The sequence below is a fragment of the Lolium perenne genome, chromosome 2, assembly GCF_019359855.2.
Source record: "Lolium perenne isolate Kyuss_39 chromosome 2, Kyuss_2.0, whole genome shotgun sequence".
Lineage (NCBI taxonomy): Eukaryota > Viridiplantae > Streptophyta > Magnoliopsida > Poales > Poaceae > Lolium > Lolium perenne.
Genome location: NC_067245.2, coordinates 149,630,466 through 149,774,644, shown reverse-complemented (window position 1 = coordinate 149,774,644; position 144,179 = coordinate 149,630,466). Strand labels below are relative to the sequence as shown.

The 144,179-nt window shown below is 42.9% G+C and overlaps 4 protein-coding genes and 1 long non-coding RNA gene across 5 annotated transcripts; 2 read left to right on the top strand and 3 right to left on the bottom strand.

Moving 5' to 3' along the window:
• Window positions 1–19,245: 19,245 nt before the first annotated feature.
• LOC127321965 (plasma membrane ATPase 3) lies at window positions 19,246–24,765 on the top strand. The gene is made up of 21 exons (XM_051350915.2): window positions 19,246–19,384; window positions 19,910–20,029; window positions 20,116–20,214; window positions 20,305–20,442; window positions 20,521–20,655; window positions 20,736–20,915; window positions 21,008–21,214; window positions 21,289–21,408; window positions 21,498–21,617; window positions 21,705–21,827; window positions 21,907–22,011; window positions 22,092–22,236; window positions 22,436–22,600; window positions 22,715–22,953; window positions 23,033–23,065; window positions 23,173–23,254; window positions 23,380–23,540; window positions 23,643–23,828; window positions 23,934–24,116; window positions 24,214–24,392; window positions 24,477–24,765. The coding sequence occupies exons 1-21, from the start codon at window positions 19,331–19,333 to the stop codon at window positions 24,571–24,573; spliced, it is 2,871 nt and encodes a 956-aa protein (XP_051206875.1). The 5' UTR covers window positions 19,246–19,330; the 3' UTR covers window positions 24,574–24,765.
• A 61,987-nt stretch (window positions 24,766–86,752) lies between these two features.
• Window positions 86,753–87,529, bottom strand: LOC139835218 (uncharacterized). The gene is made up of 3 exons (XR_011750982.1): window positions 87,408–87,529; window positions 86,987–87,306; window positions 86,753–86,900 (listed from the first exon to the last, which is right to left on the bottom strand). It is a non-coding gene; the product is annotated as an uncharacterized lncRNA (long non-coding RNA).
• A 6,189-nt stretch (window positions 87,530–93,718) lies between these two features.
• LOC127322073 (pentatricopeptide repeat-containing protein At1g59720, chloroplastic/mitochondrial-like) lies at window positions 93,719–97,438 on the top strand. Its single transcript, XM_051351023.2, has 2 exons — window positions 93,719–96,700; window positions 96,807–97,438. Exon 1 carries the CDS (start codon window positions 93,831–93,833, stop codon window positions 95,493–95,495), a length of 1,665 nt encoding a protein of 554 aa, XP_051206983.1. The 5' UTR covers window positions 93,719–93,830; the 3' UTR covers window positions 95,496–96,700; window positions 96,807–97,438.
• Window positions 95,877–100,152, bottom strand: LOC127322103 (subtilisin-like protease SBT4.9). Its single transcript, XM_071825480.1, has 10 exons — window positions 100,024–100,152; window positions 99,812–99,924; window positions 99,608–99,699; window positions 98,067–98,307; window positions 97,465–97,966; window positions 97,310–97,371; window positions 96,991–97,212; window positions 96,800–96,911; window positions 96,508–96,706; window positions 95,877–96,424 (listed from the first exon to the last, which is right to left on the bottom strand). The coding sequence occupies exons 1-10, from the start codon at window positions 100,150–100,152 to the stop codon at window positions 95,877–95,879; spliced, it is 2,220 nt and encodes a 739-aa protein (XP_071681581.1).
• Window positions 100,153–120,177: 20,025 nt separating this feature from the next.
• On the bottom strand, window positions 120,178–128,392 carry LOC127321968 (protein CHROMATIN REMODELING 35). The gene is made up of 6 exons (XM_051350918.1): window positions 128,172–128,392; window positions 125,413–126,017; window positions 124,353–124,898; window positions 123,442–123,609; window positions 121,348–123,156; window positions 120,178–120,635 (listed from the first exon to the last, which is right to left on the bottom strand). The coding sequence occupies exons 1-5, from the start codon at window positions 128,209–128,211 to the stop codon at window positions 121,390–121,392; spliced, it is 3,126 nt and encodes a 1,041-aa protein (XP_051206878.1). The 5' UTR covers window positions 128,212–128,392; the 3' UTR covers window positions 120,178–120,635; window positions 121,348–121,389.
• Between the last annotated feature and the right edge of the window lie 15,787 nt (window positions 128,393–144,179).

Below are 144,179 nucleotides of genomic sequence, written 5' to 3'. Positions count from 1 at the left end.
CGGAGGCCGGCCGAGGGGGCCACACCACAGGGCCGCGCGGGCCCCCCTGGGCCGCGCCGCCTTATGGTGTGGGGCCCTCGGGCCTCCACCTGACTTGTCCTTCTGGCTCCGTCAGTTTTCTGGGAAAATAGGGCCTTCTGCATAAATTCCGAGGATTTTCCTGAATGTTGTATTTCTGCACAAAAACGTGACACCAGAGCAGTTCTGCTGAAAACAGCGTTAGTCCGTGTTAGTTGCATCCAAAATACACAAATTAGAGGCAAAACAATAGCAAAAGTGTTCGGGAAAGTAGATACGTTTTGGACGTATCAGCTTGCAAGTTAATCAGACGACATTCCACCGAGAGGGCCCAGAGTATATCTATCCATCATCGGGATGGACAAATCCCACTCTTGATCCATATGCCTCAGCTCACACTTTCCGAAAACTTAATCTCATCTTTATAACCACCCATTTACGCAATGGTGTTTGATGTAATCAAAGCATCCTTACGGTGTAAGTGATTTACATGATCTCATGGTCGAAGGACTAGGTAACTATGTATCGAAAGCTTATAACAAGTTGAACTTAATGACTTGATCTCATGCTATGCTTACTATGGGTGTGTCCATCACATCATTCACCTAATGATATGATCTTGTTATTAATAACATCCTATGTTCATGACCAGGAAACCATGATCATCTATTAATCAACAAGCTAGTTAAATTAGAGGCTTACTAGGGACTCTGGTTGTTTACACAACACACATGTATCAATTTTTCCGGTTAATACAATTATAGCATGGAGTGTAAACATTTATCATGAACACTAAGATATAACAATAACTATTTTATTATTGCCTCTCCGGCATATCTCCAATAGTCTCCCACTTGCACTAGAGTCAATAATCTAGTTTACATTTGTAAAGAAACAACACCTTGGCCTTCTGGTGCTTATCATGTTTTGCTCACGAGAGAGGTTTCAGTCAACGGATCTGACACGCTCAGAAACGTATGTATTTTGCAATTCATTTGCGTCTGAACGCATCACTCATTTTCCAAATGAGTCGTCATTAACATATATGTTCAGTCTTCTGGTGGAACCTTAATTCCGCGGTCTGAAATATGTCACTAATATTGTCACACACAATATAGCTTCAAAGTTCTGACACTATCAGAACTACACCAAGTTCTCAAAGAACTCCTCGACTTAAAACTCATCAGTCATTGTCAAAACAATGACATACTCTGCCTTTGTTTGTAGAATCCATCACAATATTTAGAACTTATCTAAATCTAGCATAGACTTCTTCTAGCTCATTGTGCTACCTTTTAATCAACACTTAGCCTAATTGAGATTTTATATGTGACCAAACTAATATTGGTGCAACACCTTACAACGATTTGTTTGTCATTACCCCTTACAAAACTAATATCCTTGGTTCTTCTAAAGCACTCAGGGATATTCTTACTGTTGTCCAATGATCATCACATGAATCATTCTGGTATATGCTCCTAAGTATTTAGAGCACAGGACATCTGATTGTGTACATATTATTCGTTATCTAAAATCACTCATGTGTTTTTACTGATTGAGTGTCAGATACACTCAAGTCTTGTTAAACCTTCACATGAAAAGAACACCTTCTTAATATTTTTATATTGCACTACTTCAATATTCATTCTATGTACTTTGACTTAAACTTATTATGTGTTTCAATATATCTTCATAGATCTTGACGCTAAATATGTTTCAGTCCATATCCTTTCATTGAAGTTGATTTTCAATGAAACCTTCTAATCATATCAAGTACATGATTACATTATTTATAATCAACGATATGTCATCTACATAAAGTATTATAAATATATCTCAACGCTCCCACTTAACTTTTTGCAAATGCAAGCTTCTTCATCGTTTCTGATGAAATCATAACTCTTTGATCATTTCATCCGGTGAAGATTCCAACTCCGTGATACTCACTTCATCCAGTGAAGTTTGTACACCTTTTTAGTATTCTACGGACTAGCAAAACTCTTAGTTGTATCTTGTATACACCTTTAATACACACTTTTGTTAAGTAATGTATTTTGCCATCCTACTAGCATATCTCATAAAAGAAATATGTAGTGATTACTAGAATAATTCACATAGACTATAAGAATCGCTACGGAAGATCTAATCTTATCGTAGTCAACTCTTTGAACTTTGTCGTAAACAACTTTTCAACAAGTCCAGCTTCTTCAAGGATATTCCATCAAAGTCCATCAATTTTATAGATCCATTTACTTTCAAAAAGTATTCACCTATCTTGGATTTCATGGCGCATAGCCATTTTAACGGAGTCAGTGCCCATCATAGATTCTTTGTATGTAGTTGGTTTATCATTGTTCAAAATCAATACTTTGTTCACAAATCATTTATTTGCTCACAAAGTAAACCATACCTACAAGATTCAATAGGTACTTCGATCTCCATGACTATAACACTTTTTAGACATGGGAGCCATGATCATCGTGGACGCTTCCAGAACCATTTTTGATGCTGCGCTACTCTGATCATCATGCTCAGATTCATCAACCTTATCAAGTTCTATTGTCCTCCCACTAAAATACTCCGCTAGAAATAATTTCTTGGAAATAAGAAACATCGACAAACACTTTTGTCTTTGACTTCATAGTGGAAAGAATTCCCAATTTGTTCTCTGGGATAACCAGCAAAGACATTCATCCGATTTTGGTTGTAAACTCATTTACTTATGCTATGCATACCAAAATTTAAGAAAGGACTATTAGGGTTTATACCCATGCCATAACTCATATGGTGTAATTTCAACGGATTTATGATGACGCTCTATTTAGTGTAAAAGCGGTAGTCTCTAAAGCATAATCCACAAAAATATAATGGCGTCATTTTATTTTAAATCATCATTAATCCAACAAGGTTTGGATACGTTGATACGCGTACAACACGCGTCCGTTGGGAACCCCAAGAGGAAGGTGTGATGCATACAGCGGCAAGTTTTCCCTCAGTATGAAACCAAGGTTTATCGAACCAGTAGGAGCCAAGAAGCACGTTGAAGGTTGATGGCGGCGGGATGTAGTGCGGCGCAACACCAGGGATTCCGGCGCCAACGTGGAACCTGCACAACACAACCAAAGTACTTTGCCCCAACGAAACAGTGAGGTTGTCAATCTCACCGGCTTGCTGTAACAAAGGATTAGATGTATAGTGTGGATGATGATTGTTTGCAGAAAACAGTAGAACAGTATTGCAGTAGATTGTATTTTAGTATAGAGAATTGGACCGGGGTCCACAGTTCACTAGAGGTGTCTCTCCCATAAGATAAACAGCATGTTGGGTGAACAAATTACAGTTGGGCAATTGACAAATAAAGAGGGCATGACCATGGACATACATATTATGATGAGTATTGTGAGATTTAATTGGGCATTACGACAAAGTACATAGACCGCTATCCAGCATGCATCTATGCCTAAAAAGTCCACCTTCAGGTTATCATCCGAACCCCCTCCAGTATTAAGTTGCTAACAACAGACAATTGCATTAAGTATTGCGCGTAATGTAATCAGTGACTATATCCTCGAACATAGCACTAATGTTTTATCCCTAGTGGCAACAGCACATCCATAATCTTAGAGATTTCTGTCACTTCCCCAGATTCACGGAGACATGAACCCACTATCGAGCATAAATACTCCCTCTTGGAGTTACAAGCATCTACTTGGCCAGAGCATCTACGAGTAACGGAGAGCATGCAAGATCATAAACAACACATAGACATAACTTTGATAATCAACATAACAAGTATTCTCTATTCATCGGATCCCAACAAACGCAACATATAGAATTACAGATAGATGATCTTGATCATGTTAGGCAGCTCACAAGATCCGACAATGAAGCACAATGGGGAGAAGACAACCATCTAGCTACTGCTATGGACCCATAGTCCAGGGGTACACTACTCACTCATCACTCCGGAGGCGACCATGGCGGCGTAGAGTCCTCCGGGAGATGAATCCCCTCTCCGGCAGGGTGCCGGAGGCGATCTCCTGAATCCCCCGAGATGGGATTGGCGGCGGCGGCGTCTCTGGAAGGTTTTCCGTATCGTGGCTCTCGGTACTGGGGGTTTCGCGACGGAGGCTTTAAGTAGGCGGAAGGGCAGGTCAGGAGGCGGCACGAGGGGCCCACACCATAGGCCGGCGCGGCCAGGGCTTGGGCCGCGCCGCCCTATGGTGTCGCCACCTCGTGGCCCCACTTCGTCTTCTCTTCGGTCTTCTGGAAGCTTCGTGGCAAAATAGGACCCTGGGCGTTGATTTCGTCCAATTCCGAGAATATTTCGTTACTAGGATTTCTGAAACCAAAAACATCAGAAAACAGCAACTGGCACTTCGGCATCTTGTTAATAGGTTAGTTCCAGAAAATGCACGAATATGACATAAAGTGTGCATAAAACATGTAGATAACATCAATAAGGTGGCATGGAACATAAGAAATTATCGATACGTCGAAGACGTATCAGCATCCCCAAGCTTAGTTCTGCTCGTCCCGAGCAGGTAAAACGATAACAAAGATAATTTCTGGAGTGACATGCCATCATAACCTTGATCATACTATTTGTAAAGCATATGTAGTGAATGCAGCGATCAAAACAATGTATATGACATGAGTAAACAAGTGAATCATATAGCAAAGACTTTTCATGAATAGTACTTCAAGACAAGCATCAATAAGTCTTGCATAAGAGTTAACTCATAAAGCAATAATTCAAAGTAAAGGCATTGAAGCAACACAAAGGAAGATTAAGTTTCAGCGGTTGCTTTCAACTTGTAACATGTATATCTCATGGATATTGTCAACATAGAGTAATATAATAAGTGCAATATGCAAATATGTAGGAATCAATGCACAGTTCACACAAGTGTTTGCTTCTTGAGGTGGAGAGAAATAGGTGAACTGACTCAACAATGAAAGTAAAAGAATGGTCCTCCATAGAGGAAAAGCATCGATTGCTATATTTGTGCTAGAGCTTTGATTTTGAAAACATGAAACAATTTTGTCAACGGTAGTAATAAAGCATATGTATCATGTAAATTATATCTTACAAGTTGCAAGCCTCATGCATAGTATACTAATAGTGCCCGCACCTTGTCCTAATTAGCTTGGACTACCGGATCATCACAATGCACATGTTTTAACCAAGTGTCACAAAGGGGTACCTCTATGCCGCCTGTACAAAGGTCTAAGGAGAAAGCTCGCATTGGATTTCTCGCTATTGATTATTCTCAACTTAGACATCCATACCGGGACAACATAGACAACAGATAATGGACTCCTCTTTTATGCATAAGCATGTAACAACAATTAATAATTTTCTCATATGAGATTGAGGATATATGTCCAAAACTGAAACTTCCACCATGGATCATGGCTTTAGTTAGCGGCCCAATGTTCTTCTCTAACAATATGCATGCTTAACCATAAGGTGGTAGATCGCTCTTACTTCAGACAAGACGAACATGCATAGCAACTCACATGAAATTCAACCAAGAGTAGTTGATGGCGTCCCCAGTGAACATGGTTATCGCACAACAAGCAACTTAATAAGAGATAAAGTGCATAAGTACATATTCAATACCACAATAGTTTTTAAGCTATTTGTCCCATGAGCTATATATTGCAAAGGTGAATGATGGAATTTTAAAGGTAGCACTCAAGCAATTTACTTTGGAATGGCGGAAAATACCATGTAGTAGGTAGGTATGGTGGACACAAATGGCATAGTGGTTGGCTCAAGTATTTTGGATGCATGAGAGGTAATTCCTCTCGATACAAGGTTTAGGCTAGTAAGGCTTATTTGAAACAAACACAAGGATGAACGGTGCAGCAAAACTCACATAAAAGACATATTGTAAACTTATAAGACTCTACACCGTCTTCCTTGTTGTTCAAACTCAATACTAGAAATTATCTAGACCTTAGAGAAACCAAATATGCAAACCAAATTTTAGCACGCTCTATGTATTTCTTCATTAATGGGTGCAAAGTATATGATGCAAGAGCTTAAACATGAGCACAACAATTGCCAAGTATCACATTACCCAAGACATTATAGCAATTACTACATGTATCATTTTCCAATTCCAACCATATAACAATTTAACGAAGAAGAAACTTCGCCATGAATACTATGAGTAGAAACTAAGGACATACTTGTCCATATGCTACAGCGGAGCGTGTCTCTCTCCCACAAAGTGAATGCTAGGATCCATTTTATTCAAACAAAACAAAAAAAACAAAAACAAACCGACGCTCCAAGCAAGGCACATAAGATGTGATGGAATAAAAATATAGTTTCAGGGGAGGAACCTGATAATGTTGTCGATGAAGAAGGGGATGCCTTGGGCATCCCCAAGCTTAGACACTTGAGTCTTCTTAGAATATGCAGGGGTGAACCACCGGGGCATCCCCAAGCTTAGATCTTTCACTCTCCTTGATCATATTGCATCATACTCCTCTCTTGATCCTTGAAAACTTCCTCCACACCAAACTTAGAACAACTCATTAGAGGGTTAGCGACAATAAAAATTAACATGTTCAGAGGTGACACAATCATTCTTAACACTTCTGGACATTGCATAAAGCTACTGGACATTAATGGATCAAAGAAATTCATCCAACATAGCAAAAGAGGCAATGCGAAATAAAAGGCAGAATCTGTCAAAACAGAACAGTTCGTATTGACGAATTTTATCGAGGCACCAGACTTGCTCAAATGAAAATGCTCAAATTTAATGAAAGTTGCGTACATATCTGAGGATCACTCACGTAAATTGGCATAATTTTCTGAGTTACCTACAGAGAAAACAGCCCAGATTCGTGACAGCAAAGAAAACTGTTTCTGCGCAGTAATCCAAATCTAGTATGAACTTTTCTATCAACGACTTTACTTGGCACAACAAAACACTAAACTAAGATAAGGAGAGGTTGCTAAAGTAGTAAACAACTTCCAAGACACAAAATAAAAACAAAGTACTGTAGTAAAAATCATGGGTTGTCTCCCATAAGCGCTTTTCTTTAACGCCTTTCAGCTAGGCGCAGAAAGTGTGTATCAAGTATTATCAAGAGACGAAGTGTCAACATCATAATTTGTTCTAATAATAGAATCAAAAGGTAACTTCATTCTCTTTCTAGGGAAGTGTTCCATACCTTTCTTGAGAGGAAATTGATATTTTATATTACCTTCCTTCATATCAATGATAGCACCAACAGTTCGAAGAAAAGGTCTTCCCAATATAATGGGACAAGATGCATTGCATTCAATATCCAAGAAAATAAAATCAACGGGCACAAGGTTATTGTTAACGGTAATGTGAACATTATCAACTTTCCCCAAAGGTTTCTTTGTAGAATGATCAGCAAGATTAACATCCAAATAACAATTTTTCAGCGGTGGCAAGTCAAGCATATTATAAATTTTCTTAGGCATAACAGAAATACTTGCACCAAGATCACATAAAGCATTACAATCAAAATCATTGACCTTCATCTTAATGATGGGATCCCAACCATCCTCTAGCTTTCTAGGAATAGAGGCTTCGCGCTCTAGTTTCTCTTCTCTAGCTTTTATGAGAGCATTTGTAATATGTTGCGTGAAAGCCAAATTTATAGCACTAGCATTAGGACTTTTAGCAAGTTTTTGCAAGAACTTTATAACTTCAGAGATGTGGCAATCATCAAAATTAAAACCATTATAATCTAAAGCAATGGGATCATCATCCCCAATGTTGAAAAAAAATTCAGCAGCTTTATCACAGGCAGTTTCAGCAGTTTTAGCAGTTTCAGGCAGTTTCTCGCGCTTTGCATTAGAAGTGGAAACATTGCCAACACCAATTAATTTACCATTAATAGTAGGGGGTGCAGCAACATGTGTAGCATTAGCATTACAAGTGGTGGTAATAGTCCAAACTTTAGCTACATTCTTCTCTTTAGCTAGTTTTTCATTTTCTTCTCTATCCCACCTAGCACGCAGTTCAGCCATTAATCTTATATTCTCATTAATTCTAACTTGGATGGCATTTGCTGTAGTAACAATTTTATTTTCAATATCCCTATTAGGCATAACTTTCGATTTCAAAAGATCTACATCAGCAGCAAGACTATCGACTTTAGAAGCAAGTATATCGATTTTCCCAAGCTTTTCTTCAACAAATTTGTTAAAAGCAGTTTGTGTACTAATAAATTCTTTAAGCATGGCTTCAAGTCCAGGGGGTGAACTCCTATTATTGTTGTAAGAATTCCCATAAGAATTAGCATAACTGTTACCATTATTATAAGGATATGGCCTATAGTTATTACTAGAATTGTTCCGATAAGCATTGTTGTTGAAATTATTATTTTTAATGAAGTTTACATCAACATGTTCTTCTTGAGCAACCAATGAAGCTAACGGAACATTATTAGGATCAACATTAGTCCTATCATTCACAAGCATAGACATAATAGCATCAATCTTATCACTCAAGGAAGAGGTTTCTTCAACAGAATTTACCTTCTTACCTTGTGGAGCTCTTTCCGTGTGCCATTCAGAGTAGTTGATCATCATATTATCAAGAAGCTTTGTTGCTTCACCAAGAGTGATGGACATAAAGGTACCTCCAGCAGCTGAATCCAATAAATTCCGCGAAGAAAAATTTAGTCCTGCATAGAAGGTTTGGATGATCATCCAAGTAGTCAGTCCATGGGTTGGGCAATTTTTAACCAGAGATTTCATTCTTTCCCATGCTTGTGCAACATGTTCAGTATCTAATTGTTTAAAATTCATTATGCTACTTCTCAAAGATATAATTTTAGCAGGGGGATAATATCTACCAATAAAAGCATCCTTGCATTTAGTCCATGAATCAATACTATTCTTAGGCAGAGATAGCAACCAATCTTTAGCTCTTCCTCTTAATGAGAAAGGGAACAATTTTAATTTTATAATGTCACCATCTACATCCTTATACTTTTGCATTTCACATAGTTCAACAAAATTATTAAGATGGGCAGCAGCATCATCAGAACTAACACCAGAAAATTGCTCTCGCATAACAAGATTTAGTAAAGCAGGTTTAATTTCAAAGAATTCTGCTGTAGTAGCAGGTGGAGCAATAGGTGTGCATAAGAAATCATTATTATTTGTGGTTGTGAAGTCACACAACTTAGTATTTTCAGGGGTAGCCATTTTAGCAGTAGTAAATAAAGCAAACTAGATAAAGTAAATGCAAGTAACTAATTTTTTTGTGTTTTTGATATAGCAAACAAGATAGCAAATAAAGTAAAACTAGCAACTAATTTTTTTGTATTTTGATTTAGTGCAGCAAACAAATTAGTAAATAAAACTAAGCAAGACAAAACAAAGTAAAGAGATTGGGATGTGGAGACTCCCCTTGCAGCGTGTCTTGATCTCCCCGGCAACGGCGCCAGAAAAAGAGCTTGATACGCGTACAACACGCGTCCGTTGGGAACCCCAAGAGGAAGGTGTGATGCGTACAGCGGCAAGTTTTCCCTCAGTATGAAACCAAGGTTTATCGAACCAGTAGGAGCCAAGAAGCACGTTGAAGGTTGATGGCGGCGGGATGTAGTGCGGCGCAACACCAGGGATTCCGGCGCCAACGTGGAACCTGCACAACACAACCAAAGTACTTTGCCCCAACGAAACAGTGAGGTTGTCAATCTCACCGGCTTGCTGTAACAAAGGATTAGATGTATAGTGTGGATGGTGATTGTTTGCAGAAAACAGTAGAACAGTATTGCAGTAGATTGTATTTCAGTATAGAGAATTGGACCGGGGTCCACAGTTCACTAGAGGTGTCTCTCCCATAAGATAAATAGCATGTTGGGTGAACAAATTACAGTTGGGCAATTGACAAATAAAGAGGGCATGACCATGCACATACATATTATGATGAGTATTGTGAGATTTAATTGGGCATTACGACAAAGTACATAGACCGCTATCTAGCATGCATCTATGCCTAAAAAGTCCACCTTCAGGTTATCATCCGAACCCCCTCCAGTATTAAGTTGCTAACAACAGACAATTGCATTAAGTATTGCGCGTAATGTAATCAGTGACTATATCCTCGAACATAGCACTAATGTTTTATCCCTAGTGGCAACAACACATCCATAATCTTAGAGATTTCTGTCACTTCCCCAGATTCACGGAGACATGAACCCACTATCGAGCATAAATACTCCCTCTTGGAGTTACAAGCATCTACTTGGCCAGAGCATCTACGAGTAACGGAGAGCATGCAAGATCATAAACAACACATAGACATAACTTTGATAATCAACATAACAAGTATTCTCTATTCATCGGATCCCAACAAACGCAACATATAGAATTACAGATAGATGATCTTGATCATGTTAGGCAGCTCACAAGATCCGACAATGAAGCACAATGGGGAGAAGACAACCATCTAGCTACTGCTATGGACCCGTAGTCCAGGGGTAGACTACTCACTCATCACTCCGGAGGCGACCATGGCGGCGTAGAGTCCTCCGGGAGATGAATCCCCTCTCCGGCAGGGTGTCGGAGGCGATCTCCTGAATCCCCCGAGATGGGATTGGCGGCGGCGGCATCTCTGGAAGGTTTTCCGTATCGTGGCTCTCGGTACTGGGGGTTTCACGACGGAGGCTTTAAGTAGGCAGAAGGGCAGGTCAGGAGGCGGCACGAGGGGCCCACACCATAGGCCGGCACGGCCAGGGCTTGGGCCGCGCCGCCCTATGGTGTCGCCACCTCGTGGCCCCACTTCGTCTTCTCTTCGGTCTTCTGGAAGCTTCGTGGCAAAATAGGACCCTGGGCGTTGATTTCGTCCAATTCCGAGAATATTTCGTTACTAGGATTTCTGAAACCAAAAACAGCAGAAAACAAAGAATCGGCACTTCGGCATCTTATTAATAGGTTAGTTCCAGAAAATGCACGAATATGACATAAAGTGTGCATAAAACATGTAGATAACATCAATAATGTGGCATGGAACATAAGAAATTATCGATACGTCGGAGACGTATCATACGTCTCTCGGATACTCCATCATCACTATGATACTCCAAGAAACGTGAGTTGTAGAACAATTTCATAACTCTCTTAGATGTTCGCTAAATATCGTAATTCAAATATTTCCACCATGATCCAATCATAGATATTTGAATTTTCTATTACGATGATTTCCACTTCATGCTGAAATTTATTTGAATCCATTCAAATGTTTCAAACTTCTTCCTTATCGAATAAATATATCCACATATATGTACTTAATTCATTGTTGGATGTTTTCATGAAGTAGAAGAATCTCCCGTAGACAACTATGCCCAGTGAACCACATACATCATCATGTATGTTTCCAGTAAGTTAGTTGCCCGTTCAACACTTGGCCTATGAACGGTATTTCAGTCATTCTCTTTAGAAGAGATTTGCAAGCGCCAAAAAATTCAAAAATCAAATGACTCCAAAAATCCATTTGCATGGAGTTCATTCATGCGTTCCTTTCTAACTTGACCTAAATGGTGGTTCCACTAATAAGTGGAATTCACATCATTTGCCTTATGGCTTTTTAGCGTCAGTGTTATGCATGTGTGTTTCACCATAAAGATTTATAATAACTTATCCATCGTACATGGAATACTGTCATAATTTGAACAACTCATTGTTTTCATTTGACCAGAACAAAATAACAATTATGAAGTTCTTTATTATAAATCTGAAGGGCTAGGTAGAATGTCAATGACAAACATAATAACACTTTATTTTGTCCAGACGTGCATTATTACCATATTTCTTATCAGTCACTTAGGCCATTGTATTCTTGTATTTCGTTGTGTTGTATGACATCTCATACCAACCAATATGGTACTTATACCCAAGAATTTCATTGTGTGACCAAACAAGGAATACATTCATAACATGTATATCATCTATATACACCTAAGCTAGACTTTCTAGTCTTTTCTTTCCTTCTGCCAAAATCTTTTGTAGTTTCTCTTTTAGCTTTCCTCATAATCAGAAAACACTTCACTTTCAATAACTTCTGGGTCCATTGGTCAAATACTAATAATCTTGAGGTTCTTACCTTGAAGTTGATCGTCACATGACAAGTGTTCCAGATTTCACTATTAGTAACCTTTTAATGTGATGAACAATTTCACTCATAATTTTTATCCATCAAATCATGACAAATTTCCGAAACCATATTTGTACATGCTAGGCTCGTAAAGTTTAACCTTAATACTCGTATGTGCAAATCTGGCTTGCACCCATTGTATGCACACGTAGAATCTATAACACCCGATCATCACGTGATGCTTCGAAACGATGAGTCTTAGCAACGGTGCATACTAAGGACGACCACTTCATGGATATGCGAATATCGTTAGTGCCCAACTAGTTGGAGGATTGGGATGCCTGGCGTCTTCAACCTTCGTACATTCCCATAGAACTTATGAGTTTATATAGTCTCACTAGATTATATTATATTATCTTGCAATAAGGTCTTAGATATCACATATATCTCATACCTTGCTTATTTCTGAAAACAAAATTTCCAGCTCACTTTTCAAACGGATTTGAACTTCAAGTTTCATGGAGACAAGATGATTTTAGGTACTAATTGAAACCATTGCTCTTTGAATCAATGTGAGGTTTACTAAAAGTTTGCAATAGGATTTAATCATTTCTTGATTCTTTAACAATACGGTACCAGTCCGTAAAGTTTCTTGTCAGACTTAATAGTATTTCTATCTCAATTACAAGACTAGCGCATGGTAGATAACGGATGCCAATTCTACAAATTTAATTCAAAATACTATTCAGACTATGTTCATGATAATTAGTTCATGTTTTAATCTAATTAATAATGAACTCCCACTTAATACAACATCCCTCATAGTTGTTTAGTGGCACACAATCCATATCCACTACACCAAAACCGATCATCACGTGAGATGATATAGGTTCAATGGTGAACATCAACATGTTGATCATATCATCCATATGACTCGTGTTCAACATTTCGATTTCCTGTGTTCCGAGGCCATGTCTGTACATGCTAGGCTCGTCAAGCAAACCTAAGTATTTCCGCATGTGCAACATGACTTACACCTGTTGTATGTGAACGTAGAATCTATCACATCCGATCATCACGAGATGCTTCAAAACGACGAACTGTAGAGACGATGCATACGAGGGGAGAACACTTTATTATCTTGATATTAATGTGAGGGATCATCTTATAATTCTACCATCGCGGTCTAAGCAAGATAAGATGCATAAAGGATTAACATCACATGCAATTAATAATGCGATATGATATGACCCTTTTATCTCGTGCCTTTGATCTTCATCTCCAAAGCACGGGCATGATCTCCATCATCATCGGCGGTGCATCAAGGTCCATGGCGCCGTCTTCATGGTTGTTCACCATATGTAGCAACTATTACAACTACTTTGAAATAATACTACTACATGAAATATAAAGACAACCATAAGGCTCCTGCCGGTTGTCACAATACAATAATGATCATCTCATACATATTCATTATCACATCACCAAACCCTGCAAAAACAAGTTAGACGCCTCTAATTTGGTTTGCATATTTTACGTGGTTTAGGATTTTCGAGTAAGATCCAATCTACCTACGAACATGAACCACAACGTTGATACTAGTGTTGTCAATTGAAATAGTAAACTGAATCATAACTATGGTGAGAGAGACAGACACCCGCAAAGCCACTTATGCAATACAAGTTGCATGTCGAGCGTGGAGCAAGTCCCATGAACGCGGTCATGTAAGTTAGCCCGGGCCGCTTCATCCCACCATACCGCAAGATGCAAAGTACATATAACAAGAGACAACAAAAGCATCAATGCCCACAAAACCATTGTGTTCTACTCATGCAACCAATCTATGCATAGACACGGCTCTGATACCACTGATGGGATTCGTAGCATAGAAAAAAAATTCCTACTGCAAGAACGAATAACAAGCCAAGATCTAATCTAGTAGATGGTAGCAACGGGATGAAGAACATGAGACTAACCCTCGAAGATTCCAAAGCCTACGAGATTAGATATCGTTGTTGATGTAGTCAATCACTTGACGCTTGCAAAAGCGCGTAGAACATCTTGACGGTGCCACAATCGGGTAGCACCTCCGCACTCGGTCACACATACGGTGTCGATGACGGCGTCCTTCTCCCCATTCTAGCGGGCAGCGGATGTAGTAGATCCTCCTCGGAATCCCGCCAGCATGACGGCGTGGTGACAGTGGTGGTGGAGATCTCCGGCAGGGCTTCACCGTAAGCAATGTGAGAGAAATAAGAGGAGGGAGGAGAGGGCGGCTAGGGTTTGGGTGCAGGGTGGTGCTGCGACTTGGGGAGCTAAGGCTGCGTCTTGAGGTGCCTTTGGGGTGCCCCTTGGTACCTTTAAATAGGTGGCCAATCCCCTTGGGTCATCCATAAACCTGCCCCCAAGTTTGACTGAGTTCCGATAGGTTTCCGGTTCCGAAAACCTACTCCTTCTCGAACTCTTTTGCCAATTCCGAAATTGCATTAAGGAAAGACTTATTTTCCTTTAAGGCAACGTGGTTGCACCTATTATAGAACCCTCCGGACTTCCTTAGACATCCCGGGTCGTCCCGGACACTTCCGGAACCTTCCATAATATTCCGGACTATTCCGGTCCTTCCAAAACCTTCTAGAAGCTCCGGTCAAAACACCGGATTTTTTCCGAACCCCGGAAAATGACTTCCCATATATGAATCTTATTCTTCGGATCATTCCGAACCTCCTCGTGATGTCTCGGATCCCATTCGAGACTCCGAACAACATTCGAGCTCCATTCCATATTCGATATCTACATAAACGACATCAAACCTTAAGTGTGTCACCCTACGGTTCGAGAACTATGCGGACATGATCGAGACTCCTCTTCGATCAATAACTAATAGCGGGTCCTGGAGATCCATAATAGCTCCCACATATTCAACGATTACTTCGTGATCGAAAGAACCATTCACATAAAATACTGATTCCCTTTGTCACGCGATATACTTGTCCGAGGTTCGATCATCGGTATCTCCATACCTAGTTCAACCTTGTTACCGACAAGTACTCTTTACTCATACCGTGGTATGTCATCTCTTGTGACCTAGTCACATGCTTGCAAGCTAATCAGACGACATTCCACCGAGAGGGCCCTGAGTATATCTATCCATCATCGGGATGGACAAATCCCACTCTTGATCCATATGCCTCAGCTCACACTTTCTGAATACTTAATCACATCTTTATAACCACCCATTTACGCAATGACGTTTGATGTAATCAAAGCATCCTTCCGGTGTAAGTGATTTACATGATCTCATGGTCAAAGGACTAGGTAACTATGTATCGAAAGCTTATAACAAGTTGAACTTAATGAGTTGATCTCATGCTATGCTTACTATGGGTGTGTCCATCACATCATTCACCTAATGATATGATATTGTTATTAATAACATCCTATGTTCATGATCAGGAAACCATGATCATCTATTAATCAACAAGCTAGTTAAACGAGAGGCTTACTAGGGACTCTGGTTGTTTACACAACACACATGTATCAATGTTTCCGGTTAATACAATTATAGCATGGAGTGTAAACATTTATCATGAACACTAAGATATAATAATAACTATTTTATTATTGCCTCTCGGGCATATCCAATAAATACCCTTCAATCTTCGCGAGCAGGGATCATCTTGTGCCTCTTCTCGATCCAAGCCCTTTGCACGAGATCAATGATGGTGGCCAAGTCCGTGAGCATGATCCGATTCTCGGGCATGATCTTTGCTTCGGCCTCCAACACCTTGAACTTGGCATCGGCATCCATGAGCCTTGCCTTGGCCTCAACGATCTTAGACTTAGCAAGGGCCTCTTCCACCTCAAGAGCTCCCACTTGAAGATCAACAAAGCTCTTTGCGGTCGCCTCTTTCTCTTTGCACCGCCTCTCTTCCCTCTCGGCGATGAACTCTTCCTTATTGACCATCAACTCCCTCAAGGTCTCTTGGAACACCATTGGGGAAGTTTGACGGTGCATCTCGGTCTTGGTTTCCTTGTGGCCAGCCGACTGTTTGACACGTCCACCACTGCCTGCCTCTTCGGTTGCGTCGGCGCCTAGGCTTTGACCATTATATCCAAGATCAATGGTACCATCCGTTGATGAACTGCCATTGCCCTTCTTCTTCTCCATTTGGAGTTTCTTCCAAAGGGTGTAGCTTGTTTCCCACTTCTTGATGTCCTTGAGTAACATCCAACAATGGCCCATTGTGAAGCCCTTGTTGTCGTAGGTGGACCTATAGTGCTCCAAAGCATAAAAAACCTACACACACTGGCAACAAACGACGCTATATTCTCTCATATGTGCTACAAACATTGAGAAGAGGGGAAGAGGTATGTCAATAGACGAGACACCGCTTATTTTCCTTTCGGTAACCGTCTCGTATGAGCCTTGAAACCGGTTACACTCGGCATGGATTAAGCTCCACCTCTTTGCAAGAGAGAGATCCTTGTGTTTGCTATAGAAGGTTTTTTCCACCAACAACCTATGATCATGGAAGTACTTGCCCAAGCGGATCCAACAAGCATTACCCTTTTGCTCGGCACCGTAAAGTGGATAATGGGGAATCTCAATCCAAGCGAAGCATAACATCATGTCCTCTTCGACAGTGTAGCTCTCTGTCCTTTGGCTGACCTTCTTGCCAACGGCAAGCGTGGCGGCAAGTGACGCGGCCAGTGTGGCCTCGATGGCCTAGGTGATTTCTCTGGCCATGTCTTGGGTGACGAGGATGTCGCCCATGCCTTGTGTGTAGCCGTCATTGGCAAACAATGGTTGCTCGTCAATGGAGTAGCCCTCGTGAACATCCTCATACTGAATGTCGTCATACTCAGTGTAGTCGCCTTCTTCCTCGTTGGCGCCCTTGTAGATCATGTCCTGCATGATGGCCTTGCCATTCGTGTCCTCACATTCTTGCGTGCATAGTGGCCGTGACAAGCCGCCAGGACCAAATAGCAATGGGAAACAATTACAAGAGATGGGCAAGAGCTTTACCATCTTGGTCCCCGGCGGGAGCTCGCCTGTCATTCCGTCGAACATGTTGGCTGGTGGCGGCATGTCGGCGGCGGAGATTCGCCGTTGCTTCTTCGGCCCTATCGGCGATGATTGCCCGACTGTGGGAGTGCGGTTGAGGTCGATACCTTGATCGGACATATCCGACGACCCCGCGCGCGGACCACCTAGCCGGGACAACGCTCATCTAGCCCTGTCGTGGCCGCCACCCTGTCGTGGTCTTCTAGGGAGGACAAGGGAGGGCGCGTGAATTGTCCAGCCCAATGTATCGTTGTCCCAAATTTGAAAAGCAGATGGATCGGTCCGTGCGAGTCCGTCTATTTGCGTCGCTCGCTAGAGCGTTGCGCGGGCTGTCCAACCATCCACACGGACCGTTTCGAACAACCGAGAACCATTTGAATCTGCCCGCTGCAGATGCCCTTGCAACCAAGGCAAGAATCAAGATGCTATGGTGGCCACACGCAATGGTGGAGCTCAAAACCGAATCCAAACACGGAACCAAATTGGCCATTTTTATTGTGTTATTATTCTAGTTGTTATTTCATGAAAACAGATTTAGTTTCGTCCATTCGTGATCTTGAATCCCATGGACGGAATGACCATTCTTACTGGAAAAGCCACACGAAGCCATTGTTGCCATGTTCTTGGCCCCTCTTGTAGCCGGCTCGTGTTTCTGAAGCACCAATTTTGAAGTGGATTTTTGAAAAGAAACCCCTCTTTCCCGCTTTGGGAATTTTTTTTTTTGAAGGAGTACCACGTGTTCATATCACAAACAAGTTACAGGCAAAGGACCTACACACACGTCACGTAGCACACACTGGAATGACCCAGAGACACAGGTGTCCTCGGAACATTGCACAAAGACCCCTCGCAAAAAAAACAAAAAAATAACAGTCCTTGGAGGTCCTTGCACACATCAACTCCATCGCTCGCTTGCCATGGCCGACGCTGCCGCAACACCGCCGGAGAAGGAGAAGACGAGCAGCCAACAAACCAGAATCCGTCGAAGCACCATAGCTGATACAGCGTTGTGAGCCGATTTTGCGACCCGTCGTTGAACGACGGAGCCGAGACCTTGGGGAATGTCGGCCGGGGTCATCCCCATGCTCGACGGACTGCAGATCCGCCAGCTCCAACTGACGAAGTCGGACGGGAAGGTCAGATCTGCCCACCACCTTCCACAAACCTTGCTCCAAATCCACCGCATCCTGCAGGTCGCCGTCGTTGCTGCCGGAAAAGACAGCAGCCGCCGGCCGATTCACTCCTACACAATCTCCCGGGCCCTCGAGCTGCGCTGGAGGAAACACCGCCGAGACGGAGGCGGACCCAGAGAACAAAACGCACCGGCTAGGTCGCCGCCGCCGCCTCGCCGACCCAGCCCCTGCACACAGATCTCGCCGGCCAAAACTAACCAAAGAGAAGACGTCGCCTCCAGCTCGCCGGCTCCACCGCAAAAGGATTCGCCGGGGTGGGAATCGAGCAGTAGCACACAGACCTCGACGCGGCGCCGCCTCCACCACCATCACGGCGCCCCAAGGAAACCTAGCCCTACACCTATCTACAAGCCAAAAGAGAACCGGGGCTCTCCCCCCTCCCACCGCCGGAGCGGCAAGAGGGGAGGAAGAGATCCCGCGGCCTCCCTGGCTGTCGGTGGGGAAAAGTTGGTCGCCTCCCTTTTGCCTTACTACGAGAGGAAGGGGAAGGGAGCGAAGAATGGCAGAGGTAAAATTTTATTTGTGGTGAAGCACCCGTTGCATGGTTTTATTTAATTTATTTAGGTTTAACACCAAAATCAAACTGCCGGGTTAACGGCGGTCCTGCAATTCTTTTGTTACATTATACTCCTTTGACAAACCAGAAATCGAAAGAAGCTAAATGCCACGCCGAGGTGCACGGACCAACTGACGCATGGGGTGGCACACGATTGGCACAAACCCACTCCCCAAAATACCCCCACGTTAAAATTTCCTTTCCACCACTCTTGAAAATTTTCCTTTCTCCCTTTTCCGCTGGTATATAGCCGTGTGTCGCCCCCCAAACTGAACCCCTGCTCTGCTTTGCTCCGGTGACAGCAGTCCGGACTCCGGGCTCAAGTGCTCAACCTCTCCCCCCCACCCCTGTCCAGCGCAGCGCAGAGAGAGAAATCAGTCCGCGAGCGAGCGCCATGGACGAGAAGGCGTCCAACTTGGACGCCGTGCTCAAGGAGTCCGTTGATCTCGTACGCTCTCCATCCCTCCTCTGTTCTTGTTCTGAATCTCTCCGCTCCCGTTTCTCTCTTCGCTGATTTTGTTTTCCTGTGGATTCTGGAGGGTTCTTTGGAGGGGGGCGGGTTTTGGTGTCTAGTGCGTTACTGGTAACTAGTAGTAGTACTACTCCGCTCCATCTTCTTGTTTTCCATCTACTTTCTGCTTCTTCTTGGTGGATGGTCTCCGCGGCGTCACGCGATTTGTTTTGTGTATCGCATTTCTCGCCGATTTGGGGGGCAAAACGCCATCACGCGATTGGGTTCCTTCCATGCTGCCTCCAATATATCTGCTTCCGGTTACTTTCGCTTGGGCTCCTGCGGCGGCGGTTTTCTTACTACGTTCTTTTGTTGTTACATTTCTACAAGCTTTTAATTCCAGGAACTCATCCCCCACTTTTCCGCTGAAGAACTACCCCAAATTTCTCTCTTTTACCAACAACAAGTTTCTGCTGATTTCTGTGGCCGCGGTATGACGGACGGGTTCTTGTCGTTGCGCAGGAGAACATACCGTTGGAGGAGGTGTTCGAGAACCTGAGATGCAGCCGCGAGGGCCTCACCTCCGCCCAGGCCGAGCAGCGCCTCGACATCTTCGGACCCAACAAGCTCGAGGAGAAGAAGGTGAAAGAAATCTTGCTGAATCCGTGGCCCACGAATGCTCATCGTAAGTGTTGACACCATATATTTTCATTTCTGTGTGTATGCAGGAGAGCAAGTTCCTCAAGTTCTTGGGGTTCATGTGGAACCCACTGTCATGGGTCATGGAGGCCGCTGCAATCATGGCCATCGCCCTCGCCAATGGAGGAGTAAGTTCTTGCTACCTGAGAGCATGTGTGGATATGGCAGCTAAGTAAGATACTGTGGACTGAGAGAAATTCTTGGATGTGTTTCTGCAGGGGAAACCGCCGGACTGGCAGGACTTCGTGGGGATTATCACGCTGCTCATCATCAACTCCACAATCAGCTTCATCGAGGAGAACAATGCGGGCAACGCTGCTGCTGCTCTCATGGCTCGGCTTGCTCCCAAGGCAAAGGTATTCACGACATCTTGCTTGCTATAGTGCTCATGTCCTCTGCTTGAGTACTGATTTGTATGTTTTGTGGCGATGAAGGTTCTTAGGAACGGTAAGTGGAACGAGGAGGAATCAGCCATCCTTGTCCCAGGAGACATCATAAGTGTGAAGCTTGGGGATATCATCCCGGCCGATGCCCGTCTCCTCGAGGGCGATCCTCTCAAGATTGACCAGGTCATTTAAATTGCTGAATCGTTTGGCCATGCAGGTTTATGCTTCTGTGTACTGACCTGTGATTTGGTTTTCTCCTGCAGTCCTCTCTCACTGGCGAGTCCCTGCCGGTGACCAAAGGCCCTGGTGATGGGGTTTACTCTGGCTCCACTTGCAAGCAGGGCGAACTGGAGGCTGTTGTCATTGCCACTGGTGTGCACACGTTCTTTGGCAAGGCCGCACATCTCGTCGATTCAACAAACCAAGTTGGCCACTTCCAAAAGGCAAGCCTCCAGTCCTTGATTTCATGACTTGTTGTTCACTGTATTGCATTGAAATTGTTGATGTGACTGGCAGCTGCTTATCTGTTATCCAGGTTCTGACTGCCATTGGGAACTTCTGCATCTGTTCAATTGCTGTGGGAATGGTTATTGAGATTGTTGTCATGTACCCGATCCAACATAGGGCTTACCGGCCTGGAATTGATAACCTTTTGGTGCTTCTGATTGGAGGAATACCCATTGCCATGCCCACTGTTCTTTCTGTGACTATGGCCATAGGTTCTCACCGCCTGGCTCAACAGGTATTCACGTGTTCTTTGCTAATGTAATCTGTTGTGTGGCATGAGTCTAATTGTTTTCTTGCATATTGTTGTAGGGAGCAATTACAAAGAGAATGACAGCAATTGAGGAAATGGCTGGCATGGATGTTCTCTGCAGTGACAAGACCGGGACACTAACCTTGAACAAGTTGACTGTGGATAAGAATCTAATCGAGGTCAGGCTTTTGTTACATTAAATGGCTGACAGTTTAGTTTTTTTAACTGATGCAGATCATCTCGTTTAACATGTTCTTACATGAATCAGGTTGTCCAAAGGGGTATTGATCAGGATACTGTGATCCTAATGGCTGCCAGAGCTTCACGTACAGAAAATCAGGACGCTATAGATGCCACAATGGTTGGTATGCTTGCTGATCCAAAGGAGGTATATCAGATATATCTTTTCAGTTTGGAGGTATAAAGCTATTTTTGTTTGATATTCCTTATCTAACTTTGCTTGTTTGACAAACAGGCTCGTGCTGGTATCCAAGAGGTTCATTTTCTGCCATTTAATCCAACCGACAAAAGAACCGCCTTAACCTACCTCGATGCAGAGGGCAAAATGCATCGTGTTAGCAAGGGAGCACCAGAACAGGTATGAATTTATGTTCACATCTGGGATCTTTATATTCCTCCATATGTCATTGCACTTACTGATTATGTAACCTCAACAGATTCTAGACCTTGCACACAATAAATCAGAAATTGAAAGAAGAGTCAGGGTTGTGATCGACAAATTTGCTGAGCGTGGTCTGCGATCGCTTGGTGTGGCATACCAGGTTTTGAGATCCCACCACCTTGCAGTAGCTGTACGCTGTTAGTAACCTTCTTTTATATGTGACTGAAAATGCTTATACAGGAAGTACCAGATGGTAGGAAGGAAAGTCCTGGAGGACCATGGCAGTTCATTGGACTCTTGCCACTTTTTGACCCCCCTCGACATGATAGTGCAGAAACAATTAGGAGGGCACTCAATCTTGGTGTCAATGTTAAAATGATTACAGGTTTGTCTTATTTCATCTGTATGCACCCTTGCAATGTTGACTGAATAGAGTATTCTGATATATAGTGTTGCATCATCTTAACACATTTGCAGATTAGACTAGTATATAAGGTACTAGCCATGGAGTATCATTAAACTATTATCCAGCAAATGTGAATGAAGTTACACAAGCTTAGCAATCTGTTCTGAATGTTTTTCAGGTGATCAACTTGCAATTGGGAAGGAAACAGCACGCCGTCTGGGAATGGGTACTAATATGTATCCTTCATCTGCTTTACTGGGACAACACAAGGATGAGTCAATTGTTGCTTTGCCAGTTGATGAATTGATTGAGAAAGCTGATGGCTTTGCTGGTGTCTTTCCAGGTAAACGATTTCATCAGTAGGTTACTATTGCTTTGTAGGCCTAATGATTCCTCTACATCTATTGGTAGTACTCGTGCAGTCATGCTTACTTTGCTTTTAACTATCACTTTACAGAGCACAAATATGAGATTGTGAAACGGCTGCAAGCAAGAAAACATATATGTGGTATGACCGGAGATGGTGTAAATGATGCTCCAGCTTTGAAAAAGGCTGACATTGGCATTGCAGTGGATGACTCGACTGATGCAGCTCGTAGTGCTTCAGACATTGTCTTGACTGAACCGGGCCTTAGTGTGATTATTAGTGCTGTGTTAACAAGTCGAGCAATTTTCCAGCGGATGAAAAATTACACAGTAAGTCATTTTTTGCAAATCCTTTCCAGTTTTTAGGTCCACAATTATGTTTCCAATAATTTAAGTTTTATGTTTGCAGATATATGCAGTGTCAATTACGATCCGTATTGTGGTAAGCTATTATTCCTTAGATTTCAGTTGTCCGCTAAGTCATGTTTATATATTTGTTGACTGTATGGACAAGCTAATTCACTTTGTCTCCACACTTTGTTGTAACAGCTAGGTTTTATGCTTCTTGCGCTGATATGGCAGTTTGACTTCCCACCATTTATGGTCTTGATCATTGCGATCCTCAATGATGGTACGCCTAGTTTTAGCTAATTCAGACAAAGAGTAAAACCTACAGTTGATCATTTGTTGACATACATCTTAAGTCTATTTCGAATAATATGTTAGCTAACAACTAATACATTTTGATACAAACAGGTACCATAATGACTATCTCAAAGGACAGAGTAAAACCATCTCCACAACCTGACACCTGGAAGTTATCTGAGATATTTGCAACTGGGGTTGTCCTTGGTAGTTACTTAGCCATGATGACAGTCATCTTCTTCTGGGCAGCATATAAAACTAACTTCTTCCCGGTATGACCAGTGGTTTCTTAAGCATTTGTATATAGTTTGCTTGATTGAATGCATAAGTCATATACATGTGCTGACATATGCTCATCCTTTGCTAATTCTCAGCGTGTGTTTCACGTTGAAAGCCTTGAGAAAACTGCCCAGGATGACATCCAAAAGCTTGCCTCTGCTGTCTATCTGCAAGTCAGCACAATCAGCCAAGCCCTCATCTTTGTAACACGGTCTCGCAGCTGGTCATTTATGGAGCGTCCTGGATTTTTGCTGGTCTTTGCTTTCTTGGTGGCTCAGCTGGTAAGTGATCCCCTCAATTGAATCCATGCCCAACTGCGTAAAGAGTTGCTGAGCATCTTGTTGCAGCTTACTACTACCATGTGCTCACATTTTCCTTGCTCGCAGATTGCTACTATAATTGCTGTCTACGCCGACTGGGGATTTGCCGCAATCAAAGGCATTGGATGGGGTTGGGCTGGTGTCATTTGGCTTTACAACATTGTGTTTTACTTGCCATTGGATGTCATCAAGTTCCTCATTCGTTACGCGATGAGCGGGAGAGCCTGGGATCTTGTCCTTGACCAAAGGGTAAGAACACACATACCGTGTACCTCTTGGCATCCAACATTTAGTTTCCTGGCAGGTGGTGTACTCATGTTTTTTCTGCATGGGCTGCCCAATGCAGATTGCCTTCACGAGGAAGAAGGATTTTGGGCGGGAAGAACGTGAGCTCAAGTGGGCGACCGCTCAGAGGACGCTACATGGGCTTCAGCCAGCAGAGTCGACCACTTTCCATGGCATGAACAGCTACAGCGAACTCAACCAGCTCGCAGACGAGGCCCGGAGGAGAGCCGAAATCGCAAGGTACAACACAGAGACGATCTATCCCCATGCAACCAATCACCCTCTTGGTATATATCTGTAGTAATAACCTGTGGATTCTTGCAGGCTGAGGGAGCTGAACACCCTGAAGGGGCGGATGGAGTCGGTGGTAAGGCAGAAGGGGTTGGACCTTGAGACCATCCAGCAGTCGTACACAGTGTGATTGGTGATATAGAGGCATTGATCGCATATGCTAGCAGTTGTATGCCGTCGTCGGTGCGATACTGATCACCCCTATTATGTCCATTAAATCACCCCTAGCAGATTGACTGCGTTGATATAGTAGTATTAGTACTAGCAGAGTACAATCTATGAGTTTACTAGATGATTATATAGTACATTTTGGGTTTTGTTATCTATGGTTTGGGTTACATGGTGCCGATTCTGAATCCTGAGCCTGAACTTTGGTAACGGAAACATGGCGCCATGTGCAATGTGATCAGATGGGCATGTGTAGCAGCATCAATGGCCTCACATGGACCTGAAGAAACATGTGTCTCTGGCTGCTGCAATCTGCATTGGTTGGGGAATCTGATGCGTTTAATTATTGGCATGTGATGGCTTGCCCGCATTTTGTTCATAGGACCTGAATAGATGTGCCGTGTAGCCACACATGTGGTGCGACTACCCATGTGGGTGCTTAACTGCTTACCAACGGGCAACTGACAACCATTTGATCCCGAATCCATCATCTCGGGACGGTCATCTATGGCGGCGAGGACGAAGTTGTGCTTAGCTTGGGCTGTTTTATGGGGTGTGTTTGGTAGAATAGGTCATTTTGACACCAAGGCTCAAATATCTACTATCTCCATCCCAAAATTGAAGGTTTATATTTTTTTTGAAAAGTTTTATCAAGTAAAGTTTGAGCAGACTTTTAGAACAATCTATCAACAAATATAATATTGTAGATACTATACGAAAAAATATTTTATTATCTATTTAATGATATTAATTTCGTATTTTGCATGTTAATGATTTTTGGTAAAAGCTAAGTTAAACTTGACATAGTTGGATTTTCTAAAAATAATATCATTATTCTCCTAAAGGCATAGCTAGAACAAAGTGATCGGTTGAATAGCCATAGCTTGATCAGCCAGGAAGTTTTAGTACTCATCTTGTGCCCACTCCAAAGTATCATATCCTCTATAGATGTTGTTAGAGAAATCATTGATTTAATTTTAGTTGATCCTCCATAAATTGTAGATTCTTGGATGTCTCCTTTTAAACACCACATACCACTAACATACATTGAAGGAATCCCCATAAATTGAAGGAATCCTAACCCGCCGCCTCCCTCTCCTGCCCCCCTCCCGGGCGGCGGCGGAGGCTCCTCCTCCCCCCGCGCCCCACAGCCGCCCGTCGCCCTCAGCCGCTGCCGCTGCCGGCCGCGGCCCCGACCTCGGCGTTGGCCTTGGCCCTGGCCCCCGTGCCTCGGCCCCGGCCATGGCCCCGGTCCCGGCCTGGCTATGGCGGTGGCGGCGGCACCCCCTCCGTCGAATCGACGAGGGGGAGAAGAGGGTTTCCGCGGCGGCGTTCCATGGAAGGTGATGTAGCGCTGGTGGAGGAAGCCGGGCGGCACGACTACTTGGTCGGGGCCTGAGGCTCTCCGTCGGTAGCCATGGAGGATTCGGTGGAGCGGTGGTGGCCTCCGCCCCTGGTAACGGTTCGGCGGCGGTACGCATGATCCGCGTCGCTGTCCCCTTCCTTGGTGATCCGGCAGGAGGGATTGGCGGCGTGGGGGCTGCTGATCTTGCTTTGTTTTTGGTGGCAGTCCTCGGGTTTCTCGCAGGCGCGGATGAAGATCTTTCGGAGGTCAGTTTGCTTTGATCTGGCTGGAGAGATGAATTCCGGAAAGCTCCATTGGCGAATGGAACAGTGCATCTTTTGCCTGCAGTTTGCTGGATCGGGTGGTATTCGGTCGCGCGCACCCATGTTTTTATTCCGACCGTTTGGTTCCGGAGGGAGCGACGCGAAGCTCTATTCTGTGTTGACATCAGGTGACTTTTTGGTCCATGGTGAAGTCAGAAGAAGGAATATCCGGATTGGTGGACTGGCTAAAGGAGGTTCGAGTCTCCGTGATGCTGAGGGATCTGCTTGGCGTTCCGGGCTCGTAGTGGTAAGCATGTGGGGGCGGCAGCACAAGAGAAGTTCAGAGTCTTACCTCTCAGGGTGAAAACCCAAGGTTTGACCTTAACTGGTTGTGCCTGACAATGTTCTTGTTGGAGGCATTGTTTTGAGAGTGGGGACTATCTTCAGTGTGAAAACCTAAGACCTTTGGTCGGGCGATGACAGTGCTGGTGCACTGTTCCCTTCTTGGAGGCGTCGCTTTTGGAGAGTCTGTACTTCAGGTGTTATCACGGTGATGGTTGTATTGTTGTTGCTAGGTCTAGAATGCTATAGCGGAACTTTTATTTCTTAGTTTTCTTTACTCTTTTTTGGCTGTGTGCATCCGTACTACCATTAGGGTGGGGCGTTGTTGCAGAGGCTGAGTGTAATTGGTATCTTTTGATACTAATATATTCCCTTTATCTAAAAAAATACCACTAACATGCCACAAGAACAAGTAATGACCATCATCACAAGCATAAATGAAGTCATAAGAAAGCATCACAAGTTCACACCAGATTAGCAACTAAGAAGAGCATGTGTGATCATTACCCAAAGCGAATCAAAAGTTCATCCTACCACTACAACTATGGTGTCAACCTGGCACCACAAGAAAAGTGGGTGTCATCCTAACACCGTAACATCACTATGACATGAGAAGTAGTATATACCACCTCATCAAAATACATAGGCCACCAGAAGTTTTAAATCCCTAGGTACAACCAAAATGTACATCATTATCATCATCACCATCAACTCTATGCATGCAGCCACACCCATGGCCTCAAGGCCACCGCTACAAATTGTAGCACTACTTGGCCAGGTAGGTCCTAAACTAGAGGACCATGTGTGGAGGTACAATGTTGACAAAGCTGGTACCCTGGACCTTGTGGTCGACGAGGTGGCTAATCGCCGCCATTTGAAGCCAAGACTGTCCATGACTACCTAGTACATGCTAGGTGCATGTCATTGGGCTTGTTGTCTCAAATGGCGTGTGCATCATCCTTGACAGCGGAGGTCATGTGGGTGAAAGCCACAACCTCATCATCTGCAAAAGGCATCCCTCTTCCTCTTACATGAAGAGACAGTAGGCTTGTCAAGGGCGTCATCGAGGACCACTATCTTGGACTCCTTGGTGTGTCAGCATTCTCAGGTGAAGGGGTAACTAGAGGTGTACCGAGGGGCCCAGTTGAGCCCATGGTGTACTTGCCACTGGACATGACGAACGAGAAGATGGCATGCATATCATCTGTAGTTGGCAATGGGCATGTTTAGGAACTCGACGTTCTTAGGGTGCTCCTAACAAGGGAATAAAATGTGTTAGTTGTGCAAGTTAGTGATAAAGGATGAAGTGCAACAATGGTGGAGGATAGTGTGCTAACTGTGACATGGCCGTGTGCTCTAAAGGCTGATGCATTTGCTCTCCTCGCAACATTGAGCTCCGCTGAGATCTCGGAGCCTGCTAATGGTGAGCCACCTAGTCATCCACTTCCTCATGTGGATGTACACCTGTGTTGAGATAACGTCAGCACCATAGTGCTTAGAAGAGCCTTGGCCAGGATAGTCAGATGGACTTCCTTGAATCCCTTGTTAGTTCGGACGTCGGTCTTGATCAGCTTGCACATATTATCCAACAAAAGGTTGGACATGAAGGGGAGCCAATTCATTGCCCACTTCTATGCAACCTTCTTTTTTGTGGCGGCAATCCATGCCGCAACCTCTGCCACAACCTTGGCCATGAGGGTATCCACAAGGACCTCATCCGCTTGGTCTTCTCACAAGGAATGAGTTGTGAATCAGGCACACAAGAGGGGATCTACGAGTGCCCAAACACGGATTATGGCCTGGCTAAAGTCATCACACATGGAGTCCAACAATAACCACACACCACAGAACAATGTAACTACTTGCAGATCTAATAATTCACAAGGTGCACAACCACTCATCCAGTACGCAAAAGGTAAATTTACATCGCTACAAACAGAACATGGCAAATGGCAGCGGATGAAGTAGACCAGTCGCCACTATCATCATCGACCAAAGGTGGAAGCATCGCTTACCTTCTATAGGACCGAAGATGGAGCTGAAGGGGGGAGCGAGGATTTGGAATCGGCCGGTGAGAGTGAAGGATACAAATAGGGGAGGCTATTCGGCAGGAGGTGACATAATCCTTCTCGCCCTTTCCCTTTTTGCCATAGTGCGCGTGTGCTCCCGCCATCTCCACGGTTAGCCGTGCTCCGCGCGTGCATGCAAAGATGCCATTTTCCATCGGCGGAGCGCGGGACGAGGGTTGCTCGAGGGGAACGACCTATTTAAAAGCAGGAGACGAGGGCTGCTTTTAGAACCGCGTTGTGCACAATGCAGAGGGATCATAATCTACCAACCTACCCAATTTTGTTTCCCTAGGGCCTGAGTAGAGCGGTTGCGGCCTACCAAACACGTCCTGTACAATGAGAGTCACGAGACGACTATCACAGCACACAAGTGTTGGAGATATGCCCAAGACGCAATAATAAAGTGGTTATTATTATATCTTTGTGTTTATGATAATAGTTTGCATCTCATTCTATAATTGTATTAACCAGAAACATTAGTACATGTGTGTTATGTAAACATAAAAGAGTCCCTAGTAAGTCTCTTGTTAAACTAGCTTGTTGATTAATAGATGATCATAGTTTCATGATCATGAACATTGTATGTTATTAATAACAAGGTCATATCATTAGGTGAATGATGTGATGGACATACACCCATAGTAAGCGTAGCATATGATCAAGTCATTTAGTTCTTTATGCTTCAAGCTTTAATATGCATAGTAACTTAATCCTTCGACCATGAGATCTTGTTAAATCACCTACACCGGATGGATGCTTTGATGACACCAAATACTATTGCGTAAATGGGTTGTTATAAAGGTGGCATTAAGTTTTCGGAAAGTGTAGGGTTGATGCACTTGTATCAATAGTGGGATTTGTCCATCCTAATGATAGATAGATATACTCTGGGCCCTCTCGGTGGAATGCTATCTAATTAGCTTGCAAGCATGTGATTGGTTCACAAGGGATATCATATCACGGTAAGAGTAAAGAGTACTTATCAGTAACGAGGTTGAACTAGGTATGGAGATACCGACGATCAAACTTCGGATAAGTAAAATATCGCGAGACAAAGAGAATTGTTATTTTATGTAAATGGTTCTTTCGATCACGAAGTCATCGTTGAATATGTGGGAGTTATTATGGATCTCCAGGTCCCGCTATTAGTTATTGATCGGATAGGAGTCTCGATCATGTCCGCATAGTTCTTGAACCGTAGGGTGACACACTTAAGGTTTGATGTCGTTTTAAGTAGATATGGAATATAGAATGGAGTTCGAATGTTGTTCGGAGTCTCGGATGGGATCCATGACATCAGGAGGAGTTCCGGAATGGTCCGGAGAATAAGATTCATATATAGGAAGTCAATTTCCAAGTTTGGAAATGATCCGGTGCATTTGTGGAAGGCGCTAGAATATTCTAGAACTTTCTGGAAGAAATCACCATGGAAGGTGGAGTCCCGGATGGACTCCACCAACCCCAGCCGGCCGACCAAAGGAGAAGGTGGAGTCCATGGTGGACTCCACCACCATGGCCCGCCATAGAGGAAGGAAAGGGAGGAGTCCCACTTCCCCTAGGTTTCACCCATATGGTAAGTTTTGAGTTGGACTCTTATTCGAATCTTTGGGCAAACCCTAGGGGTTCCACCTATATAATGAGGGGGAGAGGGAGGGGGCCGGCCACCACTTGAGCCGCACCACCCAAGGGCACCCAAGGCCGGCGCCCCAAGTGCCCCCTCTCCCAAACCCTAGCCACCCCCTCCTCTTGTTACTCCCGTGGTGCTTAGGCGAAGCCCTGCCGGAGATCTCTACCACCACTGCCACCATGCCGTCCTGCTGGCGGGATACAGAGGAGGATCTACTACATCCGCTGCCCACTGGAACAGGGAGAAGGACATCGTCATCAACACCGAACGTGTGACCGAGTGCGGAGGTGCTGCCCGACTGTGGCACCGTCAAGATCTTCTACGCGCTTTTGCAAGCGGCAAGTGATCGACTACATCAACCACGAGATCTAATCTTGTTAACGCTTAGCTGTCTTCAAGGGTATGATCATCTCCACCTCGTTGCTACCATCTACTAGATTAGATCTTGGCTTGTTATTCGTTCTTGCGATAGGAATTTTTTTTGTTTTCTATGCTACAAATCCCTACAACCGTGCTGCTCCACTCAAGTGCACTTGGATGCTTTGCATGGCTGTTGCTCTAGTTCCACCCATTAATTTTACCGTCTCTAAGTAATCGATTAGCCAATCCTCGGGATCTTGCAGGCCATCGAACTTTTTATAGTTGTCGGGTAACTTGAAACCAGATGGAACCCGCGTTTTGCGAACTCTTCGTGTAAAGCAAGGAAGTCCGCACATATCCTCCTCGTCGACCTCTGGTGAGTGCCGACGATCTCTCCTTTCTTGTCGCGCTCTGTCGACCCTTGCCTGTGTCGCTGTATCTCTTGCACCACTCGATCTCGGAGGGTCTTGCACTACTACTGTAGGTTGTAGACTATTTTGTCTTGCAGTGCCTTCGGGAGGCATGTTTGTACGCGCGAACGTTGTTCCCATGGCTCCAACTCTTGCCATGGTCATGTTGTACAATGCTTCTCTTGGATCTCCGGGAGGTGGCCTGGACGCCAGGATGAAAGCGTGGGTTGCCATATATCCAGCTTCTGGTGTCTTCGGAATAATATTACCCCTTGTGTCTATCGACATAAAGGACATGTCGAGGTTTTGGACTAGGTTCTCCCTCTCGGCTTCAGGTATATGTTGCAACCTAGATCTTGCCCTATTGCGAGCTGCTCTGTGACTATCTCCTCTCAAAGTAACTGATTGTCGACTCAACTCAGCTCTTCGCCTGCTTGACTCGGAAGCTGCGGCTCTTCTTCTATCAAGCTCAGCTCTCTGTTTTGCGAGTTCCCGTCCAGCACAGGCGAGTCTATATTGGTATGCTTGCAACTCTTCAACTGTGGCGGTTGTGGTCTTCGGTTCTGTGCCATCAATAGCTTTTGCAACTCTGTCCCAAAGTGCTTGCGGAAGTTGTACCATCTGTCGTGTTGCAGGTCCGACATATTTGGTTCCCAAACCTCGCGTAAGATCAACAGGATCGATGTACGGATTTCCCGCATCATCGAAAGCCTCGGATGTCTCCTCTTGTGGGCGACTTGCTTCTCCAATTACATAGATTTGATGGTATTTTGAAGTTTGACCTTCGTCGGGATTGGTACCACCGTCGTATAGATTGGCGAAGACCTCCCTAACATAAGTAGATTTGTCGATGAAGTCGAAGCTGCCGACGCTGTCTGAATCGCTGCTTATACTGGAGTCCGCAGATGACTCGAAGTACATGCCGCCGAAGATCTTGGCGAGTTTTTCACTTGTCGCAGCCTTGTCGGAGTGTGGCGGCGAGATCTCCTCGTCGCCCGTCTCGAACAACGACGATGATTCCGAAAGATCGGAACAAGCCGCCTGTAATATCCCAGGTAATGGGGTTACAAAAATAGAGGAAACAGATGTGTGCATTGCATTCATGCATAGAAAATCTAGGGAATTTTCGCGCTTTAAAGTAAAACAGTCACAGTAACTGAAGTTTCACTTGACCTTGGTGGAATTGAAGTAGCTCATCAAGTCAAGCGCTATAAACCTCAATGTGACTTTGATAAAACCTTGTTTTGGGCAGAGATGATTTGATCTAAGGGGTTAGATCAAATGGAACTAATAACCAACACAACAACACTTTACTTAATGATCAATTGCTTGATCTAATAAAAGATTATAATATGGTAATCCTTACCATAACATATGAACATACATCTATTTGGAAATCAAGTAACAATAAATGGAGAAACCATTCTTCACTTATCTTTTCCATGCCTTAAAACTAATCCATAATCCTACCATGAAACCTCATGGTATTCATTCCACTTCAACATTGGAATTATAACAAGAAGATCCACTCCAGAAATTGATATTCTTCTCCATTCCAAGTTATTACACATCAAACCTAGAGAGGTGAGAGTTCTATAGTATTTATTAGAGAAGCAATGGAAAACCTCAAGCTGAAACCTTGGATATACATCCATGTATTCCAACCAACACTTTGAAGAGCAACCCTAGGATATTATTCCAGACCATCTCTAGAGAGAGAACCCAATTATATTAAACATAGATATTGATGATCACATCATTCTCTATGGAGCTTAACCTTAGGTTAGTATTAAAGACCTTTCCAAATGAGTGAGACCATTCATACTAATCCAAGCTTTACCTATTTCAGAATAAAGGACAACCTTTGAACTATAGTATTAGGAGGTAAACTATTTCATCTTGGAGTGATGAGATAACCTAATATCACATGGAATAATACCATATCCCTGAGTTGATAAAATAAGGATAAGATTAATCCAACTAAGCTAGACAGTTGAATCCCTAGCCTAGATACCTAAGGAAATAATAAGAGTACACCATAAACCTAGAATAACTATCCCTATATGAGAGAGACCTCAAGCTAAGGAGTTACACCCAAGAAACAATAAGAGAGATATTATACCTAGTTAATCAAGACAATACTTGATCTTAGAAGTGAGAAACCTAACTCAGGAGAGATATACTTTAGGAAGCCAAACCTTGATCATTATAAATTGAGTGATGATCATAAACCCTAAGAACTTGAGGTAGAGATATTAAGAACAAGTTGATCATGCCTAATCCATGATCATGCTCTTGATGTATGTAAGGATAAGTTAAACCCTACTAGGATAAGTAGATCTCATCCCCACATGAAATTATAGGGAGATCACTAGTAAGCAACCATATGCTTATATCCCAACCTTTACTTGTGAATCACTTGGTGATCATAAGTAGAATTCTACCACATCTACATTCCACTTATTTTTCACTTAAGAACCACAAGAAAACATTAAGAGTCAAACTCTATACTCTAAATGGGGAGAAACCATCCATCCATGTGACCAAAGTTAACTATAAAAAGAACTACAACCAAAGTAGTTACTTAAATGATAAATTGAGGTTAATACTAGAAGCCAATTGGTAGAAGATAAAAATAATTCTTAATATCTTAGTAGCTAAAGGAGAACATAAAATGTTAAGAAAGCAACCACCTTAACATGGTTAGGGGAGATTAAACCCTAGCATGCAATATGGTGTCATCTCATCTCTACAACCCAGAATTAAATCTCAACCCTAGTTTATGTATCACCATGGTGATCATAATATAAACCAGGCCATAATTGAGATTCAAACCAATTGCCATTAGGTGAATATAATTAGAAACCTAGAATTTCTCACTAGCTAAATCATATGATTAAAACCATGGTGGTGGTCAACCACTTAGCTTTATAATTAATACCAACCCATAATGGGAGTAGTATCTACCTTAGGTATTTCATGGTGTTATTAAAATATAACACTAGTGCTAACTTTGAAATAAGATTATAATAATGCTTACAAGACCTTAACAAAAAGTTGCTCACATAAAATATTATGCAAGGGATCAAATCCTCAGATAAGAGATTAAATACTTAGAAAGACTTATGCACATGAGATCATGTCATTAAGTCCCTTGTTTAATAGAACTCCATAAACAAAAAATACTTAGAAACTTGTTTCTTGCAGAGCCATACCAAATAAAACAAGATATATCATTAAGTAAGAAAACTACCAATTGGAAAACAATTTGAATATTCCCAAAGATAATATTCAAATTCATGTCCATAGGGGTATTGAAATTCAAATACCAATAATAATAATTAAATCAATGTTATGGTGCCATATTAAAATTACAAATACACCCCTCAAGACATTGTAGTACCCTGGACTAAACCTTGTATGAATTAATTTGCAATACCTGCAAGATAGAAAAATTAATTCAGATCTAACTTCAAAGTAGAAATACAAAACAGAAAATAAAGAAGAAAAAGAAGAGAGAAGAAAAACCACCTGAACCTTACCTGGCCACGCAGAAGCCCACCAGCAGCCCAACAAATTCCAGCCCAACACGGCCCAGACCAACCCACCATACCTCTTCGTACAAAAAAAAAATCAAAGACGAGGTCGTCCTCATCCTCTCCGAGTGCTGGAGGCCACCGCGACGCCGTGTCTCCCTTCTCCCTCTCGCTGGCAGCCCCTCCTTGCTCCAATTCGTGACGAGGATCGTATTCCAGCACAGTATAAAAGCCCCACGACGAACCCTAGCCGCATTCCTCCTCCTCTGCTCCATTTTCTTGTCCTGCCGAAACCCTGGCCGAACCACTCCAACTCACTGCCGGCGAAGGAAGCCTCCCCGAGCCAAACCGAGCACACCAGCGTGACCGCCGTCCTCGACTTGCTACTCCTGCAGAAGGAATCGAGCCGGAGCAGCCCGTAGCGCCGACGCTGACCTCATTCCCCCGACGGCCGGAGCTGGCAATCCCGGCGATGCCGACCACCCCTTACCTCGCCATCAAGCCCTACATGCTCAGGGTGAGCTCCTCTTCCTCCTCGTGTGCTTGGTATGCTCGATAATAGCCTGTATCATCTCTGCGTTCGATCACCGGCGAGCACCGCCGCAAGATTCGCCATCGGTCACGCTCCGGCGACCATTTCGGGGCGGCGCCGCCACCATCTGGTCTGCCTCAGCGTGCTGGTTCGAAATAACCCAGTCGCCCGTCCTCGCTCGCCCGGAATCGCCGGCGATCGTCGCCAATTCCACCGCCAGTGAGCTCCTCTGCCACCATGGCGATTTTGACCCTGGTCCATGCCTGCGTCGCAGATGACTTGGTCACTGGCCCACCAGCCAGTGACTGTTTGGGTAGATAGCCGGGTGTGTTTAGCCAATTCATTTCAAATTTAATTCCAGTAAATTACTGCAACTTCAATTAATTTAGAAAATTCAGTTTAAGTCAGAAAAATATAAATAAGATATTAAAATGCTCCTAAAAATAAACTCTATCCAATAAAAATATAAAATGAAATTTTTATTTTTAATAAAAATTTAATTACTTAGTACTTATTAAATAAGCCTTTTCTTTAATTCTAAATTGAATTAAAATTCAAAAATTAAGAAAACCTTCTAAAATAAATAAAAACCAGTAAGAAATTAAAGAAAACATTAAATATATTTTTTTATTTGTTATTTTAATAAATCTTTATTAGTGGAGATTTAAACCCTGATTAATAATTACCTTAATTATTAATTCATTGAAAATAATAAAATGCCAAATCCAATATTAATTTTATTTCAAAGATATTAATAACTTCAACCTTAAAGTGAAGTTATTAATTCAAGAACTTTAGGGTATTTAGAAAACCCTAATTTCATAAGTAATAGAACCAGGAACTCATCATTTCATGTGACTCCTAAAACCCTAAATTAATTAGGAACCCTAGTTCCATTATTACATGTGAATCCTAAATTACTTCTAAAACCTAAACCCTAGATCCTCACATGTAATCATGGTATTCTATTTTTCATCCATAGTATCATAACAGGAATTAAACACATGCCATGCCACATAAAAATTGTAGGAGCCCATCATCAATCATATAGTAGTCCATATACACATACCTATCCAACTTAGTTGATCCAATTGGATCAACCACATCTAAACCCTAGTTCCTATCATCCAACTTATCAACCTTAACCATTCCTATTTAATTAGCATTACACCATGGTGATGATCCCTAATAGCAACCATGCTTATTATCTTGCCTTACCTAACCATACTCCACTAAACCCTATCAGTGTGAGATAATTATTAATCATCCTATTTAGGAAACCTACATTCCTTCCTTAGTAGATCCAATAACCAACCCTAGACCACCTCAACCCTAATTGCAATACTTCTTAATACTTAAGAAGTATGTTCTTCAAAAGTTATTCTTTTGAAGAAATAAGGAAATCATCATCAATCCTACCTAATAGAACCTATAGCCAATAACCAGCTATCACCAGCAAGGTATACCAACCATGATAGCAACCATGAATAATTAATTGCTTAAGTTGCTTATGCTTAAGCAAAAATCAATCAAGTCTAGCTGCTAATGAATCCAACCTTGTTAGGGTCCATCTAATATTTACTCCAGAGCCAATTGGAACCATAGTTAACCATAGAACCCACCAACCTAATTATCATACTTGTTCTTTATTAAGAACATGTTCTTCAAAAGTTATTCTTTTGAAGTATATGATAATTAATCATTAACCATGCCATATAGTGTTAAAACTAACCACTATTCTTTACTTGTTAACATTATACCAATTATCATGCTTTGTGTGCTCAATTGATTACTATGCCTTATTATCTACCTGTTTATAATACCAAGTAATCACACCTGAATAAGAACCTTGTTTGTGAATCACTCTAAAAGTGTAACACACCCTAAACCAATCATTACAACTCACTGATCCTAAATCATTGGGGTTAGGTCACGCTTAGAGAGATTGCATCTCATTCTTATGCATTATTGCATCCTTGTCAATCTTTTAAACATCGTCCTTACCGGACGATGATGCTATTTCAGAATTTGGAGTTATTGCGTAACGAAGACCTTGCATGCATAATCTTGCAGTCAAGAAAGGCAAGTTCATCACTTGCTCATGTCATTTGAGTATCTTTATCAAATTACTTGCAAAGTACTATGATTATCACTATTGCATAAAAACCAAAACCACTATTTTCATAACTATGAATATGACTATGTGGTGGGCAATGGAACCATGGATTGTGTTGATATGGTCGAGGTTCCATTGCAAGGGTTTATATCCATCTAGGATTAAACAACAAATGTCGCCAGTGATTCTTGTGCCGTAATACCCGTGTTAACCATAAGATCTGGAATGGGACGGACTAGTCAATCGTATTTCCACCTCTTGTACATCAACGGATGCGCTTACCGTAGCAGTTGTATCTGGCGGAACAACCGGAGGGTGGGGATCGCACTCTAATTCCCCACGGTAAAGCATTGCTTGCCGTAGCAGTTGTGTCTTGCGGAACAACCGGAGGGTGGGGATCCCACTCTAATTCCCCACGGTAATGCGGTCTATGATGGGTTGCAGCTGTCGGCGAAGGAGTTTATGGTAGAGCCCAGAACTGTTGTCGTGGTCGGGGTCCACCCTGAAATTACGGGAATAATGGGACCGGCGAGGACCCAGGGTCGGGGTTTGCAACAAAGGGTGGGTGTGCGAGGTAGCGGAGGAATATGATTGGCTATGACCTTATACCGGGCCTCACACCATAGGAAGTGTGGACGAGAACATGACTCGGTTGGCACCAAGGTTAAGATCTCTTATGGGTAAAGCAACACACCTCTGCAGAGTGTAAAGAACCGTGACATGTCACTCCCTGTTCCGGGATATGGAACTGCGAACGCGGCCGGAAAGGAGCTCCATGAAGTTCTAGTAAACCAGTGAAGGCTGACGGACATAGTTCTTCTGAATAAAAGCAACCTTTGAAGAAATGATTATGAAAACCTGCATTGGTATTAGACTTTCTGGTCTAATGCCATAGCTAGTGCATTAAACACCTCTTTCCTATAATGAACTTGTTGAGTACGCTCGTACTCATCCCACTCTTAAATCCCCTGCTTAGGTATGGAGGCATCGAAGGAGGATCTACAGTGCAACTCGAAGGTCGAGGAGTCAACAACTACTTCAAGAGACAGGAACCTGTCAGAGGAGTCAAATACCACATCCAACAAGGAGAAAACCTAGTTTTGCCATAGAAGGGAACTAGCTTCCTAAACCTAGCTCCTATTTAGCTAGAATCTATTCATAACCCCTATAGCTAGTCAAATACTCTACAAATAGAGTTCGTGATAGGATTAGACTACGAGTCGTTCTTCTGGAGTTTATGTGCAGTTTTACCTCATTGTAAAGTAGGAGGTTGTGATGATCTTATGTAACAGAGTCAATGTTGTAATTCTATAGACATGCCTTGGACCCGCATATGTTTCTGTTGTACCACTCTGAGCGATATAATACTAGTGGAACGGTGTTTCATTGGTGTTATATCAGACTTGCATACTACACCATGCAGTGGTATGCCGGGTCACCACAGTTGGTATCAGAGCAAATGCTTTGACCCTAGGAGTAAAACCCTTTAAAGGAGACCTATAGGATTGGTAGTGTCTATAGGAAGTTGTCCTAGGTAAACCAAATACTTCTTATGACTTGAGATGGATATTCACTTGAGAATAATCCTGACACACTTGAGTCAACATTTCTTACCTAACTTACCAAGATAAAGTAAAGTTAGTCAGCTAATCCCAAACATGTAGTACACAATTAAGTTCCTAAACAATAGATGGGTAGATCACAGTTGGTATACAATGCATGGTAGTCCAAAGAGAGGATACAACCATATGGAAGATATCCTATTGGAAGATGTGTACCAACTCAAGTTATGATTAAGTAAGAATTATTCAGACATGTAATAGGAGTGATATCAAGTAATGAAGATATATGTATAAGAAAAATATCCTATTAGAAGATGTAGACCAAGATAAGTAATGAGTAATTAAAATTATCTAGACAGGTGAAACAATTGATAGTAAGTGATAACTCTGAGTTATATGAGGTAGTATAGACCATGATGAGTCAATCATGGGAGGTAAGGAGGAGAGATAGGAATAAAATATGCCTACTTACATGGTAGAGATAGAAATCATATATGATTCACCTGAGAATCATTATGTGATGGACTAGAACCTCATAATTAATTAAGAGGAGTACAATAAGAAGCCAGGTGCAAAACAATAGTGTAAGAATTGTGCTTCAAAACAATGGGAAGTGTGCCAAGCACATCAAGACTATATGTTTATGGTAGAAACACTTTGAAGTATCGGAGTAATATTCCAATTGTTATGAGTTAAGAGTAGCAATGTTAGAACCCAGATATACCATGTGAAATAGTCCTCAACCAAAATGAAAGTTAAGTTAGTACTTCCAAAGAAAATTAGGTTAATTTTAACTATCCTAGAACACTTTGTTTCAAGTTTATCTCATTGCAATTGTGCAATTCAGGTAAATGTCAAGACAAATAGTAGAATGCCAACTATATGTGCTAAGTATCACAATATAACCTATCTTATGTGGTGTTATATACTACACATCAGAGCCTGATGTTTAGAGATGTCTTACTCAACTATTATATTCAGGCTTATGATGGTGTGTACTATAAACACAAAGCTGAATCTTCTTGGAATTTTATTGGATTTTCATTGATTGACTAGATCCATACATGAAGTTTGACTTTGATATGCAAATGCATGTTGCAATATCAAGTCTTACTTGGTGCTATAGATCTAGAGGGTAATGGTAAACGTGTGAGGAAGTGACGAATTCTGGAAGATTCAGAAGACAAGATGAAGTTGCATCAGAAAAAGGAAGTAAAGTTGTGGGAAGCAACCACAATCTTTGGAAGGAAGTACCAATCAAAACTCATGCTTAGCCTCAACAGAGGAGTACTTTAGTACATAAGATGCATGAAGGTGAGAAATCTGGTGATTATGGTGAAGCTGAAGCAGATCCATAGTCCACATCAAAGAGGGAATGCATGGGAAATCACTTCGAATACTATAATCATAGTGTCAGCCAGTGGTTTTCTTGCAACAATAAACCCTCGTAAAAGGAAGATGACCTATGAAGCCATAGCAGATATAAGAAGACCATAGTTGATATCAGATGACCACAATTGGTATAGGATCAATACTGCGAGATAAAGTAGAAGATGTCTCGTCCAATTGATCAGAACCTATAATAGAATCCATTTTTAGATAACAAATAGCCACAATTGGTATCAAGTAGTCCATCATTGGATTATTTGTACCAAGAAGTTATGAACAAATAAAATTTTGTTAACCAAATAACAGTGACCTATAATCATTTAGTCGAAGGATTCACATAGGAAGTCCACAATTGAGTGGATATACCACAAAGTACTTTGTGAGACTCTTAGAAAAGTACAACCCATAAGCTAGACCCAGACCAATATTCTAACCATAAGTCCAATGGTTGGAAGAAAAGGAGTTGAAGATTATAAGAAAACTCTAAGGGGTAGAGTAAATATTGAATTGGATGTACAATGACTCAATACTTTGAGTAAGATAGATGAAGAAGGTCTGAACTAAGAGGAAGTTCAATCTTATTTTCATAAGATTGTTGAACACTACTTTCAGAAGGATGTCAGACCAGAAGCCGAGGATTATACCTCGAGGAATTAAGAAGTGGATTATAACTTGAGAAAGTGAGTAATATTTACTCAGAAGTACGAGAACTCAAGTAAGTTAAGCTTAATGAAGTTGGACGGAGAAAATACCGTAGACCAATAAAGCCCAAGATGGCCAAAGAATGAAGACAATTGAACATACCAATATCAAAGACTAATAGAATGATTCCTTTCATGGAACCTAAATAAACCAAAATAATTATAGGTATCAACTATAAACCATGATTGGATGAACTTAATGAGCCTAATCCATTCTTAGAGGAATAATCCAGTATGATCATTTCCATAGTTAGTACCTTACCAAGTACCATTATTGCAGTTTTGGTAGTAAGGGAAAACAAAGACCTATTTTATCAAATAGGAGAATGTTATCCAATTAGTCCTCAATTAAGACTGTCAGGACAAGAAGAAGTCCTAATCATTGAATCTTCAATGAGAAAGGAAACAAGCTTATAGAGTTGGAAGAGATCAATGAATCAAAGTAAGAACCATGGTTCAGAGACAAACCCTAATGGATTCCAGGAAGAATCTGGACAAGGGATATATTCAATTATATCCAGTGAGATCACTATGGAGTTCTAGAAAAGTTTAAGTCTGCATAAGTCAGAACCACACTTCGGAAACGTGAGAGAGATCAAACTTCGAGGACGAAGTTTAGTTTAAGGGGTAGAGACTGTAATATCCCAGGTAATGGGGTTAAAAAAATAGAGGAAACAGATGTGTGCATTGCATTCATGCATAGAAAATCTGGGGAATTTTCGCGCTTTAAAGTAAAACAGTCACAGTAACTGAAGTTTCACTTGACCTTGGTGGAATTGAAGTAGCTCATCAAGTCAAGCGCTATAAACCTCAATGTGACTTTGATAAAACCTTGTTTTGGGCAGAGATGATTTGATCTAAGGGGTTAGATCAAATGGAACTAATAACCAACACAACAACACTTTACTTAATGATCAATTGCTTGATCTAATAAAAGATTATAATATGGTAATCCTTACCATAACATATGAACATACATCTATTTGGAAATCAAGTAACAATAAATGGAGAAACCATTCTTCACTTATCTTTTCCATGCCTTAAAACTAATCCATAATCCTACCATGAAACCTCATGGTATTCATTTGTGGTGACCCGGCATACCACTGCATGGTGTAGTATGCAAGTCTGATATAACACCAATGAAACACCGTTCCACTCGTATTATATCGCTCAGAGTGGTACAACAGAAACATATGCGGGTCCAAGGCATGTCTATAGAATTACAACACAGACTCTTTACAAAAGATCCACACAGCCTCCTACTTTACAATGAGGTAAGACTGCAAATAAACTCCAGAAGAACGACTCGTGATCTAATCTTATCACGGACTCTAATTATAGAGTATTAGACTAGCTAAAGAGGCTATGACTAGATTCTAGCTAAATAGGAGCTAGATTTAGGAAGCTAGTTCCCTTCTACTACTTAATCTAGGTTTTCTCCATGGTAGTTGTGGTGTTTGACTCTTTCGGCAGGTTCCTGTACCCTTGAAGTATTTGTAGACTCCTCGGTCTTCGAGTTGCACGGTAGATCCTCCTTCGATGCCTCCATATCTAAGCAGGGGATTTAAGAGTGGGATGAGTACGAGCGTACTCAACAAGTTCATTATAGGAAAGAGGTGTTTAATGCACTAGCTACAGCATTAGACCAGAAAGTCTAATACCAATGCAGGTTTTCATAACCATTTCTTTAAAAGGTTGCTTTTATTCAGAAGAACTATGTCCGTCAGCCTTCACCGGTTTACTAGAACTTCATGGAGCTCCTTTCCGGCAGCGTTCGCAGTTCCAAATCCCGGAACAGAGAGTGACAGGTCACGATTCATTACACTCTGCAGAGGTGTGTTGCTTTACCCATAAGAGATCTTATCCTTGTTGCCAACCGAGTTGCAGGCTCGTCCACACTTCCTTTGGTGTGAGGTCAGGAGTAAGGTCATAGCCAATCATATTCCTCTGCTACCTCGCACACCCACCCTTTGTTGCAAACCCCGACCCTGGGTCCTCGTCGGTCCACTTACACCATTTAAGGACGGACCCCGACCACGACAACGATGCAGGATCGAACCAAACTCCTTCGCCGGTAGCTGCAACCCATCATAGACCACATTACCGTGGGGAATTAGAGTGGGATCCCCACCCTCAAGTTGTTCCGCAAGCCGCAACCGCTACGGCATGCACAGCATAACCGTGGGGACTTAGAATGGGTTCCCCACCCACAAGTTGCTCCGCAAGATACAACTGCTACGGTAAACGCATCCGTTGATGTACAAGAGGTGGAAATACGATTGACTAGTCCGTCCCATTTCAGATCTTATGGTTAACACGGTTATTACGGCACAAGAATCACTGGCGACATTTTTTGTTTAATCCTAGATGGATATAAACCCTTGCAATGGAACCTCCACCATATCAACACAATCCATGGTTCCATTGCCCACCACATAGTCATATTCATAGTTATGAAAGTAGTGGTTTTGGTTTTTATGCAATAGTGATAATCATAGTACTTTGCAAGTAATTTGATAAAAGTACTCAAATGACATGAGCAAGTGATGAACTTGCCTTTCTTGACTGCAAGATTATGCAGGCAAGGTCTTCGATACGCAATAACTCCAAATTCTGAAATAGCATCATCGTCCGGTAAGGACGATGTTTGAAAGATTGGCAAGGATGCAATAATGCATAAGAATGAGATGCAATCGCTCTAAGCGTGACCTAACCCCGATGATTTAGGATTAGTGAGTGGTAATGATTAGTTCAGGGCATGTTGCACTTTTAGAATGATTCTCATACATGGTTCTTATTCAGGTGTGGTTACATGGTATCATAAACAGGTGATGTAATAAATCATAATAATAATATTAATAGCACACAACTATAACATTTGGTATAATCCTAGCATGTAATGAATAGTGGTTGGTTTTAGCACTACATGGTATGGTGAATGATTAATTATCATATACTTCAAAAGAATAACTTTTGAAGAACATGTTCTTTCATAAAGAACAAGTATGTTAATTAGGGTTGTGGAGTTCTATGGTTTATTATGGTTTCAACTAATTTCTGGAGTAAGGTTTAGATGGATCTCAACAAAGTTGGGTTCATTAATAACTAGGGCTTGTATGGTTTTAGTGGAGCATAATTATCTTAAGCAATTAATTATTCATGGTTGCTATCATGGTTGGTATACCTTGCTGGTGATAGCTGGTTATTGGCTATAGGTTCTATTAGGTAGGATTGATGATGATTTCCTTATTTTCTTCAAAAGAATAACTTTTGAAGAACATACTTCTCAAGTATTAAGAAGTATTGCAATTAGGGTTGAGGTTGTCTGGGGTTGGTTATTGGATCTACTAAGGAAGGAATGTTGGTCTCCTAAATAGGATGATTAATAGTTATCTCACACTGATAGGGTTTAGTGGAGTATGGTTAGGTAAGGCAAGATAATAAGCATGGTTGCTATTAGGGATCATCACCATGGTGTGATGCTAATTAAAGTTACTTAAAGATGATAATTCTAAGGATATGAGCTAGGGTTTGCATTTGGTTGACCCTATTTGACCAACCATGTTGGATAGGGATGCATATATGGAATACTAAATGATTGATAAAAGAGCTCCTACATTTTATGTGGACATAACAAGTATTTAATTGCTAATTATGGTTTCGTGGATCAGAAGAAAGTACCTGATCACATATTCTAACCTAGGGTTTAGGTTAGAAGCAAATTAGGATTCACATGTAATAATAGAACTAGGGTTCCTAGTAGAGTTAGGGTTTTAGACTTACACATGAAATGATAGGGTTGTACTATCATTCAATATGGAATTAGGGTTTGTTATTTACCATGTAGTTCTATGATTAATAACTTCAATTTAAAGTTGAAGTTATTAATAACTAGGGAATAAAATTAATATTGAATTTGGCATTTTATTATTTTTAAACAATTAATAATTAAGGTAATTATTAATTAGGGTTTAAATCTTTCTAATAATGATTTAACAAAATAACAAATAAAGAAAATTAGTCTTAATGTTTTCTTTATTTATTTACTGGTTTTTATTTACTTTTAGAATTTTTTTACTAATTATTGAATTTAAGTGACTTTAGAATTAAAATTAAAAGACTTAAATAACAAGTATTAAATAATTGAATTTTTATTAAAAATAAAAATTTCATTTTATATTTTTATTGGATAGAGTTTAGTTTTCTAAGAATTTTGATACCTCATTTATATTTTTCTGAGTTTCAATGCATTTTTGATAAATTGGCAAAGTTTCAGCAATTATTGGATTTGAAATAAAACAAACGAATTAGCTAAATGTACCCGGTCTAAACCCTACCCAGGCACTGACTGGTGGGCCAATCGGCCAGGTCATCAGCCACGGTGGCTTTGACCGTGGTCAAAATCGCCACGGTGGCCAGGGGGCTTCCTGCCGGCGGAAACTGGCGACGGTCGCCGGCGATTGAGGCTACCCGCGGCGATGTGCGTGTGCTCGTTGGAACCGGGACGACGAGACGAACCTAGTGCTAGCGGCGCCGCCCCCTATTGGTCACCGGCGTAACTCCGGTGAGCACAAACAGCGGCGGTGGTCCCGGTTTCACGGCGGTAACGCGCTACAGAACGAATTGGGACGGAAGGCTAGCATCTACCGACGGGAAATCTTACCCTGAGGCTTTATAGCTGGTCGCTGGAGTCGATTGAGGACGGTAGTGACGAGGTGGTCGCCATTTCCCTCGCAGTACTGCGAAAGGGATCGGCTCAATTCTTCCTCCTCCGAGCTCCCCGCGGCGTGTAACTGCTCCAGATGAACGAAGATGTCGAGGCGCTCCTCCTGAGCTCAACGGCGGTTCCAGGGATGGTCGGGAACGGTGGATTGCGAAGGTTGCTGGCGGCTAGGGTTTCGGCCATGGCGACGAAAGGAAGAAGAAAGAGGCTCTGGGTTTTCCTCCGCGTATTTATACGGCGCTCGACGGTCGTCGTCGAGAGCGTGGGCAGCCATGGCGGCCGGGACGTGGCCTCTTCGTCGCGCTGTCGAGCAGAGGCTCGAGCAGAGGACGAAGCGAAGACGACGAACCCCTCCTCGTGTTTATCTGATGTGAAACGCTATGGGCTAGTGTTGGGCTATGGTTTGAGCTAGGCCTGGGCTGCTTGATGGGCTGTGATGGTGGGCTGTTGCGAGGCCAGTTGCTGGGCTGGTGCAGTCTGGTAAGCTCCCTCTTTTTTTTCTGTTTTCTTTTTCTTCCTTATTTTCTGTTTTTGAATTCTGTTTTTAATTTAATTTAAATTATTTTATACCTTGCAGGTATTTTATAATTTGAACTTCATTAGGGCTGAATAAAGAACCAATGTGTTTCTGAATTATTCTTGAGTACACATTTAACCTATGTGAGCTTTATTGCCAACTTTCATTAAGCATAATTTTATGCATTCATTTTAATTTCCTTTTTCTTGTGTAATCAACTCTGTTTGAAATTATTAGAATTGATAATTTCTACTCTAAGTGTTTTAGAGTTTATCATTAGGGTTTGGTCTCCCAATTGAGAATTTAGCCCCTTACATATGATTTTATGTGAACCTTATTTATTAGGGTTTTATCATTTCAAGTACAACCCCCTTGTTAAGTTTAATACTATCACTACATTAGAAAGTATCTCAGTAGGGATTGTTTCCATCATGGTTTATCTTGGTTACAAAGATAAATGGTTGATCACTACATATGGTTTACTTATAGGATTTAGCATTAGGTGGCTCTTATGTTTTATAATTGAGACATTGTATTTAATTAATGAACCATCAGGGTTCTAGTGATATTTACCTAATGGCAATTGGTTTGAATCTCAATTATGGTCTAGGTTTATATTGTGATCACCATAGTGATACTCAAACTAGGGTTGAGTTATAATTCTAGGTTATAGAGATGAAATGACACCATATTGCATGTGCTAGGGTTAATCTCCCCAATGCATGGTAAGATTGTTACTTGCTTATTATTTCATGTGCTCCTTTAGTTACTAAGGATATGAGAATTGGTGTTATCTTTTACTAATAGACTTCTAGTATTATTATCCTTAATTTATTGTTGGAGTAACTAAAGTGGTTATGGTTCTTTTTATAGTTAACTTTGGTTTTATGGGTGATTGGTTTCTCACCATATAAAATATAGAGTTTAACTCTAAGGTTTTCTTAGGTTCATTAATCTATGGAATGTTGATGTGTTAGGATTCTACTTATGATCACCAAGTGATTCACAAGTTAAGATTGGGATATAAGCCTGGATTTGATTACTAGTGATCTTCCTATGATTTTATGTGAGGATGAGATCTACATATTCTAGTAGGGTTTAACTTATCCTCACATACCTCAAGAGCATGATCATGGATTGGGCATGATCCACTTGTTCTTAATATCCTTACCTCAAGTTCTTAGGGTTTATGATCATTACTCAATTTATAATGGTCAAGGTTTGGCTTGCTAAGGTATCTCTGATGAATTTGGTTTCTCACTCCCAAGATCAAGTGTTGTCTTGATCAACTAAACATAGACTTTCTTTTATAGTTTCTTGAATGGGCATGGTTATGGTTGTCTCAATTATCTTGAGTATAACACCATAGGTTGAGCTCTCTCATTTAAGAACAGTTATTCTAGGGTTTATGGTGTACTCTTAATATCTCCTTAGGTATCTAGGCTAAGGTTCCATTTGTCTAGCTTAATTGGGTTAGTCTCTTCCTCACCTTATCAATTCCTGGATATGGTATTATTTCATGTGATATTAGGTTGTCTCACCACTCCAAGATGAAATGGTTAATCTTCTAATACTTTAGTTCAATGATTATCCTTTATTCTTAAATAGGTAAAACTAAGATTGGTATGAGTGGTCTCTCTCTTATTTGGGGAAGGACTTTAATACTAACCTAAGTTTAGGCTCCATAGAAATTGATATGATCACCATTATCTATGTTCCACATAAATGTTGTCTCTCTCTCTAAGGAATGTCTTGAATAATACTCTAGGGTTCCTCTTAAAGATGATGATTTGAATACTTGGATGTAGATCCAAGGTTTAGCTCAAGGTTTGTTATTGCTTCTCTAATAATTATAATAGAACTCTCACCTCTCTAGGTTTGATGCTTAATAATTTGGAATAGAGAAGAGTTGTATTCCTTAGTTGGATCTCCTTGTCTTGTTTCCAAGATTAAAGTAGAATGGATATCATAGGGTTTATGATAAGAGCATGGATTAGTTCAAGACATGGAGGAGATGAGTGAAGAATAGTTTCTCCAATTATTGTTACTGGATGTACAATTGAATTGGTGTTCATGTGTTGTGGCAATGATTACCATATTATGATCTGTTATAAGATCAAGTAGTTGATCATTGACTAAAGTGTTGTTGTGTTGATTATTAGTTCTATTTAATCTAACCCCTTAGATCAAATCATCTCTACCCAAAACAAGGTTTTAACAAAGTCACATTGAGATTTATAACGCTTGACTTGATGAGCTACTTCAATTCCACCAAGGTCAAGTGAAACTTCAATTACTGTGACTGTTTTACTTTAAAGCGCGGAAATTCCCCAGATTTTCTATGCATGAATGCAATGCACACATCTGTTTCCTCTATTTTTGTAACCCCATTACCTAGGATATTACATCATTCCACTTCAACATTGGAATTATAACAAGAAGATCCACTCCAGAAATTGATATTCTTCTCCATTCCAAGTTATTACACATCAAACCTAGAGAGGTGAGAGTTCTATAGTATTTATTAGAGAAGCAATGGAAAACCTCAAGCTGAAACCTTGGATATACATCCATGTATTCCAACCAACACTTTGAAGAGAAACCCTAGGATATTATTCCAGACCATCTCTAGAGAGAGAACCCAATTATATTAAACATAGATATTGATGATCACATCATTCTCTATGGAGCTTAACCTTAGGTTAGTATTAAAGACCTTTCCAAATGAGTGAGACCATTCATACTAATCCAAGCTTTACCTATTTCAGAATAAAGGACAACCTTTGAACTATAGTATTAGGAGGTAAACCATTTCATCTTGGAGTGATGAGATAACCTAATATCACATGGAATAATACCATATCCCTGAGTTGATAAAATAAGGATAAGATTAATCCAACTAAGCTAGACAGTTGAATCCCTAGCCTAGATACCTAAGGAAATAATAAGAGTACACCATAAACCTAGAATAACTATCCCTATATGAGAGAGACCTCAAGCTAAGGAGTTACACCCAAGAAACAATAAGAGAGATATTATACCTAGTTAATCAAGACAATACTTGATCTTAGAAGTGAGAAACCTAACTCAGGAGAGATATACTTTAGGAAGCCAAACCTTGATCATTATAAATTGAGTGATGATCATAAACCCTAAGAACTTGAGGTAGAGATATTAAGAACAAGTTGATCATGCCTAATCCATGATCATGCTCTTGATGTATGTAAGGATAAGTTAAACCCTACTAGGATAAGTAGATCTCATCCCCACGTGAAATTATAGGGAGATCACTAGTAAGCAACCATATGCTTATATCCCAACCTTTATTTGTGAATCACTTGGTGATCATAAGTAGAATTCTACCACATCTACATTCCACTTATTTTTCACTTAAGAACCACAAGAAAACATTAAGAGTCAAACTCTATACTCTAAATGGGGAGAAACCATCCATCCATGTGACCAAAGTTAACTATAAAAAGAACTACAACCAAAGTAGTTACTTAAATGATAAATTGAGGTTAATACTAGAAGCCAATTGGTAGAAGATAAAAATAATTCTTAATATCTTAGTAGCTAAAGGAGAACATAAAATGTTAAGAAAGCAACCACCTTAACATGGTTAGGGGAGATTAAACCCTAGCATGCAATATGGTGTCATCTCATCTCTACAACCCAGAATTAAATCTCAACCCTAGTTTATGTATCACCATGGTGATCATAATATAAACCAGGCCATAATTGAGATTCAAACCAATTGCCATTAGGTGAATATAATTAGAAACCTAGAATTTCTCACTAGCTAAATCATATGATTAAAACCATGGTGGTGGTCAACCACTTAGCTTTATAATTAATACCAACCCATAATGGGAGTAGTATCTACCTTAGGTATTTCATGGTGTTATTAAAATATAACACTAGTGCTAACTTTGAAATAAGATTATAATAATGCTTACAAGACCTTAACAAAAAGTTGCTCACATAAACTATTATGCAAGGGATCAAATCCTCAGATAAGAGATTAAATACTTAGAAAGACTTATGCACATGAGATCATGTCATTAAGTCCCTTGTTTAATAGAACTCCATAAACAAACAATACTTAGAAACTTGTTTCTTGCAAAGCCATACCAAATAAAACAAGATATATCATTAAGTAAGAAAACTACCAATTGGAAAACAATTTGAATATTCCCAAAGATAATATTCAAATTCATGTCCATAGGGGTATTGAAATTCAAATACCAATAATAATAATTAAATCAATGTTATGGTGCCATATTAAAATTACAAATACACCCCTCAAGACATTGTAGTACCCTGGACTAACCCTTGTATGAATTAATTTGCAATACCTACAAGATAGAAAAATTAATTCAGATCTAACTTCAAAGTAGAAATACAAAACAGAAAATAAAGAAGAAAAAGAAGAGAGAAGAAAAACCACCTGAACCTTACCTGGCCACGCAGAAGCCCACCAGCAGCCCAACAAATTCCAGCCCAACACGGCCCAGACCAACCCACCATACCTCTTCGTACAAAAAAAAATCATAGACGAGGTCGTCCTCATCCTCTCCGAGTGCTGGAGGCCACCGCGACGCCGTGTCTCCCTTCTCCCTCTCGCTGGCAGCCCCTCCTTGCTCCAATTCGTGACGAGGATCGTATTCCAGCGCAGTATAAAAGCCCTACGACGAACCCTAGCCGCATTCTTCCTCCTCTGCTCCATTTTCTTGTCCTGCCGAAACCCTGGCCGAACCACTCCACCTCACCGCCGGCGAAGGAAGCCTCCCCGAGCCAAACCGAGCACACCAGCGTGACCACCGTCCTCGACTTGCTACTCCTGCAGAAGTGATGCGTGTGGTTGGCACGTCCGTTGGGAACCCCAAGAGGAAGGTGTGATGCGCACAGCGGCAAGTTTCCCTCAGTAAGAAACCAAGGTTTAATCGGACCAGTAGGAGTCAAGAAGCACGTTGAAGGTTGATGGCGGCGAGATGTAGTGCGGCGCAACACCAGTGATTCCGGCGCCAACGTGGAACCTGCACAACACAACCAAAATATTTGCCCCAACGAAACAGTGAGGTTGTCAATCTCACCGGCTTGCTGTAACAAAGAGTTAACTGTATTGTGTGGAAGATGATTGTTTGCAGAAAACAGTAGAACAGTATTGCAGTAGATTGTATTTCAGTAAAGAGAATTGGACCGGGGCCCACAGTTCACTAGAGGTGTCTCTCCCATAAGATGAACAGCATGTTGGGTGAACAAATTACAGTTGGGCAATTGACAAATAAAGAGAGCATGACCATGCACATACATATCATGATGAGTATAGTGAGATTTAATTGGGCATTACGACAAAGTACATAGACCGCCATCCAACTGCATCTATGCCTAAAAAGTCCACCTTCAGGTTATCATCCGAACCCCCTCCAGTATTAAGTTGCTATCAACAGACAATTGCATTAAGTATTGCGCGTAATGTAACTAGTGACTACATCCTTGAACATAGCACTAATGTTTTATCCCTAGTGGCAACAGCACATCCGTAATCTTAGTGGTTCTTGTCACTCCTCCAGATTCACGGAGACATGAACCCACTATCGAGCATAAATACTCCCTCTTGGAGTTACTAGCATCAACTTGGCCAGAGCATCTACTAATAACGGAGAGCATGCAAGATCATAAACAACACATAAGCATAACTTTGATAATCAACATAACAAGTATTCTCTATTCATCGGATCCCAACAAACGCAACATGTAGAATTACAGATAGACGATCTTGATCATGTTAGGCAACTCACAAGATCCGACAATGATAGCACAATGGGGAGAAGACAACCATCTAGCTACTGCTATGGACCCATAGTCCAGGGGTAGACTACTCACACATCACACCGGAGGCGACCATGGCGGCGTAGAGTCCTCCGGGAGATGATTCCCCTCTCCGGCAGGGTGCCGGAGGCGATCTCCTGGATCCCCCGAGATGGGATCGGCGGCGGCGGCGTCTCTGGAAGGTTTTCCGTATCGTGGCTCTCGGTACTGGGGGTTTCGTCACGGAGACTTTTTATAGGCGGAAGGGCAGGTCAAGAGGCGGCACGGGGGCCCCACACCACAGGCCGGCGCGGCCAAGGGGGGGGGCCGCGCCGCCCTATGGTCTGGCTCCCCTGTGGCCCCTCTTCGTCTCTCCTTCGGACTTCTGGAAGCTTCGTGAGAAAATAGGCCCCTGGGCTTTGATTTCGTCCAATTCCGAGAATATTTCCTTACTAGGATTTCTGAAACCAAAAACAGCAGAAAACAAAGAATCGGCACTTCGGCATCTTGTTAATAGGTTAGTTCCGTAAAATGCACGAATATGACATAAAGTGTGCATAAAACATGTAGATAACATCAATAATGTGGCATGGAACATAAGAAATTATCGATACGTCGGAGACGTATCAGCATCCCCAAGCTTAGTTCTGCTCGTCCCGAGCAGGTAAAACGATAACACGTATAATTTCTGAGTGACATGCCATCATAATCTTGATCATACTATTTGTAAAGCATATGTAGTGAATGCAGCGATCGAAACAATGTATATGACATGAGTAAACAAGTGAATCATATAGCAAAGACTTTTCATGAATAGCACTTCAAGACAAGCATCAATAAGTCTTGCATAAGAGTTAACTCATAAAGCAATAATTCAAAGTAGAGATATTGAAGCAACACAAAAGAAGATTAAGTTTCAGCGGTTGCTTTCAACTTGTAACATGTATATCTCATGGATATTGTCAACATAGAGTAATATAATAAGTGCAATAAGCAAGTATGTAGGAATCAATGCACAGTTCACACAAGTGTTTGCTTCTTGAGGTGGAGAGAAATAGGTGAACTGACTCAACATTGAAAGTAAAAGAATGGTCCTCCATAGAGGAAAAGCATCGATTGCTATATTTGTGCTAGAGCTTTGATTTTGAAAACATGAAACAATTTTGTCAACGGTAGTAATAAAGCATATGCATCATGTAAATTATATCTTATAAGTTGCAAGCCTCATGCATAGTGTACTAATAGTGCCCGCACCTTGTCCTAATTAGCTTGGACTACCGGATCATCACAATGCATTGTTTTTACCAAGTGTCACAAAGGGGTACCTCTATGCCGCCTGTACAAAGGTCTAAGGAGAAAGCTCGCATTGGATTTCTCGCTATTGATTATTCTTCAACTTAGACATCCATACCAGGACAACATAGACAACAGATAATGGACTCCTCTTTTATGCATAAGCATATAACAACAGTTAATAATTTTCTCATTTGAGATTTGAGGATTATTGTCCAAAACTGAAACTTCCACCATGGAGCATGGCTTTAGTTAGCGGCCCAATGTTCTTCTCTAACATATGCATGCTTAACCCTATGGTGGTAGATCTCTCTTACTTCAGACAAGACGAACATGCATAGCAACTCACATGAAATTCAACAAATGAAAAGTTGATGGCGTCCCCAGTGAACATGGTTATCGCACAACAAGCAACTTAATAAGAGATAAAGTGCATAATGACATATTCAATACCACAATAGTTTTTAAGCTATTTGTCCCATGAGCTATATATTGCAAAGGTGAATGATGGAATTTTAAAGGTAGCACTCAAGCAATTTACTTTGGAATGGCGGAAAAATACCATGTAGTATAGGTAGGTATGGTGGACACAAATGGCATAGTGGTTGGCTCAAGTATTTTGGATGCATGAGAAGTATTCCCTCTCGATACAAGGTTTAGGCTAGCAAGGCTTATTTGAAACAAACACAAGGATGAACCGGTGCAGCAAAACTCACATAAAAGACATATTGAAAACATTATAAGACTCTACACCGTCTTCCTTGTTGTTCAAACTCAATACTAGAAATTATCTAGACCTTAGAGAAACCAAATATGCAAACCAAATTTTAGCATGCTCTATGTATTTCTTCATTAATGGGTGCAAAGCATATGATGCAAGAGCTTAATCATGAGCACAACAATTGCCAAGTATCACATTACCCAAAACATTTATAGCAATTACTACATGTATCATTTTCCAATTCCAACCATATAACAATTTAACGAAGGAGAAACTTCGCCATGAATACTATGAGTAGAAACCAAGGACATACTTGTCCATATGCTACAGCGGAGCGTGTCTCTCTCCCATAAAGTGAATGCTAGGATCCATTTTATTCAAACAAAACAAAAAACAAAAACAAACCGACGCTCCAAGAAAAAGCACATAAGATGTGATGGAATAAAAATATAGTTTCAGGGGAGGAACCTGATAATGTTGTCGATGAAGAAGGGGATGCCTTGGGCATCCCCAAGCTTAGACGCTTGAGTCTTCTTGATATATGCAGGGGTGAACCACCGGGTGCATCCCCAAGCTTAGAGCTTTCACTCTCCTTGATCATGTTGCATCATACTCCTCTCTTGATCCTTGAAAACTTCCTCCACACCAAACTCGAAACAACTCATTAGAGGGTTAGTGCACATTATAAATTGACATATTCAGAGGTGACACAATCATTCTTAACACTTCTGGACATTGCATAATGCTACTGGACATTAGTGGATCAAAGAAATTCATCCAACATAGCGAAAGAGGCAATGCGAAATAAAAGGCAGAATCTGTCAAAACAGAACAGTTCGTATTGACGAATTTTAAAATGGCACCAGACTTGCTCAAATGAAAATGCTCAAATTGAATGAAAGTTGCGTACATATCTGAGGATCATGCACGTAAATTGGCATAATTTTCTGAGCTACCTACAGGGAGGTGGACCCAGATTTGTGACAGCAAAGAAATCTGGAACTGTGCAGTAATCCAAATCTAGTACTTACTTTTCTATCAACGGCTTAACTTGGCACAACAAAACATAAAACTAAGATAAGGAGAGGTTGCTACAGTAGTAAACAACTTCCAAGACACAAAAATAAAAACAAAGTACTGTAGGTAAAAACATGGGTTGTCTCCCATAAGCGCTTTTCTTTAACGCCTTTCAGCTAGGCGCAGAAAGTGTGTATCAAGTATTATCAAGAGATGAAGTGTCAACATCATAATTTGTTCTCATAATAGAATCAAAAGGTACCTTCATTCTCTTTCTAGGGAAGTGTTCCATACCTTTCTTGAGAGGAAATTGATATTTTATATTACCTTCCTTCATATCAATGATAGCACCAACAGTTCGAAGAAAAGGTCTTCCCAATATAATGGGACAAGATGCATTGCATTCAATATCCAAGACAACAAAATCAACGGGGACAAGGTTATTGTTAACGGTAATGTGAACATTATCAACTTTACCCAAAGGTTTCTTTGTAGAATGATCAGCAAGATTAACATCCAAATAACAATTTTTCAGCGGTGGCAAGTCAAGCATATTATAAATTTTCTTAGGCATAACAGAAATACTTGCACCAAGATCACATAAAGCATTACAATCAAAATCTTTAACCTTCATCTTAATGATGGGCTCCCAACCATCCTCTAACTTTTTAGGAATAGAGGCTTCACGCTCTAGTTTCTCTTCTCTAGCTTTTATGAGAGCATTTGTAATATGATGCGTGAAAGCCAAATTTATAGCACTAGCATTAGGACTTTTAGCAAGTTTTTGCAAGAACTTTATAACTTCAGAGATGTGGCAATCATCAAAATTCAAACCATTATAATCTAAAGCAATGGGATCATCATCCCCAATGTTGGAAAAAATTTCAGCAGCTTTATCACAGGCAGTTTCAGCAATTTTAGCAGTTTCAGGCAGTTTTTCGCGCTTTGCATTCGAAGTGGAAACATTGCTAACACCAATTCTTTTATTAGTATGAGTAGGAGGTGCAGCAACATGTGTAGCATTAGCATTACTAGTGGTGGTAATAGTCCAAACTTTAGCTATATTCTTTTCTTTAGCTAGTTTTTCATTTTCTTCTCTATCCCACCTAGCACGCAGTTCAGCCATTAATCTTATATTCTCATTAATTCTAACTTGAATGGCATTTGCTGTAGTAGTAATTTTATTATGATGATTCTCATTAGGCAAAACTTTTGATTTTAAAAGATCAACATCAGACAAGAAGACTATCGACTTTAGAAGCAAGTATATCAATTTTCCCAAGCTTTTCTTCAACAGATTTGTTAAAAGCAGTTTGTGTACTAATAAATTCTTTAAGCATGGCTTCAAGTCCAGGGGGTGAACTCCTATTATTGTTGTAAGAATTCCCATAAGAATTACCATAACCGTTGCCATTATTATAAGGATATGGCCTATAGTTGTTACTAGAATTGTTCCGGTAAGCATTGTTGTTGAAATTATTATTTTTAATGAAGTTTACATCAACATGTTCTTCTTGTGCAACAAATGAAGCTAATGGAACATTATTAGGATCAATATTAGTCCTATCATTCACAAGCATAGACATAATAGCATCAATCTTATCACTCAAGGAAGAGGTTTCTTCGACAGAATTTACCTTCTTACCTTGTGGAGCTCTTTCCGTGTGCCATTCAGAGTAGTTGATCATCATATTATCAAGAAGCTTTGTTGCTTCACCAAGAGTGATGGACATAAAGGTACCTCCAGCAGCTGAATCCAATAAATTCCGTGAAGAAAAATTTAGTCCTGCATAGAAGGTTTGGATGATCATCCAAGTAGTCAGTCCATGGGTTGGGCAATTCTTAACCAGAGATTTCATTCTTTCCCAAGCTTGAGCAACATGTTCAGTATCTAATTGTTTAAAATTCATTATGCTACTCCTCAAAGATATAATTTTAGCAGGGGGATAATATCTACCAATAAAAGCATCCTTGCATTTAGTCCATGAATCAATACTATTCTTAGGCAGAGATAGCAACCAATCTTTAGCTCTTCCTCTTAATGAGAAAGGGAACAATTTTAGTTTAATAATATCACCATCTACATCTTTATACTTTTGCATTTCACATAATTCAACAAAATTATTAAGATGGGCAGCAGCATCATCAGAACTAACACCAGAAAATTGCTCTCGCATAACAAGATTCAGTAAAGCAGGTTTAATTTCAAAGAATTCTGCTGTAGTAGCAGGTGGAGCAATAGGTGTGCATAAGAAATCATTATTATTTGTGGTTGTGAAGTCACACAACTTAGTATTTTCAGCGTTGGCCATTTTAGCAACAGTAAATAAAACAAACTAGATAAAGTAAATGCAAGTAAACTAATTTTTTTGTGTTTTTGATATAGCAAACAAGATAGCAAATAAAGTAAAACTAGCAACTAATTTTTTTGTATTTTGATTTAGTGCAGCAAAGAAAGTAGTAAATAAAACTAAGCAAGACAAAAACAAAGTAAAGAGATTGAGAAGTGGAGACTCCCCTTGCAGCGTGTCTTGATCTCCCCGGCAACGGCGCCAGAAATTTGTTGCTGGCGCAAAGTTGACGTGGGAGTTAGAGATCCCTGTGATGTAACTTTTCTTCACGTCCCCGGCAACGGCGCCAGAAATTTGCTTGATGCGTGTGGTTGGCACGTCCGTTGGAAACCCCAAGAGGAAGGTGTGATGCGCACAGCGGCAAGTTTCCCTCAGTAAGAAACCAAGGTTTAATCGGACCAGTAGGAGTCAAGAAGCACGTTGAAGGTTGATGGCGGCGAGATGTAGTGCGGCGCAACACCAGTGATTCCGCCGCCAACGTGGAACCTGCACAACACAAACACAATCCTATGCCCCAACGAAACAGTGAGGTTGTCAATCTCACCGGCTTGCTGTAACAAAGAGTTAACTGTATTGTGTGGAAGATGATTGTTTGCAGAAAACAGTAGAACAGTATTGCAGTAGATTGTATTTCAGTAAAGAGAATTGGACCGGGGCCCACAGTTCACTAGAGGTGTCTCTCCCATAAGATGAACAGCATGTTGGGTGAACAAATTACAGTTGGGCAATTGACAAATAAAGAGAGCATGACCATGCACATACATATCATGATGAGTATAGTGAGATTTAATTGGGCATTACGACAAAGTACATAGACCGCCATCCAACTGCATCTATGCCTAAAAAGTCCACCTTCAGGTTATCATCCGAACCCCTCCGGTATTAAGTTGCTATCAACGTACAATTGCATTAAGTATTGCGCGTAATGTAACTAGTGACTACATCCTTGAACATAGCACTAATGTTTTATCCCTAGTGGCAACAGCACATCCGTAATCTTAGTGGTTCTTGTCACTCCTCCAGATTCACGGAGACATGAACCCACTATCGAGCATAAATACTCCCTCTTGGAGTTACTAGCATCAACTTGGCCAGAGCATCTACTAATAACGGAGAGCATGCAAGATCATAAACAACACATAAGCATAACTTTGATAATCAACATAACAAGTATTCTCTATTCATCGGATCCCAACAAACGCAACATGTAGAATTACAGATAGACGATCTTGATCATGTTAGGCAGCTCACAAGATCCGACAATGATAGCACAATGGGGAGAAGACAACCATCTAGCTACTGCTATGGACCCATAGTCCAGGGGTAGACTACTCACACATCACACCGGAGGCGACCATGGCGGCGTAGAGTCCTCCGGGAGATGATTCCCCTCTCCGGCAGGGTGCCGGAGGCGATCTCCTGGATCCCCCGAGATGGGATCGGCGGCGGCGGCGTCTCTGGAAGGTTTTCCGTATCGTGGCTCTCGGTACTGGGGGTTTCGTCACGGAGACTTTTTATAGGCGGAAGGGCAGGTCAAGAGGCGGCACGGGGGCCCCACACCACAGGCCGGCGCGGCCAAGGGGGGGGCCGCGCCGCCCTATGGTCTGGCTCCCCTGTGGCCCCTCTTCGTCTCTCCTTCGGACTTCTGGAAGCTTCGTGAGAAAATAGGCCCCTGGGCTTTGATTTCGTCCAATTCCGAGAATATTTCCTTACTAGGATTTCTGAAACCAAAACAAGCAGAAACAAAGAATCGGCACTTTGGCATCTTGTTAATAGGTTAGTTCCAGAAAATGCACGAATATGACATAAAGTGTGCATAAAACATGTAGATAACATCAATAATGTGGCATGGAACATAAGAAATTATCGATACGTCGGAGACGTATCAAGAAGGAATCGAGCCGGAGCAGCCCGTAGCGCTGACGCCGACCTCATTCCCTCGACGGCCGGAGCTGGCAATCCCGGAGATGCCAACCATCTCTTACCTCGCCATCAAGCCCTACATGCTCAGGGTGAGCTCCTCTTCCTCCTCGTGTGCTTGGTATGCTCGATAATAGCCTGTATCATCTCTGCGTTCGATCACCGGCGAGCACCGCCGCAGTACCCCGCCATCGGTCACGCTCCGGCGACCATTTCGGGGCGGCGCCGCCACCATCTGGTCTGCCTCAGCGTGCTGGTTCGAAATAACCCAGTCGCCCGTCCTCGCTCGCCCGGAATCGCCGGCGATCGTCGCCAATTCCACCGCCAGTGAGCTCCTCTGCCACCATGGCGATTTTGACCCTGGTCAATGCCTGCGTGGCAGATGACTTGGTCACTGGCCCACCAGCCAGTGACTGTTTGGGTAGATAGCCGGGTGTGTTTAGCCAATTCATTTCAAATTTAATTCCAGTAAATTACTTCAACTTCAAATTAATTTAGAAAATTCAATTTAAGTCAGAAAAATATAAATAAGATATCAAAATGCTCCTAAAAATAAACTCTATCCAATAAAAATATAAAATGAAATTTTTATTTTTAATAAAAATTTAATTACTTAGTACTTATTAAATAAGCCTTTTCTTTAATTCTAAATTGAATTAAAATTCAAAAATTAAGAAAACCTTCTAAAATAAATAAAAACCAGTAAGAAATTAAAGAAAACATTAAAGCTATTTTTTTATTTGTTATTTTAATAAATCTTTATTAGTGGAGATTTAAACCCTGATTAATAATTACCTTAATTATTAATTCATTGAAAATAATAAAATGCCAAATCCAATATTAATTTTATTTCAAAGATATTAGTAACTTCAACCTTAAAGTGAAGTTATTAATTCAAGAACTTTAGGGTATTTAGAAAACCCTAATTTCATAAGTAATAGAACCAGGAACTCATCATTTCATGTGACTCCTAAAACCCTAAATTAATTAGGAACCCTAGTTCCATTATTACATGTGAATCCTAAATTACTTCTAAAACCTAAACCCTAGATCCTCACATGTAATCATGGTATTCTATTTTTCATCCATAGTATCATAACAGGAATTAAACACATGCCATGCCACATAAAAATTGTAGGAGCCCATCATCAATCATATAGTAGTCCATGTACACATACCTATCCAACTTAGTTGATCCAATTGGATCAACCACATCTAAACCCTAGTTCCTATCATCCAACTTATCAACCTTAACCATTCCTATTTAATTAGCATTACACCATGGTGATGATCCCTAATAGCAACCATGCTTATTATCTTGCCTTACCTAACCATACTCCACTAAACCCTATCAGTGTGAGATAATTATTAATCATCCTATTTAGGAAACCAACATTCCTTCCTTAGTAGATCCAATAACCAACCCTAGACAACCTCAACCCTAATTGCAATACTTCTTAATACTTAAGAAGTATGTTCTTCAAAAGTTATTCTTTTGAAGAAAATAAGGAAATCATCATCAATCCTACCTAATAGAACCTATAGCCAATAACCAGCTATCACCAGCAAGGTATACCAACCATGATAGCAACCATGAATAATTAATTGCTTAAGTTGCTTATGCTTAATCAAAAATCAATCAAGTCTAGCTGCTAATGAATCCAACCTTGTTAGGGTCCATCTAATATCTACTCCAGAGCCAATTGGAACCATAGTTAACCATAGAACCCACCAACCTAATTATCATACTTGTTCTTTATTAAGAACATGTTCTTCAAAAGTTATTCTTTTGAAGTATATGATAATTAATCATTAACCATGCCATATAGTGTTAAAACTAACCACTATTCTTTACTTGTTAACATTATACCAATTATCATGCTTTGTGTGCTCAATTGATTACTATGCCTTATTATCTACCTGTTTATAATACCAAGTAATCACACCTGAATAAGAACCTTGTTTGTGAATCACTCTAAAAGTGTAACACACCCTAAACCAATCATTACAACTCACTGATCCTAAATCATCGGGGTTAGGTCACGCTTAGAGCGATTGCATCTCATTCTTATGCATTATTGCATCCTTGTCAATCTTTTAAACATCGTCCTTACCGGACGATGATGCTATTTCAGAATTTGGAGTTATTGCGTAACGAAGACCTTGCCTGCATAATCTTGCAGTCAAGAAAGGCAAGTTCATCACTTGCTCATGTCATTTGAGTATCTTTATCAAATTACTTGCAAAGTACTATGATTATCACTATTGCATAAAAACCAAAACCACTATTTTCATAACTATGAATATGACTATGTGGTGGGCAATGGAACCATGGATTGTGTTGATATGGTCGAGGTTCCATTGCAAGGGTTTATATCCATCTAGGATTAAACAACAAATGTCGCCAGTGATTCTTGTGCCGTAATACCCGTGTTAACCATAAGATCTGGAATGGGACGGACTAGTCAATCGTATTTCCACCTCTTGTACATCAACGGATGCGCTTACCGTAGCAGTTGTATCTGGCGGAACAACCGGAGGGTGGGGATCCCACTCTAATTCCCCACGGTAAAGCATTGCTTGCCGTAGCAGTTGTGTCTTGCGGAACAACCGGAGGGTGGGGATCCCACTCTAATTCCCCACGGTAATCGGTCTATGATGGGTTGCAGCTGCCGGCGAAGGAGTTTATGGTAGAGCCCAGAATTGTTGTCGTGGTCGGGGTCCACCCTGAAATTACGGGAATAATGGGACCGGCGAGGACCCAGGGTCGGGGTTTGCAACAAAGGGTGGGTGTGCGAGGTAGCGGAGGAATATGATTGGCTATGACCTTATACCGGGCCTCACACCATAGGAAGTGTGGACGAGAACATGACTCGGTTGGCACCAAGGTTAAGATCTCTTATGGGTAAAGCAACACACCTCTGCAGAGTGTAAAGAACCGTGACCTGTCACTCCCTGTGAAGTTCTAGTAAACCGGTGAAGGCTGACGGACATAGTTCTTCTGAATAAAAGCAACCTTTGAAGAAGTGATTATGAAAACCTGCATTGGTATTAGACTTTCTGGTCTAATGCCATAGCTAGTGCATTAAACACCTCTTTCCTATAATGAACTTGTTGAGTACGCTCGTACTCATCCCACTCTTAAATCCCCTGCTTAGGTATGGAGGCATCGAAGGAGGATCTACAGTGCAACTCGAAGGTCGAGGAGTCAACAACTACTTCAAGAGACAGGAACCTGTCAGAGGAGTCAAATACCACATCCAACAAGGAGAAAACCTAGTTTAGCCATAGAAGGGAACTAGCTTCCTAAACCTAGCTCCTATTTAGCTAGAATCTATTCATAACCCCTATAGCTAGTCAAATACTCTACAAATAGAGTTCGTGATAGGATTAGACTACGAGTCGTTCTTCTGGAGTTTATGTGCAGTTTTACCTCATTGTAAAGTAGGAGGCTGTGATGATCTTATGTAACAGAGTCAATGTTGTAATTCTATAGACATGCCTTGGACCCGCATATGTTTCTGTTGTACCACTCTGAGCGATATAATACTAGTGGAACGGTGTTTCATTGGTGTTATATCAGACTTGCATACTACACCATGCAGTGGTATGCCGGGTCACCACACCGCCGACGATCCCGACGAAACCGTAACCTCGAGACGATGTGATCCATCTTTTCCGACGCGAAAGTGGAACCTTCCGAACGTCATCTCCATAGGCTCCTCCAGATACGCATATGCATCCAAACGGGAGGGCGGGTGAGGAACAAAATCGACTAGACCAGTTTCGATCTGTTTACCTCTGTCCATCGCGTTGCTTGCCACCGAAGATATCGCCGATGTTGAGCGTGCCATCGAGATCAGCTCCTTGTCGCCTCTAATCCCCATAGACGATGCCAATTGACAAGGTATCGACTTGTCAATGCCTACAGATTGTAGACTAGGGTTTTCGTAGGAAGTAGAGGGCAAGTAGATCTCGAGGGTTCAGCCGGAAAAGTACTCGACTGCTAGAAAATTAGGGTTATGTTGACAATGAAATCGATCCCCTCTTTCTCCTTCGACTCCCCCTTATATAGGAGGCGGAGCCGAAGGTTTCGTGATGTACAAGTTACAGAAACCGGGAGACTCTTTGAGTTCGTCCCGTAATAATTACAAGTCTTATTCCTAATACAACTCTATCTTTCCAAAACTATCTCTTAATTGGGCTTCCGGGCTTCATAAACTTCGGGTCGTGGGCCTCCAGTAAACCCCAGGTACTATCTTCGGCGGGCCCATTGGGGATGCCTATGTCACTAACTGCGAGGCGACCGCGCGGTGGCAACGTAACAAGACACCTAAATCTCCTTGTCATTTCGCGGATCAACCATCCCTGCACGGTTTGCTCGGGTTTGGCACACGAGGAAAAAAAATCCCACACCAGACTGGTCACCCCTCCAAGCTCTAATCGACCCGAGGCGCCTCCTCTGGTGAGTGCTTGATAAGGGGAGGCCCGATCTTCTCAGTAAGCAACGGTGGTGATGATGATCACGGGGTGATAGCAGCGGAGGAACACAACGACGTAGTGGATGATAACTTGTATGACGCAACGAGATCTCTCGATTGGTCCCTGTCGCCAATGCAACAGCTCTCAACCCTGCAAGATATTCGCAACTCCACACACTTGCGCACGTAGCCACCGACCACGAAGCGGTAAGTTGCAACCGTCTAATTCCCAATGGAACAGCATATTACACAAGACTTTATCAGGATCTACACAATATCAAGCAATATGGTGTAGGGAATTCAATAGTTTTGCAGAGCAAACAACTAAGAACTAGGGTTTATCTTAAACGTGGTCTAAAGTAGCTAGGGGGGCGTCCTGGGCACTTATATAGGCGTCCGGGACGACCTCTGGTCGAAAAACTACGAGAATAACTGACCCAGAATAGATCTGGTCGAGACAGACTTGGACACGGCCGGTCTGGAGGTCGGTCGACCGGGCCTGGGACCGGGCTGGCCGGTTCAAACCGGGCCAGGGAAGGGGTTCCAACCGGGCTCGGGAATTGTGTTACAGTAACCCCGCCGGTTGGCATAAGCGTGGCGCCAGGTTGGCGCCGGGGTGGATCCGGCCTGCCGCCCGATCGGACCGGGCCAGGGACCGGGCGCGCCGGCGTGGCGGCCGGTCTGACCGGGTGCTGGGCCGGCCTGGACTTCGTCTTCTCCTCTCGCGCATGCCCCCCGCTCCTCCCTCGCGCGTCCATGAGATTTCTTCACGTCCAGCTCCTTGTCCAGCTCCACGTCCACCTTCACGTCCAGTTGCTCTTCTCCTCCTCGTGCGATGCTTGTCTCCTCCTCATACCTGATGATACATAAGTAATGGGACTTAGGTAGTATAAAATTCTGGTCAATCAAAGTATCGTTTAGGAAAAAGTTCAGCTATTGTTTAAGTAGCTTCGCACGAGCCCATGTAATTAGTCCAATCCTAACTTCATTGGACTTGAGCTTCACAGCAGGTTCATCTTCATTTGGCAATGACGGAGGTGGTAGTGAGGTAGGGATGTCCTCATCATCTCCCCCCCTTCAGAAGGCATCGACCTCGACGCTCCAAGGTCTTCTCCGTCATATGGTGTCAAATCAGCAACATTGAAAGAATTAGTGACACCAAACTCATCAAGTGGAAGATCTATCGAGTATGTATTATCATTGATCTTGGCAATCACTTTGTAAGGACCAGCTGTTGGAGATATGCCCAAGAGGCAATAATAAAATGGTTATTATAATATATCTTTGTGTTTATGATAATGTTTACATACCATGCTATAATTGTATTAACCGAAACATTGATACATGTGTGTTATGTGAACAACAAGGAGTCCCTAGTAAGTCTCTTGTATAACTAGCTTGTTGATTAATAGATGATCATGGTTTCGTGATCATGAACATTGGATGTTATTAATAACAAGGTTATGTCATTATATGAATGATGTAATGGACACACCCAATTAAGCGTAGCATAAGATCACGTCATTAAGTTATTTGCTATAAGCTTTCGATACATAGTTACCTAGTCCTTATGACCATGAGATCATGTAAATCACTTATACCGGAAAGGTACTTTGATTACATCAAACGCCACTGTGTAAATGGGTGGTTATAAAGGTGGGATTAAGTATCTGGAAAGTATGAGTTGAGGCATATGGATCAACAGTGGGATTTGTCCATCCCGATGACGGATAGATATACTCTGGGCCCTCTCGGTGGAATGTCGTCTAATGTCTTGCAAGCATATGAATAAGTTCATAAGAGACCACATACCACAGTACGAGTAAAGAGTACTTGTCAGGAGACGAGGTTGAACAAGGTATAGAGTGATACCGATGATCAAACCTCGGACAAGTAAAATATCGCGTGACAAAGGGAATTGGTATCGTATGTGAATGGTTCATTCGATCACTAAAGTCATCGTTGAATATGTGGGAGCCATTATGGATCTCCAGATCCCGCTATTGGTTATTGGTCAGAAAGAGTTCTCAACGATGTCTACATAGTTCGCGAACCGTAGGGTGACACACTTAAGGTTTGATGTCGTTTAAGTAGATATGGAATATGGAATGGAGTTCGAAGTTTTGTTCGGAGTCTTGGATGGGATCCAGGACATCACGAGGAGTTCCGGAATGGTCCGGAGAATAAGATTCATATATAGGAAGTCACTTTCCAAGTTTGGAAATGATCCGGTGAATTTATGGAAGGTGGTTTCTAGAATTATCCGGAAATAAATCACTATGGAAGGAGGAGTCCCGGAGGGACTCCACAAACCCTAACCAGCCAACCAAGTGGGAGGGTGGAGTCCATGGTGGATTCCACCTCCTTGGCCGGCCAAGAAAAGGGGGAAGGGGAGAGTCCCTGTCCCTCTAGGTTTCGTCCATAAGGCAGTTTTTCTGTTGGGGTCTTACTCGAAGACTTTGGGCAAACCCTTGGGGTTCCACCTATATAATGAGGAGGAGAGGGAGGGGGCAGCCCATGGCTTGGCCGCACCACCCCTGCCCCCCTTGAGGCCGGCGCCCATGGCACCCCCCTCTCTCCCAAACCCTAGCGGTTCCCTCCTACCTCTCTCTCCCACATAGCTTACGCGAAGCTCTGTCGGAGATCTCCACCACTACCGCCACCACGCCGTCGTGCTGCCGGGATTCCGAGGAGGATCTACTACTTCCGCTGCCCGCTGGAACGGGGAGAAGGACGTCGTCTTCATCAACACCGAACGTGTGACCGAGTATGGAGGTGCTGCCCGATCGTGGCACCGTGATCAAGATCTTCTACGCGCTTTTGCAAGCGGCAAGTGATCATCTACCGCAGCAATAAGAGCCTACTCTTATAGGCTTTGGAAATCTTCAAGGATTAGTCTCGTTCATCCCCTTGTTGCTCCCATCTTCTAGATTGCATCTTGGCTTGGATTGCGTTCTCGCGGTAGGAAATTTTTTGTTTTCTATGCAACGCATCCCTACAGTGGTATCAGAGCCGTGTCTATGCATAGATGGTTGCACGAGTAGAACACAATGGTTTTGTGGGCGTTGATGCTCTTGTTGTCTTTAGTTTGAGTACTTTGCATCTTTGTGGCATAGTGGGAGAAGCGGCCCGGACTAACTTTACATGACCGCGTTCATGAGACTTGTTCCTCGTTCGACATGCAACTTGTATTGCATAAGAGGCTTTGCGGGTGTCTGTCTCTCCTACTATAGTGAAGATTCAATTTACTCTTCTATTGACAACACTAGTATCACCGTTGTGGTTCATGTTCGTAGGTAGATTAGATCTCTCTCGAAAACCCTAAACCACGTAAAATATGCAAACCAAATTAGAGACGTCTAACTTGTTTTTGCAGGGTTTGGTGATGTGATATGGCCATAATGTGATAATGAATATGTATGAGATGATCATTATTGTATTATGGCAACCGGCAGGAGCCTTATGGTTGTCTTTAATTTTCATGTTGAGTAGTATTTCAAAGTAGTTGTAATAGTTTCTACATGAGGTGAACAACCATGAAGACGGCGCCATGGACCTTGACGCTACGCCGACGATGATGGAGATCATGCCCGTTGATGATGGAGATCATGTAAGTGCTTTGGAGATGAAGATCAAAGGCGCAAAGACAAAAGGGCCATATCATATCACATATGAATTGCATGTGATGTTAATCCTTTATGCATCTTATTTTGCTTAGAACGCGACGGTAGCATTATAAGATGATCCCTCACATTAATATCAAGATAATAAAGTGTTCTCCCCTCGTATGCACCGTTGCCAAAGTTCATCGTTTCAAAGCATCTCGTGATGATCGGATGTGATAGATTCAACGTTCATATACAACGGGTGTAAGCCATGTTGCAAACGCGGAATACTTGGGTTTGCTTGACGAGCCTAGCATGTACAGACATGGCCTCGGGACAACGGAAACCGAAAGGTTGAACACGAGTCATATGGATGATATGATCAACATGTTGATGTTCACCATTGAAGCTACATCATCTCACGTGATGATCGGTTTTGGTGTAGTGGATTTGGATCGTGTACCACTTAACTACTATGAGGGATGTTGTATTAAGTGGGAGTTCATTAGTAATTAGATTAAAACATGAACTAATTGTCATGAACATAGTCTGAGTAGTATTTTGAATTAATTTTGTAGTATTGGCATCCATTTTATACCATGCGCTAGTCTTGTAATTGAGATAGAAATACTGTTAAAATCTGACAAGAAACTTCACGGATTGGTACCATATTGTTAAAGAATCAAGAATTGATTAAGTCCTATTGCAAATTTTTAGTAAACCTCACATTGTTGATTCAAAGAGCTATGGTTTCAATTAGTACCTAAAGTTATCTTGTCTCCGTGAAACTTGAAGTTCAAATCTGTTTGAAAAGTAAGGAGCTGAAAATTTAGTTTTCAGAAATAATCAAGGTATGAGATATATGTGATATCTAAGACCTTATTACAAGATGATAGAATATAATTTGGTGAGACTACATAAACTCATAAGTTTTATGGGAATGTACGAAGGTTGAAGACGCAAGGCGTCCCAATCCTCCAACTATTGGGGCACTAACAATATTCGCATATCCATGAAGTAATCGTCCTTAGTATGCATCATTGCTAAGACTCGTCGTTTCGAAGCATCACGTGATGATCGGGTGTTATAGATTCTACGTGTGCATACAACGGGTGCAAGCCAGATTTGCACATGCGAATACTAAGGTTAAACTTTATGAGCCTAGCATGTACAGACATGGTCTCAGAAAGTCATCATGATACAATGTATAAAATTATGAGTGAAATTGTTCATCATATTACTACTAGAGAAATCCGGAACACTTGTCATATGATGATCAACTTCAAAGTAAGAACCTCAAGGTTATTGGTATTTGACCAACAAACCTAGAAGTTATTGATGTTGAAGTGTTTTTCTGAATAATGAGGAAAGCTAAAAGAGAAACTACAAAAGATTATTGGCAGAAAGAAAGAAAAGACTAGAATGTCTAGCTCATGTGTATATAAATGATATACATGTTATGGTTATATTCCTAGTTAGGTCACACAATGAAATTCTTGGGTATTTGTACCATATTGGTTGGTATGAAGTGTCATACAAAACAACGCAATACAAGAATACAATGGCCTAAGTGACTGACAAGGAATATGATAGGAATGCACGACTGGAACAAAATAAAGTGTTATTATGTTCGTCGTTAGCATTCTATCTAGCCCTTAGAATTTATAATAAAGAACTTAATAATTGTTATTTTGCTCTGGTCAAATGAAAACAATGAGTTGTTCAAATTATGACATTACTCCATATACGATGGATAAGTTATTATAAATCTTAATGGTGAAACACACATACATAACACTGACGCTAAAATGCCATAAGGCAAATGATTTGAATTCCACTTATTTGTGGAACCGCCATTTAGGTCATGTTAGAAAGGAACGCTTGAAGGAACTCCATGCAAATGGATTTTTGGAGTCATTTGATTTTTGAATCATTTGGCGCTTGCAAATCTTTTCTAAAGAAAATGATTAAAAATACCGTTCATAGGCCAAGAGTTGAACGGGCAACTAACTTTGTGAAAACATACATGATGATATATGTGGTTCACTGGGCATAGTTGTGTGCGGGAGATTCTTCTACTTCATGAAAACTTCCAACAATAAATTGAGTATATATATGTGGATATATTCGATAAGGAAGAAGTTTGAAACATTTGAATGGATTCAAATAAATTTCAGCATGAAGTGGAAATCATCGTAATAGAAAAATCAAATATCTATGATTGGATCATTGGGAAAATATTTGAATTACGAGTTTTAGCGAACATCCAAGAGAGTCATGAAATTGTTCTACAACTCACATTTCTTGGAGTATCATAATGATGATATAGTATCTGAGAGATGTATCCAAACCTTGTTGGATCAATGATGAGATAAAAAATTGATGCCATTATATTTTTTGTTGATTATGCTTTAGTGACTACCGCTTTTACACTTAATAGAGCATCATCATGATCCGTTGAAATGACACCATACGAGTTATGGCATGGGTATGAATCCTAATAGTCTTTTCTTAAATTTTGGTATGCATAGCATAAGTAAATAAGTTTACAACCAAAATCGGATGAATGTCTTTGTTGGTTATCCCAGAGAATTGATTGGGAATTCTTCCCACTATGGAGACAAAGACAAAAGTGTTTGTCAATGTTTCTTATTTCCAAGAAATTGTTTCTAGCGAAGTATTTGAGTGGGAGGACAATAGAACTTGATAAGGTTTATGAACTTGAGCATAATGATCAGAGTAGCGCAGCATTGGAATTGGTTCCGGAAGCGGCCACAACGATCATGACTCCATGACTACAAAGTGTTTTAGCCATGGAGATCGAAGTACATATTGAACCTTGTAGGTATGGTTTACTTTGTGATCAAATAAATGATTTGTGGACAAAGGATTGATTTTGAACAATGATAAACCAACTACAAACAAAGAAGTTATGATGGGCCCTGACTCTGTTAAAATGGCTATAAGCCATGAAATCCAAGATAGATGAATACTTTTTGGAAGTAAATGGATCTATAAAATTGATGGACTTGGATGAAATATCATTGAAGAAGCTCGACTTGTCGAAAAGTTGTTTACGACAAAGTTCAAAGAGTTGACTACGATAAGATTAGATCTTCCGTAGCAATGCTTATAGTCTATGTGGATTATTCTAGTAATCACTACATATTTCTTTTATGAGATATGCTAGTAGGATGGCAAGATACATTACTTAACAGAAGTGTGTATTAAAGGTGTATACAAGATACAACCAAAAGTTTTGCTAGTCCGTGGAATACTAGATAGGTATACGAACTTAAATTGGATGAAGTAAGTATCGCGGAGTTTGAATCTTCACCAGATGAAATCTTCAAATAGTTTTTGATTTCATCAGAGACGATGAAGAGGCTTGCATTTGCAAGAAATTAAGTGGGAGCGCTGAGACATATTTATAATACTTTATGTAGATGACATATAGTTGGTTATAAATGATGTAATTATATACTTGATTAAAAGATTTCATTGAGAATTAACTTCAATGAAAGGATATGGACTGAAACAAATTTAGTGTCAAGATCTATGAAGATATATTGAAACACATAAATAAGTTTAAGTCAAAGTACATAGGATGGATATTGAAGTAGTTCAATATAGAAATATTAAGAAAATGTTCTTGTCATGTGAAGGTTTAACAAGACTTGAGTGTATCTGACACTCAATGAGTAAAAACACATGAGTGATTATAGATCACGAATAATATGTACACAATCAGATGTCCTATGCTCTAAAAGTGTTATGAGCATGTACCAGAATGATTCATGTGATGATCATTGAAAAACAGTAATAATATTCTTGAGTACTTAAGAAGAACCAAGTATATATATATATAATTTTGTATGGAGAAATGACAAACAAATCGCTGTAAGGTGTTACACCGATATTGGTTTTGTCACATATAAAATATAATTTCAATCTCAAATTTGACTAAGTGTTGTTTAAAAGATAGCACAATGAGTTAGAAGTTGTCTATGTTAGATTTAGAAGAGTTCTAAATATTGTGACGGATTCTACAAACGAAAGGCAGAGTATGTCATTGTTTTGACAATGACTGAGGATGTTAAGTCAAGAAGTTCTTTGAGAACTTGGTGTAGTTCCGATAGTGTCAGAACTTTGAAGCTATATTGTGTGTGACAATATTAGTGACATATTTCAGACCGCGGAATTAAGGTTCCACCAGAAGACCAAACATATTTAATGCCGACTCATTTGGAAATGAGTGATGCGTTGAGACGCAAATGAATTACAAAATACATACGGTTCTGAGCATGTCAGATCCGTTGACTAAACCTCTCCCGTGAGCAAAACATGATAAAGCACCGGAAGGCCAAGGTGTTATATCTTTACAAATGTAAACTAGATTATTGACTCTAGTGCAAGTGGGAGACTGTTGGAGATATGCCCAAGAGGCAATAATAAAATGGTTATTATAATATATCTTTGTGTTTATGATAATGTTTACATACCATGCTATAATTGTATTAACCGAAACATTGATACATGTGTGTTATGTGAACAACAAGGAGTCCCTAGTAAGCCTCTTGTATAACTAGCTTGTTGATTAATAGATGATCATGGTTTCGTGATCATGAACATTGGATGTTATTAATAACAAGGTTATGTCATTATATGAATGATGTAATGGACACACCCAATTAAGCGTAGCATAAGATCATGTCATTAAGTTATTTGCTATAAACTTTCGATACATAGTTACCTAGTCCTTATGACCATGAGATCATGTAAATCACTTATACCGGAAAGGTACTTTGATTACATCAAACGCCACTGCGTAAATGGGTGGTTATAAAGGTGGGATTAAGTATCTGGAAAGTATGAGTTGAGGCATATGGATCAACAGTGGGATTTGTCCATCCCGATGACGGATAGATATACTCTGGGCCCTCTCGGTGGAATGTCGTCTAATGTCTTGCAAGCATATGAATAAGTTCATAAGAGACCACATACCACGGTACGAGTAAAGAGTACTTGTCAGGAGACGAGGTTGAAAAAGGTATAGAGTGATACCGATGATCAAACCTCGGACAAGTAAAATATCGCGTGACAAAGGGAATTGGTATCGTATGTGAATGGTTCATTCAATCACTAAAGTCATCGTTGAATATGTGGGAGCCATTATGGATCTCCAGATCCCGCTATTGGTTATTGGTCAGAAAGAGTTCTCAACCATGTCTACATAGTTCGCGAACCGTAGGGTGACGCACTTAAGGTTTGATGTCGTTTAAGTAGATATGGAATATGGAATGGAGTTCGAAGTTTTGTTTGGAGTCTTGGATGGGATCCAGGACATCACGAGGAGTTTCGGAATGGTCCGGAGAATAAGATTCATATATAGGAAGTCACTTTCCAAGTTTGGAAATGATCCGGTGAATTTATGGAAGGTGGTTTCTAGAATTATCCGGAAATAAATCACTATGGAAGGAGGAGTCCCGGAGGGACTCCACAAACCCTAACCAGCCAACCAAGTGGGAGGGTGGAGTCCATGGTGGATTCCACCTCCTTGGCCGGCCAAGAAAAGGGGGAAGGGGAGAGTCCCTGTCCCTCTAGGTTTCGTCCATAAGGCAGTTTTTCTGTTGGGGTCTTATTCGAAGACTTTGGGCAAACCCTTGGGGTTCCACCTATATAATGAGGAGGAGAGGGAGGGGGCAGCCCATGGCTTGGCCGCACCACCCCTTCCCCCTTTGAGGCCAGCGCCCATGGCACCCCCTCTCTCCCAAACCCTAGCGGTTCCCTCCTACCTCTCTCTCCCACATAGCTTAGGCGAAGCTCTGTCGGAGATCTCCACCACCACCGCCACCACGCCGTCGTGCTGCCGGGATTCCGAGGAGGATCTACGACTTCCGCTGCCCGCTGGAACAGGGAGAAGGACGTCGTCTTCATCAACACCAAACGTGTGACCGAGTACGGAGGTGCTGCCCGATCGTGGCACCGTGATCAAGATCTTCTACGCGCTTTTGCAAGCGGCAAGTGATCGTCTACCGCAGCAATAAGAGCCTACTCTTATAGGCTTTGCAAATCTTCAAGGGTTAGTCTCGTTCATCCCCTCGTTGCTCCCATCTTCTAGATTGCATCTTGGCTTGGATTGCGTTCTCGCGGTAGGGAAATTTTTGTTTTCTATGCAACGCATCCCTACACCAGCACCACGAGGAAGCAACTTGGACTTCCGTAGCTTCGGGAACCTATCCTTGCGAGATGTACCCAGACCATATCACCAGGCTTGAACAACATCTCTTTGCGCTTCTTGTTCATCCTTGCATCATTACTTTTGCCTTTCTTCTCTATCAACTCTTTAGTCTTCACATGGATCTTTCGTACAAAATCTGCCCTCTTGGATGCCTCCATATTAACTCTCTCATGTATGGGCAAAGGCAACAAGTCAAGTGGAGTAATGGGTTTGAAACCATACACCACCTCAAAAGGACACAACTCCGTGGTAGAATGTACCGCCCTGTTGTAAGAAAACTCCACATGCGGCAAACACTCTTCCCACTCCTTCAGGTTCTTCTTGATCATGGATCTCAACAGTTGTGACAATGTTCTATTCACCACTTCAGTTTGTCCATCAGTTTGGGAATGACAAGTAGTACTGAAGAGTAGCTTCGTTCCCAGCTTCCTCGACAGCGTCTTCCAGAAGTAGCTCATAAACTTCACGTCACGATCAAAAACAATAGTCTTTGGGACTCCATGTAGTCGCACAACCTCCCTGAAAAACAAGTTAGCAATATGCGACGCATCGTCGCTTTTGTGGCAGGCAATAAAGTGTGACATCTTAGAAAATCTTTCCACTACCACAAATATAGAATCATGGCCTCTCTTAGTACGCGGCAAACCCAACACAAAATCCATACTAATATCCTCCCAAGGTGTAGTAGGTGCCGGTAAAGGAGTATACAAACCATGAGGCTTCAGCTTGGACTTGGACTTGTTGCAAGTAATGCACCTCTTCACATACCTATCCACATCCCGCCTCATCTTTGGCCAATAAAAGTGGTCAGCTAGCATGAGTAGCGTCTTCTCACGCCCAAAGTGACCCATCAAACCTCCAGCATGTGATTCATGCACTAAGAGCAAACACACAGACGATTCTGGAACACATAGTTTGTTAGCTCTAAACAAGAACCCATCATGTATGTGATATTTTTCCCATGCTTTACCAAGAGCACATAAGCGATATGGTTCATCAAAATCATGATCAGTAGCATACAAATCACATAGTACTTCTAATCCAGGAATTTTAACATCAAGGTGAGTTAATGACATATTCTTCCTAGATAGAGCATCAGCAACAATATTATCTTTTTCCTTCTTATGCTTAATAATGTATGGAAAAGACTCAATGAACTCAACCCACTTAGCAAGACGGTTATGCAAAGTAGATTGGGCTTTCAGATATTTCAAAGCTTCATGATCAGAATGTATGATAAATTCTTTTGGCCACAAGTAATGTTGTCAAACCTCAAGAACTCTAATTAAAGAATACAATTCTTTATCATATATAGGATAGTTCAACTTAGCACCAGAAAGTTTCTCAGAAAAATATGCAATTGGGCGACCCTCTTGCATCAACACACCACCAATTCCAATACCACTAGCATCACATTCGATCTCAAATTGCTTATTGAAATCAGGAAGTGCAAGCAACGGTGCAGAAGTTAACAATCTCTTAAGTTCATCAAAAGCATGATCTTGGGTTGCGCCCCACTCAAATATAACACCCTTTTTAGTCAAGTCATTCAAAGGTGCAGCAACAGTACTAAAGTTGGGCACAAATCTTCTATAAAACCCAGCTAGACCATGAAAACTTCTTACTTGACTCACATTCATGGGAGTAGGCCAATTTTGAATAGCTTCAATTTTAGACACATCTACTTCTACCCCATGCTTAGAGACAACATAACCCAGAAATATGACCTTATCTTTGCAAAATGTGCACTTCTCAAGATTACCATAAAGTTTATTATCACGCAACACTTGCAAAACATGTCGAATATGTATAGTATGATCAGATTCATTGTGGCTGTAAATTAATATATCATCAAAATACACAACCACAAACTTTCCAATAAATTCACGCAAAACATGGTTCATCAGTCTCATGAAAGTACTACGTGCATTGGTCAAACCAAAAGGCATTACTAACCACTCATATAAACCAAATTTTGTTTTAAAGGCTGTTTTCCACTCATCCCCTTCTTTCATCCTAATTTGATGATAACCACTACGCAAATCAATTTTAGAGAACACAACAGCACCACTCAATTCATCTAGCATATCCTCTAAGCGGGGAATAGGGTGACGATATCGAATAGTGATGTTGTTTAAAGCTCTACAATCTACGCACATACGCCATGTACCATCTTTCTTAGGAACAAGAATAACAGGAACAACACAAGGACTAAGGCTTATGCGGATATAACCTTTGTTGAGTAGCGCTTGTACTTGCTTATGTATCTCCTTCGTCTCTTCGGGATTTGTTCTATATGGTGCCCGATTGGGTAGCGAAGCACCGGGAATCAAGTCAATTTGATGCTCAATACCTCGCAATGGTGGAAGTCCTGCGGGTACCTCATCCAGAAACACGTCGCCAAACTCCTGCAAAACATTAGAAACACCAAGAGGAAGAGGGGTCATGTCGTTAGAAACCAAAACCGTACCCCTGTACAAGAGCACAAGAGGCATGGCTGTAGGGTCCTTGCTAAATTCTCTCAGGTCTTCTTTGGTGGCTAATGAAACCAAGGAATTCACTCTCTCACTTTTCGTTATATCACTCACAACATTACAATTCTCTCGCCTATCTAAAGAAGCATCCTCCAAGTTTACTTCAACTTTCTGACGAGACTCATTGACAATTTGCTGTGGTGTCATAGGCTGTAAGTTGATTTTCTTACCCTTGAACTCCAAGTGATATGTATTGGCACGGCCATTGTGTTGCACAGAACGGTCATAGAGCCAAGGCCGACCCAATAGTAGGTGACACACCGTCATAGGAACCACATCAAAATCAATGCAATCCTTATACGGTCCAATAGCAAATTCAACACGCACCATGTGGTTTACCTTCATCTCACCATTGTCGCTCAACCACTGAATATAGTATGGATGCGGGTGCGGTAGATACTTCAACTTTAGCTTGGTACACAACTCCTTGCTTGCTAAATTGCGGCAACTCCCGCCATCAATAATGTCCTTGCAAGCCTTGTCAGGACCAACTAAAACCTTTGTTTGGAACAAATTGCAGCGCTGAGTAGATGCACTAGGCAATACATTAAGAGCACGCTGCGACACAACAATGGTGCGAGCATCAGACGGATATGCATCTTCACCATCAGTGTCATAGTTATCATCTTCTGGAGCATTAGGATCAACATCATCTCCAGTCTCATACTCATTGTCCTCATTGATAATCATGACTTTGCGGTTAGGACAATCTCTCTTGAAGTGACCTTTGGCACCACATGTATGACAAGCCATATCACGGTTACGCGCAGTAGACACATTAGAGCCACTCGTACTTGCAGCAGATTCGGACTTCTTTGTGTTAGACACATTGGCGACCGGCTTACTAGGCGGAGTAGAGTAAGGGGCGGAGCGCGTCGAAGGCGCCGGCGCCGTAGATGGGGCCGCGCGGGGTGTGAAACGCCCAGCTCCTGAAGCTCGACCTTTAATCTTTGCTTCGTCAGCCAACTGTGATTCAGCTTCTCTTGCATGATGTAACAATTGATTCATATTGGTGTAGTTGTAGTGACGAACAATGCCTTTGATATCATACTTCAAACCGTTGAGGAAACGTTGCATTGTCATTGACATAGGCATCCCAAATGGGCCTGCCGAAGATGGTACCCGGGGTTTACTGGAGGCCTAATACCCGAAGAATAAGAAGATTCGGGAGTCCAAGATTTACTAAGGAAAGATAGAGTTGTAATAGGAAGTGTTGTTTGTAATCTGGCGGGATGAGTTAGAAACCGTCCCGGACTATGTAAACTTGTATAGCACGAATCCCTCGGCTCCACCTCCTATATAAAGGGGGAGTCGAGGGACGAAGAATCAATCGAATCATTGTCTGCAAACCCTAGTTTTCATATTCGTCGAGTACTTTCCGGCTGAAACCTTCGAGATCTACTTACCCTCTACTTCCAACTAAACCCTAGCCTACAATCCATAGGCATTGACAAGTTGATACCTTGTCAATTGGCGCCGTCTGTGGGAACTAGAGGCGTAAGGAGCTGATCTCGATGGCACGCTCAAGATCTTCGACATCGTCAACCGCAAGCAACACAATGGATCGAGGTAAACAGATCGTTGCTGGTCTTGTCGATTTTGTTCCTCACCCACCCTCCCGTTTGGATGCATATGCGTATCTGGCGGAGCCCATGGAGATGACGTTCGGAAGGTTTCACTTTCGCGTCGAGAAGGAAGGATCGTATCGTGTCGAGATTCCGATTTCGTCGGGATCGTCGGTGATCGATTCAGATTTTTCAAACTATGCATCGTCAACCGAGTCAGGAGAAGAAGAAACCTCGGCGACACGCTACGTCAGCACCAGAGCAAGAGAGAAACTCGCCAAGATCTTCAACGACATGTCGTTTGAGTCATCTGCGGACTCATATATAAGCGATGGCTCAAGCGATGTCGACAGTTACGACTTCATCGACAAATCTCTCACAGTGGGCAAGGTCTTCATCAATCTCAACGATGATGTCACCAAACCCAACATAGATCTGAGTACAAAGTATCATCAGATTTACGCCATTGAAGATCAAGAGGAGACATCTGAGGCTTTCGACAGTTTGGGAAATCCATACGTCGATCCCTCCAATTTGCGACAAGGCCTGGGCAACAAATACGTCGGGCCAGAGCCGCGAGATAGAGTTCAACTTTCACAAGCAGCGTGGGACAGAGCCGCGAGAGCTATGAACGGCACAGAACCAATGGCTACCACAGCCACACCAGAAGAATTGCAAGCATATCAATATAGGCTCGCACGAGCTGCCAGGGAATTGGAAAAACAGACAGCTGAGTTGAACAGGAGAAAGGAGGCAGCTTCTGCATCCAGCAGGAGAAGGGCAGATCTAAGTCGACAATCTAGAACTACGGGTGATAGCCACCGGGAGGCGCGGAACAGAGCAAGATCAAGGCTGCAACACATACCCGAAGCAGAAAGAGAGCACTTGGTCCAGAACCTCGACATGTCCTTCATGTCGATAGATACAAGAGGAAACATCATCCCTAAGACACCAGAGGCTGGGTATATGGCGACACATGCTTTTATCCTCGCATCTAAACCACCTCCAGGTGATCCAAGGGAAACATTGTACAATATGGCGGTAGCAGGAGTTGGAGCTATGGGGACAGCGTTTGTATCAACGCCTCCCGAAGGAGTGGCAAGGCAAAATAGTCCACGACCTGCAGCAGCAACGGCGGCGGCAAAGACTGAAGGGCCAAGTGGAGCAAGAGACACAGCAGCACAGGCAAGAGTCGACAGAGCGCGGCAAAGCAGAAGGGATCATCGGCAATCTCCGGAATTGACCGACGAAGATATGTGTGGCTTGCCATGCTTTACAAGGAGAGTCCGGAAAACTCGAGTCCCCTCAGGATTCAAGTTACCCGATAATTTCAAGAAGTTCGACGGCCTTCAAGATCCAGAGGATTGGCTAGTCGACTATCTGGAGACGGTGAAGCTCACAGGAGGAACTAGGGCAACAGCCATGCAAAGTATCCAGGTGCATTTGAGTGGAGCCGCACGATCTTGGATAAAGAAACTCGCTCCAGGATCCATCGACAGTTGGGAAAGTTTCAAGGATGTGTTCGTCAAGAACTTTAGATCCACGTGCAAAAAACCCGCGTCGTTAGAGGAGTTGAGAGCGTGTCGACAGAAGCCAGATGAGCCAATGAGGAAGTACATCCAGAGGTGGAATATCATTAAAAACTCAGCAGAAAATATATCTGACGAGAGAGCAATAGATGCGTTTGTCGCAGGAGTCAGGCGTGGAGATTTCGTCGAAGACTTGGGAAGGACCAATCCAAAGACAGTATCCGCGTTAATGGAGATAGCAAATAAATGGGCAGATGGAGAAGACGCCGTCCACAACAAACGACACAGGTCGCCAGAGGAGGACCGCGGTCGAAACTATCAACCGAGGCGAAGATTTCCTCGGACGTACCAGAACTACGACGCTCCAGGACAAATTTCGGCAGGTTTTCGGACAAACACAGGAGGAAGCAACAGAGATGATTACCAGAGAAGCAGTGAGCAGCGAGGTGATAACAGGGATGATTCACGCAACAGGCAAAATAGCGGGCCTAGGTTCCCAAGACCTTTCGTGTCCCCTGAAGAAATGATGAACGGACCGTGCCAGATGCATTTTTTCCTCGACAGCAACGGAAAAAGACAGTCAGGGCACTTGCAGAAGGATTGTCGAAATTTTCAAGCAATGTTGCGGTATGCAGAGAACGCTAATGCGCGGGCAGCACAGAGAAATCCTCGAGAACCCAGAAGCGAGATTCACTTGCCGCCTCCTCCCGCGATTACAGACGACAATCGGCATCGGCTCGAGAATAGCGGCAGCACTGCACCACCACCTTATGTTGATCCTAATTCCAATGGAGCAGTGTTGATGATTCAAAAGGGAAGGCCGTCCAATAGAGCTCGAAAGTAATCTCACGACGGTGTTTATGGCAGAGAAAATGCCTCCACCAACAGCTTGAGTACCTTAATTGGTCGGGACAAGATATCGGCTTCACAATAGCAGATCATCCGCAGCAAGTTCCTCGACCAGAGACGATCAGCACTTATTCTGCCGGCGATTATCGCGGGATTTGATGTCTCTCGAGTGTTCATAGACGGCGGCAGCAGCTTAAACCTTATGTATGCAGATACATTGAGGAAGATGAACATATCCTTAGCAAACTTGAAACCAACAGACACAAGGTTCCACGGCATCACACCGGAGAAACCAAGTTATCCATTGGGAAAGATCAATCTCGACGTTCAGTTTGGGACCCGAGAAAATTATAGAATCGAGAGGCTCGAGTTTGAAGTCGTGGATTTTCCGTCGCAATATCACGCTCTGTTGGGACGACCAGCATATGCTAGATTTATGGCAGTGCCACACTATACATACTTGTTGTGGAGGTTGCCTGGACCAAAGGGACCAATCACAGTTAAAGGAAGCTTTGCCTTAGCCGATAAGTGCGACAAGGATTTCCACCGGTTGTCAGAAACCTTCGGGATGCAAGCTGAGTACTTGGCGTCAAAAAGCATGACTGATTATGACGTACTGCCAGACGTTGGAAGGCCAAACAAAGAATCAACTTTCAGTACCGAGAAAAATTCAAAAGAGGTGCAGATTCACCCGACAGACCCAAAAAAGACGACATCTATCGCAAACGACATGGATATCGCATAGGAAAGCGCGCTCGTCGAGTTCCTCCGTGAGCACTGGAAAATCTTCGCATGGTGTCCAGCTGACATGCCAGGAGTACCCAGGGAACTTGCCGAGCACCACCTAAACTTGGATCCATTAGCAAGACCAATCAAACAACCTTTGCGGCGTTTTTCGGAACCAAACCGCAAAGCCATGCTTTATCGAGAAATTAATCGACTACAAGAAGCTGGTTTTATCAAAGAGATATTCCACGAAGCCACATGGGTAGCAAATCTGTGCGGTGCCGAAGAAAAACACTAAGGTCCTTCGCATGTGCGTCGACTTTACGTGTGTCAATAAACATTGTCCAAAGGATCACTTTCCCCTCCCGAGGATCGATCAAATTATCGACTCCACGGCTGGATGTGAACGTCTTTCCTTCCTGGATGCATATTCTGGTTATAACCAGATCAGATTGAAAGAAGAAGATGAAGTAAAGACCGCATTTATTACACCTTACGGCGTGTTCTGTTACAGAACAATGCCCTTTGGTTTAAAAAATGCGGGAGCAACATATCAAAGGATGATGCAGAAGTGTTTGGCGACACAGATTGGGAAGAACGTGCAAGTATACATTGATGATGTCGTCATAACATCAAAAAAGGGGGCAACGCTGATCGAGGATCTCAAGGAAACCTTCGACAACCTTGATAAGTTCTGCCTCAAACTGAACCCGACGAAGTGTTCCTTTGGCGTCCCGAGAGAACTTTTGGGGTTTCTAGTCTCAGCAAGAGGGATTGAAGCAAATCCCGACAAAATACAGGCTATCGTAACAATGAGGAAGCCAACAAAGTTGAAGGAGATACAACAGCTAACGGGGCGAGTCGCAGCCTTGAGTAGATTCGTCGCTAGGCTGGGAGAAAAGGCACTGCCGTTCTACGCTTTGATAAAACAAGGAGATAAATTTCAGTGGAACGAAGAAGCTGACAGAGCTTTCGAGGATTTGAAGCGCACAATTTCGACGCCGCCAATTCTGGTGGCACCAAAAGAAAGGGAACCCCTCCTGCTATATATCGCAGCCACACCCCAAGTGGTGAGCACGGTGCTAGTTGTCGAAAGGGAAGAAGAAGGAAAACTCCACGGCGTGCAGAGGCCAGTATACTTCGTCAGCGAAGTTTTATCGCCATCTAAACAAAGGTATCCGCAGTACCAAAAGATAGCATATGGAGTATTCACGACAGCACGAAAATTGCGCCACTATTTTTCGGCACATCCGATCATAGTGGTCAATGAAGCTCCCTTGTCAAATATACTGAACAACCCAGAAGCTACGGGTCGTGTCTCCCTTTGGGGAATAGAACTTTCCCCTCGGGACATCACGTATGAAAAAGAAAAGCAATAAAATCGCAAATACTGCCGGACTTCATCGCAGAGTGGATGGAGTTGCAAAATACGGGACCTCCAGATTTATCGAGAACTTGGACCATGAACTTCGACGGGTCCAAAAGGCTGGAAGGAGCTGGCGCAGGGTAGTACTCATATCACCTGAAGGCGACAAGTTGAAGTACATCCTCCGGATGACGTTCCCTAACGCATCTAACAATGAAGCGAGAATATGAGGCTCTCATACATGGAATGAAGATGGCGAAAGCCTGGAGCAACTCGACTAAAAATCTTTGGCGACTCACAGCTGGTGGCACAGCAAGTTATGAACCAATGTGATGCAGTCAATGATAGCATGATGGCATACAAGGAGGTATACAACGAACTCGAGAAGTTGTTCGATGGATGCGAAGTAAACCATATTAGCAGATTGAGCAACGACGAAGCCGATGTTCTTGCAAACATCGGGTCGCAATGCCTTGCGGTCCCTTGGTGTATTCGGGAAGAAATAACAGAGAGATCCACTAAGTCGACAAAATCAAAAAAGAAGGAGAAGAAACCCTCGGGGCTACCAAGGAAAAGCAAGAGGACGAAGAAGAAGATCGGGACCTGGTCATGGTGATACGGAATACCGTGGATGCAGCCGTACATATCATACATCTGAGGAAAGAAATACCGACGATCCGGTTGAGGCAAGGCGAGTAATTCGACGCTCCAAAGCTTTCACGGTGGTCAAGGGAGAATTGTATAAGCGAAGTATTTCAGGCGTCTTGCAAAGGTGCATCACACCGAGGAAGGAAGAATAATTCGAAGGATGTTCGCGAGGGAATATGTGGCCACCACGCAAGTCGTCGAGCTAGCGCAGCCAAAGTTTTCGAGCAGGATTCTCTTGGTTGACAGCAATCGAGGACGCCAAGGACATAGTAAGAACTTGCGACGCGTGTCAAAGGTTTGCCGCAAAACCTCACTCTCCGGCAGCGAGCTAGCACCAATACCATTGTCATGGCCCTTTGCTCAATGGGGACTTGATATGGTGGGTAAGTTACACAAATCCTGGCCAGGAGGAAAGGAGTACATGCTAGTAGGCTGTCGACAAGTTTACAAAATGGATAGAAGCGAAGCCGATAAATTCACCAGATGGAGCATCCGCGATAAAATTCGTAAAGGCCTCGTCTTCAGATTTGGAGTGCCCTATAGCATCGTCACGAGACAACGGCGGTAACTTCACATCCCATGAATTCAAAGATTATTGCGAAGAGGTGGGTATCAAGCTGAACTTTGCGTCGGTTGCACATCCTCAAACCAATGGGCAAGTCGAGAAAGCCAATGGTATCATCTGCAATGGCATCAAGAAGCGCTTGTTAGGACCACGGAAAAAGCTCGACATACCTGGCCGGAAGAACTACCAAGCGTGTTGTGGAGCATCCGAACAACACCAAACACAGCAACGCAGAAACTCCGTTTTTACGGTTCATGGAGCGAAGCGGTACTACCAATCGAGATAGAGCACAACTCTCCACGTGTCGCTGAATATGATGAAGAAACATCGAGAAGAGCGCTAGAGGACGACGTCGACGCACTTGATGAAGCTCGAGATGAAGTATTATCTCGGGTAACCAAATATCAACAGGACTTGAAGAATTACCACAGTCGACGTTTGCGGCCAAGATCTTTTCAGGTGGGCGACCTAGTTCTTCGGCTCACGCAAAAAAGTCATGAAAAACTCGAGTCACCATGGCTTGGCCCTTACATCGTCACGGAAGTAATCGGAGGAGGAGCATATAGGATAAAGGACAAGAAGACAGGGGTGGAGGAGCCAAACCCCTGGAACGTGGCGCAACTTAGGCGGTTCTACGCCTAGAGTCGAAATATAGTCCTTGTAAAACTTCAATGTACTGAAACGCCCGCGAGTTTTCAGACGCACTCTTTTCCTTTTTCGGGGCACCGAGTGGGGCCGGAGAAGGTTTTTAATGAGGCGGGCTCGCGGTGCTGCAATATAATAAAGATAGTGACAATATAACTTTTCTTCTTTATCGACATGACCAAAATCGTTGCTCCGACGAATTTCAATATAGCTCATCGACAAAAGAAAAACCTTGCCTTGGTATTCAAATACCTCGTGAGTCAATAAAAATACAAAATAGTACTCAGTAAAAAGCTCGGGGGCTCATATTCACCTTAAGTATATATATGCCTTGGTTTAAAACCTCGCAAATATACAAATATAATAAAGAGTCACCGAAGCACTCGGGGGCTAGACAAACAGAGAAATATAATGATTGCTTTACAATATAGTCATGGATTACAAAGAAGAAATATCTACAAGAAGAAAATAACTAGTCTTGATTCAGTATGTCATCAAGAGTAACTCTGTTTTCCTCAGGAGCAGCACCAAGAAAATCGGCATAATGGCCATCGGCAAAAAAGTCGGCATCCATCCGAAGCAGGTCCTCAATCATTTCTTCGGCTATGGGCGTAACCTTCGTATTAATCCTGTCAACACCAACTCTCCGACGTTTTACCTTTTGGTGAACTTTCTCGACAACCTGGGTAAGGTCAAGTTTCGAGTGGCAGATCTGGAGCATGATAAGAGCAAATCTGGCGCCAGCTACTAGTTGAGCTCTGACAAAATCATGGATACTGCGAGCATCCTTAAACCTTTCCATCAATTCAGGAAGAGTTTTTGGTTGGACGTTCCGCGGAAACATGGAGTTGTAAACCATGGACAAGGTCTTGGTGCAGAAGTCAAGGAAATCGCGAGTTTGAGAGGTGCGATCTTGAAATCTGACAATCTGGCGGGTCCTCTCCGGGGTAGCCCAAAACAAAGAACCATGATCCAGGGAAAGATTAACAAGGAGGTTTGTCCTAGCACTTACTCTCTCTTCCTCGGCGGCGGCATCGGTAAAGGCACCTATCGGAACAAAGAAGTGGAAACCTTTAAGAGACAATAGCATGAAGATGAAAGATATCGGAAGGATGAAACAGGCATACCCGACATATACGCACCGGCTTCATTCATTAATTCGAGCATGAAATTTTCTCGAGTAGTCGCCTTTTCAGCCTCGGAAGCAGCAAACTCCTTGGCAGCCACGGCCTCGCGAGCTTCTTTGGAGAGCAACTTTTCGGCTTCGGATGACTTGCGAGATTGTTCCATCATCACAAGTGTTTGCTTCTTTGCATGCGAAGCTGCTTCATCGAAGTTCGTCCAGTTCTTGCGACAAGGTATCGTCGACAGGTGCAGTATCAGCAACAGTTCTCCTCGCGTGAGAACAAGAAGGCGACACATTGGAAGGAGCGGAAGTTGGAGTATAGTTATCAAATATCAACTGAAATATAAACAGGATAAAATCAAACGACAAGCAAAGATAGAATTTTTCATTAATTTCTTGGAATAATTACAAGGGCATTACAGTGGAGCTAAGGAAATACGTGTCGCTAAACGACTACTTTGGCGACAAAAGCAAAAGAAACAAAGAAAAACAGAGGCATGCAACTAGACCTCCGGCCTTGACGAGCTAGGAGTCGACGCTGGCTTAATCCCGAGATAGGCCAAGATCTTCTTCGTGTTGGGCTTGGCCGCCTTGATCAGCGACTTCCACCTTGATTGTTCTATTTGCTCGGTGTCGCCAACTTTCATCGATCGATAGTCTGTCGACTGTCAGCAACCAAGGCGACAGTGTTTTCAACGGCAACCTTCATATTCTCTTGGCGCATCTTCAGTCCAAGGTCTTCCGGTGTATTGAACATCTTGGCAAGGTTGAGGAAAGTCGCAGGCTCCTCCTTCTTCGGGAAGAAGTAGGGGAACAATGCCGACAATACTGCATTAGCATTCGATACACCTTCACGAATCTCGGACCCATGAAGCTCCAGATAGGAAAGTGCGTCAAGGACCGGATCGTCGACGAGATTCGTCGAGTCAAAATCCTGGTTTGTTTGAATTTGTCAAGGAAACAAAGTATTAGTGAAAAGACAAGAAACAAAGATTCTCCTAAAAATAGAAGGGAGCGATAAAATTACCGAAAGTACGGCGACTACGAGTCTTCGGGCGCTTGAGGATTCCTTCTTCACGAGAAGCTTGCGCAGCTTTGTGCTCATCTAGAGCAGCTATAGCATCCTTAAGCTTTTTCTGCAGTTCCTCGACACCAGCAGCTTTCGCCTTGGCTTCATCAGCTTCGGTCTTGGCTTTGCTAGCAGCGAGGTCCGCTTTCTTGCGAGCTGCCTCACTTTGCTCAAGTTTTCGAGAAAGTGCGTCGGCCCGTTCGTTAGCCTCTGCAAGTTTCTCTGTCGAGATATGAAAAAAGAGAGGAGAAAGATCAAAAATCGCGACAAGCACCAAGAGTAAAAAATCAAGGAAAAACAGCAAGTACAAAAGTCGTTACCTTCGGCTCTATTAGCATATTCACGGTACCCAACAAATTGGGAACCGATGCGGAGAAGATCCTTGATCATAGGCTGTTCAACGTGAACACAGAAAGAAAAACATCGGCATGAAAAAGAGAAAAGGTGTGAAAAAACAAAATAAGGAAAATATAGATGTCGACAAGCTTACATCATCTAGGAGCAGAAGTCGACATAACTGCCCAAGCGAGGGCAGGTTCAATAATCTTTTCAACCCTTGCCCTTTTTGGTGAAGGAGCAAGGGGGCTTGATGGCGGAGTAGTGGTGACGACGTTTTGTTGAGGAGGCGAGGTTTCTTCTCCTTCAACTAGCGTGTCTGAGGCAAGTACAGTACGTGACGTGCTTGTCCGAGGAGCCACGTCAGTAGTTGGAACTTCTTCCTCGTCATCGCTAATAATCAAAAAATCGGCAGCATAAAAAGCAAGACAAGCTAAATATTTCGAGTACAAAAATAGAGAGAAATAAAGAAGACTTACGAGCTGATGAGGGATTCAGCATAAAGATCGTAAGTTGCCTTCGGATGAGAAGGAACAACTTCTTCAGCCTTAGAGGTGCCAGAATCTTCAACATCAGTCCTTTTCCTTTTGTTCTTGGGAGAAACAGCAGGAGGAAGGGATTGCGTCGATTCACTGGCTTCAGACTCAACTTCTTTTTCATGAGAAGCCGCAGATTTGTGAGAACCCGCGACTTCACTTTCACGAATAGCAGAACCTTGAGTATCTTCGGCAACGATGGCCTGTTCTTCGACTTCTCCACCCTCCGGAAGAGGAGGAAGGGAAGTCATGGTAGGATGGTTCTGTAAAAAATAGTGACCAGAAGGAAAATTAAAAGAGATGACAATATAATGAGGTGCAGAAAAAGTGCAAAATAAGGTAAAAACTCGGCAAGACAAAATACCTCGGGGAGTGGATTGGCGGCGCTGTACGGTTCCACGCGACAAGAGGAAGGAATTGGGTCTTTACCCAGGCGAGAAAGTCTTCGAATCAACTTCTCCAAGTCCTTGGTGGAAAGATCACCGGAGATTCTGTTGGCGTCATTTTTACCGAATATGTCCAAAGGGGATTTTTGCGAGCCTGGAGAGGCTGCACTCTAATCCTAAGGAAATAGGCAGTGATTTGAACACCAGAAAGCTCTTTGCCTCGAGTATTTTGAAGCTGGCGAATACGAGACATGAGCGCCTCTGTCGCCTTTTTCTCTTCCTCGGAAGCTTCGGCATCCCAGGAGCGGCGGCGCTGAATTTTGGCACTTCCGTCGAAAGGAACTATGTTGTGCTCAACGGAGTTGGCGCTTTCTTCGTGAATGTAGAGCCACTTTTTGCGCCATCCTTGGACGAGAATCAGAAATTTGACGTCGAAATAGTCGACATCAGTGCGAACACAGATAACAACGCCACCTATGTTATAAGTGACGTTGTGGGAGCCATTGCGGCGGAGGCAGAAGATGCGTTTCCACAGAGCCCAATTGGGAGGGATTCCGAGGAAGCATTCGCAAAGTGTGATGAAAATAGAAATGTGAAGGATGGAATTGGGAGTCAATTGGTGCAATTGAATCCCATAAACAAAAAGAAGACCGCGGAGGAAATCGTGGATTGGGGTTGAGAGGCCGCGGATGAGATGATCAACAAAACTAACCCGATACTCCATTGGAGGCTTGGGGTAGCTTTCTTCGCTAGGGAAGCGGATGGCGTCCTCCTTCTTCTTGAGGCCAAGCCTCTTCAGCATGTTGGTGTCTTGGTTGGAGATTTTGGATCTCTCCCACTCAAGATCCTCGGCGGCCATCTTGGATTCCGGAGATCTTTGTGGCGAGAGTCAGACGCGCGCGCGGTGGCATCAATGGCAATGACAGAGCAATGTGTGTGAGTGCGGAAAATCAGAGAGAGATTGGGCGCAGGAGAAGTTTTGCGAAGAGGAACAGGTGAGCGGCGCAAGCGAGGGGATGAACGGAGGTTGAAGAAAGGTTTATATAAGAATCGGGTGAAGCAGTGTGCCGTTGGATGAAGAAATCGTATGGTGAGAATAGATCTTCTAGATACAAGGGTAAAAAGGTATTTTTATTGAGATAGGCGTTACTGTACGTGTGCCAGAAAAAGCGGAGGACGTGTGTCCCCCACTTGCACGACGTGTTAACGTGGTGGAAGCAATGGACCCACAGGGCAGAAAGATCACGACTATTCGAGAGGGATGAAGTAAATTTGGTTAAGGGAAGCATGTCGATAAGAAAAGTTAAAGAAGATTGGCGACAGGAAGAATTATTCAATACTTCGGGAGCCTTTGATCAAATACAAGTTTTTGCCCAAATGCTCGGGGGCTACTTCGGAAAAAAGTAAATTTTCGAGTATGACAAATATAGAAATTCCGGGAGCCTACAACCAAGCACAAGTCCTTGGCTGTAGCCTCGGGGGCTACTCCCATCGGGAGCGCTGTTCGCGCACCCGAGAGATAAAAAAGAGAGAAGAAGAAAAATATCATATTGGGAAATAATGACAATATAGCGACAAGGTGGACTAAAATGTTGAGCCTACAACCAAGCACAAGTTCTTGGTTGTAGCCTCGGGGGCTACTCCCATCGGGAACGCTGTTCGCGTGCCCGATGAAATTAACAAAGGAAAAATAGAAAAGCAAGAGAGTATATTTCGAGTTATAATTAACTCTACATATACTCCCATCGGGAGAGCAGTATAAGTCATATTTGACTCGATAAAATGTGCCATTCCAACAGCCGGAAAAGCACTCGACAATATATTCTCAGAACGCCGAAGTTGCGATCAATTTCTGAATGCCGCAAATTTGCGAAGGTAAGACCCCAGATCCGTTCTGCTGGGCGTGGCATCGCCAAAGACTGCGCTCTGCTACTTTTATCCGTATCAACAGATACGAAGAAAAATCCTAACGGACGCGTTAGGTACCCGATAAATTCGATCGGGACTCGACGAATGGTAAGACCTTAAGCGGCACCTGTCGAAGTTTACACCCGGTGTCCGAGATCATGTCCAGGGACGTGATTTTGAAGTAGGTTTTTGCGGATTGCCACTAGAGCAGTTAACTAGTACCTGATCCGTCAGATGAACTAGCCCCAACTACCATTATCCCTGTACAATATAGAATTTTATGTGAAGAAGTATAAAAAGTTAAAGCTTCCGAATAAAAATAAACAGTGGAGATTTTCCCTGATTCTACGATTCAAGCAAAATCTCGGGGGCTACTGACATAGGCATCCCAAATGGGCCTGCCGAAGATGGTACCCGGGGTTTACTGGAGGCCTAATACCCGAAGAATAAGAAGATTCGGGAGTCCAAGATTTACTAAGGAAAGATAGAGTTGTAATAGGAAGTGTTGTTTGTAATCTGGCGGGATGAGTTAGAAACCGTCCCGGACTATGTAAACTTGTATAGCACGAATCCCTCGGCTCCACCTCCTATATAAAGGGGGAGTCGAGGGACGAAGAATCAATCGAATCATTGTCTGCAAACCCTAGTTTTCATATTCGTCGAGTACTTTCCGGCTGAAACCTTCGAGATCTACTTACCCTCTACTTCCAACTAAACCCTAGCCTACAATCCATAGGCATTGACAAGTTGATACCTTGTCAGTCATCTCGAGAGACTCACGGACACGGCCACGCTGCATAAGCATCTCCATCTCCATGTAGTACTGATCCACTATCTTCACACCTTGTCTCAATAGAGTCAACTTATCGTATATATTCTGCAAGTAATTTGTAGGCACAAAGCGTGAAGTCATTGCTTCCTTCATGGCACGCCATGTGCGTATAGGTTGCTCACCATGCTCAGCACGATTACGAACAAAAGCATCCCACCAACGCAATGCATAGCCATCAAATTCAGAAGAAGCAATCTTGATCTTCCTATCTTCAGTGTAGTTCGGATGTAAGTTCCATAACTTATCAATCTTGAGCTCCCAAGTGAGGTATTCTTCAACATCAGCTTCTCCTTCAAACTTGGGTATGGAAAACTTAGGCTTACCCAAACCATCTTCCTCATCATGTTCACGACCATGGCGGTCAAGCGGAGCCCATCCTCGAGGACGATTACCACGTGGCGCACCACGAGCATTGTGTGCGCCATCTTGAAGCTCAGGATCTTCGTCTTCGTCTTATTGTTGTTGTGCGGTCAAATTCTCAATAGCTAAGCGCATATCGGCAATATTGCGCTGTATATCCGTCACTTGATCAGCCATTGTGGTGACAGTCGCATTAGTAGCATCCAACTTTTGGTTGATCTCTTCAACCTTCCCATTAAGCACATCGTCCTGAGCGCAGAATTCACGTCGCATCTCATTACGAAGAGCCTCAAACTCCCTCCATGTGATGAGGTCTGCAACACTCTTGTTTTCCTGGTTAATAATTTTATGATCACTAGCAGACATGATTAGTAAGTTAGTGCACTAAATCAAAATATATATGGTGGTACTCTCACAACTCACTCAAAATTGATAAGAAAAGGAGATCTTACCGTTCCAAAGTAAATTAGTGTTGCTTACCACTTGTAGAAATAACTAGTGCACGGATGTAGCGAAGTGAATATCAAGGGTATAGGAACAAATCACACGACAAAGCAGGTTATATGTGGGGCTGTAGGTAGGCTACCTATTTGCACCAATAACAAGCTCTAGCGCTGACCGTAGACAACCAAAGCTACTCACACAAGGCGATATGATGGGGCAATGCAACTATATGGAGGAAAGATTGCAATGCACTAGAGAGACGCTAGCAAAGCTCAACGAAACAGGCACAGGATTGCTCAACTACGGGTGCAGTAAAGTAAACTTAGGCCTTCACTTGATTCTTCTAGCACTTCACTTTGTCCTTTTGTATTTTCTTTTGTAACGCAGCTATGTAGCTCTTTTTGCTTCTTTTCAATTTTCTGTTTTTTTTTTGATTTTATGACACACTCCTTGATAACATGGCCAACAAGATATGCAAAGCACCAAAACCCTAATGAGCAGCCTGTCGAGCGGTAAAACTAGTCTCTTCTGGGGAAGTTCCTAGTCACGTATATCGATAGGCTGTGGCTATGGTTGGGAAAAGCACACTATACGCTATGTGGACTCGGAGTAACAATAACTATAACTAGATGATAGTAGAGACTCAAACCCTAAAAATACCTAAAAATACTAGATGCAAGAAAAAGATACGCAAAAACAACTACGAAAAGCAACTAAAACTTGAAATTAGTGCAATCTAAGGCTATGGAAAACACTAACCCTAATATTTTTGGCTTTTTCTGGATAGGAAAAACACTCACAACTCAACTATGGGGTGGATTGTGGATGGCTTACCGAGGAAAACTGGAAATCTGATACCAAGATGATAAGGGGAGGCCCGATCTTCTCAGTAAGCAATGGTGGTGATGATGATCACGGGGTGATAGCAGCGGAGGAACACGACGACGTAGTGGATGATAACTTGTATGACGCAACGAGATCTCTCGATTGGTCCCTGTCGCCAATGCAACAGCTCTCAACCCTGCAAGATATTCGCAACTCCACACACTTGCGCACGTAGCCGCCGACCACGAAGCGGTAAGTTGCAACCGTCTAATTCCCAATGGAACAGCAGATCACACAAGACTTTATCAGGATCTACACAATATCAAGCAATATGGTGTAGGGAATTCAATAGTTTTGCAAAGCAAACAACTAAGAACTAGGGTTTATCTTAAACGTGGTCTAAAGCAGCTAGGGAGGCGTCCTGAGCACTTATATAGGCCTCCGGGACGACCCCTGGTCGAAAAACTATGAGAATAACCGACCTAGAATAGATCTGGTCGAGACAGACTCGGACACGGCCGGTCTGGAGGCCGGTCGACCGGGCCTGGGACCGGGCTGGCCGGTTCAAACCGGGCCAGGGACCGGGTTCCAACCGGGCTCGAGAATTGTGTTACAGTAACCCCGCCGGTTGGCATAAGCGTGGCGCCCGATTGGCGCCGGGGTGGATCCAGCCTGCCGTCCGGTCGGACCGGGCCAGGGACTGGGCGCGCCAGCGTGGCGGCCGGTCTGACCGGGTACTGGGCCGGCCTGGACTTCGTCTTCTCCTCTCGCGCATGCCTCCCGCTCCTCCCTCGCGCGTCCATGAGATTTCTTCACGTCCAGCTCCTTGTCCAGCTCCACTTCCACCTTCACGTCCAGCTGCTCTTCTCCTCCTCGTGCGATGCTTGTCTCCTCCTCATACCTGATGATACATAAGTAATGAGACTTAGGTAGTATAAAATTCTGGTCAATCAAAGTATCGTTTAGGAACAAGTTCACCTGTTGTTTAAGTAGCTTCGCACAAGCCCTTGTAATTGGTCCAATCCGAACTTCATTGGACTTGAGCTTCACAGCAGGTTCATCTTCATTTGACAATGACGGAGGTGATAGTGAGGTAGGGATGTCCTCATCAGTGCTCCACCGACAACACGCCGAGATCCATTGGTTTCCATCGCCTCCATCTCTATGGGCGTCGGAGACCACTAATATTCATTTGGGTAACATGGTTGGAGGAGCGTGACACAAAGCCGTTTTTTAGGGCTTCCAGCATTAGGCCATCGGCTCTCCCCTCGGCTGCCAACCGCTATGGTGGCAAGAGTGTCAGGAACCTCAAATCGGGTGTCTGGTCCCATAGGTTCTTCGAGTTCTTCTTGTCTAGTGAAGGGGCATCGACGGCAATGAGAATATAGGTCCTTAAGACCCGATGTTCTTCCCGAAGGAGCGTCGAGGCTAGAGTTTAGATTCGATCACCATACACTAAGTATAGCGTTATAGTGTCTGTCTATTGGAACTGAGGAAGGGATGATGTCGGGGATGGGATTATCCCCTCATCCGACATGAGCATCGCTACACCGTAGGTCCAGGGGTGGCATCGGGCTTTGCTCACGACGCACAATCAAGGGATGCTAAGGAAGATGACGCAGTATAGAAATTGGCTGAGTTGGAGAAATGTCTTTCTTGTGTGTATGGGAGATCCAGTGCACGATTTCACCATGATTTATTGCATACCAATTCGATTGAAGATTCCAAAACACAATAAAAATTGCAGTGAAATCGGCCAGCACGAATCGGAACAAAACTGGAGTAGGTGAAAATCAAAAGGGAGGAAACATGAACGCCAGCCCCCGTTCACGGAAGATTGGCCGGGTTGGAGGATTTGGTGGCGCGCTCGATCGGCACCGGGAAAATCCCCGGATCAGCCCATCAGTCGACGGCTCGACGCGCGCGCGCGCGCTGCCGTCCACACAAAAAACCACCGCCACCATATCCTCACTAACCCCGCCATCACCATGCTCGCCTCGCCACCGCCACCGCCACCGCCACCGCCGCCGCGATGCCCCCCTCCCTCGCCGCCACGCCGCTCCCCATCACCCCTTCCCACCGCCCAGACCCCACCTCCTCCTCCTCCTCCTCCTCCGTCCAGCTCCTCCGCTCGCTCGCGCGCTCCCGCCGCGCACACCTCGCCCACCGCGCGCTCCTCCTCTTCCGCTCACTCCACAGCTCCCCATCCCCACCGCCGCCGCACTTCTCTCTCCCCGCCGCGCTCTCCGCAGCCTCGTTCCTCGCCGCGCTGCCCGAGGGCCGCCAGCTCCACGCCCTCACCGTCAAGCTCAACCTCTCTCCGGCCCACACGGTCGTCGCCAACTCCCTACTCCACCTCTACGCCTCCTGCGGCCTCCCCGACGCCGCGCTCGCCCTCTTCCGCCACATCCCCGCCAAGTCCCTCGTCTCCTGGAACACCGCCATCGACGCCCTGGTCAGCAACGGCGACCACGTCGGCGCGCTCGAGCTCTTCCGCGAGATGCAGCGGGACGCGGCGGGCCTCGCCCCCGACGCCTACACCGTGCAGAGCGTCATCGGCGCGTGCGCCGGCGCGGGCGCGCTCTCGCTCGGGGTCTACGCGCACGCGCTGCTGCTACGGGAGCTCGGGGGCCACGGCCACGGCCACGGCCAGGCCGTGTCCCGCGACGTGCTCATCAACAACTCGCTCGTCGACCTCTACGGCAAGTGCGGGGCGGCGGAGCTCGCGCGCCAGGTGTTCGACAGGATGCCCGACCGGGACATCACGTCCTGGAACGTCATGATCCTCACGCTCGCCAACCACGGCCGCGTGCGCGAGTCGTTGGACCTGTTCGATCGGATGACACGGCTGGAGAATGTTGTGCCCAACGCCATCACCTTCGTCGCGGTTCTCAGTGCGTGCAACCATGGCGGGATGGTGGAGGAAGGCAGACGGTACTTCGAGATCATGGTGAGCGAGTACGGGATCAGGCCGAGGATCGAGCACTACGGGTGCATGGTGGACATCTTGGCACGAGCTGGGTTCATTCAAGAGGCCCTGGATGTCGTGTCTGGGATGAACTGCCGGCCTGATGCCATCATCTGGAGGAGCCTGCTTGATGCATGCTGCAAGCAGAATGCCGGGTCGGAGCTCAGCGAGGCCATGGCCAAGATGGCACTTGATGTTCCTGATGATGCTGTAAGTGGCGTCTATGTTCTGCTCTCGAGGGTCTATGCGTCCGCGCAGCGGTGGAACGACGTCGGCATGGTCCGGCGGTTGATGAGCGAGGAAGGTCTCAAGAAGGAACCAGGATTCAGCTCTATCGAAATGGACGGCTTGGTTCATCAGTTTGTCGCAGGCGACACGTCGCACCCTCTATCCGAGGAGATATACATGAAGCTGGATGAAATTGAAGAGAGGCTCGCATCCTCTGGATACAAGCCAGACTTATCAGAGGCTCGTATGGTTGCTGGCATGGACCATACCAAGGGCGCTGCGCTCCGTCTGCACAGCGAGCGCCTAGCCATATCTTTTGGCTTGCTCAAGGCGAGAGCCGGGGCACCTATTCGGATTCTGAAGAACCTGAGAGTGTGCAAAGACTGCCACACTATCAGCAAGCTCGTATCAGAGCTGTATGGTGTCGAGATCATCGTCAGAGACCGGATTCGGTTTCACCATTTCAAGGATGGAGTATGTTCCTGCAAAGACTACTGGTGATCCTTAAGCCATGATATATGCAGAGAGGTTGCGCTGCTGTTTGACTATTGAACAGAAGAGAAAGTGTACCTCTGTAGGCGCTCGGCGCCAAGTGAACCGAGTGTTCGGTGCTGAGATAGTTCTTTCTTGTTCTAGGTTGTCAAGATCGACTGGTCAATTAAACAGAATATTATAGGATTTGTGACAACTACATTGACCCGATAAGAAATATGAGATCAGTCGGTCAAATGTGTATGAATTGGATTTGAGTAATTCCCCAAGTCCACTTGTATATGGAATTGCAATCATTAGAAAGGAAGGTTGAAATCATCAGAGAAATGAACTACTGTATTCAACACGAGTGCATGCTTTCACTCGACGATCAATAATCCAAGTCTCCAGTTAAGCATCCACAGTATGGACAATCACCGGGCTCCTCACCTGGCGTTCACCGTCGGACCACACGACAGCAGCCGAGAAATACTCGTTCCCGTCGTGCAACGCGCCAGAGACCGTCACGGTGAAGGACATCCTCTGATGAAGATGGCTGAACGCCAGCCTCCTCGGCCAAACGGCGACAACAGTTTGACCAGGCCGCGAGCCTACAATCTTGGCGACGTACACCGATCCTGGCACGCCGACGTTGGTGACGCTGCGCGGGAAGTGGGCGGTGAAGTTCTTCCCCGGCACGGCGTGGAAGGCCATCGTCGGGTAGTTGAGGTCGGCGGCGGACCCTTTACGGCCGCCGTGGCAGGTCGTGGCGTCGTCGGAGCCGGTGACGAGCCGGAGCTGCGTGGAGTTGTACCCCTGGGCGCACAGCATGCGCACGTAGTCACCCTGGCGCGCGTCGTACACGAGGCCCGGGTCCCGTGCCTGCGCCGGGTTGAGTTGCCCCGCGCCGTATGTGAGTTCGGCGCCGCCGCGGTTGCGCGACGGGTCCATTGGAGTTGCTGCAAGCACACGCCGCCGATGTGCAAGTGACTACATTTGGGAATGAAAGACACGAGAGAGCGCATGCGCATTGATTGAATACCTGTGGTGATGAGAGCCGACATGATCATCGCCGGCGACCAGTCAGGGTGGAAGGACTTGACGTAGGCCGCTGCGCCGGTCGCGTGGGGGCACGCCATGGACGTGCCCGAGGCGATGTTGTACGCCACGCTTCTCCCGGCCACCAGTGACAGCGGTGACCACGCCGCCAGGATGTCGATCCCCGGCGCCGACAGGTCAGGCTGCAACGTCCATACAAATGCATGAGCACCAGAACTGGCAATCCTCAACTGCGAAATAAGCCGTTGATTGTGGCTGATTGATGAGCTAACGACCTTCAAGATCCCAGGAGTAATCGTGTTGGGACCTGGCGAAGAAAACCCGGCCACGATGGGGGCTTCAGAGTCGAAGGCTGCCTCGCTGGTGTGGATGGTGCCCACAGGATTACTGAAGAAAACATCACGATGTTTCTCCATTTCAGCTCTGCAAAACGGAATTTGTCTGGCTACTAGGCTGATAATCATACCGGGTTCTGTTTACGTAGGCCAAGATTCCATTGAACTGATCCTGGGTAACCATGAGGCCAGGGAGGGTCACCTGCCACGCCACGTCGGGCTCGTAGGTGACCATGACTGCGCCGGCAGCGCCGACGATGGCCGGGCCGCTGCCATTGTTCCAAGAGGCGCAGAGCAAGATCTTCCCCTTGTATGACCGTCCTGCCACGGTCAGTGACTCTGGTTCACAAGAACTGCATCATTGGACGACATGTTAAACCAACAATACGAGCATGATCCCGTACCGTACAGCTAAAAATCAGTTCATGTTACTAAGGTTGTAACAATTACCCGTTGATTGGGTGAATAAGTGGAGCTTTCTTCAGCTTGGGGAAGAAATTAATGGAGACCCCCTGTATCAGAAGAACATGTAAAAAAATATGGGACTACCTTGCGAAATGTTCCTTTTGCGAAGTTTCAGTAGCATGTCTCAGTGTCCCACTTACCACGATCGTCTTGCCGTTTCCCAGCACCAGCTTGTCGACGAGCCGGCGGTCGGTGCTGCTGGCGGCGACGGACAGTATCCACGGCGCGACGTTGCTGACGCGCCCGCCGTCCAGCCCGGAGTTCCCGGCCGCGGCCGAAGTGAGCACCCCGCCCCTCATAGCGTGGAACGAGCCGATAGCGGCCGCGTCCTCGAAGTACCGGACCGGCAACTTGCTTCCGATGGAGAAGGAGATCACGTCGACGCCGTCGGCCACCGCGTCGTCGAACGCCGCAAGCATGTCCGCGTCGCTGCACGAGTCCTCCCAGCATACCTTGTAGATGGCGAGTCTGGCGCCCGGTACGGCACCGCGAGCCGTGCCTGCAGCCAGGCCACCGAGGCTTATGTTGCTCACCACCCGGCCCGCCACCGTCGACGCCGTGTGGGTGCCGTGGCCGACGGTGTCCACCGGTGACAGCCCCTCCGTGGATCCGTGACGGTACGCGCGAGCACCGATGATCTTGCTGTGCATTCGTCGATCAATTAGGAGTGCACCGGCGTGCATAATTGCATATGGCAACAAGAAATGGTCATGGCAAGAAGGGAACGGCGGCTGAGCAGTACTTGTTGCACGTGAAGTTATGGCAGGCGCCCTTCCACCTGCTGGGCGGCGGGCCGAAGCCTTCGTCGGAGAAAGACGGGGAGTCCGGCCACAAGCCGGTGTCGAGCATGCCGATGATGACGTCTCTCTCGAGCTCAAGGCTTTGCTTTGACGTCTTAGGGAAGCCTAGGAAGTCCCATGATCTTGTCGTTAGAGGGCGCCGGTGCGTCCTGCTCCGGAAGATGGAAACCACACCCTCCGTGCCTACCAGGTCAAAACCATGCGGAGATTCGGTACATTCAGCGACAGAGCTAGCTAGGCAAAATGTTCAGCGACAGAGCTATGTGGAATCAACTGTTTTTTGTATCGAAATTTTGAAGGAGCAAAGGTTACATCCACGGTGGCTGGATCTTACTGTGTACTCCTCCACCATGAAAGAGTTTACTTCTAGCTTTATTGAAAAGTCAAACTATCTCAAACTTTGACCAAATTTACATAAAAAAATTAAAAATATTTATAAAGGTAAAATGCTTTCTATTTCTAGGCGTAGTTACACCCAAATGTCATATGCTACCATACAACTCATACCATATCATCTAAGATACTTCAAATCACATTACGTGAAATAACTGCAAGAGGACCCAGAGTTTGCAGTATATTTTTGAAGTACCTTCATATTTGTACGTAAAAAAATGAGCATGTAAAATAATTATACATACTACCTATTAATTTGCAAGTATACTACCAAAATAGTCTTACATACTCCTTTCGTTCCAAATTAATTGTCACAGTTTTGGTCAAATTTGATCTAAATACATACGTATCTAGACACATTTCAATATGTTCATTGGCTCATTTTGAAAATAAAAAAAGTTACATCAATTTTTTATTTTTTTGGAAGTTGTTCAGCGGGTTTCCCCACTGTCTATTTTTTTAATTGAAATATGGAACTGTACAAAAAAAAGTCTAACTGTACATGAAGGAGCTAGACATTAGCTCGAAAAGAGAGCGCTCTAGCACAAAACAACATATATGGAATAATTGGAATACTTCATATTACATATACATACTCTTAGTCCTATATTTTGTAAAACAGACAAAGATGTAACTACACTTGGGAGTAGTATTAATATGTATTTATAAAACCAAATAGCTATATGATGAAAATATATTTCATCGCGGAAAGAAGTCCACATACCAACAAAAATCATGTTTCGGGCGCAGCACTTCGTCAACTTAAAATTTTGAGTCTCATGATGACAGATTTGTGGTGAATTTGATTAAAAAGGTACAATGCTCCTTAAAAGTCCCATAGATGAAACTTCTATACAATTGGATTGGTGTCAATGCTGATAAAAAATTAAAAATAGAAGGCCATGTTTGCAAAATAAATATGGTAGCAGTTGGGGCCAGGTTCCAAAAAATCCTCTCTCCGGTTTCATAAGGGTTTTAGGTGTTGGTTGCGAAGTAAATAGAAAGTGATTTTTTAGTGAGAATAACAGACATTAACGTATCCGAAAAAAGTTCTCTGATCTAGACGGCATGGTGATTGGCAGAGCATTACTGAAGAGCTTTTGTTTCTCGTCTTCTGTTAGCCTGGCTGCGAATCCACTTAGGCTCCTCTGGTAACTGTAGATGATCCTCTCGTGAGCGGAGCTGCAAACAAGGTATATATAGACGATACGTAAAGCACAAACTTAGGCCCAGTTCCTTCATCCGGTGTCACTGGTTTAGTAGAACATTGGATCTTGGTAACAAGGATCCTGACCTGTCGTCGAGGACCCTGTTGAGCAGCTCGTGGTGGGCAGCAGAGAAGCCTAATCTACCCTCCGACGACGGCGACTCCCCCACCGATCGATGCCCCATGTACACGATGTATACCTGCACGCAGAACTCCACTTAATTACTTACGGGCTTATGGCTCTTGATGCATGGTTAGTGTGCACATATACGCAGAATGTCCGTGAGGTTTGATCTGACCTGTCTCCCATCGCCGTCGCCGCCGATCTGATCAGAAGCATGCAGGCTGGTCACGGCGGAGATCAGGAAGATGATGGCGGCAAGGATGGGAAATGAGGGTGCCATGAGTGCGCCGGCGACGCCGGCCATTGCTAGTCTCTCTTTTCCGTACGTATGCTCGTGGATTACGTTTGAGACTGACAGTGTGAGTGTATTTGTACAGCAGGCAGAACGTAGCTTTGGATACGACGGCAGGCAAGCGACGTCCCAGCTGGATCACTGGATTATGCTATGTACGTGTCCAGTCGTCTCGCGAGCTTCGCTTGCACCGGAGCATTTCTTGGTGTCTTCTGGTGCGTGAAGAAACGGTAAAACGTTGCAGTGTCCATCGCCTCATTGGTGCGTACGCCCGAGAGGTTAGTTCAGCACGTACTCTGCGTTGGATTTAAATCCCATCCTTTTATTGTATCTATCTATGCTAAACCAAAAGGATCAGGTTTAATCTCCTTATTTCTAATCTTTAATTGCACTGCCACATCAGCTTTTTTTTAATTTATATAAAAATCAATAAAAAAATCGCATGTATATCTCGACAATTTATGTACGTTTGTACAGTTTCACGGAAAACCGATATTTTTTAAGGTCGATGTAAAAAAGATAAAACATGTCTCACAAAAACCTTATTTTTAGCACCGAATTTTATCTTTTTTACATAGCCCAAATGTCAAGTACATTTTTCATGAAAAGACTTTGTACACACGTAACATGTGAAGTTGTACACTTCAAAAAGAAAATTGGATTTTTTTGACATTTCAATATAAAGGTAGCATATGCACCCAAAAGTCAAAACATCACTCCTGATAGTTTGGTTTCTTTATGCCTTGATTATTTTTTAGTGTCTTTAAAATGCATTTTAAGGGATTAGAGGGGGCAAACAACACAAAATACTTTCACCTTATTGCAAATGGAAAACATAGGAGAAAATATCTTTTAGTTACAACAAGAGGAAGGAACAATTATTGGTCAAGCAAATTTTAAAAGCTACATCCCTGGTTTCTACAAGGGATTTTTCGGTGACCTGAATAGTTTCTCTTTGGTAGAAAGCGAGATTGAAGATATTGCGCAGTTATCTGCTGTGGAAAATAGTATTCTTCCAGCGGATTTGATGAAAAGGAAGCCATGATGCTATTATGCAAAAGAAGAAAAATAAAGCACCAGGTTCAGATGGTTTTTCAGCGGAGTTTTATCGAAATTTGTAAGCTATTAAATTTGATCTTATATGTTTGTTTGAGAGTTTCCAGCAAGGGGAATTACCTCTCCTCCACTTGAACTACGGTACCATCATTCTGCTTCCTAAAAAATGAAAACACAATTCAAATTCAGCAATATAGATCTATTTGTTTGATGAATGTAAGCTTCAATTTTTTTTACTAAGGTTGGCACTAATCTCGTGACTAAGGTTGCACATTTAGTTATCAGGCCCACCCAAACTGCCTTCATGATAGGGTGGTACATTTTAGAAGGGGTGCTCATTTTGCATGAGACGATCCATGAACTTGATTGGAAGAAATGGATGGGGTTTTGATTAAAATCGATTTTGAAAAAGCATATGACAATGTTAGATGGCATTTTCTTACAGCAGGTGTTGCGTATGAAAGGTTTTCATCCGAAATGGTGTAAATGGATTGACGATTTTGTTAGTAGAGGGAGCGTGGCTATGAAAGTCAATGATGACATAGGTCATTATTTGAGGACCTAGAAAGGCTTAAGAAAAGGTGATCTATCGTCACCAATGTTATTTTAACCTGATTGCGGATACGTTGGCAATTTTAATAGCCAAGGCAACGGAAGACAACCAGATTGAGGGTCCGATTCCGCATTCAGTTGATGGGGGGGAGGTACGTACATTGACCACCAGGTCTCAAAACCATCAGTGGATGAGGTGAAAGAGAGGTTGTGAGGGACTGGAATGGCTAGAGCATCAAAGAAAGAGTAACACCTCTGGCCAGTGAGGACATCAGGCAACTCAGCTCTGCTCTCTGTCAAGTGGTGAAGAAAGAAGTGTGGAGACACCTGCCCAAGACCAAACTGCCGGGCTACTACGACCGGCTGATAAGACTCATAACCAGGTTTGATGATCCTGTTTGAGGTGCTCATGCCAACTGGAAGGAAGCAAGGACGGATCATGATGGAATACAAGTGCCGGGTGCTGGGGTCATCGGCAAAGCTGTCTAGCCTGAAGGAGACTGGATTTTCAAAATTTTCAGACTCCTTGTAAGGAAAGAAGCGAGGATTGTCCAGGCCTTGGAAGAAAATCCTGAACCACTCTGATGCTTCCCTGAGGATCAGTTTGCTGCCTGGAAGGCTATATAGAGCTTGGCCGTAGCTAGTGCATCGGATCTGCTTCCCATTAGCATCTGGGAAGGTGCAAGTGGCCAAAGGTGGAAAATTTGGGTTCTGGTTCTGAAAATACAGCTGAGCCCATAACTGAATAAACCACCAGGGACCTCCTGTTTTGACTGTCTTTTGGGAAAACAGGTTGACAGACATCAGTTGGAGATATCGATAGACCTCTCCAAGGAACAGTTTGCCGATGCCAAGTTGGGTACCTCTGGCAAGTTCATAGGCCAAGGAAAGATAGTTCTTGGTTGGAGCAAGTGAAGGGCCACAGAATATGAAGTGTTCCAACCAGAAATTCAAGAAGGCCGTGTGTTCTTTCTCTGTTACAGGGCCTTTGGTTTTCATGTGGCGTCTAAGGTAGGCACCCTAGTTTGTACACTCTGTTTTGGAGGAGAGTGTGAAAGGAACCTTTGGCAGCATAAAAGCAGAGGGGCTTGGGGATGCAATGCCTAGACCAGCGATCATGGCCACATCTAGCAGAGTTGGTGTCATGGGGCCATGGCCAAACATGAAGCAATTCAGAGCATCAGACCAAAAGTAGCCGATGGTTTTCAGAAGGTTTTCATGTTTCTCAAGGGGAGACAGTGATAAAGATAAAGCATCGGCTATTCCTGTGGTTTCCCAGGTGGCTTGGTGAGTTTTGGATACTCTGTTGTACCATGAAACCCAATCTTCAGGAGGATTAGGCCAGGCTCGTAAGCAGTCGGCCCAAGAAGTTAGATCTAAATTCTGGTTCACGAAGGGAATTCTATTGGCCTCGCATGAAATCAAATGGGCAGGACTCTCGGTAGAACGAGGGCCAAGACAGAGATAATTTGGAAGAGAAGGATGCGGCAGCAGAATATCTGATACCTAAAATTAATGATGGGATGAGACATTAATTCAGGTGTTTGCTGTTAATTCTAACATTATGCTCGGATGGCGAGGAGCGGTTGAGGATTACCTTCAGGCCAGAGACCGTAGCGTTGGCGTTGGATGATTCCGCCATTGGATTCGCTACGGAGTTGAATCTGCGCGATTGAGATCTGAGATTCGCGTGGCCGTGAGTTGGATCTGTTCGAGCGGCGGTTTGGGGATCTGAGTTTACTCTTTCAGACAAGGGTTGCAGGTTACCGTTTGAATATGCAACTGATTTGGCCTTACTCGCGTTTTATGGTAAAGGCCGATGCGCTGCCATCGGCTCTTTGAGCGTTGACTTAGTTTGACAATCGGCAAAATTAACTTGAAAATATTCTTCATTGATTGGAGAGGGTTTTTTACAGAGAAGAGCCGATTGCTCGAGAAAGGAAGAACAAAAGAAGAGCCGATTACTACTACTAGTCCTATGCTAGTAGTCCCTAATCTAGGGGCCGTCGCTGCCCTCGTCGTAGCTGCCGTCGGCGCTGCTGCCGGCGAGCTCCTCGTCGCTACTGCCGTAGCCCTCGGCAGGGGCTTCTTCCTCCTCCTCGTCGTCATCGTCGTCATCCGATCCCGCGCGGAAGCGCTTCGCCGGCGGGTACTCGTCGAAGGAGTCGTCGTCCTCCTCTTCCTCCTCCTCGTCGTAGGAGGTGAAGCTGGCCCAGGAGAAGAGGTCGTCCTCGCTCTCCGCCTCCAATTCCCCGTCGACGAGGAACCGGAGGTCGTCCTCCCCGTCAGTCAGGGATAAGTCGTCGTCTGACCCGACGATGGTCAGGGGCGCGTCGTCCACCCTGACGGTGAAGTCCCACTCCCTCTTGTCCCAATGCTCGGGAGCCTCCTTCTCGTACAACGCCATCTGGTCGTACTCTGGCATCGGCTCGCTCGAGGAGGAGGACTGGAAGGAAAGACCCGATGAGGCAGAGGAGGAAGAGGAAGACATGGTGGCAGAGGAGAGGGTTTTTTCCGATGGCTAGTGCGGAGCAAGAGGATGAAGAGGCGAACTGCTCGGTGCGGTTAAATAAAGGGGATATAGTGGAAATTTAATGCTGCGGCGGTTTCCGAGGAAGTGGTGCCAAAGAACTGTCAAATCGTGCAGAGAAGTTGAGAAGGCAAGGCATCATGATGAAGGATACTGTGACGGTTCTGCTCTGCCACGACATGACCCGACGAAGAAAAAACAGAGTGGTTTTGGAATTATCATTACCAAAACCAGGGGGCATGTGTTATCACCAGATTTTGACCAAGTCAGAAGGTGGGCCGCAATGGAGATGGGCTTAGAGGATATGCACGTGAAATATTTCTGAATCGGCCTTGTACGAGAGTTTGGGCTAGATTGCCCGTGTATCTGTATATTATGGTAGGTTTAGAATTAAGAGATAGAGTTTAGCTCGTACACGGTTAGGGTTATTCCGAAAATAGAAAGTCCACGGACTATAAATATGTATCTAGGGTTATTGAGAAAGGAGGACGATCACGTTCACAACAAACCAATCTAGGCGCATCGCCACCCCTTGTTTCGAGGGTTTCTTCCAGGTAAGCGCCATGCTGCCCAGATCGCATCTTGCGATCTGAGCAGCATCTTGTTTATTCGTTGTTTGTGTTGCTCGTGCTGAAGCCTTGTTGATGGCGAGCGACACCGTTATCATAGATATGTTAGGGCTAGCATCGATACTTTCTTGATGTATTCGCTTAGTTATGCTACCCCTAGATATCTAGCTGCCCTTGCACCTATCTTAGGTGTAAGGGCGGCACCTTGCTTAGTCTTTATTTAGTAGATTCGATCTGTTATGGTTGTTCCTTGTGCTTCAAGGATTAGTTTGATATCCATATGGTTAGGCCTTGCAAACGGGTTGAATGATCCAGTAGTGCGCAAGGTACGGTTTGCTGATCCTAGAAGAGATGTTCCGGGAATCAACTCCATGTTGGTTTTTAGGCCTTTGCTAGAGTTGGTTTTCCGTTATCTTTCGTATCTGTCAGGCTCAACTACGTGTAGGATGTTCCGGTTATGTGGTGAAAACCCTAAATCGTCGTAGATCGTTTTAGCTTAGTATTGATCAAGCAGGACCATCATGTTATCGTAGATCCAATACGAATCATGGGTGGATCGGCTCCTTGAGCCGATTCACAGGATAACCTGAGAGCCGATCGAGGCTCGAATTTAATGTTTACGTGTCTGCCATGCAGGAAATTAATCGAAGCAACTCATCACCTTCCTAACCAGGTATAGGTCAGGTGGCACGCCCTTGCACCAGCTAGGACGTGTGCCGGAGCATTGCGGGCCGTCGCCCGAGGGACCAGGACCAACTAGCAGTCCTGGGAGCCTCCCGGCTCTCCGTGTTGCCCGTCGCTGCTCGTCGGTGGGTTTTGGCAGGCAACAGCATCTAAATGTAGGTTTTACACATACGCTGGCCCGTGGTACAACCGATAGATGGACTCATTTAGTGTTGCCGTTTGATGTCTATTCAACTAACCACACAACCTGATACGTTCTCTTGGAAGTTAACACCATCAGATTCCTTTACTGTCAAATCACTATACCTTGATTTTTTTATGAATGATCATACGGCATTTCTTAGAAAGTGTCTTTGGAAGATGAAAGTACCACTGAAAGTAAGCATCTTCATGTAGTTTATTCAACGTCATGTCCTTCTGACAAAGGATAACTTCGTCAAAATAAGTTAAAATGGTAGTAGAAATGATGTTACTGTAATCAAGATGGATCAATATAACATTTATATTGAGTGACCGTTAGAAATTTTTGTATGTCGCATAGTGTATACGTCGGTTAACATTATCCCCCCAAAGAACATCACTATTTTTTGGTAATTGTCTAGCGGGTGAGGTCAAAAAACATAGAGTGCAAATTCGAGTTTTGTTTGCGCTTTACTTTGGACCATTTGGAATGTGAGAAATAATTATACTTTAACAAGAAAAAATATACTTTTTTATGTAGGTTATTCCTCTTGCTACTCATTGGATCCGTACATGGTCCTACCTATCACCAATGGAGAAGCGCAAGGATATATACATGCAATGCAACTGGCATTTTGACTTTAGATTAACACGACATTGCAGAGTCAAGTCATGTTATCTTTTATCTTTTTATGGTTGATACATAAATCAACCCTATATCACCCATGGTGTATTCTATTGTAAAACTAAGAAAAACTAAGATTATTTCAATAAGGAAATAAAAGTCGTAAAAATGTGGATTACCTTTCCTTCGAAGGTTGGCCTTTTTCTAACGATTTTGCAAGCTTGCCTACAAAAGAAGCGTTAGCTTCCAACTGCTCCTTGCATTGCTAGGAGCCCACGATAGAATGTGGCCCAGACATACAAGTATTTGAATATTTTACAATTTTGTGCTTCATAGACTAGTATGATCATTTTAGATAAACAACCAATGAAATAAGATGTGTTTAGTATTGATCATTCCAATGTTTTAATCATCAGCAAGTTCAGGTGAAGCAAAGGACAAAGAAGAAATTGAACCATTGTGTTTGTGTGACTAATACAAACTACCGACATAATGAAATGAGCTAGTATTAAACAATGTGTGCCTCATATATACTACTAGATCATCGGAAATTCAATTCGGCACATGGGAGCATATGCTCCTGCCATCGGAAAAATATTTTGAAATGTTCAAAAAATTCGAACAGAAAATTTCTCGCTTACATATCAACATGTTACGTGCGCACATCAAGTTTTGTGAAAAACCGACATTTTTTATGACTTGTGTGAAAAAGATAAACAAAACGTCTCATACACAACTTTTTCTTACAGAAAAATTTGTCTTTTTTACAAATGACACTCAAAATGTCGGTTTTCTATGGAACCTGTTTGTGAACGTGTAGAATTTCGAGATGTATCCACTAAATTTTATGTTCAAATTTTTTAACATTTTAAAAGTGCATTTAAAATAAAGTTTAAAAACCGGGAGCATATGCTCCCGGGAGCCAAAACGCATTCTCTAGTTGGAGAAGCGCTAGTTGGAGTTTTCCAATAATAACACGTTATGCAGCCTACAACTATTGCATCTCCAACTGCCGAAGTGAAAGGGCATTTCCCTTTCTAAGTGTGTTTTAGGTCGTATCTATGATAAGCACTTGCACGACCCCTTAAAAATAAAAATATCACGACTGCATGTAATTTTTACGTTGTGTAGCTATAAGTGATGTTGTTGTTTCGAGGGGTTGGCGAGGAATAATGTTGGGGAGGTACTCCATAAAACTGATGTTGTGGAGCTCGAGACTAGAGACTCCGGTCCTCATAGGCCGCAGTCTTCGGAAAAGACTCCAACCCCATCGACTTGTCTGAGCGTCGCTTCTGCCCTGCTTTCAATATGGGGGTCTGGAGACTTTGATTGAGACCGGAGTCTTTAGTCCGGAGACTCTGGTCCTTAAGCTTCTAGGCTTTCTTAGGCTGGAAACTCTGGCCAGTATGGTTGCTGAAACTATAAAGCCCGGAGACTCACGGGTTAAGTGACCAAAGTCTTCGGAGGTACTATAATAGGCATCCTTCTTATCCAAAGGAAGGTTGCGACTTCCACTCTCTCTCCTCCATTGTAACAAAGCTCAAAACTCATAGATCTCCCTCCCTAGCCACTCAATTTTGTTGTCCTCTTGGGAATCAAGGGAGGAACCCTAGATCTACACGTCCAACTAAGTGATTTCACTATCCTACCCATTCCATTGAAGATCTTGTTGCTCTTGGTTCTTTGGAACCCTAGTTGGAAGAAGTCTCCATCAAATCTTGCTTTTGTGCTGTAAAAGCTTCATGGTCGGTTGTTGGGAGGCTCCAACTAAGTTTTGGAGATTGCCCCGGACTTGTGTAAAGGTTTCGGTTGCCACCTTGAAGGGTACCGCTTAGTGGAGCGTGAGCTCGCCTTGGTGGCTTGGTCACCGTAGGATAGGGTGAGACCTTTGTGGCGTTGATTGGCCATCGTGACACCACACCTCTCTAACATAGACGTACCTGCTTTAATAAAGAAGGAACTACAGGAATGAACTTCACCTCTCATTGTCTCCATTGTAGTTACTTCTATCTTTTACTTGTTGTATCGTTATTGACTTGTTATATTACTTGCTTGTCATATAGGTAAATTCACATAGTTGCATATCTAGAGAATTTTTTTCTATGTCAACCCGAAGTTGAAAAGGAACTAAAAATTAAGTAGCGCCCTATTCATCCCCTCTAGTTGCTTATACCTTACTTTCACGAATAGGGCATTGTTTAATCATTGGCTAAACGGGATAGTGCCTCAGAGAAGAAAAAAAGGAACCATTGTGCTAATCATGTACATCGGCTAGCTAGAAAGTTGATGAAGCACATAAAGGTTGTGTACCTCATGTAAGCTACAGATCATTTCAGAATGTGTATCCTAGAGAGTAAGAGGAGGGGAAAGCCTTTCTCTTCAGTCATCTCACATAATGCTTCATACAAACAAGCAACTAAACCAAGAACATCACGCTAAAACAAGGGACATATATTAGCACTTTGTGGAGTCTCACTGCAACTCATATAGGGTTAGTAGATTCATTGAAGACATCCACTACATCAGATACTTGGAGTTGCAGAGACAGCCCTTCCACTTCAGAGTTTCCCATATCATCTCATAATGTTCCCACGATTCATGAACACAATGTCCCAAAATATTAAACAAAAATTGCATGCATCAATAGATAAACAAGACTCGAAGATTATGGATAGGTGTGGTTCCCTATACGATTTGCCGGACTCGTGGATGAGAGCGTCGGTGAAACATATCTGGTGCAAAGTCGGCAAAGCGGATCAGGTGCGGTGGACGAGGAAGTTAGCGAGGTAGATCCGGTGCGGTGGACAAGGAAGTTAGCGAGGTAATCATGTGCGGTGGACGACGTTGTCGGTGAAGTGGTAAAGGAGATATGCCCTAGAGGCAATAATAAAGTGGTTATTATTTATATCTTTATGTTTATGATAAATGTTTATATATCATGCTATAATTGTATTAACCGAAACATTAGTACATGTGTGATATGTAGACAACAAGAAGTCCCTAGTATGCCTCTTAAACAAGCTTGTTGATTAATGGATGATTAGTTTCATAATCATGAACATTGGATGTTATTAATAACAAGGTTATGTCATTGTATGAATGATGTAATGGACACACCCAATTAAGCGTAGCATAAGATCTCGTCATTAAGTTATTTGCTATAAGCTTTCGATACATAGTTACCTAGTCCTTATGACCATGAGATCATGTAAATCACTTATACCGGAAAGGTACTTTGATTACACCAAACACCACTGCGTAAATGGGTGGCTATAAAGGTGGGATTAAGTATCCGGAAAGTATGAGTTGAGGCATATGGATCAACAGTGGGATTTGTCCATCCCGATGACGGATAGATATACTCTGGGCCCTCTCGGTGGAATGTCGTCTAATGTCTTGCAAGCATATGAATGAGTTCATAAGAGACCACATACCACGGTACGAGTAAAGAGTACTTGTCAGGAGACGAGGTTGAACAAAGGTATAGAGTGATACCGAAGATCAAACCTCGGACAAGTAAAATATCGTGTGACAAAGGGAATTGGTATTGTATGTAAATGGTTCATTCGATCACTAAAGTCATCGTTGAATATGTGGGAGCCATTATGGATCTCCAGATCCCGCTATTGGTTATTGGTCGGAGTGAGTACTCAACCATGTCCGCATAGTTCACGAACCGTAGGGTGACACACTTAAAGTTGGATGTTGAAATGGTAGAACTTGAATATGGAATGGAGTTCGAATATTTGTTCGGAGTCTCGGATGAGATCCCGGACATCACGAGGAGTTCCGGAATGGTCCGGAGAATAAGATTCATATATAGGATGTCATTTTATGTGAATTAAAATGTCGCGGAAGGTTCTATGGAAGGTTCTAGAAGGTTCTAGAAAAGTCCAGAAGAAACCACCAAGGAAGGTGGAGTCCACATGGGACTCCACCTCCATGGCTTGACCAACCTAGTGGGGGAGGAGTCCCAAGTGGACTCCCCCTTAGGGGCCGGCCACCCCATATGGGAGGTGGAACTCCCACCTCAAGTGGGAGTCCTAGCTTGGCTAGGTTTCCCCTCCATATGGAAGGTTTTTGGTTCGGGTCTTATTCGAAGACTTGGATACCAACACTTGGGGTTCCACCTATATAATGAGGGGCATAGGGGAGGGGGCCGGCCACATAAAAGCCACAAGTTGGCCGCACCCCCTTGAGGCCGGCCACCCCCTCCCAAACCCTAGCCGCCCCCTTCTCCTCCATATCTTCCGCGTAGCTTTAACGAAGCTCCGCCGGAGTTCTCCACCGCCACCGACACCACGCCGTCGTGCTGTCGGATTCAAGAGGAGCTACTACTTCCGCTGCCCACTGGAACGGGAGGTGGACGTCGTCTTCATCAACAACCGAACATGTGACCGAGTACGGAGGTGCTGCCCGTTCGTGGCGCCGGAACCGATCGTGATCAAGATCTTCTACGCGCTTTTGCAAGCGGCAAGTGAACGTCTACCGCAGCAACAAGAGCCTCCTCTTGTAGGCTTTGGAATCTCTTCAAGGGTGAGACTCGATAAACCCCTCGTTGCTACCGTCTTCTAGATTGCATCTTGGCTTGGATTGCGTGTTCGCGGTAGGAAATTTTTTGTTTTCTATGCAACGTTATCCTACAGTGGTATCAGAGCCGTGTCTATGCATAGATGGTTGCACGAGTAGAACACAATGGTTTTGTGGGCGTTGATGCTCTTGTTATCTTTAGTTTGAGTACTTTGCATCTTTGTGGCATAGTGGGATGAAGCGGCTCGGACTAACTTTACATGACCGCGTTCATGAGACTTGTTCCTCGTTCGACATGCAACTTGTATTGCATAAGAGGCTTTGCGGGTGTCTGTCTCTCCTACTATAGTGAAGATTCAATTTACTCTTCTATTGAAAACATTAGTATCAACGTTGTGGTTCATGTTCGTAGGTAGATTAGATCTCTCTCGAAAACCCTAAACCACGTAAAATATGCAAACCAAATTAGAGACGTCTAACTTGTTTTTGCAGGGTTTGGTGATGTGATATGGCCATAATGTGATGATGAATATGTATGAGATGATCATTATTGTATTGTGGCAACCGGCAGGAGCCTTATGGTTGTCTTTAAATTTCATGTTGAGTAGTATTTCAAAGTAGTTGTAATAGTTGCTACATGGAGGACAATCATGAAGACGGCGCCATTGACCTTGGCCTTCTACACCGACGATGATGGAGATCATGCCCGAAGATGATGGAGATCATGTCCGTGCTTTGGAGATGAAGATCAAAGGCGCAAAGTCAAAAGGGCCATATCATATCACATATGAACTGCATGTGATGTTAATCCTTTTATGCATCTTATTTTGCTTAGATCGCGACGGTAGCATTATAAGATGATCCCTCACTAAAATCTCAAGATAATAAAGTGTTCATCCTTAGTAGCACCGTTACCAAGTCTTGTCGTTTTGAAGCATCTCGTGATGATCGGGTGTGATAGATTCAATAAGTACATACAACGGGTGCAAGACAGTTTTGCACATGCGGATACTAAGGTGGCCTTGACGAGCCTAGCATGTACAGACATGGTCTCGGAACACGTGATACCGAAAGGTAGAGCATGAATCATATGGTTGATATGATGAACACTTTGAGTGTTCGCCATTGAAATCACACCTTTTCTCGTGATGATCGGGTTTAGGTGCAGTGGATTTGGTTCGTGTGATCACTAAGACAATGCGAGGGATATTGTTTTGAGTGGGAGTTCACTTAGGTTTTTAATTATGTTGAATTAAAATTTGAACTCAATTTGTCATAAACTTAGTCTAAACTTTTGCAAATATATGTTGTAGAGATGGCGTCCCCAATCAATTTTAATCAGTTCCTAGAGAAAGAGAAACTTAAGAGCAACGGTAGCAACTTCACCGACTGGTTCCGTCATGTGAGGATCTTCCTCTCTGGCGGAAATCTGCAATATGTGCTTGATGCACCGCTAGGTGACCCTCCTACAGAAACTGAAACCGATGAAGTAAAAGCTGTTTACGAGACTCGGAAAATACGGTACTCTCAAGTTCAGTGTGCCATCCTATGCAGTCTAGAATCCGATCTTCAAAAACGTTTTGAGCACCACGATCCTCATGAGTTGATGAAAGAGCTGAAAGCTATTTTTGAGACTCATGCGGCCGTGGAATGCTATGAAGCATCGAAACAATTCTTCAGCTGCATGATGGAAGAAGGCAGCTCCGTTAGTGAGAACATGCTCGCCATGACCGGGCATGCGAAGAAACTCAGTGACTTGGGAATAGTGATTCCTAACAGACTGGGGATTAATCGTGTCCTTCAATCACTGCCACCAAGTTACAAGAACTTCGTGATGAACTACAATATGCAGAACATGAACAAGGAGTTACCTGAACTCTTTGGCATGTTAAAAGCTGCTGAGATTGAGATCAAGAAAGAGCACCAAGTGTTGATGGTCAACAAGACCACCAGTTTCAAGAAACAGGGCAAGTCTAAGGGAAAATTCAAGAAGGGTGGCAAGAAAGCTGCCACGCCTCCTGTGAAACCTAAGAACGGCCCTAAGCCCGATCTTGAGTGCTATTCGCAAGGAGAAGGGACACTGGGCGTAATTGCTCCAAGTATCGGCTGATCTGAAGAGCGGCCTTGTCAAGAAGAAGAAAGAAGGTATATCTGATATACATGTTATAGATGTTCATTTCACTGGTTCTCGTTCTAGTACACTGGTATTTGATCTTGGTTAGGTTGCTCATATTTGTAACTCAAAGCAGGAACTAAAGAATAAACGACAAGCTGAAAGATGAAGTGACGATGCGTTGGAAACGGATCCAAGGTCAATGTGATCGCTTGATCGGCACACTTCCTCTACATCTACCTTCGGGATTAGTTTTAAGCCTAAATAATTGTTATTATGTACCTGCGTTGAGCATGAACATTATATCTGGATCTTGTTTAATGCAAGACGGTTATTCATTCAAGTCTGAGAATAATGGTTGTTCTATTTTTATGAATAATATCTTTTATGGTCGAGCACCACAAAAGAATGGCTTATTTCTGTTAGATCTCGATAGTAGTGATACGCACATACATAACGTAAATGCTAAACGAATTAAATTGAATGATAATTCTACTTATATGTGGCACTGTCGTCTTGGTTATATTGGAGTGAAACGCATGAAGAAACTCCATACTGATGGATTACTTGAATCACTTGACTTTGAGTCACTTGATAGATGCGAAGCATGTCTAATGGGAAAAATGACTAAGACTCCATTTTCTGGTATGATGGAGCGAGCTACTGACTTATTAGAAATTATACATACCGATGTATGCGGACCAATGAGCGTAGCATCGCGCGGTAGTTATCGTTATGTTCTAACCTTCACAGATGATCTAAGTAGATATGGGTATATCTATTTCATGAAACATAAATCCGAAACTTTTGAGAAGTTTAAGGAATTCCAAAGTGAAGTAGAAAATCAACGTAACAAGAAGATCAAATTTCTACGATCTGATCGTGGAGGTGAATATCTGAGTTATGAGTTTGGCATGCATTTAAAGAAATGCGAAATACTTTCACAATTGACACCGTCGGGAACACCTCAACGAAACGGTGTATCCGAACGTCGTAATCGAACTCTCTTAGATATGGTTCGTTCTATGATGTCTCTTACTGATTTGCCGTTATCATTTTGGAGTTATGCATTAGAGACAGCCGCATTCACTTTAAATAGAGCACCATCAAAATCCGTAGAAACGACACCGTATGAATTATGGTTTAATAAGAAACCTAAGCTGTCGTTCCTGAAAGTTTGGGGTTGCGAAGCCTATGTAAAGAAGTTACAACCGGACAAGCTAGAACCCAAAGCGGAGAAATGCGTCTTCATAGGATACCCTAAGGAAACTATAGGGTACACTTTCTATCACAGATCCGAAGGCAAAATCTTTGTTGCTAAGAACGGAACCTTTCTTGAGAAAGAATTTCTCACTAAAGAAGTGACTGGAAGAAAAGTAGAACTCGATGAGATTGATGAATCTATACTCGTTGATCAGAGTAGCGCGATGCGGAAGTTGTACCTGTACCGCCTACACCGGCAACAGAGGAAGCTAATGATAATGATCATGAAACTTCGAACGAGGAAACTACTGAACCTCGCAGATCGACAAGGGAACGTACCACTCCTGATTGGTATGATCCTTGTCTAAATGTCATGATTGTGGATAACAATGATGAGGACCACACAACGTATGAAGAAGCGATGATGAGCCCAGATTCCAACAAATGGCAAGAAGCCATGAAATCCGAAATGGGATCCATGTATGATAACAAAGTATGGACTTTGGTAGACTTACCTGATAGCCGAAAGGCTGTTGAAAATAAATGGATCTTCAAGAGAAAAACAGATGCTGGTGGTAATATTACTGTCTATAAAGCTCGACTTGTCGCAAAGGGTTTCCGACAAATTCAAGGAGTTGACTACGATGAGACTTTCTCACCTGTAGCGAAGCTAAAATCTGTGAGGATTTTGTTAGCAATAGCTGCATTTTTCGATTATGAGATTTGGCAGATGGATGTCAAAACGGCGTTCCTTAATGGAGACATTGAGGAAGAGTTGTATATGGTACAACCCAAAGCTTTTGTCGATCCTAAAAATGCTGACAAAGTATGCAAACTTCAGCGTTCAATCTATGGACTGAAGCAAGCATCGAGAAGTTGGAACCGACGCTTTGATAAGGTGATCAAAGACTTCGGGTTTATACAGTGTCATGGAGAGGCCTGTATTTACAAGAAAGTGAGTGGGAGCTCTGTAGCATTCCTGATATTATATGTAGATGACATATTATTGATCGGAAATGATATAGAACTATTAAGCAGTGTTAAAGGTTATTTGAATAATAGTTTTTCAATGAAAGACCTTGGTGAAGCATCGTATATATTAGGCATCAAGATTTATAGAGATAGATCAAGACGCCTAATAGGGCTATCACAGAGTACATATCTGGACAAGATTCTAAAGAAGTTTAGAATGGACGAAAGTAAGAAAGGGTTCTTACCTATGTTACCAGGCAAAGTCTTGAGTAAGACTCAAGGACCGGCTGCGGCAGAAGAAAGAGAAAGGATGAGTAAAATCCCTATGCCTCGGCGATGGGATCTATCATGTATGCCATGCTATGTACTAGACCGGATATAGCACATGCTTTGTTAGTTTGACTAGCAGATATCAAAGTGATCCAGAATGGAACACTGGACAGCGGTCAAGAATATCTGAAGTACTTGAAAAGAACTAAGGATATGTTTCTTTGTTATGGAGGTGACCAAGAGCTCGTTGTAAGTGGTTACACCGATGCAAGTTGGAACACTGATCCTCGATGACTCTAAGTCACAATGCAGGTACGTGTTTATATTGAATGGTGCTGCGATGGCTGGGCAAGCTCGAAGCGGTGCACGGTGGCGAAGTCTTCAACGGAGATCGAGTACATAGCGGCTTCGAGGCTTCATCGGAAGCGGTATGGATGAAGAGGTTCATTGTAGAGCTCGGTGTGGTTCCTAGTGCATTGGACCCATTAATCATTTCTTGTGATAACATGGGTGCCATCGCCAATGCACAAGAGCCAAGGTCACACAAGAGGCTGAAGCATATCAAGCTGCGTTACCACTCGATTCGCGAGTACATCGAAGATGGAGAAGTAAAGATTTGCAAAGTACACACTGATCTGAATGTAGCAGATCCGTTGACTAAAGCTCTCCCTAGGGCAAAGCATGACCAACACCAGAATGCCATGGGTGTTAGGTATATTACAATGTAATCTAGATTATTGACTCTAGTGCAAGTGGGAGACTGAAGGAGATATGCCCTAGAGGCAATAATAAAGTGGTTATTATTTATATCTTTATGTTTATGATAAATGTTTATATATCATGCTATAATTGTATTAACCGAAACATTAGTACATGTGTGATATGTAGACAACAAGAAGTCCCTAGTATGCCTCTTAAACTAGCTTGTTGATTAATGGATGATTAGTTTCATAATCATGAACATTGGATGTTATTAATAACAAGGTTATGTCATTGTATGAATGATGTAATGGACACACCCAATTAAGCGTAGCATAAGATCTCGTCATTAAGTTATTTGCTATAAGCTTTCGATACATAGTTACCTAGTCCTTATGACCATGAGATCATGTAAATCACTTATACCGGAAAGGTACTTTGATTACACCAAACACCACTGCGTAAATGGGTGGCTATAAAGGTGGGATTAAGTATCTGGAAAGTATGAGTTGAGGCATATGGATCAACAGTGGGATTTGTCCATCCCGATGACGGATAGATATACTCTGGGCCCTCTCGGTGGAATGTCGTCTAATGTCTTGCAAGCATATGAATGAGTTCATAAGAGACCACATACCACGGTACGAGTAAAGAGTACTTGTCAGGAGACGAGGTTGAACAAAGGTATAGAGTGATACCGAAGATCAAACCTCGGACAAGTAAAATATCGCGTGACAAAGGGAATTGGTATTGTATGTAAATGGTTCATTCGATCACTAAAGTCATCGTTGAATATGTGGGAGCCATTATGGATCTCCAGATCCCGCTATTGGTTATTGGTCGGAGTGAGTACTCAACCATGTCCGCATAGTTCACGAACCGTAGGGTGACACACTTAAAGTTGAATGTTGAAATGGTAGAACTTGAATATGGAATGGAGTTTGAATATTTGTTCGGAGTCCCGGATGAGATCCCGGACATCACGAGGAGTTAGGAATGGTGGGAGAATAAGATTCATATATAGGATGTCATTTTATGTGAATTAAAATGTCGCGGAAGGTTCTATGGAAGGTTCTAGAAGGTTCTAGAAAAGTCCGGAAGAAACCACCAAGGAAGGTGGAGTCCACATGGGACTCCACCTCCATGGCCGGCCAACCCTAGTGGGGGAGGAGTCCCAAGTGGACTCCCCCTTAGGGGGCCGGCCACCCCCCCATATGGGAGGTGGAACTCCCACCTCAAGTGGGAGTCCTAGCTTGGCTAGGTTTCCCCTCCATATGGAAGGTTTTTGGTTCGGGTCTTATTCGAAGACTTGGATACCAACACTTGGGGTTCCACCTATATAATGAGGGGCATAGGGGAGGGGGCCGACCACATAAAAGCCACAAGTTGGCCGCACCCCCTTGAGGCCGGCCACCCCCTCCCAAACCCTAGCCGCCCCCTTCTCCTCCATATCTTCCGCGTAGCTTTAGCGAAGCTCCGCCGGAGTTCTCCACCGCCACCGACACCACGCCGTCGTGCTGTCGGATTCAAGAGGAGCTACTACTTCCGCTGCCCGCTGGAACGGGAGGTGGACGTCGTCTTCATCAACAACCGAACGTGTGATCGAGTACGGAGGTGCTGCCCGTTCGTGGCGCCGGAACCGATCGTGATCAAGATCTTCTACGCGCTTTTGCAAGCGGCAAGTGAACGTCTACCGCAGCAACAAGAGCCTCCTCTTGTAGGCTTTGGAATCTCTTCAAGGGTGAGACTCGATAAACCCCTCGTTGCTACCGTCTTCTAGATTGCATCTTGGCTTGGATTGCGTGTTCGCGGTAGGAAATTTTTTGTTTTCTATGCAACGTTATCCTACAAGTGGCTCCACTGGGGTGGACGGGACCATAGCATAAGCGGAACCACTAGACTCCCAGATGAGTATATGGTTTTAGATGCGACAGGGATGATCTGGTGTGGTTGACGATGGCGTAGGTGAAGCAGCTCCAGTAGAATAGTACGTGGTTTAGAGGTGCAGCTGGGATGTTTCGGTATGGTGATCGTGGTCTCGTGGAGGTGACAATGGGCTTGGGATGTTCCGTTGGGCGGTCTTGGAGGTGAGAGTGAGGGGCTTGGAGTTTTTTCAAAGGCTTGCGGTGCTCTAGAGGTGGTGAACAGAAAAATGAACCCCCACCCACCGATTTAGAGATGGCCATTGATCATGTGTACCAGGGTAGAAGGAGAATTTGCCAACATTCAAAGTATTTTGGAGTAAGTGAGAGGTTTTAGCGTTAGACTGGGATTTTGAATTTGGCTACGGCCGATTTAGAGATGACCATTGGTCGTCTATAAGAAGGTAGAAGCAGAAGTCTAAAGAATTTTGGAATATTCGTGAGGTTTGGCATTAACTGAGGTTTTAATTCTGCTACGGTCATGTAGGATTCATCACGCAGTAATACTAGCAAATTTTATTATTTCGGTCAAATACTGAAGAGTGGCACTGCCACGATGTTGTGCCACGATGATATCCCTCTGTACTTTATGGAGCCTTCTAGGGGTATTTCAGTTTTTCTTTCCTCATAACATAGTGTTCTATTGATAGTTTCTGCAGAGCTTTATTTTTCCCTTATTAGTCCTCGTGCAATATACCAGACCTGCATTTTATGTGCGACAAAATACTTTCTACCTGATTTTGCTTTGCCACGGCGTTTTGTTTTAAGCAAAGACTAAGTCCTAGCTGCATTGATCGATACATACAACTTTTTTATTAACTTTATTCAATTAAAGATTGGTAAAGATTATACATCAGAAAACTCGAAGCCACATCGCAACACCTACACACCCAATATTGAGAGAAAAAGACGTGACCTTATGCTATAAAAATATAGAAATCCCTCAGGAATGAATTAGGAGCCAGAAACATCGTATACCTCGAGACACCCTCTAAGCGAAAGATGAACGCTCATCCGGTCTAGTATACTCTTAGAGAGTACCTCGTGCATACGCTACAAAAGTTTTCACCTCGGACCGCTAAACAATCTTCAGATAAAATTTCGCATAATCTTTGTCGATTCTGCCATCAACGCTGACAACGCCACCTACCTGCGCGTGTCAATGGGCTGTTTTCTGTCAAGTCGATGTATGAAGATATTATGTGTGATCACACCCCTTACTTGAGAAAGTATTTGTGGAAGGTGAAAATACCGCTAAAGATTAAGATTTTATGTGGTTCATGAGCAATAAAGTGTTGTTAACTAAGGATAATTTAGCTAAACGTCATTGGAATGGGTGTACAAAATGTGTCTTTTGTGGGGAGCAGGAGACTATTCAACATCTGTTTATTGAATGTCCGTTAGCTAAGCTCGTATGGCGTACGGTTACTTTCACTTATGATCTTCCACCTCCAACCAATATTACTAATATGTTTGGTAATTGGTTAAATGGAGTAGATAGACAATCTAAGGCTTTTATCTGGATTGGGGTGTCTGCTTTATGTTGGTCTATTTGGAGGGTTAGAAATGATATAATCCTTAATAAAAAATCCTCTTTTAACTTTTGCAGGTTATTCATATGGTCTCCCATTGGGTCCAACTCTGGGCACTACTTTCGCCGGAGGGGCAGCGGGATGCCATGGCTTCTGGCTGCATACGGCTCCTGATGGTCGCTCAGGATATCTTGTGCCAGACTGGTTGGCGTCATACTAGGAGGCTATATTGATTTCTAGTCTTAGTATGCTGGTTTCTTTCGATGGTTGATTATTGTATCGATCTTCGTTGATGCGTGTTTTGTAAACGATATTTTTCTTTAGACTAAATATTAATAAAGGGCCGTGTGCATCGTCACGATGCAGAAGGGCCGGGGTTCACCCCCATTTCGAAAAAAAACCTGCGCGTGTCCATCGTCACACGCGGCTCTGCATACAACATGACTCTACATCGGTCGGACAACTCTACTGCTACGATGTCATCGAAGCCGTGTGTATTCACGTTGTACAAACGTGGGACGAAAAGTGTCGGATGTATGGCAGTTCCAGTTCTACCCTACGAGTGGTGCAGCTAAAGGGTGTCATCCAACATTTCACGGGAAGTTAAAACCACATAATTGCTTATTCCGGAAACCTTGATCAAGAAATGAGACTAGGATCAGTTCCCTAGAAAACATACTACAAAAGAGGTCAGACGCTAAACATGTTTTTTTCTAGAAAGGAGCCAGACGGCCCTCTACCTCATTGAAACGGAAGTTGCAGAACCAAGGTCTGTTACAGGAAGCTTGTGTTCAATCTGGCAGGCTTCGACGGACAACCAGAACATTGATAATATGATAATAAAGAAACTAAGACTACAACCACCAATAGAACTACCAAACAAGTTAACTGAAACAAGTCGACAGTTTTAAAACTCCACAAAATACAAACCAGTAGTCTGCTAACTGATTACAAACAGAGATATGGCAAGTCACTCGATAAACATAGGCAAGAAAAGCACAAATCCTTGCTTCAAGCGGAGACCTGGCATTTCACCATAATGGGGCAACTGTAACACCCTGCAGAAGAAAACATTATCAATTAAGGAGAATATGGTCGTAAAATTATGAAAAGAAATTTGAAATAGGTATCTTGAAGAAAATTGAAATATGGACTCCGAGTCCATAACGCATCTCCTGTTGAGGTGCTCCTTTTCGCAGCAAATCTGGTTCGACGTGTGTAGCAGGCTAAACCTCCAGGCATGCATACCAGACTGCAACAGCGAGTTCAGCACCTGGTTTGAGACCGCCACGAATAAATGCACAGAGCTCAGTTCGGAAGGGTGCCAAGTCGATTATTATCCTAATCATGTGGAGACTCTGGAAAACTTGGAATGATGCAGTCTTCAAAAACACTGCACCTAACAGGCAGGACCTGGTCGTTTCGATCCTGGAGGAAGCTAAGCTGTGGATGAGAGCCGGCGCAAAAGCCCTGCGCCGGCTCCCCTTACACGCTAGACCTCCCGATGTAGAACCCCCCTAAAGTCCGTAGGACTAACAAAGTTAGCCCTGTACAGTTTTCTTTCTTTCTTTCTTGTTTTCCTTTGTAGCTCTGCTACTCCCTGTATGCTCCCGTCTTCTCGACGGTTTTCTTCTAATATATTATGCCGCATGCTTTGGCATGTGTTCGAGAAAAAAAAATCTTGAAGAAAATTGAAATAGGTAATGTGAAGAAAATTGATTAAAAAAAAGAAATAGGTAATGTGAAGAATGATTCTAGAGGGCCTCTTACTTCAGAACAATGACAATCTTGGAAGATCTGCAATGCCTGCTTTCACCTTCTATACAAAGCCTTGATATCCTGGCGCATAGTTTTGTTGTCCAGCAACTCGTCCTCACAGTTATCAATATCAACATTGTTCAGTTTAAAGCCTTCTTCGGACGTGCAGTGCTGCTCACTCCATTCAAACCACAGCTTTGGTATGACTTCTTTCTTGAATGCAGTTTCATGGAAATTTTCCTCTAGAGAATCAGCAGCTACAAGCCTGTACACAAACACTTTCTTGTGCTGTCCAGGCCTGAAGGCTCGCCCAATTGCTTGACGGGTAACAGACGGGTTCAAGTGAACATCTAAAATCACAACTCTTGATGCGCCCACAAGGGAGATACCCTCCCCACATGCCTTGATAGAACCAAACAGAACTTTTGCATCAGCAGAGTTGTTAAACTGCTCCATCGCCAGATCTCTCTCTTCTGGACTAGTATCACCAGAGATCACAAAGATCTCCTTGCCTACATGCCAGCCCTTTGTCTTCACCAATAGCCTTTCCAAAAACTTCATGGGAAGTATATACTGACCAAAAGCAAGCACCTTCTCTCCTGCAGAATTCGCAAGCACCAGGATGTTAGTGAAAAATCTCGCCTTCACACCGTCTGTCACATTGATATACTGGACCAAACTATCAATTGTGGCATCCGTCGAGTTGATAGCCCTATCTGCAGCAGCAACTTCTGAAATTTCTGACAGACAAGGATGCATGTACAGTGCAGCTCCGACTGCGCTTCCTTTGAAATTTTCATAGGCTTCCAACTTATGAACGATTTGTTTCTGCTTGGGACTGAGTTTCAGGAAGACACTGAAGTCTACTAGGCCAGGTAGTTCTTCTAAGATGTCACCCTTATAGTAGTGAAGCACGTCTTTGGTTAGTTCTCTGAGACTTCTAATGACGTGTGCTTTTCTCACAAAGTTATCATCATTCAGCAGGGTCTCTTCTACTGACTCGGTGAATACATTGCCAGCAACCGCTTTTGAAATCCTGCTACCTGACATTGCCACTTGACACATTATACGTCTAACGATCGGACGAGAACGTTCCATCTTGAGAAACTGTGGCCGTACAAGGTTCAAGATGTTGAACACTTCTCTGACATGATTCTGGAAAAGTGTACCAGATAGGATCACCTTACGGGGAGTTTGTACTCTGCTCAGGGATTCTAGCACATTAGTCTCCCGATTCCTAGGTGTGTGACCCTCATCCATTATCAGTAGGTTAGGGACCATAAGCAACATGTCCCGGCATGCAGCTGCAACGGTGCCACCCCCATCACTACAAATTATCTGCGAGAACTGCGTGTATCCAAGAAATAGGATGCTCATTTTGGCTTGCCAAGAGTTGAGGATTTCCAACTGGTCTGCTCTCTTGTCAGCCTTGACAGAATAGAAATCATACAGTGGTATGTCCTCCACTTGCCACCGTTGAAATTCCCTCTTCCATGTACCTAATATGCCTTTAGGAAGTATAACAAGGGGCCTTGCAGAAGGATACTTTGCGAGGAAGCTCTGAATGAAACTTATCAGCATAAATGTTTTCCCCGAACCAGGGGCATGAGCTAGGATGCAACCTCCTGGTTTCTCAGAGACTAAATTCTTAACCAGAAAGTGGAAACCTGCCAACTGATGTGGTCTCATGTGCTTTGCATGCCTTGGATGGATGGCAATGTCTAATACAGTGAGTTCGTCAGCGACTCTAACATCACCAATGGCTATCTCATCAGCATCCTTCGAACGCGTTTCACAGAAATATGATCTTGACCTTGATGCCTGATATAAGGTAAACATTATATCGTTTGAATTTTCCAATCATACATTTGAATTTCATGATTACCATGTAAAACATTGGAAATATGATGCATGCTGAAGTTCCATATTTGTTACTAAACACAGGTCTTGCTTAATGTTGCCCAGCTCTCCAAAGCCACATAATTGCTATAAAGGATACTAAGTAAGAACTTCCCCAAATTAAAATTAAATGCATATAAAAAATTGTTGGCTGCTAAACGAGCTCGGAGTTATGGAAGCATCACATGAGTTAAACAAATAACAGACCTTTTTCCACTGATAATCAATGATTGTGTCAGCCCTCCTCACAATCATACCGCAGACACGACATACATGGCCCAGATCTTCATGAATCCGTATGTCATGATTGCAGTCGGTGTCCACCTCTTGTTTAGTCACTTCTTTCTCACTGGCTACCTCTTCAAGTGTGTCAAGCTGGTCAATAAATAAATAAGTAAATAATTATGGAAAACACAAATCAAAAGTAACAATTAAACTGAAAATAAAGTATGCAATTTTCTCTTTGATAGATATCTGATGTTTAAACGACAAATATATTCCCTTCGGCCTCTACCGTAGCAGATACTACCTCCATCAAAAAGCTTAAAGCTTATATTTTTCTTGAAATGTCAAACCAAGTAAAGTTTGACCAAACTTTTAGAAGATTCTATCAACAAATATAATATTTTGTAGATATCATACGAAAACATATTTCATTATCTATCTAATGATATTGATTTTGTATTTTGCATGTTAATGATTTTTGGTAAAAACTTAGTCAAACTTGACATAGTTTGGCTTTCTAAAAATAATTTTTTCGATAAAGCCTTAAGCTTTGGGATGGAGGTAGTAAGAAGATACACTATATTTATTAGAACAATCCAAGCTGTTTTTTTTACCAGCGTTGCACACATGCCCAATACCGGCCAGCTAAACAGCTTGGACATGACAGGGGCATCCACGTGTGCAATGCTGGTCATTAAAACAACTTGCACAGGCGGGTGATGTAAACTTAGTTTCATCATTGGGTGTGAGGTGCGGCCTTGTGCGAAGCAATTCAATCTTGAGATAAAGTAACGCATGGAGCATGTATATGCACAACAGTTAACTTACAAAATAATAGATTTCAAAATTCTGCAGCAACAAAAATCGTAAGTCTATATGATTACAATTTGTACCTTAGAGCTTTCGATAGCCAGTGAGAAGTCGTTCCAAAAATCCTCCAGACCATCACTTTCCCTTTCTGGTTTATCCTCTTCCTCCATGGGCTCATCCTCCTCCACAGAGCTGTAAGTTTCTGAAGGCAAATCAAGTACTGCTGGATTTGCTTCATTTTTTCTTGGCAAAATTTCAGCATCTCCATCTACCTGGACCTGGGAGCTTAGGTGCAATTTCTGTAGTTTTCTCTCCACAGGGCTGTAAGTTTCTGAAGGCAAATCAAGTACTGCTGCATTTGCTTCATTTCTTCTTTTCCTTGGCACAGTTTCAGCATCTCCATCTACCTGCGAGCTTAGGTCTGATTTCTGTTGTTTTCTCTCCACAGGACTGTGAGTTTCTGAAGGAAAATCAAGTACTGCTGGATTTGCTTCATTTTTTCGTTTTCTTGGCACAGTTTCAGCATTTCCATCTACGTGGGAGCTTAGGTCCAATTTCCGTTGTTCTCTCTCCTTAGGAAGAGAAAGATTTTTTTTTGTTTCTGCTATCCTCTCCGCATGGCTAGCAGCCTACATTGAGCAGCAAGAGTTATGGCTAGATGATGAGAACTTTCAACTTTGAATTGGAATGGATTCAACAAATATCGACCATTTAATACCCCATTATTCAGTACAAGAGAAAGGATTATTTGTGAATGTAAGATGCATTAAGAAATTAGATGGATGAATACTAACCATTTCATACCCCATTATTCAGTACAAGATAAAGGGGTATTTTTGAATGTAAGATGCATTAAGCAATTAGATGGATGAATACTAAGAAACACTGAAAACAAAGATCACAGATTCACGGTGCCCTTTAGAGATACCGACGTGCAGTGCAGGGTTTGATACGAAATACTAGTTTTTTAATTCATGCAAAAAAAAAAAATCGAAAAGGGGAACATAGCCCCGGCCTCCGCATCGATCAATGCACACAGCCTTTTTATTGTGAAGTTTCAGTTCATGCATGTAGGAAAAGATAGTAGAGTGTGTAAAATTTGAAGTTCAGTAAAACAATTGCAAGCAGTGAAGAAGTACATACAGCCAGATCTTGTTTACGTTCCTCTTCAGGTCTTTCGTGCAATATAACTCTCTCAAAATGAGCTGATGGTTGATAGCTGGACCAAGGATACCGAGTCATTAAAGCTGCACTTTGACCATATGGAGCAATTCGACTGTTTTGGTCTCGACCAAGCGTGGTTTCAATTACTTCGTCAATTCCTTTTGTTGCCGCACATGTGGTGAGAGTACCAGTCCATTCTGATTGTATCAGTTGTTTGCTTTTCTCAGGTGTCAACTGTTGTTTTTTCTCAGGTGTCACCTTTTCTTCATTCTCAGGAGTCAGCTGTTGGTACCCTGCTGTGCTTTCATCTTCATCATCCGAATCAAGAATTATTATTACTTCCTTCTTCTGTTCAGTTTGCTCGATAGAGCCATTGATCAACTTAGTTTCAGCACTCGCTAGGTAACTCGGAGTGGGATCACACAGAGTAGAAATGATATTCATCACTTGGACCTTCCGAGCATACGAACTTCCAGAGTCCTTGGTAACACTGCCACATCCCAAACTGCGACCCGTATTCGCAGTAGGAAGTGAAAGACCACTCACGGGGTCAGGAGCCTTGATTTTTCTGCTGTAATACAAGCCTACAGAGACAGGTTATTGATCACTAATCACACTAGAGAGGATAAAATAAATTTGAATCAGAAATCAAAGTAGCACTTATGCTGACATTCTAATGTCCATGACAAAGACAATATATGTCACATTTATAATTTTAAGCATACAGTTTCAGTTGGACAACTTTAAAAGTCCCCATAAAATACAATGACCAATATGCAGTAGCCAACCACTCAATTAGGAAGCATAATAATCGACGAAAAAATAGGCACCGGTTTTCGTCACTCATAGGTTTACTACTAGAGTGACGCATAGTACAAACTAGATACCTATGTCGTTAAGGTAGAGCTGAGGATCGAACTTAGGCTATCTAGCCCACACTCCATGGCGAGATGAACCACACATCATCCATATGACAAGACAATTAAGTAGAATAACTACTTTCCAAACTAGTGAAATAATGACAAGACATCAAAGTCGACACGATCCAAGTCAAGGCGAGATCATGGGCGGATGCGGAAGCGTGAGGGCCACGTCAACCACTCCCTTAGACTAGGTTTCTTGGGTTGAGTTGTATGGCATGGGTGTTGGTCTACTCTTCGGACTTGTAAATACAACTTATTTTTCTATCAATGAATCGAAATGCAAATCTTTTTGAGTTTTTGCGAAAATAATAATTGCAAGACAAAAAAGTAGAATTAATATTTTCTAAACTAGTAAAATATGGCATGACATACCAAATAGGGCATTGACACCACAAGTTCCATTTTTTGATAAAACAGAGCAAATTACATGGAAAGAGAAAAAAAAGTGAAGCAACAAAACCGAGCAATCCACCATATGGATGAAGAAATTACAAAGGTGGTATAACCAAAGCAGGGTGAGGGCCGCAAATACCTTAAATTTCAATCTCAAATGGATAGATTTAGTGGCAATCAACATCTCTCCTCACTCTAGCTCTCAAGCTAAACAAAACAAGTCCAAAAATAGCATGTTCAGGTCGCGATACAGGCTTATAATGCTACTTGCAGAAAAGGCGACAAAAATTGCCAATTGTCACCCTACCTCATGCTCAAACAACACCATCCGTATATGAGTAAAAATGAACTCAAATGGTAAACCGGAATGTCATCATGAATTCAGTACTCCATATAAAGCCTTCTCTATTGTTTGGCAGAATAAGAAAAGATCAAATAAGGTGGATGCCACGTATATGTCATGAAAGATGAGCAGGGTGCAATAGATGCGTAAATCACCTAAATCTATTTTATCTCTGGACTCCATGAGCCATGGCCTGCCATTTCTAAACTTTGGCACGTCTGTATTTGGTCAAGACATGTAAAGCCCAAACTACTGAATCCAGATATCCATGCTCACAGGTACTAACTAATACTACATAAATCGAAGTTTTTTTTTACAAATCTGACCCTTTGTCTAAACTCGGAGCAAAGTAACCCTATCCAACAGTTTAACCAAACCTGGCCATTTTGGCACTGAGCTTACAAATACCAGCGCCACAAACCATGCAGTTAAACCCTTGGCCGAGGAAATTCCCATTAAGCCAACCCTCTTGGAAATGTCCCTGTCTTTTTTTCTTCGAAAAGAGGGATAACCCCTAGCCTCTGCATCGATTGATGCGCACACATATATATTATCAATTTGAAGAGTGTCAAGCAAAGCCAAAGCATTGGTGTCAAATAAAATGGTCTTACAGAAAGAAAAAGAACAATAACGCCAGCTCTTCCCAAATATTTACCGCAACCCATCGCCAATGAAAAAAATGACTGACAAAAGCTCCTCATGCCTGAAGAAAGTAGATGTACATTTTCTGTGGTGCAACGAAACAGCCTTTTCAGCTTATTCCTACGACATGTTCCTGTGTGTTCACAATTCCTGTAAACACGCCATGATATCCAACTCGCAGGCTTTTGTTTCTATACTTTGCCCTTTTTGCGGATCAAAGAGGCCCTAAAACCCTCCAAAAATGGAAGTAATCTCCCCCAATCAAACCCCGACAAAACCTAGAATCCAAAACCGCCACAAATCCCAATCCAAGACCTTTGCACCCTTCACAAACCCAAACGCGATACCGGAAGGAACAACCGCCAGAGCAGCCAGAGCCACCAGGGTATCACATCGAAGGTAGAGGAGGATCATGAGTGGAAGAGGTGGTTGCTCACCAGAGAGTGTCCCTGGGGGATCTTCGCCGGCGGTGGCCATGGCTGGCAGCCGCGGGCTGTGGTTTTTTCGAGGGAGGAGAGGACTGGAGAAGCGGCGTTATTGTCGGACCGATGGGTTCGTGTAGGAGCCTCCGCTTCGGTCCCTTGTCGCCTCGCTTCTCGCGCGAGTGGGTCACTGACGTGGCGATCGGAGGAGCGTCAGCTGGAAGACGGGTAGGCTGGCATTGGTGAGATGCTAACTTTGGAGGTGAAAAGGTCCAATGGAAAATAAATGTAGTACTCCCTCCGTCCGTAAAAAGATATTAAAAATTTATTTAAATTTGAATGTATCTATACGCCAAAGAGTGTTTAGATACATTTAAATTTAGCCAAACTTTTAACATCTATTTATGGTGAGAGGTAGTACAACAAATGGCTTTCAGTGGCTGGCTAGTTATGAATCAGCTGTGATTATCCTTTTTGAGATAACTTTTTATGGGTAAAAATAGTGAGCAGCAACCATTTTTTTCTTATAAGAAAGAAGAATATGGATTAGTTAGGGGAGGTTTTTTGAGGGTGAAATGTTCTAGCTCACAATAAAAGATTTTAGCTTTTGTTTGTAGTTTTCGGGCTTATTCACGCTCACCAAATGACGTCCCTGAAAGCGCCGCACGGTGCAACAGGTGTTGGATGACCGAAGTTTGGATTGAAATCTTGAAGGATCTAAGCCCACTTTTTCATTGGCAATATGTTCAGATGTGAACCCGTCTCCGAGGAGTGCAACTCACGGGTGTGCCAGACGACCTCGTCTGGCGGTGGACGCCTAACGGCCAGGACACCTCCAGATCCTGCTATAACAGGGGCGATTGTATTTGCTAGTTTGCATGTTAGGACAGGTGTTGAACGGGTGAGCTGTGGTCTTCCACATCCGTCAAGAGACCCGCTGTGTGACCAATCAAAAGCGACTATGGTGCATATCCTTACGGGCTGCCCTTTCTCCAAGAAAATTTGGCATGACATCTTGTCATTGGATTTGATCTACAGCCGGACCCCCCCTCCCAGTTGAGGTGACTTCGCGGAATAGCGGTCGCTAGTGCAGCGATCAACCCTTCGGCAGATGCGCAAAATAACATCGTTGTTGATCATGCTCACGACCTGGTGGATTTCGAAGCATCGAAACGGGGCCGTCTTCGACAACGATTGGCCTTGGTGGATTTGTATGTTTAAAAGTTTTAAAACACTATATCTATAAAAGTATCAACATGTAGTGTTTCACATGATCTGTTTCCTAACACGGTCCATCATTCATTAAAACTGTAACAATAGAATAGAATATTCGAAAAAATTGTGCTAATGAAGCATTGGGGTAAACCTTTGGAAAGAATAAGAGTTTAGTATTTTCCTTATTTACCTTTATATCTTCGATTAATATTCAAGGTTGTACTTTTGGGATTGGAAAACACAGGGCACGCCATTTTGCCCCGCACCCAGAAACTGAGGTATCACTAAAGCAAAATTAAATAAGGGAGGATGGTTGTGTCCTCGTGTTTGGCCGTAAGGGTGAGCGGGGCAGCTGTGAAACAGGGAAAGTGGGGTTAGACCAATCTTATCGACAATCAGGGTAGGCGGGTGGCAACATAGGGAAAGAAAGCAGGGTTGATCGAGTGATCGGCGAATGGCTATGTCGGCAGTGGTCCGCATGGACAAGAGAATGTTCGGCCAACATGAGTAATTGGTAAAAAAACAAATCTAGAAGTTAAAGAAGATATAGTGGAGGAGGTAGGTGCAAGCAACTTCTCTTGTTCTTACCGATCGCGACGAAATGACTTGATGTAGATTTGAACCAAGCTTTGGCGGATGTAGAACTTTGAAGGTTGTGGTTGATAGGAATAAATCAATCTGGATGGAATCACGACGTCTAGGTTGTTCCGGTGGTATGAGGGTATGAGTTGAGAGTACTCGATGCACTATATTGGGGTGTGGCGGCGGTGACACAAACTAGGGTGACACTAGGTTTTAGGGCAAGGTCTCGGGTTGAGTAACTCATGCATGTGGGATGGGAGATGTAGGCCTGGGCTGGTTGATAGTTTTGGAGATGCATCGCTGCTATGTGATTAGGCCAGGATTTGGGCCCCAAAATTTTGGGGGCCTATGCCATCGTGTAGCTCGCGGGCCCTTGTCAACGGCCCAAAGATGACCCAACCTTCTTCGTTTTCTGCAGTAGTAGGAGCCCACTGATGGCGTGTATTTCACACGTTCGTTGGGCAACCCCAAGAGGAAGGTATGATGCGCACAGCAGCAAGTTTTCCCTCAGAAAGAAACCAAGGTTTATCGAACCAGGAGGAGCCAAGAAGCACGTTGAAGGTTGATGGCGGCGAGATGTAGTGCGACGCAACACCAGGGATTCCGGCGCCAACGTGGAACCTGCACAACACAACCAAAGTACTTTGCCCCAACGAAACAGTGAGGTTGTCAATCTCACCGGCTTGCTGTAACAAAGGATTAACCGTATTGTGTGGAAGATGATTGTTTGCAGAAAACAGTAGAACAAGTATTGCAGTAGATTGTATTTCAGTAAAGAGAATTGGACCGGGGTCCACAGTTCACTAGAGGTGTCTCTCCCATAAGACGAACAACATGTTGGGTGAACAAATTACAGTTGGGCAATTGACAAATAAAGAGAGCATGACCATGCACATACATATCATGATGAGTATAGTGAGATTTAATTGGGCATTACGACAAAGTACATAGACCGTCATCCAACTGCATCTATGCCTAAAAAGTCCACCTTCAGGTTATCATCCGAACCCCCTCCAGTATTAAGTTGCAAACAACAGACAATTGCATTAAGTATGGTGCGTAATGTAACTAGTGACTACATTCTTGAACATAGCACTAATGTTTTATCCCTAGCGGCAACAGCACAACACAACCTTAGAACTTTCTGTCACTGTCCCAGGTGTCAATGCAGGCATGAACCCACTATCGAGCATAAGTACTCCCTCTTGGAGTTACAAGCATCTACTTGGCCAGAGCATCTACTAGTAACGGAAAGCATGCAAGATCATAAACAACACATAAGTATAACTTTGATAATCAACATAACAAGTATTCTCTATTCATCGGATCCCAACAAACGCAACATATAGAATTACAGATAGATGATCTTGATCATGTTAGGCAGCTCACAAGATCCGACAATGATAGCACAATGGGGAGAAGACAACCATCTAGCTACTGCTATGGACCCATAGTCCAGGGGTAGACTACTCACACATCACACCGGAGGCGACCATGGCGGCGTAGAGTCCTCCGGGAGATGATTCCCCTCTCCGGCAGGGTGCCGGAGGCGATCTCCTGGATCCCCCGAGATGGGATCGGCGGCGGCGGCGTCTCTGGAAGGTTTTCCGTATCGTGGTTCTCGGTACTGGGGGTTTCGTCACGGAGACTTTTTATAGGCGGAAGGGCAGGTCAAGAGGCGGCACGGGGGCCCCACACTACAGGCCGGCGCGGCCAAGGGGGGGGCCGCGCCACCCTATAGTGTGGCCCCTCCGTTGCCCCTCTTCGTCTCTCCTTCGGACTTCTGGAAGCTTCGTGAGAAAATAGGCCCCTGGGCTTTGATTTCGTCCAATTCCGAGAATATTTCCTTACTAGGATTTCTGAAACCAAAAACAACGACGACAAAGAATCGGCACTTCGGCATCTTGTTAATAGGTTAGTTCCAGAAAATGCACGAATATGACATAAAGTGTGCATAAAACATGTAGATAACATCAATAATGTGGTATGGAACATAAGAAATTATCGATACGTCGGAGACGTATCAGCATCCCCAAGCTTAGTTCTGCTCGTCCCGAGCAGGTAAAACGATAACACAGATAATTTCTGGAGTGACATGCCATCATAATCTTGATCATACTATTTGTAAAGCATATGTAGTGAATGCAGCGATCAAAACAATGTATATGACATGAGTAAACAAGTGAATCATATAGCAAAGACTTTTCATGAATAGCACTTCAAGACAAGCATCAATAAGTCTTGCATAAGAGTTAACTCATAAAGCAATAATTCAAAGTAGAGATATTGAAGCAACACAAAAGAAGTCAACATAGAGTAATATAATAGATGCAATAAGCAAGTATGTAGGAATCAATGCACAGTTCACACAAGTGTTTGCTTCTTGAGGTGGAGAGAAATAGGTGAACTGACTCAACATTGAAAGTAAAAGAATGGTCCTCCATAGAGGAAAAGCATCGATTGCTATATTTGTGCTAGAGCTTTGATTTTGAAAACATGAAACAATTTTGTCAACGGTAGTAATAAAGCATATGCATCATGTAAATTATATCTTATAAGTTGCAAGCCTCATGCATAGCGTACTAATAGTGTCCGCACCTTGTCCTAATTAGCTTGGACTACCGGGTCATCACAATGCATTGTTTTTACCAAGTGTCACAAAGGGGTACCTCTATGCCGCCTGTACAAAGGTCTAAGGAGAAAGCTCGCATTGGATTTCTCGCTATTGATTATTCTTCAACTTAGACATCCATACCGGGACAACATAGACAACAGATAATGGACTCCTCTTTTATGCATAAGCATATACCAACAATTAATAATTTTCTCATTTGAGATTTGAGGATTGTTGTCCAAAACTGAAACTTCCACCATGGAGCATGGCTTTAGTTAGCGGCCCGATGTTCTTCTCTAACATATGCATGCTTAACCATATGGTGGTAGATCTCTCTTGCTTCAGACAAGACGAACATGCATAGCAACTCACATGAAATTCAACAATGAAAAGTTGATGGCGTCCCCAGTGAACATGGTTATCGCACAACAAGCAACTTAATAAGAGATAAAGTGCATAATTACATATTCAATACCACAATAGTTTTTAAGCTATTTGTCCCATGAGCTATATATTGCAAAGGTGAATGATGGAATTTTAAAGGTAGCACTCAAGCAATTTACTTTGGAATGGCGGAAAATACCATGTAGTATAGGTAGGTATGGTGGACACAAATGGCATAGTGGTTGGCTCAAGTATTTTGGATGCATGAGAAGTATTCCCTCTCGATACAAGGTTTAGGCTAGCAAGGCTTATTTGAAACAAACACAAGGATGAACCGGTGCAGCAAAACTCACATAAAAGACATATTGAAAACATTATAAGACTCTACACCGTCTTCCTTGTTGTTCAAACTCAAAACTAGAAATTATCTAGACCTTAGAGAAACCAAATATGCAAACCAAATTTTAGCATGCTCTATGTATTTCTTCATTAATGGGTGCAAAGCATATGATGCAAGAGCTTAATCATGAGCACAACAATTGCCAAGTATCACATTACCCAAGACATTTATAGCAATTACTACATGTATCATTTTCCAATTCCAACCATATAACAATTTAACGAAGGAGAAACTTCGCCATGAATACTATGAGTAGAAACCAAGGACATACTTGTCCATATGCTACAGCGGAGCGTGTCTCTCTCCCATAAAGTGAATGCTAGGATCCATTTTATTCAAACAAAACAAAAAACAAAAACAAACCGACGCTCCAAGAAAAAGCACATAAGATGTGATGGAATAAAAATATAGTTTCAGGGGAGGAACCTGATAATGTTGTCGATGAAGAAGGGGATGCCTTGGGCATCCCCAAGCTTAGACGCTTGAGTCTTCTTGATATATGCAGGGGTGAACCACCGGGTGCATCCCCAAGCTTAGAGCTTTCACTCTCCTTGATCATGTTGCATCATACTCCTCTCTTGATCCTTGAAAACTTCCTCCACACCAAACTCGAAACAACTCATTAGAGGGTTAGTGCACAATATAAATTGACATATTCAGAGGTGACACAATCATTCTTAACACTTCTGGACATTGCATAATGCTACTGGACATTAGTGGATCAAAGAAATTCATCCAACATAGCGAAAGAGGCAATGCGAAATAAAAGGCAGAATCTGTCAAAACAGAACAGTTCGTATTGATGAATTTTAAAATGGCACCAGACTTGCTCAAATGAAAATGCTCAAATTGAATGAAAGTTGCGTACATATCTGAGGATCATGCACGTAAATTGGCTTAATTTTCTGAGCTACCTACAGGGAGGTGGACCCATATTCGTGACAGCAAAGAAATCTGGAACTGTGCAGTAATCCAAATCTAGTACTTACTTTTCTATCAACGGCTTAACTTGGCACAACAAAACACAAAACTAAGATAAGGAGAGGTTGCTACAGTAGTAAACAACTTCCAAGACACAAAATAAAAACAAAGTACTGTAGGTAAAAACATGGGTTGTCTCCCATAAGCGCTTTTCTTTAACGCCTTTCAGCTAGGCGCAGAAAGTGTGTATCAAGTATTATCAAGAGACGAAGTGTCAACCTTACCTTCGGCTTTACCCTTACCTTTCTTATTGTTTTTCTTTCCCTTTGGTTTAGGAAATGTATGAGTTTCCCCCGGTATAGAGGTGAATTTCAGAGTGCCTTCTCCAACATCAATCACTGCTCCCAATAGTTTCAGCAGGGATCTTCCGAGTGTGAGTTTTCCTGTTTCAACAACAAGATAATCAATGGATATTGTTCTTCCAAGAATGGTTGTATGCACACCTGCGGCTATTCCTTTAGGAATTATAGTAGAGTTATCAATGAGAGTTATTTCTTCTCCTCCTTCCTCGACTCCCCAAAGTTTCAAATATTTATAAATACTTTCAGGCATAAGGCAAAATTCATACATAATATCACAGTAGGCATGGAGAGTTCGATCACCGATGACAATTTTAACAGTAGGATCCCACATTGAGAGTTTAGAGTTCACTAAAACTTGTTCAAGACGATTACGAACGTGGCAATAATTATCATTCAAGCGAGATGTACTTATCTCAAGATTATTTAATCTATTATAAATGCTAGTGAGGATTTGAATCAAAGTTATTAGCTGAATCATGTGATGCAACCAACTTCTTTATGGCATTAAAAGCTTGATCCCCTTTGCAATGAAGGAAATCTCCTCCCACTAAAGTATCCAAAGCATATCTATAGCGAACCATAAGACCAAAATAAAAATTACTGAGGAGCAAACTTAGAGTCATTTGAGGTTCAGTTTTACGATAAGAAGTAAAAATTCTAGACCAAGCATCCTTAAAACTCTCCTCATCCCCTTGTTTAAAAGTGAAGACTAATTCTTCAGGCGAAGAAGTAACAGGTTCAGAGCTAGACATGGTAACAAAAGTAACTAATTTTTTTTGTATTTTAATATAGAGTGCAAGACAATAAAGCAAACTGGATAAAGTAAATGCAAGTAAACTAATTTTTTGTGTTTTTGATATAGTAAACAAGATAGCAAGTAAAGTAAAACTAGCAACTAATTTTTTTGTATTTTGATTTAGTGCAGCAAACAAAGTAGTAAATAAAACTAAGCAAGACAAAAACAAAGTAAAGAGATTGAGAAGTGGAGACTCCCCTTGCAGCGTGTCTTGATCTCCCGGCAACGGCGCCGTAAAATGTGCTTGATGGCGTGTATTTCACACGTTCGTTGGGCAACCCCAAGAGGAAGGTATGATGCGCACAGCAGCAAGTTTTCCCTCAGAAAGAAACCAAGGTTTATCGAACCAGGAGGAGCCAAGAAGCACGTTGAAGGTTGATGGCGGCGAGATGTAGTGCGGCGCAACACCAGGGATTCCGGCGCCAACGTGGAACCTGCACAACACAACCAAAGTACTTTGCCCCAACGAAACAGTGAGGTTGTCAATCTCACCGGCTTGCTGTAACAAAGGATTAACCGTATTGTGTGGAAGATGATTGTTTGCAGAAAACAGTAGAATAAGTATTGCAGTAGATTGTATTTCAGTAAAGAGAATTGGACCGGGGTCCACAGTTCACTAGAGGTGTCTCTCCCATAAGACGAACAGCATGTTGGGTGAACAAATTACAGTTGGGCAATTGACAAATAAAGAGAGCATGACCATGCACATACATATCATGATGAGTATAGTGAGATTTAATTGGGCATTACGACAAAGTACATAGACCGTCATCCAACTGCATCTATGCCTAAAAAGTCCACCTTCAGGTTATCATCCGAACCCCCTCCAGTATTAAGTTGCAAACAACAGACAATTGCATTAAGTATGGTGCGTAATGTAACTAGTGACTACATCCTTGAACATAGAACTAATGTTTTATCCCTAGTGGCAACAGCACAACACAACCTTAGAACTTTCACATCCTTTGTCCCGGTGTCAATGCAGGCATGAACCCACTATCGAGCATAAGTACTCCCTCTTGGAGTTACAAGCATCTACTTGGCCAGAGCATCTACTAGTAACGGAAAGCATGCAAGATCATAAACAACACATAAGTATAACTTTGATAATCAACATAACAAGTATTCTCTATTCATCGGATCCCAACAAACGCAACATATAGAATTACAGATAGATGATCTTGATCATGTTAGGCAGCTCACAAGATCCGACAATGATAGCACAATGGGGAGAAGACAACCATCTAGCTACTGCTATGGACCCATAGTCCAGGGGTAGACTACTCACACATCACACCGGAGGCGACCATGGCGGCGTAGAGTCCTCCGGGAGATGATTCCCCTCTCCGGCAGGGTGCCGGAGGCGATCTCCTGGATCCCCCGAGATGGGATCGGCGGCGGCGGCGTCTCTGGAAGGTTTTCCGTATCGTGGTTCTCGGTACTGGGGGTTTCGTCACGGAGACTTTTTATAGGCGGACGGGCAGGTCAAGAGGCGGCACGGGGGCCCCACACTACAGGCCGGCGCGGCCAAGGGGGGGGCCGCGCCGCCCTATAGTGTGGCCCCTCCGTGGCCCCTCTTCGTCTCTCCTTCGGACTTCTGGAAGCTTCGTGAGAAAATAGGCCCCTGGGCTTTGATTTCGTCCAATTCCGAGAATATTTCCTTACTAGGATTTCTGAAACCAAAAACAACAGAAAACAGCAACTGGCACTTCGGCATCTTGTTAATAGGTTAGTTCCAGAAAATGCACGAATATGACATAAAGTGTGCATAAAACATGTAGATAACATCAATAATGTGGCATGGAACATAAGAAATTATCGATACGTCGGAGACGTATCACCCACCAAGAACAATCAATCTAGAGCCCCACTGAAGGAGGATCGAAGGGCAAAAAGCACTTTGACCACCGTCACCATTTTAGAGGATAGGAAATGGCGTTGCTACTTGTATGAGTTTCTAAGAAAGGAAAATTTTCTCACAAAACTCACCATAATGGAGACGTCAGATCTACAATACACATGTCACGAGTCTGTCACCAACGGATGCAACTACACCATTAGGATAAAGGAAGAAACGGGTGAATTTTTTTAATTCATCATCGACACCACTCTCGTGTATGAAGCATTGGATATCGATGAAACCTATCTCTACCAAGAGAGGACCTCTCCCAACTAAATACCCCCAACAACTACTACAAATTGGTCCTCTCGTGCCTCTCAAAAAGAAATATGTTGGAGGCATAGGATGCGATGGCCTCTCCGACGATAGGACAAATTGGATAGTTAGCAATTTTTTATTATATTTCAATTTCAGGAGGTGCAGGAATATAAAGGTGATGACTTTGAGATGCAAATGTAAGTGACCCTAAATGACGAATCAAGTAATATGGATACACAATTGCAAAGGTACAAGGAAGAAACAAAGTGAAGGAAGCGAAACAACCGAGTCGGGCGGAGATGAGACGCTAGAGATGATTCTTGTAGTTCCTTCCCAAGGGAAGTACATCTACATTGAGGGGCTGTGGCAGTACGAAGGTATCCAACCGCCACAAAGGCGCCACCTATTCCTCGATGAGCACACCATATAAGGGTGCCCACTTCTCCACTAAGCAAGTTTGTTGAGGTGGCAAACCTTCACAAACCGTTGGGGCAAGAATCCACAAGTTTGGAGGCTCTCAACATCATCTTGGGCTAGTACGAACACCAAGCTAGCCTAAATATGATCTCTTCTTCAAGGACCTCTACAAGAGGAGATCAAGGATTCAAGATCCACTAAGGATTGGTGGGGGGATTTGAATTTTCTTGGGTAGGATTGTAGATCGGACCCTCCTCCATCGATTCCCAAAGTTTGGGCAAGATTGGATGTCTAGGGAGGGAGATCTGGGGCTTTGAAGCTCAGTAACAATAGAGGAGAGAGAGAGAGTACAAAAAAACTTAGGTTGGGCTGGGGAGGAAGGCCCCCTTTTATAGGGGCGTTCAAATCTAACCGTTTTCTCAGATCCGCGCATGACCGGGACTAGCACTCGGTGGAGCGGTACTAGCTCATTCTTGTTACCGTTGCAGTCAATGACTTGAGGTGTGGGCTCTCTGTGGTACTACCGGTACAAGTACCGGACAAGTACCATATCAAGTACTGCGAGCGATATCGGGCCCCGTTAACACCAAACGTTTTACTTGTGCCGGTAATTGACCTGTACCGCAGTCGGTACTACCGCGATTCACAAAACAGGTGATTCGAGCAATGGTTCCGGTCATGGTACCGCTCGAGTACCGCAAGGGATACTGTGCGGGTAAATTTCGAATGCTAAGTGGTATTGGGAGCGGTACAACCGCTTCCAAAAAATGGGAGCTACAGTACAGCTGGCACAGTTCCAGCTCACGTGTACACATGTGTTGGGAGGAGGTAGCGGTAAAAACCTTGAATCCTTTGTCATTTCAACACCTCTCCAACCTGAGTGTTGCAACACGCACACAAAATCAGAAAGATCTACACCTAGGCCTAGCGTAGACACAACTTCCGTCTTGATCCTTCCGATTTTTAGGGGTCACCAATAATGATGTTGATGGCGGTCAACACCGTTGGGGAACCCCAAGAGGAAGGTGTGATGAGCACAGCAGCAAGTTCTCCCTCGGTAAGAAACCAAGATTTAATCAACCAGTAGGACAAAGGTGTGACTTCTAAAGGTGTTGCTAGCTGACTTTTGGCGGGGAGCACTACCGGCGTCAGCAACAACGTGGAACCTGCACACAACACAACCAAAGTACTTTGCCCCAACTTACAGTGAGGTTGTCAATCTCACCGGTTTTGCTGAACACAAAGGATTAAATGTATCGAGTGGAAAGAGATATTTGCAGTAATTAAAGAGAACAGTGCTTGCAAAAAGTAAACAAAACAGGATTGCAGTAAATGAATTTATCAGTGTAAAGGAAAGGACCGGGGTCCACAGTTCACTAGAGTTGTCTCTCCATGAAGATAAATAATATGATGGGTGAACAAATTACAGCTGGGAAATTGACAGAATACAGACCATACATGACAAGATGATCAATCTTAGAAGTTATTGTCACTCTTCTAGAAAACTAGAGGCATTGACCTACTATCGAGCATAAATACTTCCTCTTGGAGTCACAAGCATTTACTTGGCCAGAGTATCTACTACAAACAAAGAGAATGCAAGATCACAAATAACATATGAAAAATATATAATCGATCTCAACATAGTATTCAATATTCATCGGATCCTAGCAAACACAACATGTAGCACTACATAAGGATGATCTTGATCATGTAGGGCAGCTCACAAGATCTAAACATGAGGCACAAATTGTAGAATACAACCATCTAGCTACTGCTATGGACCCATAGTCCAGGGATGAACTACTCACGCATCATTTCGGAGGTGGGCATGGTGATGTAGATGCCTCCAGCGATGATCCCCCCCTCCGGTAGGGTGCCGGGAAGAGCTTCAGAACCATCCCGAGCTAGGGTCTGCAATGGCGGCCGTGACGGAACTTTTCGTGGATGGAGGCTCAGGTGTTTAGGTTTTTCCCGAGATCATGAATAAATAGGCTGAAGGGCGAGGTCGGTGGAGGCCAGGGTGGCCCAAACCACCCCTTGGTGCGGGCTCACCCTTGGTCGCGCCATGGGGTGGTATGGCCGCCCTCTGGCGCCTCTTCGACCCCACTCCCCCTCTGGACTCTGTCTTCGTTACGGTAAAACATTGACTTCGGCTTTTGTTTCGTCCAATTCCGAGAATATTTCCTGCACAACTTTTATGAAATACAGAATAGCAGAAAATAGGGAACTGGTAATATGGCATCTTGTTAATAGGTTAGTGCCGGAAAATGTATAAAAGTGCAACGAAGTGTGAGCAAAACACATATGAATTGGTGTAAAACAAGCATGGAGCATCAAAAATTATAGATACGTTTGCAACGTATCAGCATCCCCAAGCTTAACTCCTGCTCGTCCTCAAGTATGTAAGTGATAACAAAATAATTTTTGAGATGACATGAAGCCAACACAATCTTGATCAAGTTATTGTAAAGCATTGTAAGCTGGGATCAAAGTACTCTAAACATAGGCATGATAGATATAACTCTAACAATAGAACTTAGCAACTATGTTATAACATGAAAACTAACACAAACAATGGATTATGAATAATTTTTCATTGAAAGCAACTATTTGTTTATGAGCATAGAGAATACATAGCAAAATGGTACTCAACATGTCCCTTATGAAGTTCAAAGGGTGACTAGATACAAGTAATTTAAGAACAAGCAATAGCATAGTCATGAATCAATCAATAATAATTTTGCGACTATGCACATTATAATAAGAATGAAAACTATGCTCTCTTAATTGGTTCATAAAGAAGAAGGTGAAGACTCAACATAAAAGTAAAAGAAAGACTCTTTGCAGAGTAAACAAGATTAACAAGTTTTATAAACCTTCCAAAAAGTATGGTACTCATAATTAGCTTTGAGCTCTCATTGCCCCTATCATAAGCATCTTGAATGGTTAAAGTTAATGTGAGTGCAAATATGAGCTATATGCTTGATAAATCACAAGTTGAAAATCTCATGCCTCTTGAATACGAGTACCTAAACCTCATGCTACTCAACTTAGGTCCCAAATAAGTTCTTGTTATTGTAAGTATACATGTATCATCGAGAATGCCATGGGGTACCTCCTGCTCCATGATATGGAAGTACTCCTGCATAGGAGCAATCCCATGCAAAAATGACAAGACAAACAGACGATGGGCATCTCAGCAATCCTTTTATTTACTATGGGTATAGCTTTTTATTGAAGATGCTTCACAGAATGCTCACTATGGTCCGCTGTATATTTCCACCATGAATGATGCATGGCTTAAATTGGCGGCACATACGTTTCTCTAGCACATATACAAACTCCATGGACTTACAAGTTTCCATTTTATTTTGCACCGCTAGGCATCCATAAACAAAAGAACATGACATCAACTAAATATGAATAAGTGCAATATTGAAAGTGTTCCCCATGAAAGCATGGTTGTGCTAACTCCCAACTCGCAATTTACAAACATATAAACTTCATAAGATAGTCACAATGCCTCAAGTTTATTAAGTGCAAGAAAGTAAATGTGCCATCAAGTTCGTGAGAGATTTACTAACTAATTTTCTCATGCCAAATTTTAATTTGGAAGATAAATAAAAACATGTGAATATAATTGAAATAGCAATAATGCCAATAGGTAGATATGGTGGACACAATTGGCAAACTTTGGTTTTTGGTGGTTGGATGCACGAGTAGATTTCATACTCAGTACAAGCGGAGGCTAGCAAAAGACTGGGAGCGACCAACTAAGAGAGCAATAATGGTCATAATCATGCATAGCGACAAAATATTATTAATCAAAGTATAAAGTGATATAACAAGTCAAAAACAAAATGATATAGGGGCTTTAGTTGACTGGTTATAGTCATAACATGGTATAAGCATGTGCCAAGTCAACCAAATAAAGCATCACAGGAGAATACCACAATATTATGCTTTGTATGATGGAAACAACACATGATTCTTTCAATAGCACATTATGCACTCTCAGATATTTGAGACAAGTCATGCTACAACAATAAGTACTAAGCATATGGCAATAATAACATCCAACACGATATGCCAAAGTCTATACCACAGTCTACACACATGTTGCATCACTATAGGCATGAAACATTTTACCCGTCTCCAACACCAATCAATTTATTTTAAATAACTATAAGAGATGAAAATAAATATGGATTAGAGAGCTAATCATACATAAATGAAGAATACTAACAAGCTCTTGAACATAATTTGAGTGAACATAATTCGAGTGAAAGAACAAGAGCTAAACGCAGTACTAGAAAACTAGAACACTCGCAGAACAATAAGAGCGAAAACTAGAGTGTTCTATGCAATTAAAATGGAGTGTGTCTTTATCCAAAAAAAATATGTCGGGATCCAACCATATGCTACAGAAAACAAAACAAAACTAAACTAAAAACAAAAATAAAGACGCTCCAAGAAAAACACATAGCGTATGAAGCAATAAAAATATAGTGCATAGAAAGATGACATGTTGCTTTGTTGATGGAGAGGGGATGCCTTGGGCATCCCCAAGCTTTGACGCTTGTCCCTCTTGGATATTTCTTGGGGTGACATGAGCATCCCAAGCTTGAGATTTTGTCCATTCTTCATCTCATTACATCAATCTTCTCTCCCTACACTTGAAAACTTTCTTCGTACAGAACTTCACACAATTCTTATTAACAACATTAGTGCAATCAAAATAACAAATCCATTTGGGTTCAGTTCTAACATATATAAAACATCTATTAAAACATTAGCTACTGTAGAAACTTCTTCAACAAGCTCTTTCCTTAAAAGAACTCAAAAAGAAAGAGATTAAGATGCAAATGCAAATAGTTGCAGAAATCTATCAAAACATAACAACAAGTAAAGATTGATTTTTTTCAAAAATCATCTGTTGGTCAGATCGAAAAGTGTTCAACTAACGAAAGTTAGATAATAACCTGGGGCATATGCAAAAAAAAACTGGAAGCTCGAAATTAATTTCTGGCTGGGAATACGATTTTTTATGCTGATAGCACAGAACCTGTTTCAGGACAGCAACTTCCTCAAATCTTACTTTCTTCCTATTAGAGGATATTTTTGGCCCAAAAAGGAAGTAAAAATGATAAGGAGATATTATTACAGAGGTAAAAACTTCCAAAACTCAACAAAAGAAAAAATACATAAATAAAACATGGGCTATCTCCCAAGAGTGCTTTTTTAACGCCTTTCAGCTAGGCGCAGAAAAAGAGCTAGCATCAAGTATTATCAAGTGAAGAAGCATTGAGATCAATCACTTCCTCTAAAACACAACTTGTTAAAATAAGCACTTTAGATACCCCTGGAGATGATTCAACGTGTAAACCACTCTTAGTTTTACTAAAAGTTTTATCAATTTTAAACATATTATGGGGTTTTGGTTTAGGTACCTTGGTAACATACATGAATTTTTGCTCTTTTACCACAAAATATTTCTCCTTCTTAAACCCAAGAGAAAAAAGTTGAACTTAAAGTTTCCATAGCCTCATTTAGTTTACCAATCCTAAGGTTTATATTATCATGGGCATTGCTAGCTTCTAAAATAGTGATTCTTTTATTGATACTTTCTATTGATTCATTAATACTGCTAGCATTATTAAGGAAATTTGGCAAACTTTTCTCTAGAGAACTCAGTCTTTCTACAAACTCTTTCAAAGTGATATCAGTTTTAACAATATTAGTAGGTGGATTTCCTACTAAGCTTTCAATTAAATTGCAGGCTTCCAAAGCGGGAGTACCCAGAAAATTAACCCCCATGAGAGTATCCAAAACATATCTATTCCATCTAGATATACCAGCATAAAAATTTCTAAGGAGGATCATGGTAGAATATTTTTTTAGTACATCTATGATGAGCATTACTTATTCTATACCAAACATCTTTCAAACTTTCTCCCCCTTGTTGCTTAAAAGAACGAACCTCAACTTGGAATACTCATTTTAGCAGAATTAAAATAGAACAACAAAAATAAAGCTATAGTAGAAACTAATTTTTTGTGTTTTTGATATAATGAAGCAAACAAGACAAAGTAAAATAAACTAAGAAAAACTATAGCAAAGTAAAGAGATTGGAGATGAGAGACTCCCCTTGCAGAAATCCTCTTTCTCCCG

Coding starts and splice junctions, on each gene's coding strand:
- LOC127321965 (XM_051350915.2), top strand. CDS start 19,331: ATGGACGAGAAGGCGTCCAACTTGGACGCCGTGCTCAAGGAGTCCGTT. Junction 19,385..19,909: donor TCAAGGAGTCCGTTGATCTC/GTACGCTCTCCA, acceptor GTCGTTGCGCAG/GAGAACATACCGTTGGAGGA. Junction 21,828..21,906: donor GCAAGGGAGCACCAGAACAG/GTATGAATTTAT, acceptor TAACCTCAACAG/ATTCTAGACCTTGCACACAA.
- LOC127322073 (XM_051351023.2), top strand. CDS start 93,831: ATGCCCCCCTCCCTCGCCGCCACGCCGCTCCCCATCACCCCTTCCCAC.
- LOC127322103 (XM_071825480.1), bottom strand. CDS start 100,152: ATGGCCGGCGTCGCCGGCGCACTCATGGCACCCTCATTTCCCATCCTT. Junction 99,925..100,023: donor GCGACGGCGATGGGAGACAG/GTCAGATCAAAC, acceptor TTCTGCGTGCAG/GTATACATCGTGTACATGGG. Junction 96,425..96,507: donor GTCGGCTCTCATCACCACAG/GTATTCAATCAA, acceptor GTGTGCTTGCAG/CAACTCCAATGGACCCGTCG.
- LOC127321968 (XM_051350918.1), bottom strand. CDS start 128,211: ATGGCCACCGCCGGCGAAGATCCCCCAGGGACACTCTCTG. Junction 126,018..128,171: donor TCCCCCAGGGACACTCTCTG/GTGAGCAACCAC, acceptor CTGTCTCTGTAG/GCTTGTATTACAGCAGAAAA. Junction 124,899..125,412: donor AACGTAAACAAGATCTGGCT/GTATGTACTTCT, acceptor TGCTCAATGTAG/GCTGCTAGCCATGCGGAGAG.